The following is a 144,179-nucleotide window of genomic DNA, read 5'->3' as shown; positions in this document are numbered from 1 at the left end:
GGTACCAAGAGCTTGAAAGATAAACATAAATGAATGCATTCCTTACATATAAATTATTTTTATATCAAGTAATATAATTTTGCTTTCATTAAAACTGATGCCATTTGGAATGCATTGAAATGAGCCCCGCTGGGAAAATGGGTTTCCAACTTTTCATGCATGTGTGTAAAGTATCCCCTATTAGCCTGTGCAGACAACACTTTAAGCACACACGTGAAGCCCCATTTTTACAGACCACAGATAAATTATGGTACAAATAGTTACATAATTTTTTGTAATGTCCCCCACCACTATAGTGGGGGACATATTGTTTTTGCCCTGTCTGTTGGTTGGTTGGTTGGTTGGTCTGTTGGTTGGTTTGCGCCAACTTTAACATTGCAATAACTTTTGCAATATTGAAGATAGCAACTTAATATTTGGCATGCATATGTATCTCATAGAGCTGCACATTTTGAGTGGTGAAAGGTCAAGGTCATCCTTCAAGGTCAAAGGTCAAATATATAGCTTCAAAGCAGCGCAAAAGGGGACATAGTGTTTCTGACAAACACATATCTTGTTTCTTTTTATTTAAGCTTGATTTCATGAAAAGCCTTATACCATGAAACCTGTATAAACAGATTACATGAAGTGTCAGGAACGGGCCTATTGTTCCTTTTTCAGAGAAAAACATTTGAGCCTCGCTCTATGAAAATCGGATTTAATGCTTGTAAGTAAAGTTTCGTCCCAAAAACGCCCGTGCAGTGTGCACAGGCTGATCAGTGTTATCCCTGATTTTCTAATCTGGAGCATGACCTTAAACACATGCATCAAGTCCAATTTTCCCAGAGGGTTGCTAGATTATTTATGGTGCAGTTCGCACAGGCTTATCAGGGACGACAGTTTCCGCCATCATGGTATTTTTATTTAAAAGGGTGTTATCCCTCTTTAGCCTGTGGGACGACATTTTACTCACATGCAGTAAGCCCTGTTTTCCCAGAGTGTTGCATGATAATTGTTTATGGTGCAAATAGGACTTCACCTTTTTATTGATGTTTTTAGCTCACCTGAGCGATTGCTCGGGGTGAGCTATTGTGATCACTCAGCGTCCGTCCGTCCGTCTGTCTGTAAACAATTTGTAAACATCTTCTTCTACTAAACCATTGAGCCAATTTCAACTAAATTTCATGTGGAGCATCCCTAGGTCATGGGACAAAAGAATTGTTAAAAAAAATTTGATCACATAACCAAGATGGCCGCCATGACCATATATGGTAAAAACCTTAAAAAATCTTCTTGTCAGAAACCGCTCATCAGATTTTCAAAAAATTTCACAGGGATAACCTTTGAAGCTCCCCTTTCAAAAATCTTCCACACTTTTTGTCCGATCCTTTCCAAATTTGCACAGTGTCTTTATATCAATGAGGACACGAACCCTACAAAAATTGAGCATTATTGGTCCATGAAGTACAGAATTACCTCCCCTTGAATTGAGAAAATGGTGTTAATGCAATAAAGTCCAAATTTTTCATCCAATTCTTTCCAAACTTGTAAGGATTTAGCATGGTTCAAACAAGGGAAACAACTACGGTTTATGCATGTTCTTTTTATTACAGATTTGCCTCCCTTTAATTCATTCAAAATCTCATTTTACAGCAGAGATTCCAAATCTGACCTGTAAATGAGCCCCATATTTACTGCCAGTGCTAGGTTACCTTTTCCCATTTGATCATTCTTAAGTATTGGTCTTGTAATGCTGCTACTGCTTCTGCTACTGCTACTGCTACTACTTCTACTACTACTACTACTACTACTACTACTACTACTACTACTACTACTACTACTTCTACTACTACTACTACTACTACTACTTCTACTACTACTACTACTACTACTACTACTACTACTACTACTACTTCTACTACTACTACTACTACTACTACTACTACTACTACTACAACTACTATTACTACTACTACTACTACTACTACTACTACTACTACTACTACTACACCACCACCACCACCACCACCACCACCATTCACAGTGACAAAAAACGTATTCACACAATGGCTGCTACTACAACTTATAGCCCATATAGGGGGGCATGCATGTTTTACAAACAGCCCTTGTTTCTATGGGATTTTAACCACAACTGTTCATGTTTATCTCCGACACATATTTTTAGGTCACCTGTCATGAAGTGACACGGTGAGCTTATGTGATCGTGTGATGTCCGTTGTGCGTGCCTGCGTGTGTCCGTGCGTCCGTCCGTCAACAATTTGTTTGTGTAGACAGTAGAGGTCACAGTTTGCATCCAATCTTGATGAAATTTGGTCAAAATGTTTATCTTGATGAAATCCGGTTTGGGATTGTATTTGGGTCATCTGGGGTCAAAAACAAGGTCACTAGGTCAAATAATAGAACAACCTTCTGTAGACAATAGAGGTCACAGTTTTCATCCAATCTTTATGAAATTTGGTCAGAATGTTTATCTTGATGAAATCTGGGTTTGGATTTTATTTGGGTCATCTGGGGTCAAAAACTAGGTCACTAGGTCAAATAATAGAAAAACCTTGTGTAGACATTAGAGATCACAGTTTTCATCCAACCTTTATGAAATTTGGTCAGAATTCTTGATGAAATCTGGGTGGGATTGTATTTGGGTCATCTGGGGTAAAAATCTAGGTCAAATAAATAGAAAAACCTTGTGTTGACAATAGAGGTCACAGTTTTCATCCAATATTTATGAACTGTGGTCAGAATGTTTATCTTGATGAAATCTGGATTGGGATTGTATTTGGGTCATCTAGAGTCAGGAACTAGGTCACTAGGTCAAATCATAGAAAAACATTGTGTAGACAATAGAGGTCATAGTTTTGATCTGATCTTAATGAGGCAGGTGAGCGATTCAGGGCCATCATGGCCCTCTTGTATTTCATTACAAACCTTAAACAGTGAAACCTGTTTGAACCAAACATTGTCGGGGATAGGCCAAATGTTGATTACAGAGAAATAAAATTTTATTTTGCAGGTTGGAAATCAAAACATGCTGCTAGAAGACCCAGATCTGTTGGAACGCTACCTCCTGGAAGTTGTTAGGTTGTACCCGCCGTTCCTGGGTGGAAGACGGATCATACGCGAGGTAATGCCGGAATGTTCTTGTTATAATTAGGGAATTATTTGTTTTTTTCTTTGGTTGGGATGATTTGTTGCTACTTTCAAGTAATTCAGTAATATCACAGCAGATAATCTACCTACTCATACTGACCTTGGTATGCTGATGTGACTAGTATGAAGTGCTCTGAGAAAACCTTACTTAACCCTTTACCTCTTAGATATGTTTTTGACGCATTTGTTGTCCCTTCGAAATTTACATTTATTTAAATAACTTTCTTACTAAATTCAAGTTTTAAAGGCTTCATTTCCAACCCTTAGTTACTGATGAGCAGCAAACAGCATAAAACCTGAACAGACTGTGAGTTACTCACAGGCTGTTCTGTTTTTATGCTGTTTGCACATATCCACTTTAACTTTGCTTCTGAGAGGGAAACGGTTGATTCAAGTGCATTTAATGTCAACACAGATTAGCCTGTGCAGTTTGCAAACTGTCTGGGACAACACTTTTTATCCCCTGCCATCGGTGGAGGGATATTGTTTTGGTGTTGTCCATCCGTCTGTCTTTCTGTCCGTCCGGAGCCATATCTTGGAAGTGCTTTGGCGGATTTCATTGAAACTTGGTATGAATATATATATATATGGATAAGGGGATAATGCACGCCAAATGGCATTGTACACCATCTGTTAATAACAGAGTTATGGCCCTTTGTATCTTGAAAAAATGCTTTTTTGAGTGTCAAATATAACATTTTTGTGTCCAGAAGCATATTGGCCGGGGATGTCAATTCCATGAATTTGCTTGTTTTCTTTAACTTGAATTTTGTTGAGAAGGGATAATGCATGTGCTTAAAGTGTCGTCCCAGATAAGCCTGTGCAATCTGCACAGGCTAATCAGGGACGACACTTTACGCTTTTATGACATTTTTCATTTAAATGGAGTCTCCTCTTAGCAAAAATCCAATTAAGGCAGAAAGTGTCGTCCCTGATTAGCCTGTGCGGACTTTACGCACATGTGTTAAGCCCAGTTATGCACCTTGGCTTAATATCATGGACATTCTCAATATTGGAGCTCAACTCAGAAGATGAGATATGAGGTTGAACTCAGCTGAGTATTGAGAATGACTGTCAGCCCTCAGCCCTCAAACAATCTCAAATCTCAGCTATAACATATGCACATTTTCTTCCTAAAACTCAGGGTTGAGTCAGACTTAAAGCTCAAATCAAAGTACTGACAGTACTGGTGTGACAATGCTTTTGAGAGGATGAATATAAAAGCATTAAGTTAAGTTTATCTACATCACCACAATCACCACAATTGTGTATGTTGGTACGAAAAAAAAATTTGGTACAAAAATTTTGCAAAAAAAATTTGGGTATGAAAACAAATTTGGGTACGAAAAAATATTTGGGAACAAAAAAATTGGGACCGAAAAAAAATTGGGTACTAATAAAAAATTGGGGATGAAAAAAAAATTGGGTACGAAAAAAAAATTGGGTACGAAAAAAATTGGGTACGAAAAATTTTAGGTACGGAAAAAAAAATGGGGGAACGGGAAAGTAGTACCCGTGGGCAACTTAACCCACACACGCACGTTTTCGGCCCTTTCCGTCAAACATCAGATAAGTTCCTCGAAGGCAATAGTATGAATACACATTTCGGAAGCGGTAATGCGGTCCTACCTACGCGCGTCAAAATGTAAGCGAAATATGTACACAAGTCTGTCAGGAATGATTGAATTAACGAAGAAAATCATGTATTGATGTAAGTTTTTTGAAGGAATGTGCAGAAAATATATTAAACAAGAGCTGTGTTTGTGAAACACAATGCCCCCTGCTGCACAGCTTTGAAGCCATATATTTTACCTTTGACCTTGAAGGATGACCTTGACCTTTCACCACTCAAAATGTGCAGCTCCATGACATTATTGGATATACATATATGGAGTTGCTATCTTCAATATTGCAAAATTTGACCTTTGACCTTGACGTTGAAGGATGACCTTGACCTTTCACCAATCAATATGTGCAGCTCTATGAGATACGCATGCACGCCAATATTGAAAAAGTTATGGCCAATGTTAAAGTTTTCGGACAGACAGACAGACGCTTTATATTTGACATTTGACCTTGAAGGATGACCTTCACCTTTCACAACTGAAAATGTGCAGCTCCATGAGATGCACATGTATGCCAAATATCAAGTTGCTATGTTCAATATTAAAAAAGTTATGGCCATTAAAGTTTTCGGACGGACGGACAGACTGACACACTGACTGACTGACAGTTCAACTGATATAGGCCACCCTACCGGGGGCATGAAAAGCAATGGCGATATTTTTCTAAGCCACATAATTGTTAATAGTTTGATATCACAAAATGAAAGTGAAAGTAGAACTGTCAAAAATGACAACCTGTCAACGTGTTGTTTTTGCTGGCACGAGAGGGCGATTACACTCAATGTGTTCACATTTTGACCATAGGCTTTGTCAATGACCTTTATAGTATGGGTAGCTATGATATTATTTATTGCTATCATGTAACTGCATGATTGTGTATATGTTTACAATACACAAAGCATAAATAATGATATAAATATACTGATTGAGCTTATAATAATCTGAGAACTATAGCCAGGTCAATTAAGGACTTAAAATACAATTTTGTGTCCTGATTTCATGAAGAAATGACCATGCATGTCCTAGATTTCAAATTCAAGGCCCTGGTGTGACACATTGGTAGCATTACCGTTAAACTGTTACCAGGCTTATGAAATTAGTTTTTATTGAACTATCTAAGGAAATCTAAATCAGGCACTGATTTTTCTTGTTTTAATACAGTCATAGATGATAGATCAGTTGTGGCCTCTGGGTAATGACCAATTTTTGCTTACTTGTCACACCCTTAAAACTTTCCACACGTCTATAATAGCAAATCTGGATTTAGGTGATCTTCAATGGTACATTTAAACTTCAGCTCTGTTACAAGAGTGCTGGTAAAGTCCAGTCACATATTTAAATCTAGGCCTATCAAATTCAAAGTGTCAAAGACAAATGAAAGATGCGTTCATTAATTATTGTCCAGTTGTTTACTACTGCTGTAAGTTTTTATATAATATGACTGATGAACATCATGTGAAAGAAAATTCACATTATCATTGTATATCAGGTTTAGCAGCCTTTTAGATAACAAAGTATGCTAGTTTTCAATGTCGCTTCTGGGGATCAAACCCGTAGGGCTTTTAGGAAGATTCTGAAATTTTCGATCCCTCGAGAGCAACCAAACCAAAAATTAAGTCAAATATTGCCGACTCGGTTTTTTGAGTCGGTTCATGAGGGATAATGGAGTTTGATTGGTCATTGTCGGCTCTGGTACTACTTACATGTACCCCGGGTACTCTTAAGTATACTTACATGTACCCTGGGTACTCTAAGTATAATTACATGTACCCTAGGTACGGTAAATAAACGTAATTGTACTCGGTCCATATTAGACTGTACCCGAGTTGTATTCGCGCCCAAAATCCGATGTCGTAAAACGCGCAACCAATTATCTTAAACACACTTCTCTTAAAAAAACACTGCATCAACATGCTTTTTGAGTATGTGTTCCGATAATATAGAGGCCATTCTACAGAAAATTGACATAAATGTTTAATTACAAAAAAATAGTTGACAACGACTGATTAAGGGTTTACATGTAAGTATATTTAAGAGTACCCGGGGTACATGTACGTAGTACCCGAGCCGACAATGAACAATCAAGCGATAATGGAAGGTGCAACATCTCTCACACCCCCTAGCATCGCCTTTAGCAGTATTCAATTCTCAACAGGAAAGTGCTGGAGTCATTGATCCCGAGGGACAAGAAAAACAATTGATTAATGTTCGAAATAAATAATTTGATTAATGACAATTCTATTATTTGAGCCAGGTCACAGGAAAAGCGCAGTCAAATCAGTATCCAATTAAATTATTTGTTATTGTCAGAAAAACCCTTTTAGGCAAACAGCTTTCAAGTGACTGCAGGCTGATCTAGATCCAAACTGGCCACAATCGCCTTAATGTCTCTTTTACTGTGACACAGTTCATTTAACTTTGAAATGATAAAAAGTACTAACACTAAGAAAGAGTATGCACCAGTCAAGAGTTTGAAATCAATGTTGAATTTCAGGACAGCTTGGTGATCTGCAAATCCCCGATGAAATGTTGATATCGGGTATCATAGTCATTCAATAAGTCGCAAAATGCTCGAATACAATTTATAAAGCACAATGTGACTTATATTGATAACTAAAAATACCATTATGCCAGTTTTGCCGTGTCAAGCTGTTACGATCCAGAAAGTCCTTTATTCACATCGAGTATATATCCTTCGAATTCCAACTATTGTTGTCATAAGCGGAGATTTAGTGAATAAATAATTCATATATCCTAAATGGCAGCTTCTAAATAGCGAAACAAGCCAATTTATGCGGTAATAAAGTTTTGAATCGAGACTCTCATGGGGGCGGCCATTGTTGAATGTTGAAACACGAACGACAACTCTGCTAGGAGAATGTTATCAATGACGAGCAATCTCCTACGCAGTGGCAAATGCAAAAGGGCAGTTACTGAAAAATCTAGTTATCTCAATCGGACTGGCTCGGTCTTTTACATAGGTCGCCATTGTGAAAAAAAATTTGATGGTTATGATACCTTGGACGATGTTCTAGCATCGTCAAAAAGCTTTTGTTAACATCGAGCATGATGGTCAAACACCTGAAAAATTCAGAAAATAAAATGTTGGGTCCGAATATTGAAGTAAGTATGTTAGTAATACTAAGCCCATGTTATAGTCCAACTGATTATCTCTTTGTCAGCTGTTGCATAGATTGTATTATATACTATTTCCTAAAAATGTCACTTCCATTGATAGAAAGAAACGCAACTGAAATAATGGGTAGTGATTTTTCATCAACAGGAAGTAATATGTGGAGGGTTTCGGTTCCCAGCCGGCCATGCTCTTCTGTACATGACCTATGCTGCACACAGGGACCCAGATGTGTTTGACCAACCAGATGCCTTCATGCCTGAGAGGTGGAGTCAACAGTAAGTGATGTGTAACTGTGTTACTACTTACAAGGAAGGTTGGTCCCAGAGTGAGAATGTATTGCAACTTTGTGAGAGATAAAAGTATTATTTTATCTATGAGTTTACCTATAATGTTAAAAATTGTGCATTACAAAAGAGACTTGATATTCTCATCAGGAATTAATAATATTTGTCTCAATGCAGTCTACATTTATGTCTTTACCTTCTAAGATGTGTTATGCATCCCACTTCATTAATAATCTTTATGAAAAATAAAATATTATTTAGTAAAATAATAAGTTATAATTTTAAAATGTTTTTTTTAATTAGATTTAATTTAAAAGTTATATATTAAAACATAATTTAGTTTTCATTCAAAAGTAAAATAGTTTAATCTCCAGTGTTGTTATTAAAAAGTAATTAAGCCAAATTTAATAATATTGTTACATCATATCCAGTCATCTCAACTTGAAGCCTTTAGACAGCTTATGTTACATAATAGTATTTCATATTACCCAAGCAGCCTATCTAATTGTCACTTTTTATCATTAAATTGACATTTCTGATTGCATTTAATTGTTAAGATTAATCATTTGTCTAGACATCTGTGAAGAAATTTGGGTATAAAACTGAAGAATATTGAACATAAAATAGCTAGAATTTAGCCTTTCTTAATGACATTTGACTTTGTGATTTTCTGTGTGATATAAATTTACTTTGTGAACGTTATAGGAAAATATTTATTATAAGCAAACATTACATTAACATAACAATTTAAACTCTGTGTCAGAACTGTGTGACCTATGGACTATTGTTATTATTGCTGTGGGACAAAATACTTTGTGAAAATAAACACTAAATTTATTAACACTTTGTGAGTTGCCTTTGCGGGTCTTTCCCAACAACGTGGAACTGCGTCTCAAAACACACTAAATCTACGGCATAACAGATGTTTAAACTACAAGCTTGCAGGGTATTTAGGATTTTTTGTGCCATATTTTCATGAAACTGGGCTTAACCTTTTCTCTCTCAGCAGCATGGTAAAAATGTGCAAACAGCATAAAACCAGAACAGCCTGCAAGTAACTTGCAGTCTGTTTAGGTTTTATGCTGTTTGCTACTCATCAGTATCTACGGGTTGGAAATGAAGCCTTCAAAACTTGAATATGATAAGAAAGGCCGTTAATTAAATTTAAATTCCTTACAAATGCGTAAAAATATCTATCTAAGTGGTAAAGGGTTAAATACGTATCTAAGTGGGAAAGGGTTTAATACATATCTAAGTGGGAATTTGGGTAAGGGTTTAATATGTATCTTAAGTGGTAAAGGGTTAAATATGTATCTAAGTGGGAAAGGGTTTAATGTGTATCTAAGTGGGAAAGGGTTTAATACATATCTACCCGGTAAGTGGGAAAGGGTTTAAAACATACCTAAGTGGTAAAGGGTTTAATGCGTATCTAAGTGGGAAAGGATTAAATATGTATCTAAGTGGGAAAGGGTTGAATACGTATCTAAGTGGGAAAGGGTTTGAAGCATTTCTAAGTGGGAAAGGGTTTAATACGTATTTAAGTGGGAAAGGGTTTAATACCTATCTTATTTGGAAAGGGTTAAATATGTATCTAAGTGGGAAAGGGTTAATGCATGTACATAAAGTGTGGTCCAGCATTGACCTGTGCGGTTCACAAAGGCTTATCAGGGACAACAAATTCAGTTGTTATAGAATTTTTAGTACTAAGAAAGTTTCTTCTAAAAAAAGAACCAGTGAACGCCGAAAGTGTTGTCCCTGGTTATGAAACTTTACACACATGCATTAAGCCCCATTTTCCCAGAACCCTCACTCATAATTGATCTGCATTATTGTGCATTTCAGCAACAAAAATGACCAAGATAAGCTGTTCACATTAGGGGCAGGGCCTCGGCAGTGCATCGGTGAGCAGCTGGTGTGGACCATCATCAAGGTATATTGCCTTGGACCAGTGGTGTCTAAGCATTGTAACAGTATTGCGAAATGTTGAGGCCTGGGTCCAGAGTTCACAAAGCATCTTGAGCATATTGTCCCATGTATTGGCCTGGGAAAAGAGTGTAAGAAGCATCTTCTTGTTGAATCTCATATGGCTTAATTCTAATTCTAGCATCAGGTGTTTAAATATCTAGGTCTGGACTCAGTGTCCACAAATCATCTTAAGTAAGTTAACAATGTCTAGGCTAGGGACAAGTGTTTAAAAAGCTTCTTAAGTATTTTTTTTAATGTCGAGGACTGGGACCTGTTTAAGAAAGTCATCATAAGTAAATTGCGGAATGTTAAGGCCTCGGACAAGAGTTCTCAAAGCGTTTTAAGTGTACTTTTCAATGTCTAGACCTGGACACAGTGTCCACAAAGATTCTTAACTTTATTTTTCAATGTCTGGGCCTGGGCCATTAACTTTATTTTTCAATGTCTGGGCCTGGGCCAGTGTATGCAAAGTATTTTAAGTAAGCTTTCTATTAAGGCCTGGGACCAGAAAGTATATAGCAGTGATGAGCTGTAGCCTGTGGTCAAAACATATTAATTTGTGCTGTAGTGAAATAACATAAAATAATGACATCCGTATATAAACATAGCTGCATGTTTGAATTGAACTGATTTGAACTGGATTACAACCAATTTGAAAATCCTGGTTATTAGATTGGGTTATTGCAGCTTAGCAGGCAGTCGGTTGGCATTGAACATGTGGCTTCCTGTTTATAACTTAAGTTTGCATCATCATAAGCCGATTTTTATGAAACTTGAAATATAGCGAGTTTGCATCAACCTTAAAACTAAATTCTTAAAAATCAACAATCATGCTTGTTGGTTCACTAAAACATTCACTAATTTAATTTAAGGCATACAAAAACTTTATCTGGACGTCTGATGGAGCTATTAACACTAGGTTTTTATTTCACAAATGACAAAAATCTTGATATGGCAAAAAACATTCAATAAGATATAGACACCTTAGACTGCATTATGTTTTTTATATAACGTGAAATTAACTGCAAAGATAACTAGCCTGAGCATTCATTTTAAATGTTATAGGTTAAAGCCACCCGTCCAAACAGATATTACTGTTAAACAATATAACTATAATAAACACAACAATATAAGAGAACAATACAAAGTAAATATAGAAACAAACCTGTTTAGTAGTTCAGAGCACTTAAACAGTTCCATCATATTATTACTGAATCACTCTTTTCAGCCTTTTTTACACACTGAATGTTGACTTCCACATTTTACTTAATTATTTTAGAATGTTCATCAAAGAAAGATTAATTCATCATATTGTTAAAACTTCAAATTAAGAAAGTCCAATCCTTGCTTTGAAACTGCATTTCAAATGTTCAAGCTAGTAACAATTCTTGCAAACACCCGCTCTTATTTTCAAAATTCTGACTCACAAAAAATGAAGCAGAGTCTGTCTTATCAGGCTGTATGGATCATATTACCCATGCATTCTTTGTTTACAACTGGGGGAATACAAAGATAACAGCCACCAAATTGACACCATAAAACAAAACACTACTGATAAACAGGGATAAATTTACTGCATTTCACAACAATTTTCAACTTGCATCATACATCCCTTAATCAAATTTACTCAGTCCCCTTAATTCAGAGATATTTTAAATACATATTACCGGTAGTAGATTTACATGTACTTTAAATGTTGTTAGGTAAAATTATCGTAACAAAGTGATTTAATTATAAGGTCTTATAAAAATAAGCCTGAGCCAAAATATATATAAATTTCATCCAGAACAGTATATCTAAGTTAATTATTTTCCTCCAAATTTTGAGGAGTGAAAACTTGCAGCTGAATTTGTGGATTAGTCCTATTTTTTCAGTCATTCCAGCCTTAAATTTGTGTCATTTCAAGCTCATTTCAGCCTTTTTTGCATGGGTTAACTATTGTATGAATTGAATATAAATGTTGTTTTCCATGTGTATAGCAAATGTTTCCTACAATACCCATTTAGAAACTGAAATCAGAACTCTGTGTATTAATTATCTTTAAGTCCCATTTTGAAATTCTTTATCTAAGTCCAACATTGTGCCCCCAAAAAATGTATAAGTATGAAATTCTGCCCAAGTCTTATTTCCGCCCGGAATTGCTAATGAGTTCTGCCTGGACAAAAATCAAGAGACATGGTCTTTTTGGGGCGGAAATCAATTGCCGCCTCTATTCCGCCTGGAAACAATAGTTTCCGTCCCAATTCCGCCTCATTTCCGTCCCAAAATTTCGTACGGGCATGCATAACTTGCTTGGGATTACACAGTCATTCAAAATTAATGTGGAAAGCATTGAAAACCTTAGGCATTGTCATGTTCCCTATTTTTATTAAGGTTCTGTTGATTGTAATAAAATTGATAAATCTCTATTTTAAACAGCAAAAACTAACCATAAACATTATGAAAACATTTCTCCGGATTATCTTTATTCTTTATAGACATGGCAACCTGTTGGATGGGACAACTTTTCGTGTACTGCAGACTTATTTATTTTCATTTACATGAACTTTCATGGTTTCATAGAATCTAGCATTTTTTTTGTTTGGTAAAAAGTTCTTGGATTATTTTTTAAATGTCTGATATAAAACTTCAGATTTTTACGAATGGTTGGACATTTTATTTCATAGTTGAGTGGACAAACTAAAATCAACGAAATTAGTTGCAGACAAATAGTTTCACAGTATTGATATATTTAATTCTTCAAAATACTGCACTTCTAATTCTCTCAGTGTATCTTTAACTTTGTTTATAGACTGTCATCAATGAGCTACTGAGGGGTTATACTGTCAAGCTTTTACCGGACCAAGATCTCGCATACAAATGGCTCCCCGTTTCCCGACCAAAGGGAAATGTATTGGTAACTTTCCAGGGTAGGAACAGTAACTCTTTAAGTCGTTCACTATACCCGGATACTGTGGACAAACCAAAAGGAGAATACTTGTAGCCGAATTTGTGCCTTGATCGGTTGGTGTAAAATAATGTTAAATATTATGTTTATATCCCATTCAATGAAGTTTCAAGAAGGTGGATTTAGAAATAAATATTGGAGTCCCTTTTTTGGTCGATTTGTAAGTCCGTGTACCTACCTCTTGATTTCTGATCTGTTCTATTTCAACTTAAAATTTGTCATCATAATGAAGTGAAAATCTGGAAGACACTTTATCATGCTCAGTTATCCAAACATTCCCAAGTTATTTGCATTTGAACATAGCTGACAAAATTCTCGTTAATACCGGGTATCAGGGTTCGACATTAACTTTTTTTACAGCAAGACCGTCGGACCAGCTCCTCTTAAAATGTACTAGCCCGAACCTGATGTCTACTAGACCATAAATGACATACATGTAGCAAATGAACACAATTGTGTCATGTAACTGTTTAATCAGGATTTATCAGTAAATAATCAGTGATGACCAGATTTTTTTTTATGCATAGAGTAAAACAATAAAATAACCCCTTTTTTTGCTTTTCTTCATCAAATTCAAGCCATGGGAACTGACTAGATTTTCCAAACACTAGGTCACCAGGTCAAATCTTATGAAACCCTTGTTACCACTATAGTAGTCACATTTACGACTCAATCATGATGAAACTTGGTCCAAATAGTTATATTGACAATAACTAGACCATGTTCACAAGTTTGAATATTGGTTAAGTGTGGTAAAAAACTAGGTAACTAGGTAATGTCTTTGACAATAAGTGTACCCTAAACTCAGGGTTTAGGGCCATGATTGCCCTGCTTTTGATAAATCTTGAGTAAATGAGCCTTGTTCTGGGAAAATGAAGCTTAATGCATGTGGGTAAAGTGTCTCACCTTAATAGCTTTTGCACTCTGCAATTGCTATTCTCGTACAACACTTTATGGAATTTTTGCAGTTGCAATAATCCAACTCCCAGCTATTGACCCGATACGTATGTACTCATAAAAGCTCAGAGCAATCAAGAAGAACTAGGAATTTTTCGTGTAAAGGAAGTATCTACTAAACAAAAATCTAGTCTAGAAGGAAAGTGTCGTCCTTATTAATCATGTGTGGTTTGCACAGACTAATCTGGGACCACACATTGTGATCATTCATGTAGCTCAGTTTGTTCAGACTAAGGTTCAACTTGATATTTTAAAGGGGCATTTTCACAGATTTTGGCATATTTTGAAGTTTGTTATTAAATGCTTTATATTGGTAAATGTTAACATTGGATCTAAAAAGCTCCAGTAAAAAATCAAGAATAAAATTTTAAAAAAGAAAAAAAGTAACCCTCAGCAGGGCTCGAACCAGTGACCCCTGGAGTCCTGGAGTAAAAACCAATTAGACCGCTCTGCCATCCTACCAAGTATGTATGAAGAACTTATTTTATAGTTTATATAAGCAATCTTCGTAGTTTCACACAAATAAACGACAACAACAGAACTCTCCAAGTTATTAAATCGTTTTGCGTTGTAACGCTTTATAATTTTCAGGTTTTTAAATCGTCAAAAGATGCATGTAATTAGAATGGTTAATGTTCAGTTTTACTGTTTCCTCACAAATATCATAACTAAAACGAAAATTTGCGAATCTGAAACAACTTTTTTCAATTTTGTCAATTTGCCAAAACGTGAAAAGGCCCCTTTAAGAGGATTTTTACTCTTTTTGTATCCAGTGTTAGTAGTGTATTTTCTACTAACACAAAGCTTTTTTTGAGCATTAATACATTTAACTGTATTTCTTAAAAAAAACAGGAATGAAATTAATTAAGTTTAAAAACAACAACTGTAATACCCCTTAGAGTGCATTGAGCGTTTTGCGGACTAGGGATTTAATATGGTAAAATGTGATGACATTTACATATGCTATGTTTTTATATTCAATCTACATTCCAGTTTTGTTGATGTTTATGCATTTGTTATGTACAAGTTTGTCTTGTTTTGTGCATTTTGTTTTGTGTGTCACTGTTTGGCAATGAGTTCCTTTTCATAAACAAAGGACCCCATCGTATTATCAGGGTTTTCTCTCCTACTACTACAGATGAAGTTTCACTAAATGCGTATCTTATGTGCATATCAATAATTGTGCTGTATATAAACTTATTTGTTATAGCAACATTGTGTGAATGGAAAGGCACTTTTTGACTGGTTTAATTAACCATTGGTGGTAGTCTTTCTATTATTTATTGACATGCAATTAATTGTACACATTCAATCTTTAGTTTTCATTGCATTCATTGCATGTTTGAAACATTTGTTTGTAAAAAGTGATCATGTTAATAATTAAATGTCATTTGAAATGATGGAGCAAAATTAGCACTGAATTTCATTTGAATTTCCTCCTAATATTGCTAATGATTTTGGAGTTTATTTTATTAAGAATTGATAAAATATCAGCTAATATTTGTGCATAGGTATTAAAAGAAGTAAACTCAGATCTTTTAAATTGGGTGGCTGATTACTTCACTTTCATCAAAGTGGTCTCAGAACAGGCTTTATTGTGTGCATGTATATGTTGAAGGTACGTTGTGGTATAGTACTAAGTTAAATTTGATGACATTATTGGTAACCATATGTACTAATAAATTTATGCTACACTGATTTGTCCCATGGAATGACCAATTTTTAATACACATTCAATCTGTCAATTGTATTGGCTGTTTAATACATACTAAATTTTTATATAAACCTGTGCTATTTTAATAAATCTGCATTGACAATTGACATATTTGGTACTTTGGACACATTGATGAACTTGAAAATAATATTTTTTTTTTATTTTATAGTATTTAAAATTTATGACATACCTAATGTTGTATGTGTTTACACATCTTATAGCCGTGTTTTTAACGCTGAAATGGTTGTTTGTTTGTTTGTCAGATAAACTGTTAGAAATATGACTGTTAAATATCCATCCATCTGTATTTGCTTTTAATCGATTAAAAACACATTTGTTAAGAATGCAATTAACATCATCAGTACCTGCGTACAGTTATCACATGGTACATGTAAATGTATACGGTTTGTTTTATTTTTATGTGATTCTGTACACAATGAATACCGTGTATATTTCGGCAATATGAAAACTCTTGGTAAACCGGAACTCTGAAAACCGGACGATTAGGCCGGTCCCGAGACCGTCCGGTTTACAGAGAGTCTACTGTATAATGCACATTGTATTTATCATTGATTGTATTTATTATTTTATTTGATGCAAATTATATCTAACCAATTGACTAATTGATGAAACATTAGATCAATTAATAAAAAAAATCTCCAACACAATAGCCAATTTATGCTGTATTGTCTACACTTGATCTGTAACGTGCACTGACCAACTTTAGGTCTACACTTGATCTGTAACATGTACTGACCAACTTTAGGTATACATTTGGTCTGTGACATGCCGTTACCAATTTATGGTCTACAATTCATCTGTAACATGCACTGACCAACTTTAGGTCTACATTTGGTCTGTGACATTCCATTACCAATTTATGGTCAACACTTGATCTGTAACATGGACTGACCAATTTCATGTGCCATATTAATATGTTGTTGTTTTTTAATTTATGTTATACATTTTAACTGTAGCATGCACTGACTAATTTATAGTCTACACTTGATGTACATGTATAACATACACTGACTTATATATCGTTTACATTTGATCTGTATCATGCACTGACCAATATATGATCTACATTTGAGCTGCAATATTAACTGACCAATGTATTGTATACATTTGATGTGTAAAGAATCTGTCTAATGAATTAATTTGATCTGTTACATGTTATCAATTTCTAATAATCATTTTATCTGTTACAAATATTCCCATGGAGTAATACTATACGTTTATGTCACCAAAGCAACATCCACATAGTATGCCATGCCCTGTCCATCTGAATAAAGGAAACATTATTGTTGATTATCATATGTGGTTACATGTATATTACAGTTAGGTTATTTGATATTATAGTTTTACAACATTATATATGTTTTTAAGTTAAATTGTTTTTATTTTTGCAAATTATGTATTTAATACTAAATAAAGAGCATATTCAAATTGGAAGTGTTTTTCTCTTCAAATGGAACATTTGAGAATGAAATTAAAACTGTAATTGACCAGGCAATTATTGGAGGAATGACCTTTAGTTATGCAAATTTATATATAGTTTTGGGTTCCTTAGATCTACTGACAGCAGAACATGCGATACAATAACAAAGAAGGATGTCCTGCAAAATAAGGCCAAATGTTCTTTCCACTAAAATTTCACAAATAGGGAAGGTATGTAGTCTAATGATTTTAAGACTGGTAAACAATAGTTATTCATAAGCACATGTTAGCAATACAAAACAAACATTAAAACTACTTTTGACACAATATTCTACAATGCAAACATACAGACTACTTTTGACACAATATGCTACAATACTGTCACGATACCGAACTCGAATACGAGTCACAGGGAACAGTGAAGTACTGATCCCGACAAACCCACGGACAAGTTCTATGGAGAACTGTACCCACCACCGCCCCACATTGGGCGCCATTGTCGCCGGGTGGTTTAAAGTTTGAAGCCAGTCGGGGACTCAAACCCGGGACACCTCGCTTACAGGGCAAGTGCTCTCCCGACTGAGCTAACCTGGCCACCACACATCTTTCCACCAATCCCGCTTAAGTTCGGTACCGTGACAATACAAACATACAGACTACTTTTGACACAATATGCTAGACAGGTAGAAATTTGAGTACTTCTTACTATTAAGACTGCAAAATACAATTTGAAATTATTGAGAAAAAAGCTTAATCTGTATCTCTCTTCTGTTAGATGTGCTGCTGGTATGGTGTAAACAACAAAATTTGTAACTACAATGTATATAATGACAAAATTATGTACAGTATACAACATTGGTATGTCAAATACTAATTATTTCCCACTTAAATAACAATATGCAGTGACATGCCGAAAATCTTCCAAATCTATATGTATTATTTTTTCTTACAATTATTTATTTTTTATTACATGTAATTTAAAGTAATTTAGCGAATATGACAGAATGCAGAAAAAAATGGCTCAAACTCAATCTGGAATATAAAAAGTTTAGCATTGATGCAAAAAGTTTTTGTCGGTCAGATAAGTGGAAACCCTTTTGGGCCTTACGAGAGTTTCTCTTCTGGTGCTTAACTTGAGCTTCATGCGTTCTATGTTTTGTGTTTAAATTATATTGTTCTGCAGCTCTGTTTAAGTAAAACAGTCAAATGCTTACATCGATTTAGCAATGGCGCTGACGCAGGCCTACTTAAGTTAAACTATTGATATCAAATTGCACAATCCAATGCCAATAGCATACAAAGTAAAACCGTACACTCACTGTAAACATCTTCCTTGAAGCACACGCTTTTAAGCTCGACTTTTCGAAGAAAAACGAGAGGTATACTACTCGCCCCGGCTTCAGCGTTGGTTAAAGTGTTTTATAAAGTCAAATAACTTAAACACTATCAAAAATAATTAACTCAAACTTGGAATACTTCTTTATGGCAACAAGACAATTGTGTAGGTCAAGGTGCATACACATGTACCTATGTCAGCATTATTTTTAGAGTTATCCCCTTTTTATACTTAGATAATTGAAAATTTGGTTTTGTGTTTAGTATTAAAGCTTTTGCTTTCATACTTGCAACACTTACTAACTATCATAAGGGGACTGTGCAGGCAAAGTTATGTAACTCTGACTGTCATTTTGACAGAATTATGGCCCCTTTTATTATTAGAAAATTGAAAATTTGGTGAAGTTTTGTGTTTTGGTCCATTTTACTCCTAAAGTATCATAGCTATTGCTTTCAGACTTGGAACACTCGCTAACTATGATAAGGGGACTGTATAGGACAAGTTGCATAACTCTAGTTGGCACTTTGACATAATTATGGCCCTTTTTTGACTTAGTAACTTTGGATATTTTGTTTAATTTTGTGTTTAGATGCACTTAACTTCTTAAGTATCAAGGCTATTGCTTTCAAACTTCAAATACTTTCTTACTAGCATGAGAGTAATGTACCTGGCAAGTTGAATTTGACCTTGACCTTTGAATAACCTTGAATCTCAAGGTCAAATAAATACATTTTGCTTTAATTGCCATAACTTCTTTATTTAGGATCAGATTTGATTCATACTTTGACAAAACAACACTTACCTGACATACCACAATGGACTCCACCCAAACCATCCCCCCCTCGCCCCAACCCAGAATCCCCAGCCCCCCCCCCCCCCCAACAATTTTTTTCCCCTTTATTATGCACCTGAAGGAGGGCATATAGGGATCGCACTGTCCGTCCGTTTGTCCGTCTGTCTGTCCGTCACACCTTGCGTTTAGGTTTAGAAAAATGCTCATAACTTCATGTCTTTTTCAGATGTAACCTTCATATTTGGTATGCATGTGTAAATGAACAAGGCCTTTCCAAACGCACACAACTTTTGACCCTTTTGACTTTGACCTTGAACTTATGGTCTGCGTTTAGGTTTCAAAATCTGCGTTTAGGTTTCGAAAAATGCTCATAACTTCTATCAAAGCGTTTATAAGGGGCAAATATCGTCATATGGAGGCCTCTTGTTTTTTTCTTATTTTTGAAATATCTAATAAATAACAACACCACCACATTATTTACCCTCTCCACCCCAACACACAAAAAGAAATGTTTATGCCCCCGTATCGAATGATCTGGGGTATATTGTTTTTGGCCTGTCTGTCTGTCTGTCATTGTGTGTGTCTGTCATTGTATGTGTCACAAAACTTTAATCTTGGTCATAACTTTTGCAATATTGATGATAGCAACTTGATCTTTGGCATGCATGTGTATCTCATGGAGCTGCATATTTTGATTGGTGAAAGGTCAAGGTCATCCTTCAAGGTCAAAGGTAAACAAGAAACTGTCGGAGACGGGTGATGCTCCCTTTTTGTCACAATATTGCACTATATATTCAGATAAAAGGAAACGTCTTGAGCGGCATAACTTTGGACAAAATAATACGATGGATGGTTTAGCAACTTAAACATTTCAAAGGGCCATAACTCTCTAAATAAATCATCTAACCAGAACCCACAAATAACATGCGCATCTCCTAAAGGTAGTTAAGCTTCCTATAAAGCTTCATTAAATTCCAGTCAGTAGTTGGGGAGAAATAGACCGGACAAGAATTAAACTATATGTACAGTTTATAGAAAATTTCAAAGGGCCATAACTCTGAAAAATCATCCGACCATAACCGGCTGATAATATGCACAACTCCTGTTGGTAGTGAAGCTTCCCATAAAGTTTCATTGAATTCCGGTCATTAGTTGCTGAGAAATAGCTCGGACAAGAATTGCACTATATGTACAATGGAAAATTTCAAAGGGCCATAACTCTGTGAAAAATCATCCGACGAGAACCGGCTGATAATATGCACATCTCCTCTTTTTAGTGAAGCTTCCCATAAAGTTTCATTGAATTCCGGTCATTAGTTGCTGAGAAAAAGCCCGGACAAGAATTGCACTATATGTACAGTTAATGGAAAATTTCAAAGGGCCATAACTCTGTAAAAAATCATCCGACCAGAACTGGATGATAATATGCACATCTCCTTTTGGTAGTGAAGCTTCCCATAAAGTTTCATTGAATACCGGTCATTAGTTGCTGAGAAATAGCCCGGACAAGAATTGCACTATATGTACAGTTAATGGAAAATTTCAAAGGGCCATATCTCTGTGAAAAATCATCCGACCAGAACCGGCTGATTATATGCACATCTACTCTTGGTAGTGAAGCTTCCCATAAAGTTTAATTGAATTCCGGTCATTAATTGCTGAGAAATAGCCCGGACAAAAATTGTGCACGGACAGACGGACACACGCACGGACGGACGAAGCGGCGACTATATGCTTCCCCAAAAAATATTTTTGGAGGGAGCATAAAAAAATCAAAGCGGCGCATAAGGGGGCATTGTGTTTCTGACGAAGTCATCTGTTTTTGTTTAACATGGTAAAAAAACATAAATAATTATTTTATTTTTGAAAGACCGTCCAACCATCCCACCCAAGCTATTGCTATCAAACTTGAAATATAATCTTATTAGTTAGTTTTATGTCTTTATAAATGTTCAATAGATTGTGGAAAATATACCTGAACTCAGAATGCTCTATAATGAACCACTTCTTTAAAACATAAGCGATCAATATGTTTCAATTGTGGTTCTCTTCCAGTTAGAATATGGCTATATTACAATGTACCTAGACCATATTGAATATGAACAATATCCCCATGATGGCTTACGTTATACTGTCAAGCACTCGACAAGTCGAGCGCGCTATCGTCTGACAGCTCTTGTTATTTTTAACATACCCGAAAGAAATAAAACAATCTGGAAATGTGTTTGGTTGTTGGATGTGCATTCGAACAAGACACGCAAAGGGATTTTTGTTTTCAAAATATGTTTAAAAATAGAAATGTTACCACATTTTTTTAAAAGAAAACCAACGAATCCCCAGTGTTAACTTCTAAAGGATTGCTATTGCTTTCAATGCATTATTTTCTATCACAGATCGACAGCTGTTAAAATATATCGAATGTAAATAATGATGCTTCTGGTTAAAAAAAAATTAAATACTACCATCAAATTGCAAAAGGTAGTTTGATTTCTTTATCTTTTTGTCCCCGATTGATGGATAATGGTAATCGCATCTACCGCACTTTCATCAGTCATTTGAGCAGTATTTAAGGGATTCAAATGGGCACTCAAAGAAGTTAAGAAAACAAAAACCACAAGTCTTTCATCAGGATTTGTTGACGTATAGACAATCCCAGAATCGATAATATGGGCGCCGCCATATTGGCTATTACGTAACCCGCGATTGAAAACGGTACTGAAGAATTTAACAGATTACAACGTTATCATAGTGTACACCCGCTTTATTCCAATAAACAGTACTTTATGACTTCGCACAGTAGGATTGAAAACAAGTGATTCGTGAAACCAAGTGTCGATATGTATCAGATCGTAAATCAATATAATTTAAATAAAAAATATACACGATAGATTCATAAAATATGTGTCTCTGCAACAATATTCAGTGACAACACGTAATGTTTAAGGCCGAGCTGGCATTTTTAAGCATACCTTTCAGTAATGCCTTTATATAAAATTTATTTTTCTCTTTATGGAATAAAATTATTCAAGCATAAGTATAAAGGCATAAAAATATCTAAAGTCTGAAGTAAACGTTGTGATTTTAGCGTAAATAGTGCCGGAGATATTAACAAAGATCTATCAATATATAAAGATTGGAAACATTCATTCAGACCAATTTTTTTTTATAGATCTTTGATATTTATAAGATAGATTTAAGGTCGATGTAGACAATTATATTGATATCTGCCTTTGTTTAAGCCTATATTATTTCTTATTAAATGTCGTACTTTCTAAACTTTCCGGAGATATTCATTAGGAAACATTGTAAGATTAAAGACTGAAGACGACTTCTTTTATTGAATAATACATAGTTTGTCTAAACAGTTACCATTTCGCTATTAATATTTCCCTTGTAAGTGTCATTTTCAAGGTAATATACAAATCTATAGCCGAAATGAAGTTTGTGATTCTAAAATTGTTCCGTAAATCTTTATTACATCGAAACTCTGTAAGATTTCAGGAAGAGATTTTTTTTAATTTAAATTATGTATCTAGTTTAGTCTAAAACTAAGGTGGTTTTTAGCAATCTTTTATTTAAAAATCGCTCTCAAGCTAAGACAAAAATATCTAGCTGGAAATGAATTTTGTGATATAAATGAACAAGTATCGGAGTTATTCGCTTGCAAAACTGTGTAAGATGTCAGGATATGTCATACTTTTGTTATTGAAAAGGACATATCAGCTTTTGTCTACAACTTTCTTATATCACTATTTAAATAACATTTTACATGTTGCCTGAAATATTATTAAATTTTCTTAATAACATTATAATTCACGATTGAAATGTTCGACATGAAAAATAATGAGCCTTAAATAAACTTAAATAGTTCCAATTGTGTTCTCTAGATTTCCTTACCGTATGTCTTTATTAAATTTATTTTCGTAAAACGGTCTTAATTTACGCTTAAAAAATAAAAACGCGAACACAATAAGTGATTTATTTTACTTTAATTACGGATTATTAATGACAGCAACACACATCTCTTAAAAAAAACACATCAGCGATCAAGGCGCGAACGAATTCGCTAAATGGGAGACGATGTTCCAAGTGTGGATTAAAAGCGTTTATGGGTTTGCCCGTGACACCACATGACTGCACATGTGTAGATACCGAAATTAAGATATCACGCGTCACCTTTAAATAACATGTTTAAAAACAATCAAGACCTTATTCATGCCAGGGACCTACACCATGTCCATGCTGTGTTTTATTACTCCTAAACGAATGCAAATGAACCTTATTTCTACTAATTACGTAAATTATATTTAAAAAAAAAACACGAACTATTATGTGGTTGCCAGATCGATAACAGAAACTATTTAAATCCTCAAATATATTTGATAAAACCGTTTCACTTCCTTGTTTTGCGTAGGGACCTATACACACATATATAGGTCCATATTTATTTCTTCAGTACCGTTTTGGAGGCGCGCGAGAGTATTCGGGATGTAATCGATTTCTGGGATTGTCTATTGTCCTTTAGTGAATTTTCTTGTGCAGAGCATACGTATTGCAGGACTAATGTTATTAAAGGAATGAACATTAATAGACTAAATTGAGCGATTGTTCAGAGTACAATAAACACAACACTTGCATAAGTATTTTGGAATAACTGTGATTTGCTGTCGATTTTTTTATATACCTCCAATTATTGAAGGTAGGGAAATGTATCTTTGTATAATTATAGATGGCTTTTTGAGAAAAGAGAAAATGCAATGGAAAAGGACAATTCCTTTCTCTGTTATATGTACAGAGTTATTGTCCCTAGCATAAATGCATAATTATTAAAAGGGAATAATGTAATACTTGGTTCACTGATAGAGAATCTTAAAACTTAACGTAAACTGGGTAAATAGACCAAAACTTTTTTCAATGGCATATTTGGAGTTATTGCCATTGTTCATATTTGTTGTGGAGAACATAAGTGTATACTATCTATATAATCACCTGAACAAGATTGAATTAATTCGGTTGAATTTCATAAATTGATAAGAGTTTTGCGAGAAAGAGCAGAGTAAAAGTACCATGACTCTTTCTTCAACATTTAGTATCCTTTGTTAATGAACTACATAATATTTTTCCAATCATATCTCAGCAGAGCTGAACATGGCTCATGTAGTCACTCGGTCAAACAATAGGGGCTTATTTACATATTAACACCTTTTTTAAAACGTGTAATGAAATGCCTTAAATATTGGGTTTAACATTGGGAGTATGTTGCTCAATTATAATAACAAGAATATAATTAAGGAAATATAGTGAAATGAAAATGTGGGAGCGCGAACCAGTGTCCTTTGGATGAAAAGGCTGAAGACGTAATCCCTCGTCCATCTGAATTGTTCTCAGATGTTTGTCTACTTTATATTAGTGATGAGCGTGTTGTTATCCATTGTATCAGAAACTACATAAACATTCTAAATTATTCAAAGGTTGTAATGTTTTGTTATATTATCAGTTTGAACTGATAATTATTCGCGCGTTAAGGAGTTGGTCATCTGGTAAAAATCTTGTTACCACTCTTATGATTGGCCACATTAATTGCTCAGTCTTCATGAAACTTAGTCAAAATGTTTATCTTGACAAAACTTATGCCGGTAAGAATATTCATCTTGACAACATCATGCAGCATGCAAAGCCATGTTTGAATCTGGGTCACGTTTGGTAGAAATTAGGTTACCCAGAAATCCCGAAAACTGTCGGTCCGACAGCCAAGACCGACACATGTTGGGATGGTCAGACCATCCGATGGATCCGTTGATTTGTTTGCTCATGTTCTAAAATGTCTCCATCTTGATGTTATAAATAAACAAGAGGGCCAAGATGGCCCTAGTTCGCTCACCTGAGAGGAGTCGGTTCATTCAATCTTTACCTAATGTCAAACATGACCTAGATATTGACCAGACAAACATCATGGTCAAATTTCATCATTATTGAAACAAAACTCTGGCGAAGGGAGTGTTTTTGGTTTTGTAAGATTTGAAATGGTGACCTATATTTTGAGTTGACCCCCCAAACATCAAACTTTGCTTACAAGGATTTTGTATAATATAATGAAAATTTGGACAATCTAAGGGCAATAATTATGGCATAAATTATGTGATTTTGCTCATCATCAAACTTGACTGAGATCTTTCAGCATCTTTGATAAAGAATGCTTGAGAAATGTGAATGCTAAAGTGTTTACAAACCAAATAGGGACGGACGGACAGCGGACAAAGACCAATCCTAAAACCTCACCTGAGCAATCAGGTGAGCAAGTGTGTTTCATCGATCTGAGCCATTTTCCAACTTGTCCAAGAAATCAATAAAACCAATGTATTGACTAAGTTTCACTATGATCAGGCAAAAAATGTGACTTCTATAGTGTTCGATCACAAGGTTTCTCTCTATATAGTCACATAAGGAAAACTGCCCCACCACCTGGCAGCCATGTTTATTGACCCATCGGGACCATTTGCAAACTCATCTGAGAGATATATAAAACAAATCTATTCACCAAGTTTCATGATGATTGGGCAAAAAATGTGACTTCTAGAGTGTTCACAAGCTTTTTTTACTATATAAATAAAAGAAAACTGTCCCCCACCCGGCAGCCATGTTATTCAACTGACTGGAACCATTTTCCAACTCAACTCTTGGATCAAGGAAACACATGTTCTGACCAGATTTCATGAAAATTGAGCAAATAATGTGACTTCTAGAGTGTTCACATGTTTTCACTATATACATATAGAGATAAATGCCCCGCCCACTGGCGGCCATGTTTTTTTTTACCGATCTGGACCATTTTCGAACACGTCCGACATATCAATAAAACCAATGTTTTGATTAACTTTCATGATGATTGGGCAAAAATTGTGACTTCTAGAGTGTTTACAAGGTTTCTCTATAGCCATATAAGGAAAACTGCCCCGCCCACTGGCGGCCATGTTTTTCAATGGACCGGAACCACTTTTGAACTCAACCAACATATCATTAACACAGACATATAGTCAAAGTTACATGAAGATTGGGCAATAAATGTGACTTCTACAGTGTTTACAAGCTTTTTCTTTTTTTGACCTAGTGACCTAGTTTTTGACCCAACATGACCCAGTTCCAAACTCGATCGAGTTTTCATTGGGACAAATCTTCTGACCAAGTTTCATGAAGATCGGACAATAAATGTGGCCTCTAGAGTGTTTACGAACAAATGTGGACGGACGGACGACGGACAAAGACCAGTCACAAAAGCTCACCTGAGCAACCAGGTGAGCTAAAAATAAGAGCTGACACCATAGGATGACATATGCCCCCTATAAACGCTTTGATAGAAGATAAAGCATTTTTCGAAACCTAAACGCAGATTTCGAAACCTCAACGCGGACCCTAACTTCAAAGTCAAGGTCACAGGGGTCAAAAGTTGTGTGCGTTTGGAAAGGCCTTGTCCTTATACACATGCATACCAAATATGAAGGTTATATCTCAAGGGACACAGAAGTTATGAGCATTTTTCGAAACCTAAATGCAGATTTCGAAACCTAAACGCGGACCCTAAGTTCAAGGTAAAGGTCACAGGGGTAAAAATTGTGTGCGTAAGGAAAGGCCTTGTCCATATACACATTCATACTCAATATGAAGGTTATATCTCATGGGACATAGAAGTTATGAGCATTTTTCGAAACCTAAACACAGATTTCGAAACCTTAACGCGGACCCTAAGTTCAACGTCAAGGTCACAGGGGTAATTTTTTTTGTGCATATGGAAAGGCCTTGTCCATATACACATGCATACCAAATATGAAGGTTATATCTCAAGGGACACAGAAGTTATGAGCATTTTTCGAAACCTAAATGCAGATTTCGAAACCTAAACGAGGATTCTAAGTTCAAGGTCACAGGGGAAAAAAATTGTGTGTATGGAAAGGCCTTGTCCATATACACATGCATACCAAATATGAAGGTTATATCTCAAGGGACATAGAAGTTATGAGCATTTTTCGAAACCTAAACGCAGATTTTGAAACCTAAACGCGGTACCTATTTCAAGGTCAAGGTCACAGGGGTAAACATTTTTGTGCGTATGAAAGGGGGCATAAAAACATCCAACCTCGAATAACAATTAACACATAAATGAAACACAACTACACTGTATTATTATGAAAACATTAATTATCAAAGGGAAGTAACTACTGTTTTCTTAAATGCAATATTTAGAAGAGTTGCCTCACATGTTACATGACCTTAATTCATGATTGTTTGCAAGCCTTTTTACTATATACATATAAGGAAAACTGCCAAGTCCCCCTGGCAACCATGTTTTTCAACAGACCAGAACCATTTTCAAACTTAACTCACGTATCTAGGAAACAAAAGTTCCGACAAAATTTCATTTAAATTGGACCAAAAATGTGACTTCTAGAGTGTTCACGTGTTTTCACTATATCCATATAGAGAAAAACGCCCGCCCACTGGCGGCCATGTTTTTTTCACTGCTCTGGACCATTTTCCAACTCGTCCAAGAAATCAATAAAACCAATGTTTTGACCAACTTTCATGATGATTGGGCGAAAATTGTGACTTCCAGAGTGTTTACAAGGTTTCTCTATAGCCAAATAAGGAAAACTGCCCCGCCCACTGGCGACCATGTTTTTCAACGGACCGGAACCACTTTTGAACTCAGCCAACATATTAAGACAAACATTTTGACAAAGTTACATGAAGAATGGGCATGAAATGTGACTTCTACAGTGTTTACAAGTTTTTTTTGACCTAGTGACCAAGTTTTTGACCCGGCACAACCCAGTTTCGAACTCGACCGAGATTTCATTGGGACGAAGCTTCTGACCAAGTTTCATGAAGATCGGACAATAAATGTGGCCTCTAGAGTGTTTACGAACAAATGTTAACGGACGGACGTACGACGGACAAAGACCGGTCACAAAAGCTCACCTGAGCAATCAGGTGAGCTAACAATGCAATAGTTTGGTGTCAGAACCAGAATCATGACATTACTAACAAGAGATTGCCAAGCAATATGGTCCCCTTCCGGTGAAACTCCACCATTGTCAGTAAAAAAATTGTATTTGTTGCCATATCAGCCAGAATTTTTTACGTAGGAACAAAATGAAATGACGTGCATAATCTCCATATTGCCATCTAATCATGTTTCAAGTTTCATGAAAAAAAGAAGAACTTTTAAAGTTATCGCAGGATCCAGAAAAGTGTGACGGACTGACTGACAGACAGACTGACAGACAGACGGAGTGCAAACCATAAGTCCCCTCAGGTTTCACCGGCAGGGGACAAAAAGTACTTTTAGTCGACGAAACTTATGGAGCTCTTGTGCTTACTCCTACATTCTTAATCTGGTAGCGGATAACTCATGCTTTTATAATTTCACATATATTGCTTTTATAGTGTTCTAGCGAAATCGCTTTTCATTGCATAGTGTTCACAAATGTTGCAAAACACTTGTTAAGTTATCACACACAAAATTCGTGAGACGAATCGTCAAAAAAATATAAAAACAAACGGCGACAAATATCAAAAATTCTTTAAGTTTACAGAGTACGAATCAAACATCCGTTTATGATTTGCTTTATGATTGGTTAAATCAAATACGGCGCCATTATCTTAGCCACTCGATAAAATAGTGTATTCGAGATGTTACTAAGTGTATTCAAATATTTATTTTTCATTGTCCAAGATGGCATTGTCTGCTTTACGAAACAAGATTGAATTGCGAAATCCTTCTATCAAGGATATCCTCGAAAAAGAAACCAATTTATAAAAGCCATTCAGGGGCGGGTTCAGGATTTCTGGTTGGGGGGGGGGGATATTAAAAGATTTGCTGGGAGTCCATGGGGCCGCTAGGGCTCCTGATGGGTGCATGGCAAAGCCCTGCTAGGGAGGTCTGCGGGGCGTAGCCCCCGTAAGCTCCACGATTTTAGTGAATTTTAAGGCTTTGACAACCACTTCTCGAGCATGTCACGCCTTATGTACTTTCATCAAAGTGCGACTTGAAAAACCGGGCGACAGTGAGTCTAATGTTTAACCATTTAGCGATTGTCTGTGATTAGTGGGAAATGTTGTGTACGAAAAAGGAAAAAAAATGAGTTTTAATAGGTGATTTAGATCTAGTTAAGTGTGAAACATCAAATAAATTGACTTTACTTTGGCGATGTACAAATGTACCGAGTAATTTTAAAATCTCACAATGAACGACATAATTATGGCCTTGACAAGCTCATTTATGGCCATTTTTTACCTTTGAACTCAAAGTGTGACCTTTACCTTGGAGATATCGTCGTATTTTTTTCGCATGACACACCGTCCAATGATGGTCAACAAATGTGCCAAATGATTTTTAAGTCTCAGATTAAATGACAAGGTTATGGCCTGGACAAGCTCATTTATGGGCATTTTGACCTTTGAACTCCAAGGGTGACCTTGACCTTGGAGATATTGATGTACATCTTTCGCATGACACACCGTCTTATGATAGTGAACAAATGTACTAAGTCATTTTAAAATCCAATAATAAATCAAATAAATGACATAGTTATAGTTCGAACAAACGTTCGGTTTTAAACGCACTAAGTGACCCCATGACATAGTTTTTGACCCGGCATGAACCATATTCAAACTTGACTAAGACATCATCTAGATACAACTTTTGACCAAACGTTGTGAAGATCAGATGAAATTTTCGGGACACAAGACCGACCGACCGACCGACATACATACCGACCGAGCGACAAAGTGAATCCTATATAGCCCCCATTACCAATGGTAATGGGGGTATAATTAATGGCACGTGAATATGAACATTGTGTAGTTCTTATATTTTCTTATAACTTTAAACTAAAAAGCTTGAACGCAGGAAAAATACATACAGAATAAAGCATACATCTACAAAATTATTAAAATTAATGTTATAATACATTTTTTTAAAGAAATTGATATGTTATCAACGCAAGCTATCTCAAATTACTTTCCTATATGTACCTGCCGTACTTCATGTTTAACGTATACTTAAAGACTTTACTTTACTCGGTAAACCGGTTAATTACTGGTTACAGCAAAAGGTTAAATGGTTAATGCTTTTTTGTAAACTTTTGCATCCCTAGTTTGGACCTTAAAAGTACTTCACAATAATCATCTGCCAAATCTTCATTCATATATAATATTAGGGCGGAACACTAACTGTCTGATTATAATTTGACTAGAAAGCAAATATAGGCAATCATTATAGTTATTAAAATAAACAAAAGATGTGTTTGTCAGAAACACAATGCCCCCTAATGCGCCGCTTTGAATTATTTTTTTGACCTTTGACCTTGAAGGATGACCTTTCACCACTCAAAATTTGCAGCTCCATGAGATACACATGCATGCCAATTATCAAGTTGCTATGTTCAATATTACAAAAGTTATGAAGAAGGTAAAAGTTTTGGTTAAAGTTTTTGAATTAGTTTTTTTGACTTTTGACCTTGAAGGATGACCTTGACCTTTCACCACTCATAATGTGCAGCTCCATGAGATACACATGCATGCCAAATATCAAGTTGCTATCTTCAATATTGCAAAAGTTATGACCAAGGTTAAAGTTTTGGTTAAAGTTTTGGGACACACGCACGCATGCACGCACGCATAAAAATATTTAACATAATATATAACTAGTGACCTCAAAATCAATAGGGGTCATCTGCGAGTCATGATCAATCTACCCATCAAGTTTCATGATCCTAGGCGTATGCGTTCTTGAGTTATCATCCGGAAACCATTTTACTATTTCGGGTCACCGTGACCTTGACCTTTGACCTAGTGACCTCAAAATCAATAGGGGTCATCTGCAAGTCATGATCAATCTACCCATGAAGTTTCATGATCCTAGGCGTATGCGTTCTTGAGTTATCATTCAAAAACCATTTTACTATTTCGGGTCACCGTGACCTTGAACTTTGACCTAGTGAACTCAAAATCAATAGGGGTCATCTGCGAGTCATGATCAATGTACCTATGAAGTTTCATGATCCTAGGCCCAAGCGTTCTTGAGTTATCGTCTGACAACCACCTGGTGGACGGACCGACAGACAGACCGACCGACAGACCGACATGAGCAAAGCAATATACCCCCTCTTCTTCGAAGGGGGGCATAAAAATGATAATAATTAAATATAGTTATGTTACATAATAATACTAATAACACTAAAAAGTATTTATTTATGAAAAATTATTATGTTGGAAATAACTACTCTGATTTTACAACAAACAAATAAAGAAAGAATATTTTCAACCCTGTCATTTTGTTTTTGGAATATGGAATTGGGAATTTTATCGGCATTTTCTTGAAATTGGGAAAATTAATTCATTAGCCTTTTTTTTCCACACGAAAAGTTCACTAATTAGGGAAATACTAAATTTGATATAACACTTTATAATCATTAAAATTAAAAGAACAAAATCATAAAATACTTTGTTAGATGTAATTGAATTAAAATTGAGATAAAATACGCATAAGACACTTCTTCCTAAAAAAAAATTAAAAAACAAATATTTTTTTTTGAAAATGGGAATTTTTTGCCACATTTTGGGAAAAAGTATACTTTTTGGGATTGGGAACATAGCCGAATTCCGGCTATAAAATCGGGCCAAAAAAAACCCCTGAAAGTCATCATGTAAAGCAACTCCTGCAAGCTTTTTAGATCAATGCTTTAAATTAATAAAGGATATTTTTGAGAATATGTTGCGGTTCTCATGAGATTTTATATAAAAACAACATGCGATTCAATACCTACTTATTGCTTCAATGTATTTTACCATGCATAGCGCGTAGTTTTTTACCTTCAAATTTTAAAATAAAAATTCAGTGCGCGTAATACATTGACACAACGCTTTCCTGGTTGCTAAATTGCAAAAAATCCATTTCGTAATCGTAAATCTTCACAATTGCCGCCATTTTTTTTATTGCAGAAAACTACACCCTATAATGTTATAGACTGAAAGGGCCGTTGTCGAAACAACAAAAAGCGGGAAAGGGTAGGAATGAACGGGGTAGTAACAGTTTTGACAAAAATTAAAAGATGAAAAAATGTCTTTGTTGGTGTTTTCACACTTCTTTATTGATTGTTCATTAAAAAAAAAATCGAGGTATATCAATCCCCGCGTCGTCGCGGTATTATTTGTTTAAGTTTTTGTTGTCATGAAAACTCGTTGATTTACAACGCAAAACGTCTTATTTGAACTGACGCTAATTATTTCAATCATATTTCTCAACTTCGCTTTTGCTTTATTTTGATAATTTAATCCAAATTTTAATGTTAGCAATTCCGAAAATTTGCACTCTATGTGAATTGACAGTTTGACGTCATCAAAGGAAAGCCGCTTCCTGTCTGAAGCAATAAAGCGACAAGTTTCTCGCCGACAAAACTGGCTTCCTTTGTCTAGCAATCAACATGCCGAACCAATCGTGTGTTTGTTCCTCAATGGCAATCGTCCAATTAAATAATAGCACGTGCAAAGCTTCGCCTTCGAACCTTTTTGCAGAGAACGGAGGTGGAGTTAAACGGTTAATTGAGCAAGTGTTATACGTTAGTTGAGTTCCGATTGGCCGAAATTTCTCGGCCCTAAGCATTGAAACGACGAATACATTTATCAATGATTTTCCGATCTCTGCATTAATATGCTACCGTGCGAGTATACTTCGTAGGTTACAAACCAACAATAGAGATATACTCATTTTAGTTTCTTTCAATAGAGACAAACAAATGATATTTGTCTAATGGCTTTACGCCGATAACACCAACTGTATGGAATTGAGCGTTCGGGTGTATTGTTTGACTCACTTTAAATACCGATCAACTAGACGCAGTGACGGCGCGAAATACCGGGTCAAACTGGATTAAATCGGGAGCATCTCTTAATGGGGAAATATTTAAGTCGATGAAAAATAAAATGGGATCCACGGACGATTTGCGTAAAATTGGACATTGCGATGTTGCGGGTCTGCAGAAGACTATGTCATACGATGTTGTGAGCGGCAGGTAATGAAAATGTTACACTGTTCAAATGTGAGGAATAGGTAATAGTGGTTCGAATTTAACGCGCAGGGGTCTTGAAAAAACACGCGCAGTGCGCGACAATAAGGACATATACGGTGTTCTCGAGAGAATAATCTTAAAAATTGTCGAAAATATAGTGCTTTGCAACCCAGCTCCTGATCGTATAAACGCTCCCTACTTTAAAACAAAACATTAAGCACCCGAAAAACTCAGATTAAATGATTGCGCAATATAAGAATAGCTGCCATTTTCGGCCCAATTTTCAGGTTTTTGATCTTGAATTCTTTTTTTTTCTCCATTTTTGCTTTAAAAAATCGCATGCGCGTTATACATGGGAGCGCGCTATACATGGTAAAATACGGTAGTTATTATAAACATAGACTATTTTGGATCATATTATTGCAATGCTCAAAAGCTAACCTGTTCGTGTGTGTGTGTGTTTGTGTTTGACATTCATATTTTAAAACTGAGTATTTGGTACAAAACAGCATGCTATGCTATTTCACTTGTTGTAAATGTTTCACTCAATTACAGATATGGACACCTGTGTAATGAAAAAACTTTTTGCATTTTATGTACATATTTTAAACATTAAGATCAAAGCAAGCTGTGATCTTTTCATTTTATTGGCAATTGGGTTCTTTCGTATGTTGAACCAAACTTATAATTTAAACTTCAAAATCTATACAATTGGTTGACTTTAAGATTTTATCTTACAACTGCCGTGGCCTTAATGACTATAAAAAACGTAATGATGTATTAAACTATTTGAAAAACCAACAAGATGTGTTTGTGAAACACAATGTCCCCCTATATGACGTTTGACCTTGAAGGATGACCTTGACCTTGTGAAGGATGACCTTGACCTTTCACCACTGAAAATGTGCAGCTCCATGAGATACACATGCATGCCAAATATCAAGTTGCTATCTTCAATATTGCAAAAGTATTCATAAAATAAGTGATTTGGGCCACATATATTTGACCTCTGACCTTGGAGGATGACCTTGACCTTTCACCACTCAAAATGTGCAGCTCCATGAGATGCACATGCATGCCAAATATCAAGTTGCTATCTTCAATATTGCAAAAGTATTTATAAAATAAGCAATTTGGGCCACATATATTTGACCTCTGACCTTGAAGGATGACCTTGACCTTGACCTTTCACCACTCAAAATGTGCAGCTCCATGAGATACACATGCATGCCAAATATCAAGTTGCTATCTTCAATATTGCAAAAGTATTCATAAAATGAGCGATTTTGGCCACATATATTTGACCTCTGACCCTGAAGGATTACCTTGACCTTGAACTTTCACCACTCAAAATGTGCAGCTTCATGAGATACACATGCATGCCAAATATTAAGTTGCTATCTTCAATATAGCAAAAGTTATTGCAAAATGTTAAAGTTGGCCCAAACAGACCAACAGACAGACCAACAGACCAACAGACAGGGCAAAAACAATATGTCCCCCACTACTATAGTGGGGGACATAAAAAGCAAATGTATATTGTTTACAAGATTGTCACTTCTCCCAATCAACAGAAAAACAGGTATCTATTCAGTGGGATGGGGTTTGTTATTTCAGTCATGGTACTTCGAACTCTAGAGGGGTGTGCATTTTGTTTAAAAAGAATACAGCGGTAACCATCCATGCCACCATAACAGATCAAACTGGAAATTACTTACTTTTGGATTTAACATTTGATACAAAAAGATTTACTCTATGTACTGTATACGGACCCAATAATGATAAACCAGATTTTTATGCTGAGCTTTTTTATAAAATTGACATAATCAGAAACGACACCTATATAACATGTGGGGATTTTAATCTAGTACAAGATACTAAACTAGATTATTCAAATTATAAAAACCTAGATAAGAACAAAAAGTCAAGAGAATTTTTATCTACTGTTATAAATGATAGAAGCTTGATAGATACGTTTAGACTAATCAATTGTGATGTTACCCAATATACATGGAGAAAACCAAATACTCATCAGCAAGCAAGACTAGATTTCTTCCTTGTCACTCGCAATATTGTGCAGTATATAAGACAATCTGAAATTAAAGCTAGCTACAAATCTGACCATTCAGTTATATCTTTAGATTTAAATCTCTGTGAAGTAACCCATGGTAAAGGACTATGGAAGATCAACAATTCATTATTGCATGACGAAGAATATCTAATGATTATTAAATCAAAAATTGGAGAAATTAAAAAACAGTACTGCCTACCTGTTTATAATATAGAATTGCTAAATACTATTGATGATAACTTGTTGCAATTTACTATAAATGATCAACTATTTTTCGGCGTTAGCTGTATACGCCAGCTTTTCACCTTAGCCTGACCTTTGTAAGCGTCCAATAGAATTCAAATAAAACTTCCCGCGGCCAAGAACAGATGAATACACTTCATTGACTGCATTGGCTGATTTGAGAATACGACCAGAACATTGGAAACATGTCCGCGTCTTTGTAACACTGTTGTACTGCGTGTTCAGCATGAAACAATTTTATATCTAATGAAAAGGCTTAATAGATAGAACAGTTTTACACTCAATCTCGACATCAATACAGTTTGTGCGTCCACCTTTTATTTTCAGAAGATTTTTAGCGCATGAACTTTTGCACTTAAAGGCCACTTTGTGTGAATGTCAGAGTTTACATACAGGTCATTGCTGCGTCTCTACCCTATGTGCTGATCGGAGTTCGCGGCCAGGAAAATAATCGTTACATAATAAAGACGCTATAGCGTTAACTAGGTGAACTGGAATTTTCTTTAGACCAGACAGATGTTAAATGAAGATATCCATCGATATCATATGGTATGTCAATAATAGATTCTTAATGTGTTTTACAACAATATCATGATAAATATTATTTTTAATTAATTTAACAAGAATTATGCCATCATATTGACTAATGAATTAAGCATGAGCGCAATGATTCTCGATACTGTTAATAATCGAATCAAATAGAAACGCCAGACAAACCACTAAAACAGGTTTGTTCGAAGTTTAAAATATGTACGGATACTTCGCGTGTGGCCGATTGACTCATATGTTTTAATTTCACTTCCATTCTTCTTTTGGTTTTCTGTTTTGTATCTATACGTTTATGACCAGCAATATGTAATAATGTAAAATAAGCCACGAAAACTCCGCGTATCATCCCGTACTGCGTTTGCTGCAGCTAAGAACTGCACAGAAAAAGACATTCGCTATCTTTGATCTCATTCATTGAAGACTTTACCTTTCATTAACTGCAACCGCAATCAACGCCGTATATCTTTTTTAAAGATATTTCTTGTTAGAAACTCTTCTAATGGAAATCAGAGGCAAAACAATATCTTTTTCATCTTACAAGTCCAAACAGAGGAGGGATAGGGAATTTTTTCTTTTAAATCAAATTGAAACACTTGAAAAAAATATTAATGAAATGAACATTGATGCGCTTAACTTACTGCAACAGGAACTATCAAATATACGTGAAACCAAATTAAAGGGATCATTCATACGATCAAGAGCAAAATGGATAGATGATGGTGAAAAACCAACAAAATATTTTTTTGGAAAAACAATATTCATCTAGTAAAACTATACCTTATATTATAAACAATGATGGCAAAAATGTATATGATCAAAAAGAAATTTTAACTGAAGCTGCTAAATATTACAAGACTTTATATACAGTAACGGTAACATATGAAACCAATAGTAATTCTGACATATTTGATGAGCTAGAACAATATCAAATAACTAAACTAAGTAATGATGAATCTCAGGCATTAGAAGGTTTGCTGAGGCATTAGAAGGTTTGCTGACAATCGAAGAAATCTCTGCTACACTAAAAAATATGAAAAATGAGAAAAGCCCAGGCTCAGATGGCTTCACTACAGAGTTTTTCAAAATTTTCTGGAAGGATCTTAAATTTTTCATTCTCAGAAGTCTAAATTATGCCTTCATCTCAGGATCCTTATCAATCACTCAAAAACAGGGAATCATAACATGCATACCAAAAGAAAACAAACCAAGACAATTCTTACAAAATATTAACACTTTTAAATGTTGTTTATAAGATAGCCTCAGGTACAATTGCAAATAGATTAACAAGAGGGCCATGATGGCCCTGAATCGCTCACCTGACTCATTAAGATCAGATGAAAACTATGACCTCTATTGTCTACACAATGTTTTTCTATGATTTGACCTAGTGACCTAGTTCCTGACTCTAGATGACCCAAATACAATCCCAATCCAGATTTCATCAAGATAAACATTCTGACCACAGTTCATAAATATTGGATGAAAACTGTGACCTCTATTGTCAAAACAAGGTTTTTCTGTTTATTTGACCTAGATTTTTACCCCAGATGACCCAAATACAATCCCACCCAGATTTCATCAAGAATTCTGACCAAATTTCATAAAGGTTGGATGAAAACTGTGATCTCTAATGTCTACACAAGGTTTTTCTATTATTTGACCTAGTGACCTAGTTTTTGACCCCAGATGACCCAAATAAAATCCCAACCCAGATTTCATCAAGATAAACATTCTGACCAAATTTCATTAAGATTGGATGAAAACTGTGACCTCTATTGTCTACAGAAGGTTGTTCTATTATTTGACCTAGTGACCTTGTTTTTGACCCCAGATGACCCAAATACAATCCCAAACCGGATATCATCAAGATAAACATTTTGACCAAATTTCATCAAGATTGGATGCAAACTGTGACCGCTACTGTCTTCACAAACAAATTGTTGACGGACGGACGCACGGACACACACAGGCACGCACAACGGACGCCGGACATCACACGATCACATAAGCTCACCGTGTCCTAAAAATATGTGTCGGAGATAAACATGAACAGTTGTGGTTAAAATCCCATAGAAACAAGGGCTGTTTGTAAAACATGCATGCCCCCCTATATGGGCTATAAGTTGTAGTAGCAGCCATTGTGTGAATACGTTTTTTGTCACTGTGAATGGTGGTGGTGGTGGTGGTTGTGGTGTAGTAGTAGTAGTAGTAGTAGTAGTAGTAGTAGTAGTAGTAGTAGTAGAAGTAGTAGTAGTAGTAGTAGTAGAAGTAGTAGTAGTAGTAGTAGTAGTAGTAGTAGTAGTAGTAGTGGTAGTAGTAGTAGTAGTAGTAGTAGTAGTAGTAGTAGTAGTAGTAGTAGTAGTAGTAGTAGTAGTAGTAAAAGTAGTAGTAGTAGTGGCAGTAGTAGTAGAAGTAGTAAAAGTAGACGTGGTGGTGGTGGTGCTGGTGGTAGTAGTACTAGTAGTAGTAGTACTAGTAGTAGTAGTAGAAGTAGTAGTAGTAGTAGTAGTAGTAGTAGTAGTAGTAGTAGTAGTAGTAGTAGTAGTAGTAGTAGTAGTAGTAGTAGTAGTAGTAGAAGTAGTAGAAGTAGTAGTAGTAGTAGTAGTAGTAGTAGTAGTAGTAGTAGTAGTAGTAGTAGTAGTAGTAGTAGTAGTAGTAGCAGTAGCAGTAGCAGAAGCAGTAGCAGCATTACAAGACCAATACTTAAGAATGATCAAATGGGAAAAGGTAACCTAGCACTGGCAGTAAATCAGGGTTCCCGCTGTCGATCGCCATTGGCGCCAATTGCGACAAAATAAAAAATCTGGCGACAAAATTTCGTAAATGGCGATTTTAAACAAGAAATATCTTTAAAAAAGATATACGGCGTTGATTGTGGTCGATGTTTATGAACGATCAAAAGTTATCTCTATGAGATAAAAAGTAGCGGATGCCTTTTTTCTGCGCAGTTGTTAGCTACATCATAAGCAAATCAATTACGGGGTGTTGCGCCAGATTTCGTGGCTTATTTTGCTTTATGTGATATTATTACTCAGATATCTATATTTACAGAATAGAAAAACACAAGAAACATGAAAATAAACGAGTGCATATAGGTCAGCCGGCAATACTCGAATCTTATTTAATTGCATAATTATAGTATAGCGAATTATTGTGGTCATGCTTAATAAACTGGTCTAAATGGATAAATATTTCTAATTAATTTTATCAAAATTGGTCCTTATCATGCAAATTTTGAAACCATATTAAAAATCGATGATTGACATACCACAATAATATCGCCGAATATCTTTATTTAGTATCTTTCTGATCAAAACAGACTTCAAGTGCACAAAGTTTACGAGACGGCGTTTATATAAAGATTTCTGCAACTGACCGCAAACTGACCTTGATACCTTGCGGATTGGAATGCAATGCATTACAGTCACTACGTTATTGTCAGTAAGACACAATGATCGCAACCCCTTTTGCGAACTCCGGTGATGAACTGTATATAAACTCTGACTTTCACAAAATGACCGCGTATTGACCCGAAACCTCGCGGGTTGAAATGCAATGCAAGTAAGTACTAAATATGACAACATAGCCTTTAGTTAAACGCTTTTGCGCTGGTAATTCTCTGAAAATAAAAGGTGAACGCACAAACTGTATTTATGTCGAAAATTGATTGTAAAACTGTTCTATCTATTGGGCCTTTTCATTAGAGATAAAATTGTTTCATGCAGTAAAACAGTGTTACAAAGACGCGGATATGTTTCCAATGTTCTGGTGTTAAACTCAAATCAGCCAATGGAATAAATGAAGTGTATTCATTCGTACCTAGCCGCGGGAAATTTTATTTGAGTATTATTGGACACTTACAAAGGTCAAGTCAGGGTGAAAAGCTGGCTTATTCAGCTTACGCCGAAAAAATCGTCATTTTTCTGCATTTATATTTTCTTAAAATGACAAAAGACGCTGTGTTTACCAGCCGCTTTACGGCAGTCGTAATACTATAGATTTCCATGATGTAAGCGATACAGCTGTTTTCAATGGAGCGTGGAGCTGACTGCATACTACCGCAAAGTGGCATGTTATGGTGATAATTGCGATTATCTGGAGTGTTGTTGCAAGTTATCTTAATTGGTCGGCAGTTTTATTGCATCAGAGATAAGGCAATATTGAAACATGCCGACTTTGCGCTTAAATGTGAAGTGTTTGTCACAGTGTTCGTAGCAGATTCAAGACCATTAAATTGACAACAATGACAATCAAAAAGGTAAGTATCGATTGTTTTTAGAAAAATCGGGTGTAATTATAGAAAATTGTAAAACATTTTACCCGTATTGGTTCTAGTTAAACATTGACATATTTCTGTTTCACTCGTCAAAATGGCATATTCAGAGTGTAAAACGACTTTTAAAAAGTGAACATTAGATTCTCCTAATTTTGAGACTCATTCAAAATGCAAACGTTCCCCTCCCTAACATTCACCAGCTAACAAACAAAAACCAAACAAACAGTTGTTTATCAGAATTTTATTTCCTTCAATATGATTTCCAACACACAATCTATGCTGTGTGAACTCTTTATATCCTCATCACTTATCAATTCACTCACTACCGAATGTACTGTTTTAAGAAAGGTAAACATAGTTAAGCACATTTATATTATTCATATACTACACATTAATTGATTATTATTAGTTTAATATTAATATTATATCTCCCTTTTTGTATTTTCAGAATACCATAGAGCTTATGAAGCACCAATACTGTGGCAACATAGTCACGCTGCTAAGAAGGTGTCAATCAACAAAAGTTACAACTGATTGAATGTGCCTTTATTTAATGAACAATTTTAAATGTGTTGTTATTATAAATACTACTGTTATTAAATCAATTCCTTTAACATACTGTAAATGCTCATTTTTTTGGTATTATAATAACATGATCTTCATCGCCCAAATGTTGCCCCAGTGTGGCGACAACTTTTTTAATTTGGCGAAAGTAAGTGGCGACAACTTTTGAAAGCCCAGAGGGAACCCTGTAAATATGGGGCTCATTTACAGGTCAGATTTGGAATCTCTGCTGTAAAATGAGATTTTGAATGAATTAAAGGGAGGCAAATCTGTAATAAAAAGAACATGCATAAACCGTAGTTGTTTCCCTTGTTTGAACCATGCTAAATCCTTACAAGTTTTGAAAGAATTGGATGAAAAATTTGGACTTTATTGCATAAACACCATTTTCTCAATTCAAGGGGAGGTAATTCTGTACTTCATGGACCAATAATGCTCATTTTTTGTAGGGTTCGTGTCCTCATTGATATAAAGACACTGTGCAAATTTGGAAAGGATCGGACAAAAAATGTGGAAGATTTTTGAAAGTTTTCACAAAATAGGCAAAAACGAATAAACATGCAAAGTTCAACGAGCTCCTGCGGCCATGTTTTTTGACGAATCAAATTTCTTTGAACAACTTTTTCAGTGGAGCCTTAAAGGTCATCCCTGTGAAATTTTTTGAAAATCTGATGAGCGGTTTCTGACAAGAAGATTTTTTAAGGTTTTTACCATATATGGTCATGGCGGCCATCTTGGTTATGTGATCAAATTTTTTTTAACAATTCTTTTGTCCCATGACCTAGGGATGCTCCACATGAAATTTAGTTGAAATTGGCTCAATGGTTTAGTAGAAGAAGATGTTTACAAATTGTTTACAGACGGACGGCCGGACGCCGGACTGTGAGTGATCACAATAGATCACCCCGAGCTATCACTCAGGTGAGCTAAAAACTGTTCTAGACAAACTTATTTCTGACGACCAAACTGGCTTTATTAAAGGTAGATATATAGGAGAAAACACAAGACTACTATACGATATTTTAAAATACACAAAATATAACAAAATACCTGGACTTTAAATGACATTGGACTTTGAAAAGGCCTTCGATACACGCTCCTTTAATTTTATTGAAAAAACCTTACTGCATTTTAATTTTGGTACTATGCTCAGAAAATGGGTCCATCTCTTCTTATATAACACCATGACAACTATTCAAATAAATGGGTTTCTATCAGATTTCATTAGAATTGAAAGAGGATGCCGTCAAGGTGACACAATCAGCTCATATATCTTTATTTTAAGCGCAGAAATTTTGGCCATTCTAATTCGAAACTCATAAAAAATAAAAGGAATAAAAATAGAAAATGTTGAATATAAGATATCTCAATATGCAGATGATACCTCTCTCTTCTTAGATGGTTCTGATATCTTTCTTAATTCTGTTTTGCAGTTATTACATAATTTTGCTTTAGAGTCTGGATTGAAAATAAACTTTGACAAAACAAATCTGATATGGATAGGTTAAAAAAATATAGCACTCACTCAATTAAAATTAAGTACAAACTTCAATGGGGCACAACAAATTTCAAAGTGTTAGGCATAATATTTGATGTAGATTTAGAAAAAATGGCTGAGTTAAAATTTCAAAACAAAATAGCGAGTTTACAAAGTGTAATACAATTTTGGAAAAGAAGATATCTTACACCATTAGGAAAGATAATCATAGTTAAAACATTGTTGCTTCCCCTTTTTACACACTTCTCTTCCTAGCCCAGGATCCAATGTTTTGTAACAAATCCAAAATTGTTTTAACAACTTCATATGGAATGGACCTATAAAAATTAAAGTCACTATCACGCTCACCAATACATACGGCTACTGTATTATGCTATATAAAAACATTCGACAACAAGTAGTACCATACGATGGTTAATTACAATAGGAAGACCCTAAAAACAAGTAACATTGATGTAAAAACGTTATATTACAAGCATTCAGCAAGTTTTAAGCATCTAAATATCGTTCCACGATGTAATGTTCTTTCGCTTTCGAGTCAGGATCAGATTCATTCGGGTTGCGTTCATTTGCATAATTTATACAAGCCATTTTCGCATTCGCTAAGTTCCAGTTACCCAGAATTCATTTTGATTTCACAAAATGATTATCCATGAGAGCTACGTCATGCTTCCGACGCTTACCGTATCAAATCTCGTGTTCGCCCGTAAATGTTCGGATATTTCACGGTAGATATAAATGGAATTATTTGTGGCCACAAAAAAATAAAAACAAGCATTTTGTATCTCGTTAAATCAATTCTACCAGACAACATCTAACGTTGAAATTTTGCTAAAAGGAACATTGATTTTTTATGGGTTAGCTTTATTTAACGAAATATTCGATATTTTTGAGCGTGATTGTTACTTTAAGCATAATATACTTATAAAATCTTATGAAGATGGAGGGCTCAATATGATTGATGTTTACTCATTTGAAAAAAGTATGAAGCTTACATGGATAGAGAAATAAGTAACATGTACAGGAAAATGTTTCCAACTTGTGTATTCACTGCTCAATGTTAAAAAAAAAGATAAATATGGGAAATGCTTATATCGACAAAATTGTTGAAAATCTTACAAATCTTTTCTGGAGGGATGTGCTGATATATTATAGAATGTACATAAACAAAATCAAAAAACCCTGATGATTTACTTGACATGCCACTTTTTAATAACAACAACTTAAAGATCGGTGATAATAGTTTTTATGAAAAAGTATGTATGAACGTGGCATACGATTTATAAGAGACATATTATGTACCTCTGGAAAAATTAAATCTAAGCAAGAAATTGAAGCTTGTACAGGTAAAAATATCAATTTTCTATTTTACGAAGGTCTAAAACGATCTGTAGCATAGTTCATTAAAACTCAGGTTTTGCATCTGTAAAAGCAACATCCAATGATGAAGCTTATATTTCTTGTTACCTAAAATTTGTTTTTGCACAGAAACAAAATAGACTAGTATATGAAACTATTATTTCAAATACTGAAAAACCTTCAAGTGAAGCAAAATGAATTGCAATATTTAACAAGGGCTGTTTGTAAAACATGCATGCCCCCCATATGGGCTCTCAGTTGTAGTGACAGCCATTGTGTGAATATGTTTTTTGTCAAAGTGACCTTGACCTTTGACCTAGTGACCTGAAAATCAATAGGGGTCATCTTCGAGTCATGATCAATGTACCTATGAAGTTTCATGATCCTAGCCATAAGCGTTCTTGAGTTATCATCGGGAAACCATTTTACTATTTTGGGTCACCATGACCTTGACCTTTGACCTAGTGACCTGAAAATCAATAGGAATGATCTGCCAGTCATGATCAATGTACCTATAAAGTTTCATGATCATAGGCATAAGCGTTCTTCAGTTATCATCCGGAAACTATTTTACTATTTCGGGTCACCGTGACCTTGACCTTTGACCTAGTGACCTGAAAATCAATAGGGGTCATCTGCCAGTCATGATCAATGTACCTATGAAGTTTCATGATCTTAGCCGTAAGCGTTCTTGAGTTATCATCCGGAAACCATTTTACTATTTCGGGTCACCGTGACCTTGACCTAGTGACCTGAAAATCAATAAGGGTCATCTGCAAGTCATGATCAATGTACCTATGAAGTTTCATGATCCTAGGCATAAGCGTTCTTGAGATATCATCCGGAAACCATTTGACTATTTCGGGTCACCGTGACCTTGACCTTTGACCTAGTGACCTGAAAATCAATAGGGGTCATCTGCAAGTCATGATCAATCTACCTATCAAGTTTCATGATCCTAGGCATAAGCGTTCTTGAGTTATCATCCGGAAACCATTTTACTATTTCGGGTCACCGTGACCTTGACCTTTGACCTTGTGACCTGAAAATCAATAGGGGTCATCTGCGAGTCATGATCAATCTACCTATCAAGTTTCATGATCCTAGGCATAAGCGTTCTTGAGTTATCATCCAGAAACCATTTTACTCTTTCGGGTCACCGTGACCTTGACCTTTGACCTAGTGACCTGATAATCAATAGGGGTCATCTGCGAGTCATAATCAATGTATCTATGAAGTTTCATGATCCTAGGCCCAAGCGTTCTTGAGTTATCATCTGGAAACCACCTGGTGGACGGACCGACAGACCGACCGACAGACCGACCGACATGTGCAAAGCAATATACCCCCTCTTCTTCGAAGGGGGGCATAATAATATTGACTGGAAGTATGTGCACAGCTTTGTTTATAAAATAACCAGAGATACTTACACACAATGGTTACATACTAGAATAATACATAGAATGTTAGGTACTAAATATCTGCTTTATAAAATGAAAATTGTTGATAATAATAAATGTACTTTTTTGTAATAAATATGAGGAAACTTTAACTCATCTTTCTGGGGTTGTGAGCACATCCAAATAATTGTTCAACATGTTTCAAACGTATTGAATATAAATAATGTTAATATGCCCACACTCTATTGCCAGGACATGATTCTTAGAATTTGTACGGAAAAAATGAAACCTATCAATATATTGCTTCTTGAAATTAAAAAGTATGTCTTTATGTGAAAACAAACAAACAAAATCCCAAATGTTCCAGGACTTAAGAGAAGTCTACTTTTATCATGGGAAATCCAAAAGCAGACAACTCATCAAAATAATGAATTCCCTAATTGGTCAGATTTAAGAATACTCATAGAATGAACCCAAGCCTATATAATTCACTGTAACAAAATATGTACAACTAAACATATTTTTAGTACACTGGTGACATGCTTTTTTTTCCTTCACACTTTTTAAAATTTGTGTATTCCATATATTTAATCTTTATTAACCCTCTAAATAGATAAAAATTATATATGTGTTATTTGTGCATGTACTTTTATTATAATACGTGTATTATACTACAATGAATTCTTGTTGTATGATTTTTACAATGTTTATATATATATATATATATATATATATATATATATATATATATATATATATATATATATATATATATATATATATATATATATATATATATATATATATATATATATATATATATATATATTTATATATATATATATATATATATATATATATATATACACATATATATTAATTATGAGCTACTAACACATAATATTTTGTAAGGTATGGAGCAGGATGGCCTCGACCTGCACAAACCTATGGACGAGGTTAATAAAGTCTATATTTAAAATATATATATATTCCACAAACTGAACCAAAATTTAGTTTGTACATCGTGAAATGTGATGAATAACATAACATAAGAGGAGTAACTATGTAAAATCTAAAATTCACTATTAATACAAGTAGTCTTGCAAGTTCAATAGCTTAATTGGAAAAAAAGAAAAAAGTGCAGATACAAAACAGAAATGTTGAAAATTCATATACATTGTAAACATATTTACCTTATGCACAAACAAAACTTTTGAAATAATACATAATTTGAAGGAAACATTCCCATAATTATATACATTTTTATTTTAACGAAACAGACACGTGCAAACAGTTAGGGTGGCTTGTTCAATATAAGTAATACAATTTGTGTAAAATATTTACAGTATATGAAACATATATAACAAGGGATGTGTTTGTCAGAAACACAATGCCCCCTTCTGCGCCGCTTTGATTTATGTTTTTTTGACCTTTGACCTTGAAGGATGACCTTGACCTTTCACCACTGAAAATGTGCAGCTCCATGAGATGCCATGCATGCCAAATATCAAGTTGATATCTGAAGCGACATAGAAATTATGAGCATTTTCGAAACCTAAACACAAAACCTAAATGCAAAGTGTGACGGAAAGACGGACGCTCCGATCACTATATGCCCTCCTTCGGGGGCATAAAAATGTATGTATTTATTTGGAATTTTTATCATTTGTCCTTAAACAAATTGGACATTGCTCTGTTTACATGTTAGTAAGAGACCCAACATAAAATTTTAACAAATTACAATGTGTTTATTTCAGTACATAAAATGATATAATATTCTGTATTTGTCTTGACATGGAAACAAGCATGGCATTAATTTTCACTCAATGCAAAAATGTACAATAACATAATGTCACAAACAGTGTATTTACAATTACAAACACATTTTTTTAGCAAAACTGGAATGTGTAGGTTACTTGCAATCATATGATTTTCAATGAAGCAATATAAGTACATTAAACAAATTACTCTGCAACAATTGTTCAATTGCATACATGGTATGTTGGGCGATATTTGGCGTACCTTCAAGCTGTCGATTCATTGTGGTGCCATTCTCAGTAGACAAGGAACAATAAGGCAATCTTACATTTTAGGATTGCAATAATCTATGCCACTAGTTTATTTCCATATCCGTTTCATTTTGATCCAACATCTCGTTGAACCAATGTTTCATAGCGTCTGATCGTTTCACAGTATGTGGAATGCTACATACGGGACAAGACATCTCAGTTTCATAATCAAACTGTTTCACTCTGAACAATCCTTTATTATGCAAGGACACCTTCATGTTTGGGCACTGAATGTTCTCTTCAAATGCAGGAGAAGATTGATGAACAAAGTCTTGTAAACTGTTCTTAAGTGTGTGTCGAACTTCTTGAATCCGCCAGACGAAATTGTCTAGCTTAGCATTTTCTGAGCAACAAACTATCCTAGCATAAATTATGTAATCCATATACCATATTCTCAACGTATATATTGAATTCAGATCAAATATAGCCAAGCCATTAAATAAACAATATTGGTCACGCTCCTGGCTGATAGGCCAAGCACGAATGCAAACAGCTACAAGCCTGTGGAAGAAAGAGGGGGGCATAAACTTTCCGCAAAACACAAAAGCTAGAACTGGTGTTCGTGGTTTATCAGGTGAAGTAAAGCTGTCTATTGGTGGCGGTGCCCTGCTTAGGAGACAAGGAACGATGTGGCAATTTAACATTTTAGGATTGTAATCATATAAGCCACTAGTTTCGTCCCGTACCCTTTCATGTTGATTTGGGATTCCATTTATAGCATCTGCATTTGGCAAAGGCTGTGCTATTACATTTAGATATTCCATGTATCTTATAACAGCATCCTCGTATTCATGTATGTAGGGAGGACTGTTTTTCATAACTTCGCTGAGAACATTGGGTTTGAGAATTGCGTGTTTTTTATATTCTTCCCAATCTTTCAAAACAGTGGCTTTTATTTTCTGATTATGAGGTATGAAACATTTGAAAGCTTCAATGATCCATTGAGGAGCAAGAACAACAAAATCCTTAAGCTTGCCTGAGTTGAAAAATATGATATTGCCTTGTTTGTGCTGCAATTCCAGAAACAAGGTTAGTTCTTCTCTACCCAATGGGTGTACCTTTTTAAGATTTTCTTCTTCAACATCTTTCATTTTAACTATCTGCAGCTTTTGAGCTCTCATTTTGTCCAATGTTTGTTCCATGTGAATCCATCGAACAGGATATTCTTCGTCCCAGTAATCTTGCTTCGCAGCCAAGCTTATAATTTCTTTTTGCAACTCTCCAAAAGCAGGATCATTTGGAGACAGATTATTTACAAGAAATCTGTTACTATAAATATGTTCAAAGACTGGCGAGTTTTCATCAAAGCTACATAAAGCGTCGTCAAAATACAAATTCATATTCTTCTCTATTTCTTCAGCACTTCCCTTCATTTTGTCTTTTCGCGTGCCAACTAAAATAATAGTTGGCTTTATTGTTCTTTTTCCAGCTTGATAATCACTGTTCATGTGAATTGAATTAAGCCAAAATTTAAATATATCCAAATAGGTGCACTCATCCACCAAACCACACCAAATTCCAATTCCATCCGATTTACTTACAACATCTTCCAAACTTTTTGTCATGTCCATCACCACTACGTATATCGACCTCTTATTCAAGAAGAACTGATGAGTTGAATAGTACAGTGTCTGACCGGCAAAATCCCAAACTGAAACAGTGATCTCACTTTTAGATTCATCAAGCAAAGCCTTGCCCTTTTCTGAATTATCGCTATTAGTTTCAAGCATCTTCTTGGCAAACTTGATGCCATGTTGCAAAATTTCATCATCTTTTTCCAAGGCTAATCTTTCTTTGAAAGTTTGTAATGGCTCACTTTGTGTTTGAGTTTCATGATCCTTAGTAGATGTGATTCTTTCATAGAGCGTAACATGACTGTTAGCAGTTTCATCATTATACTCAGTTTCTGAATGCGTGTCCGTCGACATCTGGTTGTTACAAACAAGTTTTTGAATGCGCCCTTCATATTTGACCCCTTTTAAATCTTTATCTAAACACCAATCACCATCTGTCATCAACTTACACCTATGTATATCGATACCTTCTGTGCTCAGAGGTTGCTTTGCGTGTGTTTTGTTACGAAATTCCCAAATCAAATTGTTTATCAAAGATGTTTTTCCCACACCATACATGCCTACGACCATCAGGCGAATATTATTGACCTTTTCTTTTCCATCTTTAAGAGCTTTGTAAAAGAGTGTGATTGCTTTCGGATCCAATTGTTGAACATCCTCAGGGGTTTTCCTTGATTCTGAAAGCATAAAACAGTGCATACTAATTACACTAAAGAATTTTCACGTTTGCAAAGAAAGGCATATTACAAATAACACGTCAGACAGGCTAGCTTAGTTGTTAGAGGGATAGAAAAATTGAGAAATACCTGCAATAAAAACTAAGCTCTTTCACAACTTTATCGACTTTAAGAAAGTTTTGACAACCTCGTATGGCAGGTTATGAGGGGACTCAACATGGACAAAGGGTTGGTGCAGGTCATCAAAGACTTATACGAAAACGAAAACAGGACAGTACTTTTCAAAGGACAGATCGGGGAATTCTTCAGAATAAGTGGGCGTCCAACATGTATGTCTGCTCTCAACCGCATTGTTTAACGTTTTCCTTAAGAAGATAATGCAGGAGACCCTGAAAGACCACCGCATCTCTATCTCCATCGCTGGAAACCCATCTCCAACTTTCAATTTGCTGATGACATTGATTTCATTTGTGCACCAGCAGTGAACTCCAAGATCTAACCAACAGACTATTTGCAAGAGAAGTTGGAGATCATGATGAACAACATGAACAACAACAGTGCAGTTAGCACCATGAACAGAGAGAAGATGGAAGATGTGTCAAGAGTACTTGGCAGCAACCCTGTCCAAGAATGGCACCACCCTTCCCAAAATAAAATACGCTTTTTACCAAAATACGCTTAAAAAAGTGTATTTTTTCTGCGCTTTTTACTAAAAGTGTATTAATTCTGCACCTTTTTCCTTGGTAAGTGCATTAAAGTGCATTTTGTCTGTATCTTCATTTTCTTCAAGCGTATTTTTCTGTACTTTTTTATCTAGGAAGTGTATCTTTTTCAAAACAAGTGTATCTTTTGTAGACAAAGCGTATCTTTTTATGCAAGAAGTGCATTTTTGTGCATTTAAGTGTATCTTCTTATTTGTCAAAAAATACGCTTTCTGTTCAAGTGTATCTTCTTTAAAATAAGTATAACTCTAATATTCTGTGTATTTTTAATCATTTGACTTAATCAGAACACTATAGGAAATAACTGAAGTTAAAGGACAGCAATGTCTTTAATAGCAGGCTTGTACTGAATTCTTTCTTATCTTCACATTATATTAATGGTCTTACTGTTGAAATTTGTCTGCTCATAAAATTAAACAAAAAAATAAACAACCCACATAAGTGTTTTTTTTAAGTTTATTCAAAACATGTAATACGCAATATATAACTATGATGTGAGAAATCATTAAAATAAAAATGTAATTATTACCTATCTTTCTATTTTGTATCTGTCTGTCTATTCTAATCAATATTAAAATATAAAAAAATATCTGGTTAAATAACAATTATGAATTAAGTCAATAAATAACACTTTCCAATAAATTGAAATAAGTGTAAATGTTCTGTCAAATACAAATATGTTTAAAAGCAATATTTTCAACTGTTGCCATTCACATTCAGTTTCATATGATACCATCATATCCATTTTCTTAATTTGCAAAAAAAAAAGATGCCAAACATGACCTGTGCTACATAAACAGGCAACAAACCTAAAAACACCCCTTTTCACACCACTAACAATAAACAGATAACAATCTGTCAGGCATTCAGAGTTAAACAGGGTACTGATTATCTAGGGGCAGATAAGGCTACTGATAGGGGTTGCCCAGACATAAGGCTGGAATGAGGTATAAGACTTTTGATTGGTTCAAATTTTTGCACAGGAAATTATTTGAAAACAACAACTTTTGAAAAACAAGCTGGTTTCAGCAATTGAATATTGAGCCAAATTAAATTAACATTGAGACTTATAATTGTTCTGTAAAATGTTTTGAAATACTGTCAGCATGAAGTTTTGTGTGATGAAAACAATGTGTTTTTAACTACAATTTGGAAATCAACAATAAGTTTGTTGGAAAAGAGGTTCAACTGTTTTTTTTTGGAATACTGAAGAACAGTTTTAACAGGTTTGTATTGTCATTTCTTCATCCTTTTTTATTTAGTTTATTGAATTAATTATGATCATTATTATATTTATTTATTGTCAATGGGAAATGTAAATTGATAAGTTAATGTATTGCAATTTGAAGGAAAAACAACACAATTTGAAGCAAATATAGATAAACATACAGATGACAAAGTGTAAATGTTGTGTACAGTGAATTGTTGTGGTTGTGTTTTATGATTTTTGTCATCTTTATTGTTATTTATAGATATTTCTGGTTATTACTGAACAGATTTTTTTCCCTTACATTTTAATGTTGAAGGTTAAACTCTTGCCCCAAGAGCAAAAGGGGTTATCATACTACCTGATGTATGGACTTTTACACCAGGCTTTTACCCTGCATGAGCTGGCCAACTTGAGGGGAACTGAAGTGGGCAAACCTCGCCCTGTCCTTGAACAAGAAAGCTGGATTTGTTGAGAGGTAAAACTATACAGGTTATTGCATTTTAAAAGCGTCACAATTCTGACCGATGTGACAAATATTTTTAGAGTTTGAAATGTGATGAAAGTAAATTACAAGCTTTGGAAAATTACCTGTAAATATTTTGTTAAAACTCCCTTTCTTTTTTTGGTTCCAGAGTATCATTAAAGCTGAAATCCAGCATGAAACCAGGGAGGTGAAGGCCATCGCACAGACCATGTGCCGACTATTCACTCCCCACCAGCTTGTGACTTGCTCCATGAAGGGAGCAACAACTACAACGGGGTCACCAATACCACGCATATCAACATATTTGATTTCACATTGCAATTTTTGTGATATTGTTTAATAATGTATATTATTGACATGTTATTTTTCATTGTAAAAATGAATGTAACCCAAAAAGTATGGGGACAGGGAAACATGCTGTTAAAAATGCTTGATTGTATGCTGTGATTTCGTTGAATGTAGATATGTTATTTAATGTTAATAAATATGTTTATTTACAAAGTTTATTTGCTGTACTTGTTTCAGTTCATATTTAAACTGGTCACTTTTCATATCCAAATGAATGTATCTTTAAAATACTCATTTTTCAAAGATACCCTTAAGTGTATCATTATCTATCTTAAAAATACTCGTTTTAAAAAGATACACTTGAGTGAATTTTAAGTGCACTAATACGCTTACAAATACACTTGAGCGTATTTTTTTAATAAAATACACTTGAGTGTAGTTTAAGTGCATTAATACGCTTAAAAATACACTTAAGCGTATTTTTTATGAAATACGCTTGAGCGTATTTTAAGTGCACTAATACGCTTAAAAATACGCTCGCGCGTATTTTTTTAATATAAAATACACTTGAGTTTATTTTAAGTGCACTAATACACTCAAAAATACGCTTGAGCGTATTTTTTAGTATAAAAAAATACACTTGAGTGTATTAATGCACTTAATTAACGCAGTTAAAATGCACTTAAATACACTTGAAGTGCAGTTTCTGGGGAACAAATAAAACTGAAGCGTATTAGTGCACTTTAGTACACTTAAATACACTTAAAAATACACTTAAGCGCATTAATACACTTGAAAAGTGTATTTTTTGAGAGAAAAATGCAGAAAAAATACACTTTTTTGCACAGAAAAATGCACTTGGTAAAGTGAATAATACGGTGCCAATACCGCTGCGTTTTATGCGCATTAAATGCACATTTAATGCGCATTAAATGCGCATTTTACACACTTTTTCGGGAAGGGCAGTACCGCGGATGTCCAAATAAGACCCAAGCGTTGGCTAGACTGCACAAGTGAACAAGTTGTTCCATCATCTTCCCGACTAAGTACTTGGATGGTTTTGAAGGAGACTGTGGTCTTATTGAAGCGGGTAGATATAGAGGTTGCTGCAGTATTTGGTCAATCTGTTCAAGATTGAAGCACACTTGGTCAGAAGGTTCCCATCAGTGTCTGCTTTAAAACTGGCCTTGGGATGACTTATATACGTGAGGGTCTTGAGGGTGCTCCTTACTTATGCCTGTGGTCATCTGTTTGTCAATATTGATAAAATGCTCCTAATTGCACTCCACCTTGGCCTCATTCAGCTTTGTTTTTACCTCCCTGTTCTCTTTCTGGTATTGTGTCCTGGAGTCCAGGCTGGTGTACTTCTCATGCCTCAGCTCTCTTCTTTTGTAACAGAGGTCCATGATCTCGGTCGTCACCCATGGGTTGTTCTTCCTTCTCCCTACCAAAAACTTATTTGGCCAATGACTGCAGGACTTCATTGATGTTGTTGGTGATAGTGTCAATGTCATTGTCTAGGATGTTCAAGGCTACAAATTTGCCACGACGATGTGCTTGGAATGCCTCTGCTATCTCGGTATATTTCAGTTTCTCCAAGTCAAATCGGATGCAAGGGTTCTTGGTATGCACTTATTCTTTAACTTTAGATTGATGATGGTGAGGCCTAAGTTTAAGTCACAGCTGATGTTTGCTTGCCGGTTTATTTAACCCTTTACCACTTAGATACATATTTTGACGCATTTGTAGTCCCATAGAAAGTTGAATTTAGTTAAAGACCTTTCTTACAAGATTCAAGTTGTAAAGGCTTCATTTCCAACCCTTAGTTACTGATGAGCAGCAAACAACATAAAACCTGAACAGACTGCTAGTTACACGCAGGCTGTTTTAGTTTTATGCTAGTTGCAAAAGCCATTTTCACTTTGCTTCTTATGAGGGAAAGGGTTAAACCAGTATTAAAGTTTTTATTTTTAACAGTTATCTATAACAATTAAGGATAAACTTGAAACTCATTCCCTTAAACATTAACATGTACGCAATTCTATTGGAAATCAATGTTCTCGGTGCATACAATTATGGCAAAACTATGTTCAAACCTATAGATACGACAGTTACAGTAAAACAAGAGGGTTATCACACATCCTTGTTGACTGTGAGTACTGTGAGCGTGGATTGTTCGGAATAGCACTTAATTAAAATTGCATCAGTTTTCTGAATATGTGGCTCTTGACTGACTTCATAGAAATACATGTAGAATGTAATTTACCTCAAATCTTTCTCCTTCACTGCCATGGTATGTTTGAGATTCTTAATTCGGGGTGTCAATTGTCCCAAATTTGAAATCAGGAAAATTAAGCGGGGGGTCTGGGGCCACAGGTCCCCAACTGGGATAAAGGCAGAGCCCTTATGGTGGAAACCCCAGAGCCCAAGCTTATTGTACTTTTGTGTTGCAATTTCCCGTGAGTACAATGCACAATATTTTAAACCAGATCATCCATATCACGGCATGTGTATTTGTCATTCTGTAATAATATTATAATGTCGAAAAAAAATCGACGAACAATTAATGTATCCGAAAACGACAGTTCAAAACCGCTTACGTGTTTTTTCACATGAAATAAAATAAGTACAGCCAAAACTGAGAACAGCGGTCAGTCAAGGGAAATGACCAAAGTACCGTTGTCGTGGCTAATTTCGGATCAACACTTTTTACATGGTTGGTCAGTTGGTAGTATTGCTACGTCGTTACCTCACTCATTCGTTCGAACACAGAGTAAAACAAAGGCTGATTGCCGATAACTTAGCATAATAATATAAATTTATTCTATTAAATAATACAGAATAATGTCTGATAATTTGATTTAATTTCATATCTTATTTTAACTAAATCTATGACCCTATCAACAAGAGAATTGTTGTTTACTCATGCATCTCGTTTATTCAGTAAATTCGACAGTTCGGTTTATATTCAGTGTGATGTATGTTTAAATAAAGATTGTCACGTGTCATTGACGTCACGTCCCAACAATTATTAAAGCTTTTTTACTGTCATAAACCAAAAGTACGGTGTAACTGTACCCTTCTAATTCAAAGAAAATGACGCCAATATCTTGTTAAAAAATATTTATAGTGTTATAAAAGTTGCAATTCAATGTATATTTTTTCTGAATAGACGATCACTAATCCTTTTATCGCCTTCTTATAATAACAATCGCCAGCTTAGTGTAGTCTTTAACACCTTATCGGCAATAAATATCTATTGAATTTGTCTTTCACTCGTGCTTTGGCGTTGTGAATTCGTATTTTTACGTGCACCTGTTTCGTTTGTGTTCTTAATTTTTGCGACTTGAAACGACTGAGGCGTGACTGTTGTTTTCAGTTCAAACATGACTTTCGAAGTGCAATATACTGGCCGTTGGCCGTAGTGGACAATTGGGGGGGGGGAATCCAGACTGACCGTTGTCTGCAATTGACCGTCATTATCAAGTTGGTTAACATATTGCTTTACAATATGCTATTGCAGAGCTATACTTAGCTAACAGATCACTAAAAATGTCAAGATGGCGGACACTTGCAACATTTCGTAGACTTGAAAGATTTCAGAAAGTAGCATAGCTGTTTGTCAGTTACCATTCATGTCCGTGCCAGCCGCATACTAATCAGAAATCCATAAATAAAAGACCAGGCAAAATCGGTACCGAGAACAAACTTCCAGAATGTTGGGAAAACTATAACAATATTCATTTTCAAATGATTGTGCATTCAAACGAATTTGTCCCAACCCCCACCCCCCTAAAAAACTAATTGGATAAACATTGATCTCAAAATTGAACCTGGAAGGAAAAATCCGGGCAAGTGACACCCATGATAATTATGTCTATTAGATGCCTATTATAGAAATGTCAAAGTGAGCTGCAGATTGTTGGTAGTGAAATTCTTCTGAACAAGACATTGTGAAGCATGGACATATTTTAAATGATTTGTCTTTTAAAGTTAACAACATGATAAAATTAGCCATGGGAAGTTGTGTTAAACTAAAAACCAGGCCAGCCTCGTTGTGGAAATGTTTTTCAACAAACACGAACCATATTTCAATCAGCCGAGAAATTATGTTATTCTATCTTGATAATTATCTTACAACACTCTACTTCAGTTTTGAATGTCGCTGCAATCCTGGTGTTGGTGGTACTTTCAGTCCGGACATAAAGTTAAAAATATCGTACATAACTTTTGTGGGGATTTTTTAATACAATATTCGTACAGCCATTTTTCCCATACCTCTTAGTCAAGAAGGACAGTTGTCACTTATTAGCTTAAGTATGCGCACTTGATATTGGCTAACAATGCATACTTGCTTGACAATATTGTTTCAAAAGAAAAAGTAAAAACTTTAAAAGGGCATATTATACGCTACAATGCTACATAGAGTATATATTTAGTTCCTATATTATATTACACTCTTAATAAAAAAATGCATTTTTCCTTGTTCCACTTAGTTTCCACAGGCATTGTCTGCAATCATATCCATGGAATTCTAATTAAAATATATATTTGAACATTTATTCCGCAGTCAATTGGTAGTATTACATTACAATTATTATTCAAGAAGCCCTGTGTGCGTTTTTTGTCAAATTTGGGGCTGAAATTTCCCCCCATTCTCAACCTCAAAAAGTTTGTTTTTTCCTACAAGATTGCCTAAACATCCCAATTGAAGGTTTCCCCAAAAACTAATAAATACATAAATTTCAACATTCAGTTTATTTCCCTATCAATCACTATAAGTTGAACTAAGAAAAAACAAGAGGGCCATGATGGCCCTGTATCGCTCCACTGTTTTTTTTTGCGAAAAAAAACGTGTAATGCGCATGGGTTGAAATGTACTCAAGCATGTGACTTTCTCTTTCTTTCCCTCGTCCCACTGGGCGCTTAAAGTTGGAAGGGTGAGCATTTTTATATATGGAAAAAGTTACTACCGTGTTAACTAAACAGACAAAAAAGCCTCGGAATTGTTGCACAGGTCCTTTGCTTATAACGTAGGCACATTTATCTCTCCAAAAGATATTGTCGTTCTTCCTATTTCACATATTTTTAGATGCTGAAGATCAAATCTACGCATTTGATTTGAAACAGATTCACAAGACTCATAGGAATCAAAATGCCTTAACCCTTTACCAAACAACACATTTTGGACTTTCCCAATTTGAAAGAGGTTGCAGACGTCAATTGAATTAAAATGGAATATGAAGGAAATGATCAGGTAGGGTAGAAATAATTGTGATAAAAGGAGAAATTGCTCATCAACTCACACATCCCTAAGACCAACAGGCCTGAGAATATTATGATAATCTAAAGATTATTTCTTGATATTTATAAATGTATTTAATTAAGTAATATATTTGACTTCTAAGATCAATTCATAACTTATATTAAGAAAATTATAAAATGGTCAGAAATATATATGGATTGTTGAGCAATTGACAATCATTTCAACAATTCATGATCAGTCACGATTCACAAATGGAACAATGAATCATAAGTTATTAAAAAGCAGCATATACGATAGTTAAGATCATTGCACTTCATTAATTTCAACACCTTCTCTTGGATACAAAGTTTGAGTTTACCGTGCAATATCATATATTGACTTTCCTTGTAATAATTATATCATGTTCATGGAAGTTGTGTTTTTAAAATCAATAATATATTATTAAACTGGTTTTAACACTACAAAAAAGACATGAAATTAACATGTCATCCAAAATATTTTCATCCGGATATATGGTCACTTTCGACATATTTAAATAAAACCCGACTTTTTTCAGTTTATAAGAAAAACATTCATAACACATGTTCTTACTTCAATGCCTTTGTAAGCAGTCACCATCTGACCTAAAATGGCACTAAATGACAGGGTTTTATCTCATGTTTACAAGATGTTGATGTTGTTGTTGGTCACAGCCAAACGGCCGCAGTAATCTCCACTGGTAAACGTCATATGTTCAGTTTTGTGACCCCCGGGGCCGGGTCAAATTTGAGCCCAGGGGAATAATTTGACCAAATTTGGTAGAGGACTATTAGATATCACTACATACCAAATTTAGTTGCCCTAGGCTCTATAATTAAGGACAAGAAGATTTTTAAAATTTGCACAAAAAAGGCCTTATTTAAGCATATGTTCATTTTTGTGACCCCTGGGGCAAGGTCGAATTTGTTCCTAGGGGCATAATTTGAACAAACTAAGTAGAGAAATATTAGATGTCACTACCCAAACCAAAATGAATGCTTGCGGCAAGCTCGCCGCAAGCTTGCGACAAGCTTGCCACAAGCTTGCGAAGCTAAATTTTAATTTGTACAAGCTTGCGGCAAGCTTGCGCAAGCTTGCAAGTATTTTAATACAAAATTCTGCGAGCTTGTGCAAGCTTGTGCAAGCTTTTTTGGATGCAAGCTTGCGCAAGCTTTTTAGTAACTGTTGAAAATTTCAAAGTAGAGCATGTCAGCTGAAAATGAATAAAAATTTCAAAGTACAAAAATATCTAAAAAGTTAACAAAAATCATTATTTCAAGGAAGCTGATTTTTTCCCCAGCATATTGGGATTCAAATTTAATGGCATGAAACACAGAGTCTTAATAATCAGATAACATTTTTTTCGGCCTAGCTGTTTAACATGATATAAATTTTGACCTTTCACGACCTTCTCAGAAGCCAATCAAATTTAAAATAAATTTCCCGCCAGTATGTCTGAATGAATAAAATCAAACAATCTCTTGGCTAATTCGAGAAAATGCCCCCTGAAACATTGACCTTCGAAATGATTAGGCATTCTGTGATACGATTTCCAAATGATCTCTTTGCAAAGGCTTAATTGGCCAGTGTTTCTTTGCTGTGTAAATCAATAAATAGGTCAACATTGTCTGGTGAAGTTGAAAATAGGACTTGCATTCAAGGCTATGTTTCCATATTTAACAAGCAAATTTGTTGAATTGATATCCCCCGCCAATATGCTTCTGGACATAAAAGTGTTATATTTGACACTCCGCTAAAAAATCATTTTTTTTTACGATACAAAGGGCCATAACTCCATGGCATGCATCATCCTCATATCCATATATATACGCATACCAAGTTTCAATTAAATGCACCAAAGCACTTCCAAGAAATGGCTCCGGACGGACGGACACAAAAGTGCCGGACGAACGGAAAGACGGACGGACAACGCCAAAACAATATCCCTCCGCCAATGGCGGAGGATAATAATAACCACCGTATTGTATGCGACACAAATAAAAATATATGTAAAAACAAGTGATGTGTTTGTGAAACACTATGTCCCCTTTTGAGCACTTTTGACCTATATATTTGACCTTTGACCTGGAAGGATGACCTTGACCTTTTTCCACTCAAAATTGCAGCTCCATGAGATACACATGCATGTTAAATATCAAGTTGCTATCTTCAATTATAGTTATGGCCAAATGTTAAAGTTTGTGCAAATCAACAAATCAACAGACAGGGCAAAAACAATACATGCATGTCCCCCAGTATAGAATGGGGGACATTAACATTGTTATTGCTGATATTTCAATTCACCTTTAATTTATCTTATTTTTTGCTAATTTTGCTCTTCTTTAATTATTATTTCATTAAAGTTTTATAAATAACAAGATTTGGTGGTTTTCATCCTTTTAAATATTTCACACAATACTATTTTAATTATATTTTTATGTTATCAAAATGAATCAAGTTTCTATGCATGATAAACTATAATAGAAATGTATAGTAGTTTAAATTTCTAAAACACATTTTCCCAGTCTCAAACTCCATGAAATGATACATAAATGACAATGTTTAATCAGATAAACACTGACCCCCAGCTGACCTCATGGACCTGGTTTTCTGCAGCCCCAATATTCCCTGACAATGCTGAGCCCTCATACAAGAACCTGATTATAAAACCACCTGGTTAACAGGCTTTGGATTGGTTACTAGTAATTCACAGGAAGTTGTTTACATGTATTTGAATCAAGAGCGTTTAAACAACTGACTGACCTAAATTGTAGGTATAATTCCAAGCAAAATGAGGAATTAACATTGTAGTGTAGAAAATGCCATGCAATTCTGATAGCAAGGGAGTATTGTGTGAAAAAGCAATGTAATTAATACAGTGTGGAAATGAACAATAAGTTTGTTTCAAAAGAGGTTCAAAGTGGCTGGTTACTGTGTTTTGGTCTCTGACGATTCTTCACCAAATTCCTGTGTTTTTGGAATGCTACAGAACAGCATAAAGGTGTGTATTTTGATTTCTGCATTCCTTTTTAATTTAGATTATTGAATAATATAATTTGAATTATATTTATGTACATGTACTGTGTTCCAGTAGGAAATGTAAAAGGGTGATGGAAAGTCAATGTTGTGTGCCAATTTGAAGTAAAAACAACAATATCATAGGATGGGGGGATAAAAGGAGACTGCAACAGCTGAGCAGCACAAAAGCAGACAGTGTACAAACCAACACCAGTACAGCTTACATACAGTGTAGTGGAAACCATTAAGTTTAACATGAAGTCTCCACCTAATGGCTTGAGTTGGACCACTGTGATCAAAGTCTGCAAGGGACTTATCATTGGGAGGAATGTGAAACGGTAAAACAACAAGCATCACAGAATATATTAAAAAATTGAAACTGAAAATTGCCAAATGACATTGACCTTATCTGTTAAAATACCAATTCAAAGCTGACATAATTTTTTGTTTAAAGCGGTTATTTGTTGATTTCTGTAGCTTATCAATTTCATGTCATGATTGAGTCATGTAGAAATTATCAGGTTTTCTGTTATCACAAGTAAATAAAAATATCACTATGCTATAACATGCTTATACCCTGTTTTTACAAATAAACTGTTAGCTCTGAACTGTAAAGCTAATTTTCAACTTGCAATGAGTTTCATAAAAAAAGCAGAATAGCAGATTCCTCAGAGCATCATTATGAAACATATTAATTAATCTTTTGATATTTTAACTCATGAACTTGCTTCCTGCTAATTATGGTTGCAGTCACATTTATTGAAATAAAAGGATATAAAAAATAATAACATTATATACATTTCAGTGGTATTGATTTCTCTTTTTTTGCAGAGCTCTGGTGTTAAAAAGGTTCACCTTCATCCAGAACACGAAGTGTACATTACTCAGGGGAAACTTTCACAAGAACGGCATGCTGGAGCCATTAATATCCACTAAAGTTAACATTTGCTCTGCTGGATGTCCTTTTCAGCAGGGAACAACTTGCGAAGTCCAGCGCCAATGGGTCTGGGAAGGCCAATAATACTTTAATATCAACAACATGTTTGCCTTGTGTTGCCACACAGGCTGTGAAACATTTTGTGTTAAATGCATTTAAAAAAGACAATGGTACACTGTGCCTGTCCGATTCAGCTTGCAATGACATAATTAACAGTAAATGTGCAAATGCTAGAAGGGCACTTACTTGTTGAAATGTTCAAATATGTCAATTATGTATATATGTATAATTATACTATGTTATATAAACTGTAAAATATAAATTGTTCATTTGTACTCTTTACTTTTTCAGATTGGAATGTTGAACAAACTTGAAAGTACTGTTCTATGGAATCTGCAAGCTTGCAGCAAGCTTGCGGCAAGCTTGCGCGAGCTTGCAAATAAACATCATCAACAAGCTTGCGGCAATCTTGCGCGAGCTTGCAAATAAACATCATCAGCAAGCTTGCGCAAGCTTGCTGCGAGGTTCCAATTCTAAGCTTGCGCAAGCTTAATGAATCGCAAGCTTGCGCAAGCTTGCAAAACAAGAATTATCAGCAAGCTTGCGCAAGCTTGCTGCGAGGTTCCAATTCTAAGCTTGCGCAAGCTTCCTTCGCAAGCTTGCTGCAAGCTTGCGGCAAGCTTGCCGCAAGCATGTTAGAAAAGCTTGCGATTTTGGTTTGGGTACCTACCGAATTTGGTAGAAATAGGCCCAATGGTTATGGACAAGAAGATTTTTATAGTTTGCACAATATGGGCCCAATATAAGCATATGTTCAATTTTGTGACCCCTGGGGAACGGTCAAATTTGATCCCAGGGGCTTAATTTGAACACACTTGGTACAGGACTATAAGATGTCATTACATACCAAGTTTGTTAGCCCTATGCCATACGGTTATGGACAAGAAGATTTTTAAAGTTTGCACAAAATAGGCCTTATATAAGCAAATTTTCGATTATTTGACCCCCCCAGGGCAGTGTCAAATTTGACCCCAGGGACATAATTTGAACAAACTTGGTAGAGGACTAAAAGATGTCACTACATAGCAAATTTGGTAGCCCTAGGCCCAATGGTTATGGACGAGAAAATTTTTTAAGTTTTCACAAAATAGGCCTTATATTAGCAAATTTTCAATTTTTTGACCCCCCGGAGCAGGGTCAAATTTGACCCCAGGGGCATAATTTGAACAAACTTGGTAGAGGACTATAAGATGTCACTACATACCAAATTTGGTAGCCCTTGGCCAAATGGTTATGGACAAGAAGATTTTTTAAGTTTTCACAAAATAGGCTTATATAAGCAAATGTTCAATTTTTTGACCCCAGGGGCATAATTTGAACAAACTTAATAGAGGACTATAAGATGTCACTACATACAAAATTTGGTAGCCCTAGGCCCAATGGTTATGGACAAGAAGATTTTTAAAGTTTGCACAAAATAGGCCTTATATAAGCAAATTTTCAATTTTTTAACCCGAGGGGCAGGGTCAAATTTGACCCCAGGGGCATAATTTGAACAAACTTGGTAGAGGACTATAAGATGTCACTACATGGCAAATTTGGTAGCCCTAGGCCCAATGGTTATGGACAAGAAGATTTTTAAAGTTTGCACAAAATAAGCCTTATATAAGCAAATTTTCAATTGTTTAACCTCCCGGGGCAGGGTCAAATTTGACCCCAGGGGCATAATTTGAACAAACTTGGTAGAGGACAATAAGATGTCACTACATACCAAATTTGGTAGCCCTATGCCATACGGTTATGGACAAGAAGATTTTTAAAGTTTGCACAAATAGGCCTTATATAAGCAAATTTTCAATGTTTTGACCCCCCGGGGCAGGGTAAAATTTAACCCCAGGGGCATAATTTGAACAAACTTGGTAGAGGACTATAAGATGTCACTACATAGCAAATTTGGTAGCCCTAGGCCCAAAGGTTACGGACAAGAAGATTTTAAAAGTTTGCACAAAATAGGCCTTATATAAGCAAATTTTCAATTTTTGACCCCCCGGGGCAGGGTCAAATTTGACCCCAGGGGCATAATTTGAACAAACTTGGTAGAGGACTATAAGATGTCAATACATACCAAATTTGGTAGCCCTAGGCTTAATGGTTATGGACAAGAAGATTTATAAAGTTTGCACAAAATAGGCCTTATATAAGCAAATTTTCAATTTTTTGACCCCCCGGGGCATGGTCAAATTTGACCCCAGGGGCATAATTTGAACAAATTTGAAAGAGGTTCACCACAGGAACATTCCTGAGAAATATCATCAGATTTGGACCAGTAGTTTAGGAGAAGAAGATGTTTAAAGAAAAAGTTAACGCACGCACGCACGGACGCACGCACGCACGCACACACGACGGACACAGGACCATGACATAAGCCCCGCTGGACTTTGGCCAGTGGAGCTAAAAATCGAACACATTTTTAATCTCAATTTTTAAGTATTTGTTAGCAAGAAATCAATTTCACAACTTTTGTCAAAACAACGTAATTTTTCCCAATCCAAAGTGCCACTGCACCATTACCAATGGTGAGAACACTGTCAGTATAAGAATGAAGTGTGTTGGATTTTAAAACATGGTATTGATTAGTTTTTGTAAAGGTCATTGTAATTTAATATAATAATTTCTATAAACATTAAATTTGTTTACATTTTTAGAGTAACTTGCCCTTGTCAAATAAAAACGCACTTTTTACCAAAACACACATTTAGCGCACTTAAAAGTGTGTTAATTGTGTGTTTTTTGTTAATATGTGCGTTTTCAGTGTTCAAAAGTGCATTTAAGTGCGCTTTTTGTGCGTTTTTTCTTTTCAAGTGCATTATTTTAGTGAAAAAGTGCGTTTTTTGTGTGTTTTCTTCATCTGTAAGTGCGCTTTTGAGTGTAGATGTGAGCAAAATGTGTGTTTTTTAACTAAGAAGTGCGTCTTTTATTTAGGAAGTGCGTTTTTTGTGTGTTTTCTTCATCTGTAAGTGCGCTTTTGAGTGTAGATGTGAGCAAAATGTGTGTTTTTTATCTAAGAAGTGCGTCTTTTGTTTAGGAAGTGCGTCTTTTATCTAAGAAGTGTGTTTTAAGGTTTACAGATGTGGGTTTTTTCTCACAAAAGTGCGTTTTTCTATTTTGATGTGCGTCTTTTTTAAGCATAAGTTAGTCTTTTATTTCATAAGTGCGTTTTTATCATATGATCTGTTTTAAAAGGATGTATCTAAAAAGACACATGTTTAACACACTTCTTAAAAAGTGCGTCTTTAACAACCGTTTAGCAAATGTTGTACAGAAAATGAACAAGAAACAAAATTGTTGCAGGCTCTAACAATTTATTTACATCAAATGATTAAACATAGACATATATCTCAGTAACCTGTAATAATATAAGGGGCAGTTTGAATTATTACTGGTTGTCCATATTAACCTGTTTAATGTTTACATACTTTATCATACAATTTCAATGCATACCCTATTGCTTACGTTTTAATCTCAAACATTTCTAAAAATTTCCACCTAAATCAGACTGTGTGTAACTAATTAAAAATATTGAAAGTGTCAAAAGTATTATGTGTGCTTGATAGTATCAATTATATTTCCTCAACATAAATAAGTATTTGAACTTTCTTATACTGATATTTATACCCTAATACAATTAATGTCTACCACATTGACCATAAACATACATTTTAAAAGGCAATTAAAAGAATAATTATACTATTAATATTATTTGCTAAAACCATTCAGCATGTTATATTTAAATATTTACAATTAAATATAATGTGTTAAGGGTGCTGTGTATTATTCAATAAATATTTTGGTGTTGAAATGACTGCCTTATCAGTATTTCTCAAATTATGCAATTTTTGGCTTAGACACAGCATGGTATCAGATAAGAGAATAGCCAGTCCCTATCAGTCCTCCATCTAAGCCTAACTAAGGGGTGTTGATATACTTTTGATTTGTTCAGGCACCATCTATTTGAGAACCACAGATAGGAAGTTATTTTTTGAAAACAAGCAGCATCAGCAACTGACTTTAAGCTAGAATTAAGACTTATTATTCTAGTGTAAAATGTCTTGAAATACTTTCAGCATGAAGTATTGTGTGATGAAAAAATGTGTATTTACTACAATGTGTAAATCAACAATAAAAGAGATTAAAAGTGGGTGGTTAAAGACATATAAAGTGATATGGTCTAGTTAAACAACTGCCTGTATTTTTGGAATACTGAAGAACAGTCTGTTGTAACAGGTTCGTATTTTCAATTCTGCATCCCTTTTTTATTTAGTTTATTGAATTAATTATGATCATTATCATATTTATGTATTGTCACTGGGAAATGTAAATGGATGAGTAAATGTAATGCAATTTTAAAGAAAAACAACACCATTTGAATTATTTTGGCTGTATTTTATGGTTATTGTCATCTTAAAGTTATTTATACCTATTTTTGGTCATTAATGAACAGATTTTTCCTCCATATTAAATGAGAACTTTTAAATTTAAAGGTTAAACCCCATGGAAAGAATGTGCATCATCGCATCGCCTGCCAAAAAAGGGAGCAAAAGAGAGACTACCTGATGTATGGACTTGAATACCAGGTTTTACCCTGCACAAGCTGGCCGACATGAGGAGAACAGGAGTGGGAAAACCGCGCCCTGAGTCTCCTTGACCAAGAAAAGCTGGATTTGTTTAGAGGTAAAACTACACAGGGTACTGGTTATTGCATTTTAAAGGTGTCACACTTCCGACCAGTCCACACAGCAAAATGAGAACACGTATCTTGGTACATTTTCGAACAGTATTTTCTATCAAACGTATTTATTTATGAAAAGCGTTAAGTCACATGTGATCAGGAGATTAAAATTGCAAAATAAACAACCAAAAACAACAAGCAAACAAACTAGTTTTGATTTAAATTTATAATTTTTATAGCAACAAGATTACCATAACAGCAATATTCAACACTTACATTATAAAATATCTTTCAGGACCTGATCAAATGAGATCATGCACGAGACGCATCGCGCAAAGGCCATGACAGTATAATAGATGCAAAGAAGTTTGACCGGCTGGTGGCAGACTTGGAGAGAAAGATGAGAGCTGCACTCCGCTGCCTCAAAGAAATGCTGAAAGGCCTTGATTGATATGCATCTTTCTTATGTATATAGCTGTTCGTGTGTATATACTGTACATGTTATTATAGTATGCTATTATTTTTTGTTTATTTATAATCAAATTATGTTTATATTTATTTCATCAAATTGCCATTGATATTTAATTACTCATGTATGTTAAAAAATGTTGGTGTACATTAAAGTATAAAATTGAATTATCTTGTAATTATTAAAATACACAAATATATATGTTTATATAATTATTGGTTTTTATTGCATATCTGAATTTAAAAAAACTTTTTTTAGAGGTTGAATTGAATTGAATCAACTGTTAAGGCAAAATAACTGTTAAGGCAAAAGATGCACCTTTAACGCACATGTGTGCTTTTTGTCAGTGCGTTTTTTGCTGCCATTCATGTGCGTAAATTGTGAGTTTTGTGTGGGTTATAACTGCGCTTAACATGCGTTAAATGTGCGCTTTTTGTGAGTTAAATGTGCGCTTTTTTTATTTAAAAAGCGCACATTTAACGCACATAAAAGCGCACATTTAACACACATGTGCGCTTTTATGTGGGTTATAACTGCGCTTTTCGTGAGTTAAATGTGCGCTTTTTAAATAAAAAAGGGCACATTTAACTCACAAAAAGCTCACATTTAACGCACTTAAAAGCGCACATTTTACACACATAAATGGCAGTCACAAACGCACTTATAAAAAGCGCACGTTTAACGCACATTTAACGCACATAAAAGCGCACTTTAACACACATGTGCGCTTTTATGTGGGTTATAACTGCGCTTTTTGTGAGTTAAATGTGCGCTTTTTAAATAAAAAAAACGCACATTTAACTCACAAAAAGCGCACATTTAAGGCACTTAAAAGCGCACATTTTACACACATAAATGGTAGTCCAAAAACGCACTTATATAAAAAGCACACGTTTAACGCACATTTAACGCACATAAAAGCGCACATTGAACACACTTATAAAAAGCACACGTTTAAGCGCACATTTATCCACAAAAAGCGCAAATTTTCTTGTTTGTTTTTTTTTTTGTTAAAAACTCACTCGGTAAGAAAAAGCGCACAAAAAACGCAGTGCCAATACCGCCACGTTTAACGCACGCAAAACGTACGTAAAACGTACATTTCACACACTTTTTTGAGAAGGGTGGTGTCGCTGATATGTATATTCGAACAGATCAAATTGAAACACTTCTGTCATTCTAAAGTATCTTGCCTGTGTGGACAATAATTATTGTTCAAATAAGGATTACAGTGTTTACACTTTTTATGAGAATGCATTTTGCTTGAATAACAGGTTGTTTTCTGGCCCATTTAAGAAAAATGCGATTTGCGGATTGGGAATTTGCACTCGGTATTGGACAAAAATAATTTTAACACAACTCTTCATAAAAATTCAAATGATAGAACAACATCGTACAAATTATAGTTATATACTTTGTTTGATGTAATTGAAATTGAGTTGAGATATAATAATCATTAAATACGTCATCCAAAAAAAAGAAAAAAAATCAAATTTGGCATTTTTACCATTTCGCTTCGGGATGTGTTCATTTAACGGACTTGTAGATACTGCTTGTATAAACCATAACAATTAAAACAAGCAAATTCGTTGAATTGATATCCCCCGCCAATATGCTTCTGGACACAAAAGTGTTAGGTATATTTGACACTCAAAAAAGCATTTTTTCAAGATACAAAGGGCCATAACTCCGTTATTAACAGATGGTGTACAATGCCATTTGGCGTGCATCATCCTCTTATTGATATACAAACCCATACCAAGTTTCAATGAAATCCGCCAAAGCACTTCCAAGATATGGCTCCGGACACACAAAAAAGAATTTATTCAAGATACAAAGGGCCATGTGCTTTCAGAGAATTTTTAAGTTATTTTGCTGTACTAAATGTTATTTCCGCTTTTAAGTCCATATAACCAAAGTGACCTTTCCTTGTAACCAGTATAGACCACAGGGGCATGACTTGAATAAATCTGGTACAGGTCTATGATGTTGAATACCAAATATCAAGGCCCGAATCCTTATAGTAAGGAAGAAGATTAAAACAAAATCATAAGGACAACATGTAATGACTTCTATGAATACCTATAACACAAGTAGCCCCGCCCTTGGCAGTCATGTTAATTGATGAATCAAATAATTTCAACAACCTTGGTAAAGGATTTCTCAAGAAACATTTGTTCCAAACCAGAATATTGGTTTCTGACAAGATTGTACAAGTTTTTTCTATATGCACATCAGGAAAACTATACCATTTCAGTTTCCATTGCAACCACAGTTCTGCATGGAATACAATTATTTGAACAACTTTTGAAAGGCTTCATAAAAATAAATATCGCTGCCAAGTGTCATACAATTTGGCCTGGCTGTTCTGAAGGAGATGTTCGCAGGAATGATGATAGACATCGTGGTATTCTAAAAGCCGGGTCTATTGGAGCAAACCTGTTTTGGTCTGAGGAAGATTGCTACACAGAACCTTACGCTAAAAGTCCATATTTAGACAGTGAATCAATGTCAAAACATGAAAAACATTGATAAAGACTAAGTGCGAAATGCACTTCGATTGGCTTGATTACAGCAGTAGTTAAAATCTGAAAATCTGTGCAAAATATACAAAACAAGAATATTGCAAAGCAATAAAAATCCCCTACCGGCTCCACCAATGTAAGAAAATTCACAATTGTCAGAATATTTTTTGTTTTTGTTTCCATAGCAACCACAATTTTTGACATAGGAACAAAATGAAATGACGTGCATAATGTCCATATTTCCATCTATCCATGTTCCAAGTTTCATGAAAAAATATTCAGAACTTTTAAAGTTATCGCAAGATCCAGAAAAGTGTGATGGACGGACGGACGGAGACAAAACCATAAGTCCCGTCCGATGAAACAAGTAAAGAAACTCCTTTCATGTGTGGCACTATTCTTGGGGAGCACATTTGTACATGCTTTGTGAAGTTTTCTGCATGAGCGCCTCAGTCAGCCTATTGTTTTCCTGAACACTTGTTTTTACTATGCACAAGTTATTTCCGACTTAAAAAAAAGTTCAACTAGAGAATTCTTCCAAATCTTTTTGCAATATAAACTTTCTTCAAAAGTTTAACATTAATTAACCTCTTCCAAATCATTTGCAATATAAACTTTCTTCAAAAGTTTAACATTAAATAACCTAACTATTTACAATAAAATGTAACAAAAGCTAGAGCTCATCACGATAGTGATGAAGAATACACCTGCAGACAACACATGTTGTAATATGTGAACTTTAATCAGAACTTAACCTAAAAATGTTATCCCCATATCATGATTGCAATTTTGACCAAAGGGGCATGATTAAACAAGATGTGTTTGTAAAACACTATCCCCCCATTTATTTGACCTTTGACCTTGAAGGATGACCTTGACCATTCACCACTCAAAATGTGCAGCTCTATGAGATACACATGCATGCCAAATATCAAGTGGCTTAAAAATAAACATTTGTGTTTTTTAACCGTTTCCAAAAAAATAAATTTCGGGGGGTGGTGGTGGTCATGTGTGAGATGATCTTAAAAAAAAAATTAGGGGGGGGGGGGGAGAATTCAGGGGGGGGGGGGAGAAGGGGGGATGGGGGGGGGTATTCTTGGGTGCGATGGCTGGCCGGTATTTCAAAAATAAAATAATACAAGAGGGCCATAATGGCCCTGAATCGCTCACCTGACTCATTAAGATCAGATGAAAACTATGACCTCTATTGTCTACACAATGTTTTTCTATGATTTGACCTAGTGACCTAGTTCCTGACTCTAGATGACCCAAATACAATCCCAATCCAGATTTCATCAAGATAAACATTCTGACCACAGTTCATAAATATTGGATGAAAACTGTGACCTCTATTGTCAACACAAGGTTTTTCTATTTATTTGACCTAGATTTTTACCCCAGATGACCCAAATACAATCCCACCCAGATTTCATCAAGAATTCTGACCAAATTTCATAAAGGTTGGATGAAAACTGTGATCTCTAATGTCTACACAAGGTTTTTCTATTATTTGACCTAGTGACCTAGTTTTTGACCCCAGATGACCCAAATAAAATCCCAACCCAGATTTCATCAAGATAAACATTCTGACCAAATTTCATAAAGATTGGATGAAAACTGTGACCTCTATTGTCTACAGAAGGTTGTTCTATTATTTGACCTAGTGACCTTGTTTTTGACCCCAGATGACCCAAATACAATCCCAAACCGGATTTCATCAAGATAAACATTTTGACCAAATTTCATCAAGATTGGATGCAAACTGTGACCTCTACTGTCTACACAAACAAATTGTTGACGGACGGACGCACGGACACACGCAGGCACGCACAACGGACGCCGGACATCACACGATCACATAAGCTCACTGTGTCACTTCATGACAGGTGACCTAAAAATATGTGTCGGAGATAAACATGAACAGTTGTGGTTAAAATCCCATAGAAACAAGGGCTGTTTGTAAAACATGCATGCCCCCCTATATGGGCTATAAGTTGTAGTAGCAGCCATTGTGTGAATACGTTTTTTGTCACTGTGAATGGTGGTGGTGGTGGTGGTGGTGGTGGTGGTGGTGGTGTAGTAGTAGTAGTAGTAGTAGTAGTAGTAGTAGTAGTAGTAGTAGTAGTAGTAGTAGTAGTAGTAGTAGTAGTAGTAGTAATAGTAGTTGTAGTAGTAGTAGTAGTAGTAGTAGTAGAAGTAGTAGTAGTAGTAGTAGAAGTAGTAGTAGTAGTAGTAGTAGTAGTAGTAGTAGTAGTAGTAGTGGTAGTAGTAGTAGTAGTAGTAGTAGTAGTAGTGGTAAAAGTAGTAGTAGTAGTGGCAGTAGTAGTAGAAGTAGTAATAGTAGACGTGGTGGTGGTGGTGGTGGTGGTGGTGGTGGTGGTAGTAGTACTAGTAGTAGTAGTACTAGTAGTAGTAGTAGTAGTAGTAGTAGTAGTAGTAGTAGTAGTAGTAGTAGTAGTAGTAGTAGTAGTGGTAGTAGTAGTAGAAGTAGTAGTAGTAGTAGTAGTAGTAGAAGTAGTAGTAGTAGTAGTAGTAGTAGTAGTAGTAGTAGTAGTAGTAGTAGTAGTAGTAGTAGCAGTAGCAGTAGCAGTAGCAGCATTACAAGACCAATACTTAAGAATGATCAAATGGGAAAAGGTAACATAGCACCAGCAGTAAATATGGGGCTCATTTACAGGTCAGATTTGGAATCTCTGCTGTAAAATGAGATTTTGAATGAATTAAAGGGAGGCAAATCTGTAATAAAAAGAACATGCATAAACCGTAGTTGTTTCCCTTGTTTGAACCATGCTAAATCCTTACAAGTTTGGAAAGAATTGGATGAAAAATTTGGACTTTATTGCATAAACACCATTTTCTCAATTCAAGGGGAGGTAATTCTGTACTTCATGGACCAATAATGCTCATTTTTTGTAGGTTTTGTGTCCTCATTGATATAAAGACACTGTGCAAATTTGGAAAGGATCGGACAAAAAATGTGGAAGATTTTTGAAAGTTTTCACAAAATAGGCAAAAACGAATAAACATGCAAAGTTCAACGAGCTCCTGCGGCCATGTTTTTTGACGAATCAAATTTCTTTGAACAAATTTTTCAGGGGAGCCCTCAAAGGTCATCCCTGTGAATTTTTTTGAAAATCTGATGAGCGGTTTCTGACAAGAAGATTTTTTAAGGTTTTTACCATATATGGTCATGGCGGCCATCTTGGTTATGTGATCAAATTTTTTTTAACAATTCTTTTGTCCCATGACCTAGGGATGCTCCACATGAAATTTAGTTGAAATTGGCTCAATGGTTTAGTAGAAGAAAATGTTTACAAATTTGTATACGGACGGACGGACGGACGGACGCCGGACGCTGAGTGATCACAATAGCTCACCTCGAGCTATCGCTCAGGTGAGCTAAAAAACAAGGGCTGTTTGTAAAACATGCATGCCCCCCTATATGGGCTATAAGTTGTAGTAGCAGCCATTGTGTGAATACGTTTTTTGTCACTGTGAACGGTGGTGGTGGTGGTGGTTGGTGGGTGGGTGGGTGGGTGGGGTGGGTGGGTGGTTGGGTGGTGCAGTAGTAGTAGTAGTAGTAGTAGTAGTAGTAGTAGTAGTAGTAGTAGTAGTAGAAGTAGTAGTAGTAGTAGTAGTAGTAGTAGTAGTAGTAGTAGTAGTAGTAGTAGTAGAGTAGTAGTAGTAGTAGTAGTAGTAGTAGTAGTAGTAGTAGTAGTAGTAGTAGTAGAAGTAGTAGTAGTAGTAGTGGTAGTAGTAGCAGCAGCAGTAGCAGCAGCTGCAGCAGCAGCAGCAGCAGTTGTAGTAGTAGTAGTAGAAGTAGTAGTAGTAGTAGTAGTAGTAGTAGTAGTAGTAGTTGTAGTAGTCGTATGCATTACAAAAATGCAGTTAGCCTTACATTTGGTAAAATTTAAATATATTACAAGGGAGGCAAATGCTGTAACAATAAATTTAAACTTATTGCATTTGTTTCCCCTGTATATAAGAGTGTATTACCTCCCCTGTCCTGCTAATATTTATATTAATCAACAAAATTAAACATTAACACAATATTGAATATACAAAATATACAAAATATCTCATATTCTGATAATATTTTTACTTATCCACTGTATTTTACTAAAAGGATGATGTTTCATTGGATTGATAATTATAGATTTAGGATTACAGACCAGTTGCTTCAGTAATATTGTTCAGAGTGTGCCCTGTTGGCCGCGTATGCATTCTTGAGTTATCATTCAAAAACCATTTTACTATTTCGAGTCACCGTGACCTTGACCTTTGACCTAGTGACCTCAAAATCAATAGGGGTCATCTGCCAGTCATGATCAATGTACCTATGAAGTTTCATGATCCTAGGCCCAAGCGTTCTTGAGTTATCGCATGACAACCACCTGGTGGACGGACGGACGGACAGACGGACCGACCGACATGAGCAAAGCAATATACCCCCTCTTCTTCGAAGGGGGGCATAATAAATATTTGTGTTTTTTTAACCGTTTCAAAAAAAAAATGGGGGGGTGTGGGGGTATAGTATAGTGTGAGGGTGTGGTCGACATTTGTGAGATGATCTTACAAAAAAAAAAAAATAGGGGGGGGGATTCGGAGGGGGGGAGAGGGGGGGTGGGGGGTATTCTTGGGTGCGATGGTTGGACGGGATTTCAAACATAAAATAATAAAAAATAAATATTTGTGTTTTTAACAGTTTCAAAAAACAAATTGGGGGGGGGGGGGGTGGGGGGGTGGAGGGGGTGGAGGGGTATAGTATAGTGTGAGGGTGTGGTGGTCATTTGTGAGATGATCTTAAAAAAAAAATAGGGGCGGGGATTCATGGGGGGGGGAATAGTATAGTGTGAGGGTGTAGTAATCATTTGTGAGATGATCTTACACACAAAAAAAAAAATTAGGGGGGAGATTCGGGGGGTGGGGGGGGGGGTATAGTATAGTGTGAGGGTGTGGTGGTCATTTGTGAGATGATCTTAAAAAAAAAAAATTAGGGGGGGGGGGAATTCGGGTGGGGGGGGGAGTATTCTTGGGTGCGATGGTTGGACGGTATTTCAAACATAAAATAATAAAAATAAATATTTGTGTTTTTTAACCGTTTCAAAAAAAAACAATTTGGGGGTGGGGTGGGGGGGGGGTATAGTATAGTGTGAGGGTGTGATGGTCATTTGTGAGATGATCTTAAAAAAAAAAATTAGGGGGGGGATTATTCGGGGGGGGGGAGGGCATGGGGGATGGTTTGGGTGGAGTCTATTGTGGTATGTCAGGTAAGAGTAGTTTTGTCAAAGTATCAATCAAATCTATTCAAAAATAAAGAAGTTATGGCATTTTTAGCAAAATTTAATAATTTGACCTTGAGAGTCAAGGTCATTCAAAGGTCAAGGTAAAATTCAACTTGCCAGGTACAGTAACCTCATGATAGCATGAAAGTATTTGAAGTTTGAAAGCAATAGCCTTGATACTTTAGAAGTAAAGTGGATCGAAACACAAAATTTAACCATATATTCAAAGTTACTAAGTCAAAAAAGGGCCATAATTCCGTAAAAATGACAACCAGAGTTATGCAACTTGTCCTTTTACTGTACCCTTATGATAGTTTGCGAGTGTTCCAAGTATGAAAGCAATATCTATGATAGTTTAGGGGTAAAGTTGACCAAAACACAAAACTTAACAAAATATTCAATTTTTTAAGTATAAAGGGCCCATAATTCCGTCCAAATGCCAGTCAGAGATACATTACTTTGCCTGCACAGTCCCCTTATGATAGTTAATAAGTGTTGCAAGTATGAAAGCAATAGCTTTGATACTGTAGGAACAAGGGCAGTTTGTAAAACATGCATGCCCACCATATGGGCTCTCCGTTGTAGTGACAGCCATTGTGTGAGTATGTTTTTGTCACTGTGACCTTGACCTTTGACCTAGTGACCTGAAAATCAATGGGGGTTATCTGCCAGTCATGATCAATGTACCTATGAAGTTTCATGATCCTAGTCATAAGCGTTCTTGAGTTATCATCCGGAAACCATTTTACTATTTTGGGTCACCGTGACCTTGACCTTTGACCTAGTGACCTGAAAATCAATAGGGGTCATCTGCCAGTCATGATCAACGTACCTATGAAGTTTCATGATCCTAGGCCTAAGCGTTCTCGAGTTATCATCCGGAAACCATCTGGTGGACGGACCGACCGACCGACATGTGCAAAACAATCTTCTAAGGGGGGCATAATTAGACTTCTAGAGTGTTGATAAGGATTTACGATAGCCATATAAGAAAAACTGCCCCGACCTCTGGTGGAAATGTTTTTCAAGGGACTGGAAACATTTTCGAACTCAGCTGATATATTATTGGAACAAATGTTTTGACAAATGAATTACGTTAATTCCCAAATTGCCATTTAATGAACAGCCAGATTATTTTAAGAATCTTTAGTACTTTCTAACAAATTACACGATGGATGTACATATTAACACATATAATTAACTAATAATAATTACAAAATATTGTATTTTTTCCACTATGACATAAAAGTTTTGTATACAATATTAAAAATATTTGGATACTCACCAAATATGTCAGCATTGTTTTCTAAGTTGCCCGCCATAGCAATGTTCGTTGTTGACACTGCCTTCATTGCATTTTGCTGAAAGACATTTCAAAAATATAATACGGTGAAGCAATAAGATAAGAGTTGTAATTGAATATATTATATATATGTAACCAGGTAGAATTTCCAATAATACTATCAGAGTAGTAAATTATCTACATTTGACCACTGTGACCAAATGTCGTAGTTGACTGAATTTTTAATCAACGTAGTCAGGTGACCACTGTGACCAATTACAACAGTTAAAATTACAACAGTTGATTGATTTTAAAACCTGTTCAGCCAGATTATTTTTCCCTCTCTTTTGCATTGTGTTCTGGACAGTCAAAATGTCAGCAGTCAGGTTTTTTTTTCTTAAGATGCAGATTTTTATTTCTTAATTCGTATTTCTTCTTATCAGGTTAGTACTAAGTGTATTAAACATGCAATACATTGTTGTATTTATTATATACTTTTGAATTGATTGCAAATGGGTAAGGCTCTGTTTGTAAATACTTTGTATTGAGGTTTTGTGTATAAACCTGTATTTGGGAGAGTACTGTGCTTTTCCATTTATAAGTCCTATATACATTAATCACACTCTTTCTATTGTGCACCATGAATGTAATGTTGCAGTTTTAACCATCACAAGTCAGTGAGAAGAGAGAGGCGGACAGACAGATGTAAAAGCCCAAACCACATTTGGTATGTTGATATGTATTGTATATGTGTGTGAGTGAAAGAGAAGAAAACATAACTTTTGTATGTAATTTTATATATGTGATGTTAACTGTTTTCTAAGCATTGTTTTATCATAAGTATTGCATAGAGAATATTTATACATGTGTAAAGTGTTAATTTTATTGGGCCACTAGAACACATCCTGTTAATAAGTTTATGTGTGAACATGATTAACTTGCAGGTTATTCTAATTTTTTATCTATATGATACAAGAAACCGTCGGAGACAGGTGATGCTCCCCAAAGTTTTTTTTTGTCACAATATTGCACTATATATTCAGATAAAAGGAAACATCTTGAGGGCACAGTAGTTGGGGGGACAAGAATTTTTTTATAGAAAATTTTAAAGCGCCAAAACTCTGTAAAAAATCATCCGACCAGAACCCGCTGATAATATGCACATCTCCTCTTGGTAGTGAAGCTTCCCATAAAGTTTCATTGAATTCCGGTCATTAGTTGCTGAGAAATAGCCCGGACAAAAATTGTGCACGGACGGAAGGACGCACGGACGGACGGACGAAGCGGCGACTATATGCTCCCCCCAAAATAAATTTTGGGGGAGCATAATAAATGTGTATGTTATTGTTTAATTTCAGGGCTATAAAAGTCTTGATCCAATCTACAGGGAATTGTGTAACCCTACAGTGTTTCATCATGAACATTTTCTTATGAACACTATTATTAAATTGAATACAATATTATTGAAAGAAACCGTTTTTTTTAAGTTTTATATACTGACCATAGTGAAATTCGACATTGAACCCAACCAGAAAAACACTATATTACATATACATGTTAGATTAAAAAAGGCATATTCTGTATATTCCTTATTTTTTAAGGCGCTGCATGCATTTACTCTGTAATACGTGGCATTGAGGTTTGAAAATATGACAATTCACGCGTGATATTGGAGAAGGATAACATGTTATCCTCATCAAGGCGCTAGAAATTATATGATATTGACCGGAATTCGACAATGACTTAAGCTTAAGTTTCGGCCATTTTCCAAAACTAAACTATACAATTTGTGTTTAAAAAGTATTTTCTAATATCTGTGTATACTTTTAGTACAATAAGCTCTTTCCATGACTTTTGCATAAAAAGTGATGGCATGTTTTGTCATTATGATTGAATTTGTTAACTGTGTTCATGAACACATTGACATGGTCCCTTTTGTTGAGGATTTAAAAAATCCAATTAAACAACCAGTGTTTATGTTAAATCAATTTGTATATGCTAGTGTCTTTTTATGCCCCCGGATCGAATGATCGGGGGTATATTGTTTTTAGCCTGTCTGTCTGTCTGTCATTGTATGTGTCTGTCTGTCATTGATTGTGTCTGTCCGAATACTTAACCTTGCTCATAACTTTTGCAATATTGAAGATAGCAACTTGATATTTGGCATGCATGTATATCTCATGGAGCTGCACATTTGGAGTGGTGAAAGGTCAAGGTCATACTTCAAGGTCAAAGGTCAACAAGGGCTGTTTGTAAACATACATGCCCCCATATGGGCTGTCAATTGTAGCGGCAGCCATTGTGTGAATACGTTTTTTGGCACTGTGACCTTGACCTTTGACCTAGTGACCTGAAAATCAATAGAGGTCATCTGCGAGTCATGATCAATGTACCTTTGAAGTTTCATGATCCTAGGCGTAAGCGTTCTTGAGTTATCATCCAGAAACCATTTTTCTAAGTTGAGTCATTGTGACCTTGACCTTTGATCTAGTGACCTGAAAATCAATAGGGGTCATCTGCGAGTAATGATCAATGTGCCTATGAAGTTTCATAATCCTAGGCATAAGCATTCTTGAGTTATCATCCAGAAACCATTTTACTATTTTGGGTCACCGTGACCTTAACCTTTGACCTAGTGACCTGAAAATCAATAGGTGTCATCTGCGAGTCATGATCAATGTACCTATGAAGTTTCATGATCCTAGGCATAAGCGTTCTTGAGTTATCATCCGGAAACCATTTTACTATTTCGGGTCACCGTGAACTTGACCTTTGACCTAGTGACCTCAAAATCAATAGGGGTCATCTGCGAGTCATGATCAATGTACCTATGAAGTTTCATAATCCTAGGCCTAAGCGTTCTTGAGTTATCATCCGGAAACCATCTGGTGGGCGGACGGACATACGGACGGACGGACATACGGACGGACTGACATGTGCAAAACAATATACCCCCTCTTCTTCGAAGGGGGGGCATAAAAATGATCTGTACATGCCAAATGATAAACAAAATTTATCTCCCTTTAAAACTTGTATCTTCCCTTGGATTTGTTTTTTTGACCATTGACCTTGAAGGATGACCTTAACCTTTCACAGCTCAAAATGTGCAGTTCCATGAGATACACATGCATGCCAAATATCAAGTTGCAATCTTCAAAATTGCAATGTTATGGCCAATGTTAAAGTTTTCTGACAGACGCACAGACTGGCAGACAGACAGATGGACTGACAGTTCAACTTCTATATGCCACTCTACCGGGGGCATAAAAATAAGTTTATTAAACCTTTACCACTTAGATATGTATGTTTATGCATTTGTTGTCCCTTAGAAAGTAAAATTTTATTTAATTTAAGACATTTCCTACTAAATTCAAGTTTTAAAGGCCCTTGGATAATGATGAGCAGCAAACAGCAAACAACCTGAACAGGCTGCAAGTTACTCGCAGGCTATTTTGGTTTTATGCTGTTTGCACATAGCCATTTTCACTTTTCTCCCGAGTGGGAAAGGGTTAAGTGTTAAACAAAACAGATGTTATAATGTATGTGTAACACACAAATAATGTTATAAAGTGGAATAGATTAAAACTAGGGATGGCAAACATAAGCAATCCGTAACCAGTTAACCTGTTTCGATATTCAAGCGGTTAACCGGTAAACCGACTGTCGTTTTGACACATAAATGAAAAAAAAACTTCCGAAAAATGTATATGTTTATAAACAATTACATGTATATGCAAATATACTCTGTCATGTTGATTGTCTTGTAACCTTATTACTTAAACCATTTTTTCATATGGTGTTAATATTATACATGTTGAATCTAATACTTATTCATTTTCAAAAGTCATTTCCGACATCCAGCAGCTGGAGTTTCACTTCTTTATATTGTTTACATGCTTGTTGGTGAACCGTGATATTTCTCTGTTGTAATATTACCTTCATGTCATTTACACATTATTATTGTTCTACACCCACACCAATGAAAGCTAGTGCAGAATTTGAATAATGTTGTGCTTTATTAACACTCATTATCTTTTAAGAATTATGTGCATTAACAGTTTGCTGATTAATAACAATGGTCAATTAGCGTAAAAATATTTTGCAATGGGCATAGTGGTTTCCAAACCTTTGTTTTTACGGCCTGTTTATACTCAATGTCTTCATTATGGTGATTAAGTTTATAATCTTTGTTAAAACAACAGTGATCGGGTGTAATCACAGTGTCCAGCTTTATTGATTTTATCAAGCAATGGTAGTCAACACCATGGCACAATAAAACCTTCTCATTAATCCGCTGCACCCAGATAGTTTACAACTCTAATCGCTTTTGATCCGCAGGAGGAACCACGGGTGGTAATTGCCAATAGTTTGCGAAAAGATAAGCGAATTGGCCAATACAGTAAAATGTAGTAAAACAAAACTAACGATTTGAGCATTTATTGCGTTTAACCAAACATCGTGTTTTCTGAAGAGTCACCGAATATTAATATTGTAACCAGTTAACCTCCTTAAGAAATGGATAACCGGTTAACCAAATAACCGTTGCCATCCCTAATCAAAACCCAAATATATTCTTCTTTAAACATCTATATAATATAAATATCATTTAAATTTAAATGCTTTTGATTTGGCATTTTGCATTATCTCCAATTAATTTCCATTGCATTCATTTCTCCATTGACTATTCAATTGTTAAGAAATATACCTCAATGTCGATATGCATGTTGAAAAACATTTGATACAATGAAAATTATTACACACTATTATACCTGCTGCTTTTTACAAATAAATTTAAGGAATACTGCTTTATAACAAAAAGTCTGTAATATCTCACTGTCAACAGAATGTGTTTGTATTTACTAGTAATCACCATAAACACGATATTCGAAGGGTTAAATGCATGTGTCTAAAGCCTCCTCCCAGATAAGCCTGTTATGATTAAAGCAGATACAAAATGCTCGTTTTTTTTTGTGTGTCAAAATTTATTTGATGTGAATTTTCTGTGACAATATCCAAACATTTATGAGCAAACGCGAGGATTGGCCTCGAGCAGCTAATGAGAACTATGTTGTGCTTCCAAAGCTGCCTGAAGCCAATCTGGCATTTGCTTGTAAATGTTTGGATATCGTCCCGGAAAATTCACATGAAATATACTGGGACACAAAAAATAAAAAAAGAGCATTTTGTATCTTGTTAAATCTATATTAACATACCACATCTAGCGTTGAAATTTTTGCTTTTGCTATAAGTGACAATGGTTTTTCATGGGTTTATTTTACAAAACAATTTACTTAACATTCGTTGATTTTTAGTATTTATGTGACTTTAAATTGTATTTAAGTTTGATTATTTTTTTAAGTTTTGCTACAAATGCTAAATAATATACTCACAGTCCATAAAATGTGCTTGTATTGAATTATCATCCGTACGATATTGTAACCCTGTGCCATCTTGATTTCCAGGTCCAACGCGTCTTTGTTCTTGCCAATGTTCGCATTCCCTATTTTAGGGGCCAGGAAGAGAATAGGGGCCATGATCATGGCAACGTTGTTGAGGCTCATCTTGTTGGTGTCGCTGTGGCTGATGATCTCTAGCAGCAGGTCCAAAAGTGCCTGAAATAGCACTTTAGTAGTGTGTAACCATTTTTTGGTGTGAATTAAAATTGTTTTATGAAAACAGCAAAGTACAATACTGAAACTTCTGTTAAAAAGACTCACATATAAAAACAATATTATCAAAACACTTTGCTGGTTTACGGTACATTTGTCAATGTTTTGCATGTTTAGCACAGAATAAAATAATATAAAATTTACAAAATAGAAGGACAAAACATCATTATGTTTTTGTTACTTTTACATTTATTAAAACAAACCTTTTTTTGATACCTTTTAATGCAAAATACATACAGGAAAAAATTAGTGTTTTGTAAATTCCTGGATTTCTGAATTTGTAATAAAAGAAGAATTGGGGCCTGTCATTATCTGATGTGTTTATAATAAAGTTGATTAAGCAGCTAGACATTATATCAGACAATTATCTTTTTGGAACATTCATAAATATCGAAACAGTCCTATAATGATACATTGCAATGCTAAATACGGAAAATGTGTGTGTCATTTCCTGGAAATACAGCAAAAGAAACATTGATAACTTACGCCTAGAGTATCCCGATGTACGCTGGGCAGTAGTAACACCAGCAGATTCAACGCATGCAACTGCTGCTTCTTATCAGGTAGTTCTGAAGTAAATAAATTTGAGCGGCATTCTGAGAAAACTGGGCTTAATGCATGTGCGTAAAGTGTCGTCCCAGATTAGCCTGTGCAGTCCGCACAGGCTAATCAGGGACAACACTTTCCCTTTTTATGACATTTTTCGTTTAAATGAAGTCTCTTCTTAGCAAAAATCAAATTTAGGCAGAAAGTGTCGTCCCTGATTAGCCTGTGCAGACTGCACAGGCTAATCTGGGACGACACTTTACGCACATGCATTATGCCCAGTTTTCTTAGAACACGACTCATATATAACAATGACAAACATAACAATACATGTATTATATCTGAGTGCTGCCTCATTTTTCAGACATATACAATAGTATGTAGTAGATGTATAATATAATGTAATACCTATATACAAAAGTAACAATATCATGTAATACATATACAACACCATGTAATACATATTTATACAACAGCATATATGAAGTAATACATACACTATATCATATTTCAAGTAATACATCTGCAATATAATGTAAAAAGACATATCCATACAATATATTATTTAAAGTCATATATATACAATATAATATCTAAAGTCATACATATACAGTATCATATCTGAGTGTTGAAGTAATACAATAACAATACAAGGGCTGTTTGTAAAACATGCATGCCCCCCATATGGGCTCTCAGTTGTAGTGACAGCCATTTTGTTAATATGTTGTTTTGTCACTGTGACCTTGACCTTTGACCTAGTGACCTGAAAATCAATAGGGGTCATCTGCCAGTCATGATCAATGTACCTATGAAGTTTCATGATCCTAGGCATAAGCGTTCTTGAGTTATCATCCAGAAACCATTTTACTATTTCGGGTCACCGTGACCTTGACCTTTGACCTAGTGACCTGAAAATCAATAGGGGTCATCTGCCAGTCATGATCAAACTACCTATCAAGTTTCATGATCCTAGGCATAAGGGTTCTTGAGTTATCATCCGGAAACCATTTTACTATTTCGGGTCACCGTGACCTTGACCTTTGACCTTGTGACCTGAAAATCAATAGGGGTCATATGCGAGTCATGATCAATCTACCTATCAAGTTTCATGATCCTAGGCATAAGCGTTCTTGAGTTATCATCCGGAAACCATTTTACTATTTCGGGTCACCGTGACCTTGACCTTTGACCTAGTGACCTCAAAATCAATAGGGGTCATCTGCGAGTCATGGTCAATCTACCTATCAAGTTTCATGATCCTAGGCATAAGCGTTCTTGAGTTATCATCCGGAAACCATTTTACTATTTCGGGTCACCGTGACCTTGACCTTTGACCTAGTGACCTGAAAATCAATAGGGGTCATCTGCCAGTCATGATCAATCTATCTATCAAGTTTCATGATCCTAGGCATAAGCGTTCTTGAATTATCATCCGGAAACCATTTTACTATTTCGGGTCACAGTGACCTTGATCTTTGACCTAGTGACCTCAAAATCAATAGGGGTCATCTGCGAGTCATGATCAATGTACCTATGAAGTTTCATGATCCTAGGCCTAAGCGTTCTTGAGTTATCATCCGGAAACCACCTGGTGGATGGACCGACCGACAGACCGACAGACCGACCGACCGACATGTGCAAAGCAATATACCCCCTCTTCTTCGAAGGGGGGCATAATAATATGTGAGTGTTTGTGAGAAATACATAATTATACAATATTAAAAATGGTTACACACTACCAGGTTCTTACCTTCCACTTGAGCAAATGCGTCAATATACTCGTCTGTTAACAGTGGTACAGGCAGATCCCTAAGGAACTGTTTCATAAGGGTTGCCACATCATAAGGGGTCAAGTCAGGCCCCCAGCGAAACGTTCCCTGGTAAAACTTCTCCTCCATTTCCTGTCTCAAGGTCTGTAAACACAGCCCAAGAATTTAAGCCTTTACGACTCAGAATTTAAGCCTTTATGACTCAGAATTAAAGCCTTTACGACTCAGATACCCACTTTGATGCATTTGAAGTCCATTTGATAATCAAATTAAAGTTTAAACATTTTTCCTTATATTCAAATTATAAAGGTTGTATTTATACTTTAGATACTAATGAACAGCAAACAGCATTAAACCTGAACTGTTTGTGATTACTCGTAGGCTGTTCTGGTTTTATGCTGGTTGCATGTAGGCTTTTTGACTTCTTCAGAGCAGGAACGGGTTAAGCTCCACAATATAAACAACAATACGTTAGAGCCTCAATTTATGGAAAAAGGGACTTATATAAACGCATGTGCAAAAAGGGTCCTCCCAGATTAGCCAGTGTAAGCTGTACAGGCTTATTTTGAACACTTTACGCCTTAAACAGGATTTTCCTGAAAAAGAGACTTACTTGAAACAAAAAATACCATAAAAAAGAAAAATGTCGCCCATGACTTAACAGGCTAATTTGTTATGACACTTTACAAATATGAAATAAGCCCTGTTTTCACAGAGCGCAGCTAAATATGAATTGAAATATGAATAAAATTCTATGAAAACAATAGATGACACAATAACAATACTGCCACTCCGCCACCCCCATCAATGTAGCAATAAGCAGCAAGTGGCAGGTTATTACTGTAAAATCATTATTATTTGGGGGGACATAAATTTTGTTAATTTTAGAGTGTTGACCAAAATATCTATGAAAATAAAACATACACATCACAAAAGACAAACGCAAGTTCGTGATTTCATTTCTCTACAATCAAAAATCTATTAATTTACTTGTCTACACACAAGCCATTTTTTGAAATACAACACGCATTTTATTTTACAGAATTATTTTAGAGAAAATTGTGGGTACTTCGTAAGACAAGTTTATGAAGAATGACTGATGAATTGATGATGTCCATCGTAATTCAAGTATAGAATTTGCTACAAGTGGCATAATTCTTTCTGAATTTGCCTCATTCTTTAAAAACATTATTATTCCTGGGAAATTAATATTCTTTGATTTTGTGAGTTGACAGATCAATTAATTTAACACAAACACATCAGGAAAATGACCCATGAGAATTCCCCTTTTTTTTCAAAAATCAGAAATCAGTCCGCACAGGTTGAACAGGGACAACACTTTCCGCCTTAACTGGATCTTTGTTAAGAAGAGAATTTCTGTAAACAAAAATTACCATAAAAGTGGAAAGTGTCATCCCTGATAAGCCTGTGCGGACTGCACCAGCTAATCTGGGACGACACTTTACAAACAGGTATTAAACCCCCTTTTCCAAAGAGCACGGCCCAAATGATTGCACACAGTTATTCCACCTACTTTTATTCTCGTTGAGGAGCCCGGTATTCTCAGAATTCCCTCTGTGTCCAGACAGTTCTTGGATAAATAATGCAGGATCTGAAAGTGTACACAATGATTATAAAAGATTTTGTTTAATTTGCATTCGAATTTGAGAAATGTTCAATTCCGAATCAATAGCAATATACTTTGTTGTAATGCACTATGCCAATTTTAACTAAAATTAAAAGATCTCAATGTTATTTGGACTTCACATTTTTAACATAACAAGAGCACCGCATAGCGGGTGCCAACGCTCGGCTGCAGGTGCAGTTTCAATAAATGAAAGCTTGTCAGAAGATTTTTTTTTTTTAGAGGTCACAGTGACCTTGACTTTTGACCAAGTGACCCAAAAATGGGTGTGGCGTGTAGAACTCATCAAGGTGCAGCTACATATGAAGTTTCAAAGTTGTAGGTGGAAGCACTTTGATTTTTGAGCCAATGTGACAAAACCTTTACATTTTGTTAAGGTTTTAGCACACTGGGGACAGCGGACGACGAGCTAGTTATGACAATACCTCGGGTTTTCTCCGAAAACAGCCAAGCTAAAAATTAATACACCCATGCGTTCTATGTAGACGTTGTGGCATCCTAAATGTGAAGCATATTAATGCAATATTGAATACAAATCATCATATGTAAGACATACTGGCTACACTCCACTTATTGTTGCACACATGACTACATTGCACTTTCTGCTGCCAAGATCACAGGCTTCATGCCATTTACTGTTTAACCTACACATAGGCTACACCCCACTTACTTCTAAACACACAATAGGCACCCTAATATCGGGTGCCAGTTTCTGGTCATGTTCCAACAGCGTTTGCAGAGGTACGCCAAATATGCCGTGCTCTGAAAGGAAACATAAAACATATAGACTCACTCTAGTTAACAAAATGAGCCTTGTCTTAGGAAAACTGAGCTTAATGCACATGTATTACATGTTGTCCCAGATGAGCCTGATGGCACTTTTGGCTTTAATGGATTTTTTCATTTAAACAAAAATCCAGTCTATGCGGAAAGTGTTACCCTGTGCAGACTACACAGTCTAATTTGGGACAACACTTTATGCATTTCGCCCAGCTTTCTCAAAACAAGGTTCTGAGAGGAAACATGCAATTAAGATCATTTAGTTGACAACACTCATCTTCTGTCCTTTTTCAGCACCTTCTACTATATGAGATATGTGTGTGTGTGTCATTAATGGAGGGCATACTTTACATTTTGAATCGCTTTTTTGAGCTCTGTGCAGTAAAGGAAATGTGGGTATCTTTCATGGAGGTCAACTTCGCACTCATATTTCTACTTTGAGCACTTACATTTATCGCCGTCAAGTCTATGAAATAAACTTCACCTTTTGTATTGCTTTCATTAGCGCTGTCAAGTATATGCAATCTTAATACCTTTGTCATTCTCTTTTTGAGCAATTTACCTTTAATGTATCTCTTTTTGAGCACTGTCCTGTATATAAAATAAACTTTACCTTTTGTATTTCTGTTATTAGTGCTGTCTAGTATCTGAAATCAAAATTACCTTTGTATTTCTTTTTGAGCATTTTACCTTTGTATCTCTTTATTGAATGCCGTCTTGTATATGAAATAAACTTTATCTTTTGTATTGCTTTCATTAGCGCCTATGAGTATATGAAATCAACATACCTTTGTAATTCTTCTTTTGAGCAATTTACCTTTGTATCTCTTTTTTGAGCGCCACCTATAGTATATGAAATAAACTTTACCTTTTATATTGCTTTTATTAGTGCTGTCTAGTACCTATGTACCTTTGTAATCAACATACCTTTGTAATTCTTTGTTCAAGCAATTTACCTTTGTATTTCTTTGTTGAGCCCTTTACCTTTGTATTTCTTTCTTTGTATAGCGAGAAATTCTGAAACACAAGTAGGAAAATTATCAAAAGCACAGGTGTTGGGCATGTGGCCAAATCGCTGAAACACCATCAATATGTCATAAAACAAAAAAACAACATCACTTAACCACAAAAACAAAATGTTGAAACAATATATGTGCATAAGAGAATTTATTTGGGGTCAAAGTGATGAAAAATATTGTTTTATGACATATTGATAGTGTTTCTTTGAATAGGCCACACCTGTGTTCAAAAGGAGTACCAGTAAATACTGGAAAATAGTTTATATTAGTCTGCATACCTATTTATGTGTGTTTAAATGATCAGTTTGTGGACACATAAATTCATTAATTTCTGATATTGGAAAAAATAGTTCAGGAACTTTTGTTGGTCATTTTCCAATGTGTTTGTGTAAAATGTGTGGATTGATTAAATAACAAAATCAATGAAAACTAGTGACCTGAAAATCAATAGGGGTCATCTGCGAGTCACGATCAATGTACCTATGAAGTGTCATGAACCTAGGCAAAACCGTTCTTGAGTTATCATCCGAAAATCATTTTACAATTTCCGATCACCGTGACCTTGACCTTTGACCTAGTGACCTCAAAATCAATAGGGGTCATCTGCAAGTCATGATCAATCTACCTATGAAGTTTCATGATCCTAGGCATATGCATTCTTGAGTTATCATGCGAAAACCATTTTACTATTTCAGGTCACCGTGACCTTGACCTTTGACCTAGTGACCTCAAAATCAATAGGGGTCATCTGCGAGTCATGATCAATCTACCTATGAAGTTTCATGATCCTAGGCGTATGCGTTCTTGAGTTATCATCCGGAAACCATTTTACTATTTTGGGTCACCGTGACCTTGACCTTTGACCTAGTGACCTCAAAATCAATAGGGGTCATCTGCAAGTCATGATCAATCTACCCATGAAGTTTCATGATCCTAGGCGTATGCGTTCTTGAGTTATCATTCAAAAACCATTTTACTATTTCTGGTCACCGCGACCTTGACCTTTGACCTAGTGACCTCAAAATCAATAGGGGTCATCTGCAAGTCATGATCAATCTACCTATGAAGTTTCATGACCCTAGGCATATGCGTTCTTGAGTTATCATGCGAAAACCATTTTACTATTTCGGGTCACCGTGACCTTGACCTTTGACCTAGTGACCTCAAAATCAATAGGGGTCATCTGCAAGTCATGATCAATCTACCTATGAAGTTTCATGATCCTAGGCGTATGCGTTCTTGAGTTATCATCCGGAAACCATTTTACTATTTTGGGTCACCGTGACCTTGACCTTTGACCTAGTAACCTCAAAATCAATAGTGGTCATCTGCAAGTCATGATCAATCTACCCATGAAGTTTCATGATCCTAGGCGTATGTGTTCTTGAGTTATCATTCAAAAACCATTTTACTATTTCTGGTCACCGTGACCTTGACCTTTGACCTAGTGTCCTCAAAATCAATAGGGGTCATCTGCAAGTCATGATCAATGTACCTATGAAGTTTCATGATCCTAGGCCCAAGCGTTCTTGAGTTATCGTCTGACAACCATCTGGTGGACGGACCGACCGACCGACAGACCGACATGAGCAAAGCAATATACCCCCTCTTCTTCGAAGTGGGGCATAATAAATTTGAGCACAATGCATTGAATGTCCATTAATCTCTAAGATATTTAACCGACACAAATTAATGCTACCTAATCAACATTATAAGGTTGAAATCATACCTGAACAAGAGCTGTCACCATAGGATGACTTATGCCCCCTACAAATGCTTGATAGAAGTTATGAGCTTTTTTTTAAACCTAAACGCAGCTTTCGAAACCTAAACGCAGACCCTAAGTTCAAGGTCAAGGTCACAGCGGTCAAAATTTGTGTGCGTATGGAAAGGCCTTGTCCACATACACATGCATACCAAATATAAAGGTTATATCTCAAGCAACATACCAGTAGAAGTAATGAGCATTTTTCAAAACCTAAATGCAGATTTCGAAACCTAAACACGGACCCTAAGTTCAAGGTCAAGGTCACAGAGGTAATAATTTGTGTGCGTATGGAAAGGCCTTGTCCATATACACATGCATACCAAATATGAAGGTTATATCTCAAGGGACATAGAAGTTATGAGCATTTTTTGAAACCTAAACGCAGATTTCAAAAGCTAAACGCGGACCCTAAGTTCAAGGTCAAGGTCACAGGTAAAAATTTGTGTGTGTATGGAAAGGCCTTGTCCATATACACATGCATACCAAATATGATGGTTATATCTCAAGGGACATAGAAGTTATGAGCATTTTTCGAAACCTAAACGCAAAGTGTGACGGAAAGACGGACAGACGGACAGTCCGATCAATATGCCCCCTTTTCTTCGAAAGGGGGCATAAAAATGACACAGGTCAATGAAAAACTAATAGTCAAGCTAATATTGTTAAACATTGAACCAGCTTACAAATGGAGCATGAAAAAATGGTCTGACACAAATTTGACTTTGAATGTCATTATATCTCACAAGTTATAGAAATTCTAAGTTAAAAAATGGGCACATTACTTCATTAATTTAATAAAAATTACACATGCTAAACGTTAGGGCTGTCACGATACGCCGTGAGCGTACCGCGGTATATCGTGGTACGGCAACACTGTATCGCGGTACGTACCGCGATATTTTACAGAATATGTATCTGTGAAGAAAACAGCAGAATAATAAGTTTTACAAACTTTATTAAACTCAATAATCAGAAAACACTGGCATCATAGTATGACTAGAAACTGTAAAATAAACTGTAATAAACTTGATAGAAGTAAACATTGTTATTGCTATTCGCGTCTTTTTCTAAAATGTCCGCCATGTTGTTTACAATAGCTGTGACTACGATCTGTGTAAATCGAACGCTTCATGGGCATGTTTAAAATGCGGAGTCAACAGGCCCAGTATTGAAAATCCGTAGCGTTCTGACTCTTCCTCGACTTATTCAGAATCTTCAGATAACATGATTCGGAAGTGCCATGCTTTGAACGATCGATATACTAAAGAAAGAAAATGAGAAATAGAATAAACATCTTTTGGATAATTATGAACTTATTTGCAAAGGAATCTGTCCCAAATTCCAAACAAGAGGGCTATGATGGCCCTGAATCGCTCACCTGACTCATTAAGATCAGATGAAAACTATGACCTCTATTGTCTACACAATGTTTTTCTATGATTTGACCTAGTGACCTAGTTCCTGACTCTAGATGACCCAAATACAATCCCAATCCAGATTTCATCAAGATAAACATTCTGACCACAGTTCATAAATATTGGATGAAAACTGTGACCTCTATTGTCAACACAAGGTTTTTCTATTTATTTGACCTAGATTTTTACCCCAGATGACCCAAATACAATCCCACCCAGATTTCATCAAGAATTCTGACCAAATTTCATAAAGGTTGGATGAAAACTGTGATCTCTAATGTCTACACAAGGTTTTTCTATTATTTGACCTAGTGACCTAGTGTTTGACCCCAGATGACCCAAATAAAATCCCAACCCAGATTTTATCAAGATAAACATTCTGACCAAATTTCATAAAGATTGGATGAAAACTGTGACCTCTATTGTCTACAGAAGGTTGTTCTATTATTTGACCTAGTGACCTTGTTTTTGACCCCAGATGACCCAAATACAATCCCAAACCGGATTTCATCAAGATAAACATTTTGACCAAATTTCATCAAGATTGGATGCAAACTGTGACCTCTACTGTCTACACAAACAAATTGTTGACGGACGGACGCACGGACACACGCAGGCACGCACAACGGACGCCGGACATCACACGATCACATAAGCTCACTGTGTCACTTCATGACAGGTGACCTAAAAATATGTGTCGGAGATAAACATGAACAGTTGTGGTTAAAATCCCATAGAAACAAGGGCTGTTTGTAAAACATGCATGCCCCCCTATATGGGCTATAAGTTGTAGTAGCAGCCATTGTGTGAATACGTTTTTTGTCACTGTGAATGGTGGTGGTGGTGGTGGTGGTGGTGGTGTAGTAGTAGTAGTAGTAGTAGTAGTAGTAGTAGTAGTAGTAGTAGTAGTAGTAGTTGTAGTAGTAGTAGTAGTAGTAGTAGTAGTAATAGTAGTTGTAGTAGTAGTAGTAGTAGTAGTAGTAGTAGTAGTAGTAGTAGTAGAAGTAGTAGTAGTAGTAGTAGTAGAAGTAGTAGTAGAAGTAGTAGTAGTAGTAGTAGTAGTAGTAGTAGTGGTAGTAGTAGTAGTAGTAGCAGTAGTAGTGGTAAAAGTAGTAGTAGTAGTGGCAGTAGTAGTAGAAGTAGTAATAGTAGAGGTGGTGGTGGTGGTGGTGGTGGTGGTGGTGGTAGTAGTACTAGTAGTAGTAGTACTAGTAGTAGTAGTAGTAGTAGTAGTATTAGTAGTAGTAGTAGTGGTAGTAGTAGTAGAAGTAGTAGTAGTAGTAGTAGTAGTAGAAGTAGTAGTAGTAGTAGTAGTAGTAGTAGTAGTAGTAGTAGTAGTAGAAGTAGTAGTAGTAGCAGTAGCAGTAGCAGTAGCAGTAGCAGTAGCAGCATTACAAGACCAATACTTAAGAATGATCAAATGGGAAAATGTAACATAGCACCAGCAGTAAATATGGGGCTCATTTACAGGTCAGATTTGGAATCTCTGCTGTAAAATGAGATTTTGAATGAATTAAAGGGAGGCAAATCTGTAATAAAAAGAACATGCATAAACCGTAGTTGTTTCCCTTGTTTGAACCATGCTAAATCCTTACAAGTTTGGAAAGAATTGGATGAAAAATTTGGACTTTATTGCATAAACACCATTTTCTCAATTCAAGGGGAGGTAATTCTGTACTTCATGGACCAATAATGCTCATTTTTTGTAGGGTTTGTGTCCTCATTGATATAAAGACACTGTGCAAATTTGGAAAGGATCGGACAAAAAATGTGGAAGATTTTTGAAAGTTTTCACAAAATAGGCAAAAACGAATAAACATGCAAAGTTCAACGAGCTCCTGCGGCCATGTTTTTTGACGAATCAAATTTCTTTGAACAACTTTTTCAGGGGAGCCCTCAAAAGTCATCCCTGTGAAATTTTTTGAAAATCTGATGAGCGGTTTCTGACAAGAAGATTTTTAAAGGTTTTTACCATATATGGTCATGGCGGCCATCTTGGTTATGTGATCAAATTTTTTTTAACAATTCTTTTGTCCCATGACCTAGGGATGCTCCACATGAAATTTAGTTGAAATTGGCTCAATGGTTTAGTAGAAGAAGATGTTTACAATTTGTATACGGACGGACGGACGGACGGACGGACGCCGAACGCTGAGTGATCACAATAGCTCACCTCGAGCTATCGCTCAGGTGAGCTAAAAACGGTGCGGCAACGCCGTACCTCGGTGCGATTTTTTTCACGACATGCACCGCGATATACCGATATACCGGTGAATCGTGACAGCCCTACTAAACCTCCTGTACGAGTAATAAGAAAAAATATATGGGCCGTGCTCTGTGAAAAGGGGGTTTATTGCATGTGCGTAAAGTATAGTCCCAAAATAGCCTGTGCAGTCCGAAGACACTTTCCCATTTTATAGCATTTTTTGTTTTCAGAAAGTCTCTTCTTAGCAAAATTACAGTTTAGGCAGAAAGTGTCGTCCCTGATTAGCCTTTGCAGACTGCACAGGCTAATCTGGGACGACACTTTACGCACATGCATTGAACGCCTTTTTCACAGAGCACGGCTCATATTAAAGTTTTAAAAGTGTAGGATTACTTTTCAAGACAAGTTTGTGTCTCCAATAGAATGAAAGGACAGACAGCCTGTTCAAATATATCGCCTCACTCTGTGTGGAGGTGGGGAGAGCAAAAAAACATGTCTAACCCAGCTAATATCATTGTAGACAGCTAATTACAAAACGTAAAGACCAAAGAAAATAAAACGATATATCTGGTTCCTTAATTAGAAAATGCTTTAAGTGCTTAATATATCGGTATATACTCAAGGTTTCACAAAGCACGGAAAACCACAGATGCCTATGTAAACCTACAGCAACCTACAAGTTCTTAAAACAGTAAGATGACTTAAAAAATCATTTGACAACATATACATTGTAAACCATGTAAACCTTAAATAATGGAAAAACATTTTTAAAAACATGAGAATAAAGTACAATGCTAAAGTGTCTAATAGCTATTGTGTGTTTTCTCTTGTTTTCATGGATTTCAGTTGATTCAAAAATGTTTTGAGTATCAGTAGATCATTTGAAAATGCATATGTAATGTGTAGTCCCAGATAAGCCTATGCAGTACACTTTCTGCCTAGACTGGATTTATATTTAGAAAAGACATCCTTTAATTAAACTAAAATTCCCACGCAGACTGCACTGGCTAGTCTGAAACGACACTTTACACACATGCATTAAGCCCCAGTTTCCCAATGGCGAGGTCCATATATAATAAAAAACAAGCATGCAAGTTTCCATTATAACAAAGACACATCTGCAGGTGACTTTGCTGCAAATTTTGTTGGTAAATCAAATGATACCCTTTATGAGTGATAAATACTTTTGACAATAATTAGACCACCTTTTATCGGGATGCAAACGTATTCAGCACCCTTTTTAGGTAAGAAATAAGCACAAAGAAATCAATACAGAAATGTGCTTCACAGTGTTTAATTAAGCATAGTTTTATACGCCCAAGTTTCAAATTTAAAAATTGGTGTGAAATCAATATAGAACTGTGCTTTACAGTGTATTACGCTTAGTTTTATACGCCCACGTTTCACATTTAATCAAAGGACTGACAGTTCTGGTGTGACGATGCTTTTGAAGAGCATGGATATAAAACATCAATTTAAGTCTATCTATATCACCACAATTGTGTATGTTGATACGAACATTTGGGTACGATAAAAAATTTGGGTACGAAAATTTTGGGTACGAAAAAAAAAATTGTACGAAAAAAAATTGCGTACGAAACATTTTTGGTACGAAAAAAAGTTAAGGGGTACGGGGAAGTAGTACCCGTGGGTAACTTGACCCATTGAGCGAAACTGGGAGGCGGGTCACATTCTTGTTCATTAAGTATGGCAATACCTTCATGATGATTCTCGAAAGTAGGTATGAGCACATAGCCGGACCATGTGAGCTCAATCGTATGAGCACTTGACTATCCGAGTTCGCCCACGAACATATGGATAAGTAAACTAATAGCGAAATGACCTTATACATGTATACATGTATATGGTGAAATCTAACAATCGAACGAAATATCAAGCGTGGTATGTACACTTAGGTGGTTGTGTAATTTCTGTTAGAATATCGTATTCAATATGTAAATTTTAAATGATTGTGCCCGCACTTGAGATTGTTGCCTTGTTTGAGTCTATACGCGCCTAGGCTGCACCCAGTCTGTGTATTTGTGTTTTTCCAAGGTAATGAGTTACCTCCACGCTGAGGCTGCATAATGTTGGGACCCGGAGTGTGTCCAGCACTCCTACCTAATAAGATTAGATTGACGACAGTTGGGACGAATTTTGAATGATAGCTGCAATTTCCAGCTATTTGTTTTGTACTGAAATACTTTTTAATTTTGTATATGGTCAAATGCTGCGGGGGGGGGGATGAGATTATCAGGAAAAAAACACCTGTCCGGAATGGTGACCACAAAACAGACAAAATATAACATTGCGCCGGGAGCGGGAATCGAACCGGTGTCGTAAAGGTGAAAAAGCGAACGTCCTTACCACTGCGCTAGCGGGACGTTAAATTACGCAATGCAATGTTGTTATATCTATATATATCATAGCAGTGCAGCGTTTACAATTTGCAGGTTCGAAATTGTTCGCATTCTTTAGTTTTGTGATCACGTAAAAAGTTAATATTACATGTTTTATTCACAATTTATTTACTAAATCGAGAACAAATATCAAACAAAATAGAGAAAATATATAGTTGTTTCATTGGTCCATAAAAATAAAATAGATGTAAAATTACTAATTTTAAATTAACGTTCTGATACACTTATTGAATCTGTTTCCCCAGGATATGCTGTTCTATTAATATTTACCTTTATCAACACGAACGACAACTCTGCTAGGAGAATGTTATCAATGAAAATCAACGAGCAATCTCCTACGCAGTGGCGAATGCCAAGGGAAGTAACTGAAAAATCGAGTTATCTCAATCGGACTGGCTTGGTCTTTTACATAGGTTCCCATTGTGAAGATTTTTTTTACTGGTTATCAAACTTTAGACGACGCTGTTCCAGCATCGTCAAAAAGTGGTGTGCATTATAGATTGATACAACATGAAGTGCAATACATGTAGTAAAATGGAGGCCGATTTGACAGTTTTCTTTATTTGAAACTGTTTTCCTAAATTTTGGCATAATAATCAGGGGCACGTTATACATGGTTGCTCGTAATAAATGGTGAAATAATGATAAGTAAAGAGCACTTTACGTTGGCTTTTCTAGATTCGTTAAGCTGGAAAACCCATTTAACAGCTCAACAATTTTGTTGTGAAAGTCCAAGCAAATATGTTTTTTTAACAATCAAGAACTATTGATTTCTGAACGCTAATTACTTGCTTAATAATTGAGTGCATTCATACATCACTGAATGTCTGTTACGTGGATGGAATTATGGTTCATGCAGTAGATTTACATGGTAAAAACTATTCATAAATCAATGATTAAATCTCCTTTTGGTAGTGAAGCTTCCCATAAAGTTTCATTGAAATCCCGTAATAAGTTGCTGAGAAATAGCTCGGACAAGAATTGCACTATATGTACAGTTAATGGAAAATTTCAAAGGGCCATAACTCTGTGAAAAATCATCCGACCAGAACCGGCTGATAATATGCACATCTCCTCTTGGTAGTAAAGCTTCCAATAAAGTTTAATTGAATTCCGGTCATTAATTGCTGAGAAATAGCCCGGACAAAAATTGTGCACGGACGGACGGACACATGCACGGACGGACGAAGCGGCGACTATATGCTCCTGCCCAAAATTTTGGGGAAGCATAAAAAAAAATCTTTTAAGTATATAAAAACTTTATACAAAAGAAAATTACTGTTAGTGACCACTACACAAGCAGTATATGATATATATTGTTTTACAATTCAACGAAAGAGTATAACATGAAAAGATGAGACAATTAACACGGCAGATAGTTACTCTGTGATCTCTGCTAACAGATGCATTTTGTTCTACAGAAGAAGCCTGAAAGTAAGCAATTTATAATAAACAATGTAATATGAACTCCATCATGCAAAAATGGGTCTTATGTAATATGCCCCCCAGCGTAGCTATAGACCGGCCTGCACATTTGCACAGTCTGGTCAGGAGCTGGGACATCCGTTAATGAGACTGTGGCACCTTGTGTGACTTTATAGCGGAAAGGGTAGCTTTGGACCAGACTGCGCGTCTCTACGCTATGCTGGCTACATATGGTATAAGAACCCTTTTCGCACGACACGAGTCATGTATGAAAATATTATTCTTATTCCACAGTAAATTAAATAAAAGTATCAGGCACAACAGTGAAGTATATTGATGACAGATCACAGTAGCACTATAGCTAACTAACTGACCGAGCCAGTGGGCATAACGCTTTTTGGAAGCTAAAATACTTTATGTTAATTAACCTAAAAATGGGCCTTCGACAGTAATGCAAGCAAAGAAGCAACTGATGTCAAGTTTAATACTATTAAATACTAAATATAATCAGAGACTAAACAGAGATTACCTAATTACACAAATCCCAATTTAATGGGGAAAAATGTGAACATATGAAAGATATTTTTGATAAGATAATAGTTGGACATATTCAGCCCAAACTTAAAATTCAAATCACTGACTTGATTAAACAACATGACATAGTTTTTGACTTCTTAACTACGAAACATTCATGTTTAATGAACACAATTTGCGTAACTGCTGGTATTTAAAGATCATATTATGGAACATTATTAAACCTATTTGACCCACAGTCACAGAGCACGAATTAAGAAAGATTAAAATTAAAATGAAAGGTGTTAGCTGTAGTTTGGAGTCTATTTTGGTTACAAGTAAACAAAGAATAGCAGACCAGGTCTTCTTGATTGCTTAATTATCACGGTACCTTGCCAAATACCTCAGTGTACTTGTGGCCTCATGATACATGAATATTTAAAATTACAAAGGTTTGAAATTTCAAAATATAAACTCCTCATTGTTAAGTTGTCTTTTTTTGTTTAACAGAAATTATCATTCAAAATATTTTTGCTTTTTCAGCCGGTATGTGTAGATTTCACAAAACATTAATTGATGACACCTAAACAAACACAAATATGAGGGGAAAAGCAATAAAAGTTAAGCTCATTTATAATTGCATGCCGAGTGTTTTGGTAAAATTTTACCGTATGAGTTGTTGATTTTTATCTATTGTATAGTATGTTTTGTAATGTAACTGTTATGTAATGTTTGAATAATTACTTCATTACATTAAATTGCCTTTATGTCATAGACATGGCTTAAATTTAAAATGTATACAACAACAGTCTTTAACAAACACACAAAAGAAGTTCTCTTCAGGGAAAATGTGGTAAGAGTAAGCTTTAGGTTAATTTACTTATTTCAGTAACGAAATTTACCATTATTTTTGTCATCGTAACACTAAACAGCAAACAAACTTAAACTAATGAATTATCACAGGATTAATATTTTTCAAACAGTTTTCACTTAATATTTCTGCGACCATAGCAAACACAATTCTTATAAGACAAAAAAATTATGAACATGCGCATTTCCACATGGCCCTTTATCCACACAACGAGTTTTGTGAACCCTGCTTAAATAATTTTGATTAAATGCAGGTTCCATATTTTTACACAGTATTCATTTATTTCTGTAACTGCACCAACAACATTTTCGTCTGACAAAAACGGAAATCTCAAGCATATTCCCCATAAGCGCTTAAAAATCCACCTACAAAGTTTCAACCTAAAAGGATTTAAAATCAGACGGACAGATGGACGGATGGAAAGATTGACTGACCGACTGATGAATGGAATGGACCGAAGGTAAACCTATAAAATCCTCTGGTTTCAACAATAGGGAACTAATTTAAACTTAGGAAAAACAAGAATTATGTCCAGACACGTTGAAAAACACAACACACAAAGAGGTTTTTGATAATAAAAGTGGTGGGTTCCTGCGCCTACATTTGTAAGGGAACCAACACTAAAAGGTATATTTTGATTCTAAATCACTGTTTATTATAATAAAACAGAACCAATCGTAAGTTTATTAAAGTAAGTAAGTTGTTGATTATAGTGACATATGTACATGCAATATCATATATACATAAAAACATGATTGCAGCAACAAATCAAACCTAGAAATAAACAACCTTTAAAAAGTCATACATGATTATATACAATATTTAAGAAGTAACTGGTGTATAAGTGTTGGAAATATGGTATTACTCAATTGTTTGGATTTCCATTTCAGATCAAGAAAACCACAAGCGCAAACAAGTGGTCATAACAGCAATAAATACCACTTATGGTTTAGTTCTGATTATTGTTCTGATTCGTTTGAAACGCTAGAAATGAGAACAATATTAAATATTAATCAATATTTAACAATGGCATTGGCTTCATTAAACATAATGAGCAATGTAGCGGAATACTTCTTGTTGAATACAGTGTAAATACCGTAAAAATATAATACTTATAACAGGCAAATAAACAAAAAAGTTTATGTATCAAATTTCAAATTATTTCTACTTCCTCGTATTAATATTACTATTATTAGCATGTTTAATCTTCTTAACTTAATTTGCATGTTTAATCTTCTTAACGTAAATTTATTTGTCAAAAAACAATAATAGATTCATTTCCTTGTTAAATCAGCATTTAGCATTAAAATATTCCAGCAAATTAAAAACCTACAGAAAAATACATGCATGTATGGCGTGCAAATTAACACCAAAGTTTCAATGAAAAAAAACTTACACATTGAACATTCAACATGGTTGCACACTATACATAGTTTTCTACAGTATACTAGTGACAGTGAAAAATGCATACCTTCTTTCCGTTGGATGCTGCTCCTTTCTGTGACGACCTCTGTGAGGTGGCAGCCTTATCAACGCTTCCAGACGCCCCTGGGTCCTGACCTTTGGTAGCCTTGGCCCCTGGGTCCTGACCCTTGCTAGCCTTTTTGTTTGCAGAAAAATCACTTCCCATCTTTATTCACTGAAAGGTCCCCATGTTGAGAAGCCTGAGAAAAGGAATTAAGAGAAATACTATTTCACTACTGACTGATATAATTAGAAAAAACTTTGTTTTAATTACTATTATAATGACCTCAATCATATAGCCTGGTATGTTATGTTTATTGACATATTAAAACATCAGTGAACAGTTGATTTCTAAGAAAATGACTAATGAAAAACATTAGATCTAAAAATTTGCATCAATTTTTATTATCAGCTTGTCTACAAAAGTATGACTGTACTCTCCTGCTTTGAGTGAGTAATGAGGCTATATTGTTTAAAGAAGACATTTTTAACCATGAGTTTGATTCTTCCCTATTATATTTAACCAATAAGTTTTGTGTCAACCAGTAGATCAACTGATAATTAACACTGAACAGGCACATATCAATGCCGTCTTCATACTGTAACACACTGATCAAATTACATCTTGAACAGTTTTGGCCTGCTAGCAGTAGAGCACTCACCATACCTCTGATTTAATAAGGTCAGTTGTCAGTAACTGGCATAAGTTTGTGCACTTCGTTCTCGTTACCAGTACAATAATTTTGATCATAAACACATTAAGGTTATTCAACTGTTAAAGTTTGAGCCAGATCCACCCAGACGTTAAAGACGAGTTCAAAACACAAACATCAGGAGATACCTACGTATGTACAGACGGATGGACGTACAAATGCAATGCTTAATGACTCCCACTTTGTGGTGGCATTAAAAATTGTTTCACTGGGCAAGAACAATTGGAGGCTAGTCCAGGACCTAAACCCACAAACCCTTGCTATCAATGTAATATGAGCTCCATCATGCAAAAAAGGGTCTTATATAATAAGGACTTTACTGAATGAGTGGACTGAGTCGCCACAAAACTTCTCCTCAAGCACAAACAATGACATTCTCCCTCTAAAATGAAATTTTCCTAAAATTCAAGGATTTGGGCTGTGATATTATTAACCAAAAGCCAGGTTACATGACAGCCCTAAGTTGGGGGCCAAATGTAACAGGAGGGAGAAAATAAGTCTGGAATCTGAGACCCTTTGCTATTGGGGCGAGTGCTCTTCATAAAGAGTTAACCACAAAACTTCTCTTTACTCACGAAGTTCATGCTGTGACATCTGTCAATGCTAAGTGTACCAGTATCTTACTAAATTTATTTGACCACGTCATGCCATTGAGTTGAATATTGGCTTTAAACCCAGATATGTTAAGAAGCATTCCAAAAAACACAGGTAGGCACAGTGATGTCCCACAGGCCTTCATTCATTATTTATTGAATATCAATTAAACCTGGCCCTTGATATCTTGTTTAGGTAAAACATAGGTAAAACACTTGAAAAGCGAGCAGTTATGTTACCCTTTATCTACCTTTCTGTTGGTTTCTGTATTATTGACCTTACAACAAACCCTATCCCAATATCAGACCTCTTGAAGTGAGTGTGATAAATGTAAAGCTACGTTACAACTTTGTACAATAATGCGTTTTTCAATTAATACAATCACATATAAAAAGCTGATGTATGTATACACAATTTTATCATTTATTATTTTTTTCATTGCACATTTCTGATATGCTTACAAATTATTTAAATGTTTTAAAAGTCCTATAAATTATGTTTTAAAAGTCCTATAAATTCACCCTTACTAAAAATCTTGTATCTGCAATAATTGCTATTGGACAAAACAAACCTTTTGGATCACAGGAGGGAAGCCCATAGTATTTTTTTTTATATATATGCTATAATTTCTGTTATAGCATATATATATATATATATATATATATATATATATATATATATATATATATATATATATATATATATATATATATATATATATATATACACACTACGGGCTTCCCTGCTGTGTTTTGGATTCCCTGTAATAATTTGATATTACATGGGATATAAACCATGTGCATACTGCGGCTTGGGGAAAATATTGTGTAATATTTTAAAATAAATAAGAAAAATTATCGAAACATCTTTCCAATAGAAATTTACATTACTTTATATACATTTGTATTGCTAACTGAAATTCATTATACACAAAATTATAAAAACAGTAATTCAATGTCAATAAAACAGGAGAGAACAACTAATAAACATTAAATCTATGTTTAAATTAAATAAAAGGCAAAATAAAGTAAATGACCATTAAACTAGAAAATAATTGTCATCATAAAAGTTTACATACCATATTTAATATAAATATTGCAGTAAAAAACGAAGTATTTTTTGCATGTATTAAACCGTAATGTATGGTTTGAACTTACTATCACATATTTAACATGTTATCAATTGAAAATGACACAAACCTTTTCATTAGAAAGATAAATCCTGCTGTTAGTGATAAAATATAATCCAATAAATCCAATTAAGAATGTGCAATGGAGTGGAATTCAAAACAATGAGAATGTATTTCGCCCAGTTCAAGTACCTCCAACTAAATGAAAGCAATCACCCAAATAATTTGCCCAAGCTTCAAGCAGTATTTTAAAATTGACCAGTCGCCAAATTATCGATCGCTCCGCCCACATAGTCACGTGGTCTAGTGATTAGAAAACTCCGACAAGCAGATCGCAATTATAGCGGATTACGTGAGGAAAATTCTATATTTGTAATGATGTATTATGCTCTTTTCTATAATATAAATTATTAAAGCCGCACACTAAACTAAACTGCTTTGTAAAACGTTAATACAATCATAAAAACTTTAGAGAGAAATGGCGTAATCATAATAAATGAGTTAACGGCAGACTGACTATCAGAAACGTTTCTTATACATATTATAAAGGGAGTTGATGAAAAATCCGTTGTAAAAATGAGCATTTATTTCATATTCATTTTGAACTTGTATTCAACCGTCTGACAGTGAACCCGGTGGCTATTCATATATAATTTTGAAAATATTTTTATTAAATGCAAATGACATATCCATATCATGATGGGTTTTTTGCTTATTAAAAATGTTTAGATCTTTGTTTTATTGTGTTATTTTTAAAAAGACACCGATTTTTTTATGTAGATATAAATTAAATTTTGATTGTAACCATAATTTAATACAGGCCTAATTTCGTGGTTTCATTAACAGATAGTCTAATATGCATTTTATTTCATTTATTTTTAATGCGAACCTGTTACATTTCACTATCAAAAAATGAAGTGTTGGTATTACGGTGCTGTTCACGAACATTCGAATTTAATACATTTAGCATATTATGCATTTGCTTATTTAAAACAAGACGGCCCTTATATGTTAATTGCAATTTTCACATTTCTCCCCGTATCAATATATGTTGTATAAGAAATTTTGTTGTTGTATTATAAGCCGTACATTTTACACTTGAAGTCGCTTTAAGCTGGCTAAGCCGCGTTGAAATCACCTTTTTGTTTTATTTACTTTAGTTTAAACAATATTTAAGTAAACAATTTATAATGATTTCCCTTGTTTATGCTCCACAGAAAATAAATATATAATTGGAAATCATTTAAGTAATTAAATAGTTTTCTTTTCTTGTGTACAGTACCTAACAATGCCTCAATGTTCCTTCATTCTGAGATCCACGCAACATACTGTTATTTATTAATCATCGACAATTACGCTGAGATTAATAAGCACGTGTGGCAATTATTATGTTGCCCAAACTGCTTAATAATTTTGTGCATCAAACGGTATAACACGTTTTATAGAACACACACCTGGTGTGGTTAAACTATTTATTGTGTTTGTTTTCTCATTACTCGTTTATATGTTCAAGAAATAAAGATAAAATAATAACCTTTTATAAAGTATGTATAGCACCTACAATTTTGAATAATGATCGAACAGTAATGATCATGTATTTGATATAAAATCTGTGTAAACTCTTAAAAATTATGTCCATTCCATATGTACAACACGCTTTGTTTGTCGGACAAAATGGCGGCCAGATAAGCGTTGCTGAGGGGTGTGTGAAAAATCGATATCTGATTGGCTGATCGACAAAATGTGGGCGGAGTTGGCGACTGGTCAATTATGCCAGACTAAGTAAATAACATTGGAGTAGTACTGTTCCACTTAACTGAACACTTATTGATTTCCCATATTTAACGCTTGATAAAGAATGTCTCTTTTTACCTATACCTTATATCAATTGTTTTACTTTCTAGCACACTAACTGGTAACAGAAAAAACTATTGAAAATATGATCCACCCCTGCCAATGTACACAAATCTACATGTGCAATACACATTTAAACCAATTCTATTATGCTTGTCACAGATTATAAGCATACCACGATTAACGCAAACTTTCTTCTTTCAATCTTTTATTATACTACCAACAAGGATTAACTGTTTAACACACGTATTTATCAGTTTGTCAATAATGTACCTAAATTCTCAAGACCATGTAAAATCGAATGAAAGGGGACATTTTATTTCAGTATCAATAATAACTTAATCAAAATTTAGTTCATTAAATGTGCTTTCAGGCATTTCTTTGATCACCTCAGCAAAAACTGGGCCTTAGGTTATTAATGCGTTTAATACAACACGAGTTTACCTGTACATTAAGGATTGGAAGTCGGAGTTATGAAGGTGGAAGATAAGCTGCCTATCTTCTATTGGTCTTCATGCAGTCAACCAGAGGTGATCGAATGATAAATCTTGCTCATTGTAGCAAATCAATTGATTGCTTACATCAGGTTACCTAGCAAACATAAACATTAGGTCAAAATACCACTTCATCGGCGCGTATGAGAGCGGTAAAACCATTTTCCATTGCTCAAATTAATTTAATTGGGTGCTGAATGTCACCTGTAATTGTGACACCTTTAAGGGGCCTTTACACAGATTTTGGCATGTTTTGAAGTTTGTCATTAAATGCTTTATATTGATAAATGTTAATATTGGATCTAAAAAGCTACAGTAAAAAATCAAGAATAATTTTTTTTAAAGTAACCCTCAGCAGGGCTCGAACCACTGACCCCTGGAGTCCTAGAGTAAAAAGTCTACCACTTAGACCACTCGGCCATCTTTCCGGATACAATCACAGGTGTATTTTATACTTAATATAACCAATCCTCGTTGTCTCACAAAATATAACAACAACAACAGAACTTTCCAATTTTTTAATTCGTTTCGCTTTGCAACGCTTTATAATTTTCATGTTTTTAAATCATCAAAAGATGCATATAATGGCTATTTTAGAGCATGGTAAATGTTCAGTATTACTGTTTCCTCACAAATATCATAACTAAGGCCACAATTAAAATATTGTTGGTTTGCTCTTTACCGACCCTAGATTTTACAGGTGGGTAGGTAGGTAGGAAAATTATTTTATTTTATTTTAGAAATTATATTTTTAATACACTAATAGTCTATGAATATTTATAACACTGGTATTAAAGCACTGTTGCAGTGTAAGAAGTCCTATGTAGCTTAACCATGTCTTGTTTGCTGTTTTCTTGCATATATTAATATCAAATGCATGCTTGTGTGTTATTACATCAAATATGTGTTCAATAAATTATGTTAATTGCTCTGAATGTAAATAAAATATCTACAATAAGGAATACATCAATACCACTTATTGTAATAAGATATTTATAAATTATGATATGCCAATGTAATTGTATCAACTATCATGCATGGGTTTTGGTTACTTCGGTTTGCAGTAAGTATAAAACTAATTAAAATCAGTTTTCACTTGAATGAATGAATGAACAGTAAAGCAAACCGTTTAAGAAGCTATAGAAATCATTTGATTGACTGTGACATCCAAATTTAAACAAAATAAATCATTTCAATTTTTCATATAAGTTTTAACTTCAGGTTAAATCGAAAGTAGATTAACATGTGCAAATATTTACTTCATTTGAAAACTGTTATCCATTTCACACTGAAATCTTCCGTTAAATAATAATAAAAACAAAATGTTCAAAGCACAAGAGATGCTGTGCTTTTTATTTTGTTTAGATCGTATTCACAATTGAACAGAAGTTTACATGTTGATCTTCATTGAAGTTTAACACTGTCCGCCATTTTCATGATTTTGATTGTTTTGACAGGAAGCGAAAATCTCTTCTATTTCCTGTGCAAAACAATTTTAAAAACTCGTAAATTAATTTCTTTTTACTGAAAATAGTTATTAAATTTATTTTTAAACCATATGTGATATGAAACCATGTATGACATGTCTTAAAAAAAATATTTTGAAATCGGAACCACATGTACTTTATTGTTTTAAACAAAATGGCGGACTAAGTTGACAGTTTATAGACGCTTGCATAACTGCGCACCTCCTATTATTGACTACAGTATATGTCATTCACAGCTGTTGATAATGACTCCTAACACTTCCCATATACATTTGGTTTAAAATCATATCTCGCAATATTGAACGCTTAATTACAACAACCAGTTTTGGAAAAAGTTCGCACATAAATCAACCTTTACAACAATAATTGTTGTGCAGACACCTTTTTTAAACAGTCATTTAATGAGCGAACGCATGCAATACATCATTAAGTCCATATACAATTAAGAGCGGTGTATGCACATATTCGTTATTGAACATATTCCTCTTAATTAAGCACAATATATTTAAAGAACATACTTTTTTCTCGTCGATGATAGAAGCATGTCACCGTTCGCAAATCAATTTCACCCCTCTGTTAACCTACTGCAAGATGGCTAAACTTGTCGAACGTTCGCTTCGCACGTACACCACTTTGACGGTTGGGATTGGTGGAATGTTTAAGACTTCCTAGCCAAAGATCCTAGTAACTGGTGGGCTGTAAACGAAATAAACAATACAGCCTTGTGCGTTCCGGCCGTTGAACCATTTACGCCCTTAGTCTTAGTTGAAATGACAAGTGATACTTGAAAAAAAAATGCGATTGCTATTATAAAGCGGCCCGTACATGTGTAGAAACCGCGCTCTATGAAACGGTTTTATTGAATGTGCGCGAAGTGTCGTCCCAGATTAGCTTGTGCGGTACCCTTCGTGTGTGTTTAAATGCCTGTAATTTAGTATGTTTGTTTAGATTTTAACAGAATTAATTTGTGATTACAGGTTTTCAAGTTATAATGTTAAACAAAAATTTGCACATTCATCATAATTTTCATTCTATTTGTCTTTATTGTAAAATATGTGTTTAAAAGCGGGTGCTGTTTAGTGTACATAAGCTTTTTGCACAAAATGAAATTGATATCTACCTATGGGTTTGTGTGGGTTTATGTTCGAGAGTGCAGTAATTTTCATGGAATGAATACTGGGTATAAGGATAATTTATAGAATGTAAAGAACTTAAAAAGCCGATTCAAATGAAAGTATATGCTAGATATTTTATACGGGTTCTAAGATATCACATTACACTGAAACATTTTACTGTGAGTGCTTCAAACTTTTCATTCACTTGGTGACTTTTATTAAAATTTGTAAGCAAACAAATACAACACCAATTTCACAATTTAAGTAAAAAAAAACGACGCGACTTTTCCCAATCTGAAAGCAATTTAAAACATGTGTGTTCCCATACTGCTCGTCGGGTCCAAGAAATATATCCAAATCATCCCAAAAATTAAATGCTGCAAGCTTTAGATCCCGCAATTACGTATTTGCTGAGTGTTCATATGTCATTTGCGAGTTTTAATTTGGGTAAATACATTCATATTGAACTGTTCAGTACGACTAAAGTTATAGTCAAACATATACATTTTCGTGTAAATAGAAATAAGTGCGGATACTTTGTTAGCGGTGTAAGGGCCTCAGCAAAAATATATGTAAGTAAAAATAAATAGTTTGTACATGAAGAAACATCTGTTCGGACTACGGACCATTTAAAGGGACCTGTTCACGTTTTGATAAATTGAAAAAAAAAGAAACATAAAATGTTTCAGATTTTGGAAATGTTCGTTGTAGTTTTTTTTTAAAGAAAACAGTAATACGAGAGTTGCCTTCAAAATGAACAAAAGGAATCCGTGTTTTTTTCAAGTACATCCACGGTTTTCTCGAACCATTGTTGTGTTAGCAGATGTGTTCAATACTATACTTCAATGAAAATGCATTTTGTCAATATTATTCAACATGCCTCATAAGAAAATTAGTGAATCTCTGAAGGGCATTGTTTTAGGCCTTTTGAGATGCAAATGCAGTTACAGAAGCATTCAAATGAACTAAAATGATGGACCATGCTATTTCTTTGGGAAGTATTCGGAATATTCGACATGACGCTACTGTATAGCGCAGAACAACGCCTGGTGGTGCTACAAACTCAACTTCAAGTAGACGTCCATATAAGGTCACGCCTGATGTCGTATGCAAAATTCGTCGGTGGATCTCTAAAATCAATCCGCCGACCAAGAGAAAAAAGGCATTGGGCACAGGAATGTCCAAGGGAACAGTATACTACATCATTAGGCATGTTGTGAAAGCAAAACTACGGAAGAAGTTCAAGGCTCATCATCTCAACATGGCACATATTCAGAAGCGCAGGGCCAGGTCTATGAAGCTATATATCTTAAGCTTAAACGTGGCAAGTGGAGAGATTTTGTTACATCTGACGAGCGATGTTTTATCTTGGTGGAAGTTATGAAATAAGAAGAGTATGTTTTGTCAGAATGGGAGAAAACGTTGGCGATAAACTGAAGTTTGTAAAACGTGATGCGTTTGCCCGTGGCCTCATGGCGTGTGCTGCTTTATCGTCCAGAGGTAAATCAGTGATCAGAATAATTTCCAAAGGGACCAAGGTAAACTCAGAATACTATATCAATAAAGTTCTGAAACAATTTATACGAAAGGATGTACCGAGACTCTTTCCGGAGGATAAACACGTCATGACTTTCCATCAGGACAGTGCATCTAGCCAAAATTTTAAACACTGTTTTCTAAAAAAAAATATCAAAACATTAAGTTCATAACACCCGAAGAATGGACTCAAGTCTCTAGATGCGGCCCAAATGGATTTTGTTATATGGGGATACTAAAACGACGCTTACAGAATCGACACGTAAACTCACTTTCTGGTCTAAAAAGAGCTCTGAAGGACGAATGGCGCAAATTGGAACAAACAAACATCAACTAGACGTTGAAATCTTGGCCAAAGCGTTGCAGGATAATTTACAGTTGCCATGAATCTCATATTGAGCATTTGTTGCAAAAAAATGTATTAAGATTATAAATTATTCATATTTTGTTTTGTTCGTCATGAAATCGGGCACCTCTCGTACTGAACATTTATGATGCCCTTAAATATCCATTATATGCATCTTTTGGCGATTTAAAAACCTGAAATTTATAAAGAGCTACAAACGCGATACGATTGAATAATTTGGAAAGTTGAATTGATATCGTTGTATTTTGTGACATTACGACGAATGCTTATACAAAGTATAAAATATGCCATGAACTATATCAGCATGGGTGAAGGAGTGGTTAAAGCGCTAGACGTTTACTCCAAGTGTCAGTGGTTCGGGTCCAGGTAAGGATTTTTGTTTTATACTGGAGCTCTTTAGTTCCGATGTTTACATTTATCAATTTGAAGCATTGAATTACAAACTTCAAACCAGGTAAAAAATAAGTAAACAAGCCCCTTTAATATATACAGATTTATCATATCCGTTTTATGCGGCGGCCACTAAAAAACGGAAACCGTCGCTTCCTGAAACAATAACAACATTATTGTCCTTAATTCATGACTCACTTACTCACTGTTCTTTTTCCACGAATGGTGTATTTTTAGTTTGGTTTTGGAATAGTTTGCAGACGGATAAACTGCACGATGCTGAGTGTTTATATCGTTATTCAAAAACGTTTTCCTGCCAACAAGAAGTGTCCATATTGCAAATTACTAGAAGTTGGTATACACATGTTTTTATAAAACGTACTTACCCCACCGCGAACGACAACGAAATGATGGTCAGAACATTTATCATTATACTCAGTTATAAACATGGTTAATTTGTTAATTCACACATTCATTAAACAAATATAAGAAATTACTTGACATACACATTATTACCTTTTTTTAAATTATTCACTCGAAATGCATTTAAGTAAGAGTTTACAATAATTAATGAATCAAATTAACTTAATTGACTCGCGTCATGCGAAAATTGGTCTTATGCCATATGCGACCAGCGTAGCATTTGCGCAGTCTGGATAGGCGATACCCAATCCGCTAATGAGACCACGAAACCTTAGGTGACATTATAGCGGACAGCGTAGATCTTGGCCGCCCGTAGTTAAAGCCGATGTTCGCATGTCCGGGAATAAAACGAACACCCATATAACATAATCTAAAAACCACCAAGAATTGTCTAATGTCAGATATTGCTGACAGTCAGATCCTCGGACTTGCCTAATTTACAAAAAAGGAGTAAAAAGTTGTTTGTTTTCACCAACCCAATTGCACTAACGTCCCTACGTGTTTGTGCGAACCACACCCTGATTTTCGGTATTGCATATTCACTAAAATAACTATAGCATAAAAAAAACAATCGATCAACTTTACTTAACTGACTTCAAATTGACCAAAACCATATAAATATATTGTTAAATACAGAGTGGGAAGATTTCTGCATGTCATGGCATATTCTTATTAAGGGTAATCAATCGTAAAAGAAAAATTTAGAAAACAAAACTAAGTTTAGTCGACCTACCTACCATCATGTTTGGCTATGTTAGTGAAACTTTCTTTTGGACTAACTATACGAAAACTTTGTACTTATGTGCTCTATAATCCCTTGATAATCTAGCTTTCACCTGCCAACATTTTTTGCTTAATTGGTAATTGTAGGCTCAGGTACTACTTAAAAGTACCCCGGGTACTCTGAAGTATACTACCATGTACCCCGGGTACGGAGAATACGCTTAAAGGCACCCGGCCATACTCCGGCGTACTTTTAAACATATGTCCACACATATTAACACAGCATAGACATGTACCTATTTGTGTAGGTCCCTGGCATGAATATTTAATAGAGACATACGTTAAGAGAAATCTAGAGAACACAATTGGAACTATTTAAGTTTATTTAAGGCTCATTATTTTTCATGTTGAACATTTCAATCGTGAATTAAGATGTTTTTAAGAAAATTTAATAAATAATTGACATGACGCCTTATCTATGATCGCTCCGCCCACTAGAATTGATCCAACAATCAGCGATCGATTAATCGGGCGCACTCGTTAGCAACGACCTGTCCGCCATTTTCTAGACAAGCTACATGTTTAGGTTCAATTTTATTCCAACGAGTTTCTTTTGTTTTCCTCTTTAAAAAAACGATAAAAAATGGTTAAACGGTGTCAATGGGGATTATGTAACTCGGACAATCGATATCCTGAAAGATTAGTTGGTGACATTTAATTTATTTCGTTTCCAAAGCCGAAAAAAGATCTTGAGAAGTGTAAGAGATGTATAAATACATGCGGTCGTCACCACGAACAACTGAACGTCAACACTGTCAAAGACAATTATAATATATTTTTATCGGGTATACTAGCAGATTAAAATAGTTTATGTTATCGATCTGATTATCACATAATATTTCACTTTTTTTAAATAGTTTTATCAGTTACTAGGTCAGAAGCGAGGTTCATCTGCATTACTTAAAGAAAAATAAAACCCAGCATGAAGCCTAATTCATGCTGTGTTTTATTACTCTGATAGTAATACACTTAATTGACATCATACATGTTATTTGAAGGTGACATGTGATATATTATCTTATTATCGGTATCTACACATTTGCACTCATGTGGTGTCACCAATAAACGCTTTTAATCCACACTAGGAGCTCGAATGCCTAGATCTCATTTTTTAAACGAGTTTCGTTTATTTTGTTCGGATTAAAAAACGGAAATGCAATATGGCTAAAAAAGGGGTAAAAAGGGTTAATGCAACTCTGACATTTGGTATCCAGAAAGATAAGTTAGATGAATTAAATGTATACCATTTCCAACGCGGCAATGCGGTCTTGACAAGAGCGAGTGGAAGCTTCAAGAATTACCGAGATCCCCTTTATAGAACATTAATTTATTTCACAAACTTGAAAAGTCATATAAGCAATAACTAAGCATTATTAAGTATGTATTATGTCACGTGTGCATGTAAAATAATTGAGAATTTTGGTACCCAATTCGTGTAACTTTACGAAATCCCCGTTAAAAATCGCGTTTCTGTGTGTGTCAGAAACAAGTGAAAACCATTTTGTTATTATTTTAATAAAGACGTATCGATAAATGCTATTGTAAAAGAGTTATTATTACTGATATTAGTAAAACAATAAATGCGGTAACTTCGGGGAAGTCGGTACCTGCGCGAGCGTCTGATATTGGTAGCCTTATTAATTTATAATAGCCTGACCGTATTCCATTTCGAACAACGCTAATTTTATATCAGACAATGTCCAAACTTACTGTGTTGTTTTTGCGCTTTAAATTATAGTGATTGGTAAATGTCCCATAAGCAATGTTTAATATGATTAATATCACTTTTATACGCAATAACATCTGGGATTGAGGTACCCACCCGGCGTCAGAAATAAAAGCGCGTAAAACTTCACCGAATTTCCAGTTATAAAGCGCTATTTCGTGTCAAATACACGGGTAGGGGGGAATGTTTCGGTAATAATTTTGTTAATAACACGGGTAAATACCGGTGAAGTGTTAATTTATTGCAAATACCACCATTACACGTAATAACGGATTCGATTTCGGTAAGCGCGCAAGCGTTTGAGAGCGTGTTTAATGTACCTATTTACCCGTTATAAATAGCTGATGTTCTCTTTAATCGTATATTTTTTGCATTTGCAGAATAACGAAATGGCATCATCCCCTTTACAAGTGTAATATGGTGTTAAACAAGTCCATAAAATCATCCGGAATATCGCGTAAATCTATATGCAGTCTATAGGCAAAGAAGCCATTTTGGTGTTCGCTTGTCTAGGTTTTCTTCCCGCTGAGCCACGTGATTAAGTGGGCGGAGCGATCACTGATAAGGCGTCATGTCAATTAAATCAGTTAAGTAAATATTGAGAACAGCAGAAACAACGTTTATTTCAGGCAATAAACTTAGATTTTACATTTAAACGTTATTTAAATAAAAAATAAGAAAGTTATAGGAGGGGTTCCGGTTCCGGTCTAAAATGTAAACACGTATGCAAAAATGAAATCTATAAAATAAAATAAACGCGAGTGATCTGAGTGAATGTGGATTGTCTAAAATGGAGGGATTATATTAATATGGACTATTTCACGAGAGACAAGTAATAAGCTTTTGGTAAAAAGTGTTCTAGATGATATTTTTGATTTTCTTTTCCACCCGCCTAACTTTCGCGCGGTTGGGGTAGCATAATATTCAGGTTATATAGACATATAGACAGCAATCGTAAACTTATCTAAAGCGGATAAACAAGTTCTATCCTGTCAGCTTTCTACCTGATCTGTGCGGTGAACTCGTCACGCATGACCGGATCGCCTAATCGTGATATCGAGAATAAAGAAGTGTCATAGTGCCAAATAAACCGTTAACCACTTATACGTCCTCGGAGGAAACCCTAATGCAGCCTAATAACTATAATTATAGTGAGCAAAAGGCAACACTCATCCACAGCTAGCGAGAGCAACGCTAGTTTATGTGAAGTACCAGTCTTCGAAACACCAAGCACAAATAAACCAAGAAATATCTTTAAAAAAGATATACGGCGTAAATAGTTTAATGAATGAGATCAAGTATAGCGAATGTCTTTTTCTGTGCAGTTCTTAGCTGCATCACACGCAGTACGGGATGTTACGGGGAGTTTTCGCGGCTTATTTTACATTATAACATATTGCTGGTCATAAACCTATAGATACAAAACAGAAAACCAAAAGAAGAATGGAAGTGAAATTTAAACATATGAGTCAACCGGCCACACGAGAAGTATCCGTATTTATAGGCGCGTTCTTCGAACAAACCTGTTTTAGTGGTTTGTCGGGCATTGCTATTTGATTCGATTATTAACAGTATCAATTATCATCGTACTAATGCTTAAAGTGATATTATGGGCATTTTGCACTGTTGAATTGAGCTGAAAAGAATTAACAGGTCAAAATAGTTAGTTAAAATGTGGTTACTGATTAATTATCTGCAACTCACCTTGCTACCAGTTGTTTATAAAAATATATTTTATATTCGATATTCTTACGTGACCCACCCAGTCCTGTAAGCTGAAATGATCCGTAAAACAATTTCGTGTCTTTGTGTCGTATGAACAAATCTGCACTAAAACTAAATTTAGGTTCAACTCGTAAACGCATGATCAGTTATCAAACGAAAGTACGGTTGATATTCAAATGCATTATTTTTCTCTTTCTGGTATATTGTTTTAGTATGATGATGCTGCATTAATTAATATAAGTGTATATGAAGTAGAAACATCAAAAATAATCAACGGTTGCGATAGACACCTATAAACTGTTACATGCTCATAATATCACTTTAGTACATTAGGCAATATGGACGAATAATTATTGTTAAATTTATCAACAATAATATTTATCATTGTATTGTTGAAAACACATTAAGAATCTATTATTTACATACCATAATTATATTGCTGAATATCTTCATTTAACATATGTCTGGTCTAAAGAAAATTCCAGGTCACCTAGTTCACGGATAGCGTCTTTATTATATAACGATTATTTTACTGGCCGCCAACTCCGGTGATGACCTGTATATAAACTCTGAATGTCCGCGAATTTACCCGATATACCTCGCGGGTTGAAATGCAATGCTTTAAAGTGAGGCCTCGCTTCCGCTGCTCTTTATACTTTTACATGTTAACATGTTGACAGGAATAAGGAAGTAAGTACTAAATATGAGAACATAGCCTTTTAAGTATAAACGCCCTTGCGCTGGTAATACTCTGAAAATAAAAGGTGTACGCACAAACTGTATTGATGTCGAGAATTGAGTGTAAAACTGTTCTATCTATTAAGCCTTTTCATTCGAGATAAAATTGTTTCATACAGTAAAACAGTGTTACAAAGACGCGGATATGTTTCCAATGTTCTGGTGGTATACTCAAATCAGCCAATGGAATAAATGAAGTGTATTCATTCGTACCTAGCCGCGGGAAATTTTATTGGAATTTTATTGGACACTTACAAAGGTCAGGCTAAGGTGAAAAGCTGGCTTATGCAGCTTACGCCGAAAAAACAAGAAAAACAAAAAGAGCAGTAAAAAATCGAAAACAGAACAGGACAAAATAAACCCAAAAAGCATGACTGACTTTGTGCAAAGCGGTGCGGCTAAATCCGTGAAAGAGCACACGGAAACGTCAATTGAAAAGCGCCTCGATGACATTAGCTCTAAGTTATCAAACGTGCTGACAAAAAATGACACTTCCTTAATTAGAACAATAATAAAAGATACTCTCGATGAAATAAAGGAAAAGTTTCTAGGAAGTATACTGAAAAAACTCGAAATATTGGAAGGTAGCCTTTTTGAAAATAAAAACGAAATAGATTCACTGAAAACAACAATTAAGGAACAAAGGGTTGAAATAGATGCCCTGAAAAAAACGCAATATGACCGAGATTGCAGCCACACATCCGAGCTAAACGAACTTGAACAATACGGCCGGAGGAATAGCATACGTATCACAGGCCTCTCCAATGATACAGACCAATAGGCATCAATGGCCGTGGCCGACGAAACGGTCTTAATGTTGAATCAAAAGCTTGGCACACATATCGAGACCAGGGATATCGACGTAGCTCATCGCCTTGGAAAATATGCCCAACATAAATGCAGGCCAGTCATTGTTAAATTCGTCAGGCGCCAAACGAAAATTGAAATCATGAAACGCGCCAAGCTTCTGAAAGGTACTGGCATTTACATCAATGAAGACCTGACTAAAATCAATGCAGAAGTTCTTGCTTTATTGCGCCTTAAAGAGCCGGAGTTGGTAGAGAAGGCCTGGTCCCGCGACGGGAAACTATTCGTTCGTTATCGGGGACAAGAGCGCAACGAACAAGTGACATTCGATAAATACAAACTCTGGATGGCAAAGTCATGGCCAACCAAAACCTACGCAACAAACAAAACAACGTACGCACGAAAAGTATCAAATGGCAGCGCCTCAAATCGTCAAACATAAATTAACAATAGAACAGTGACAAAACTCTGGTCCCGGAAATGGCAACCATCACCTTTGAAAATACCACCGTGTAGTTCCCCTTCGCAATTATGTTTTTGATATTGCATGTAACTATGTTATTGTTACCTAAATGTAATGTGCATGTAACTATGTTTCTATTACCTAAATGTAATTCGCAACACACGCACACTGCATGTAACTATGTTATTGTTACCTAAATGTAATGTGCATGTAACTGTGTTTCTATTACCTAAATGTAATTCGCAACACACACACACACATTCATACACAGACTCAAGATAAATATTATGATTTATAAATATTTGTTTTTTATATGATTGAATAAGCCTAGGCAAAATCTACGAATAAACGTTGTGTAATGTTTTTGGTAGTCTTTCGGAAAAATCAGCATTTAATATGAAACTGAACATTCACTACTGTTAAAGTGCTAAAAAGTAACATTTTCTTATTATGTACATAATTATTGTCTGTACGGTTATACTTGTATTTATGTTTTCGTGAACTATGAAAGATTCAAGGATATTTATCTATAGCTATAAAAAATAACTTTTTCCTATAATGAAAGTCATGAAATTTCAGTTATGAAAAGATATAATGGTATTCATCTATATCTATAAAAAAATAAAAAAAATTCTTATCTGCATTGTTTACTTGTATTTTTGTTTGCATGAACTGTGGCATATTTAAAAATATTAATCTATATCTATATTTATATATGTAGCGGGCGTTGCTTAGAATAGAAAATCGCACTCAACCACAGACACACAAACACACGCGCACGCACACACACGCATACGAACACGCACACACACGCATGCACGCTCGCGCACACGCACGCACGTACACACGCACACATACACACACGCGCACACACACGCACATACATTCACACACACGCGCATACACACACATGCACGAACCCGCGCACACACCCCCTTACACGTACATGCACAACACACGCACATTACATACTCGCGCAACATGCGCACACACACACGCACACACACACGCGCGCCGAACCACCCCACACAATTTTGTAGTTCTTACTGTTATATTACTACTATTATATTTCTATATTTATGTATATAGCATGCGGTGCGTAGAATATATGTGTTATAGAAAATACAGAAAATATGTGTTTTATATAATTTGTGTAATTTTCAGTATATTGTATTTGCTCTACAACTCCACATCACTTATGTTGTAAATTAAATTCTTTCCAAATAGGGCAACACATTTTTGTAATCATTTTTGTTAATAAAAATTAAAATATTTATTGAGAGTAAGACGCTCATAATTTTGTTATATGAGTAAAAACACATCTGGTGGTATCTCTAGTTCATTTTGTTTTCGGAACTAGATTAACTGCAGACCAGATACAGTAAAAATGAAAATACTAGAGTTACATTTTATAGGTACAAAATGCTTAAAAAACGTTTGCTTATCAAACAAAAAACGTGGGAATGTCCGTCAGTCGATCTAAGTAGGTTTCGTTTTTCGTATATTTCAGATCGACAATGCGACGGACATACGAATGTTTTCGTGTATATGTCTTTGATCTTAGCACATATCGTGTAATGTTGATATTTGTTAAACGTTTCGTAGACAACAGTTTATTAAAACGTGTACTGATTGCATTAATTGTGTTTAACAATAAATGAAGATATACATATATAATCAATAGATGATTTTCAAATACAGTAGGTGCATAGGTTCTTTTTAACTGTCGTAAACCTCTAGACAAATAATAGCACAAAATGTTTGTATAAGAATACATATTTTGTCATTGTAATAGTCATGTTATAGTCATTATGGTAACCTAAGCTTATCAATTATTACAACGTTTTTTTTTACGAGATACAGGTACACACAGTGCAAAATAATATGACAGAACACATGCATGTATACACATATACACTCACATATACATTACAAACACACATGAACATACGCGCGCACTCAACCGCAGTCAAACACACACATACACATACGCACACACGCGTTTTACACAACCAGCACACGCACACATACGCGAGCGCTCGTGCGCGCGCACACACAAACACACACACACACACACACACACACACACACACACACACACACACACACACACACACACACACACACACACACACACACACACACACACACACACACACACACACACACACACACACACACACACACACACGAGCACGCACAAACGAATACGTGCACGCACACACACGCAGCCGCGCACACACAAACCATACACAAACACGCACACACACTCGCACACACACACACGCGCGCATTCACACACATAACTGAACCGGCGCGCACACTCCTTTCCACGAACATGCACAACACAGGCGCATAACACACGCGCGCACACACACACAAACACACACCCACACGCACCGAACCACCCTCCACACACAATTTAGTAGTTTTTGTATTGGTATATTATTATTATTATAAGTTACCATACAATCTACGATGTTATATATATACTTTTATACTCAAATCACTATTTCAATTATTTTGTGCATTTCCAGTGTACGGAAGTGCGCTTATGTATGTCTCTATTGGAGACAAATCGTTTATTGTTGTTTTCTTCTCACTTTTGTGATTATTTCTGTTTGCTTCTTTTTTTTATGGACTATTCAGCTGTTTGTGTCCATATTTTTTGTTTTCTTTTTTCGTTTGTATGTAATGATATCTTATGTCTTATACTAGAAACCAACTGGGCATTTTTTAAAATAGGGACCAACTGGACAAGCATACACAAATTATCATTTACATCACCCTCCACTTCTTTAAATGATTAAGATATGTACTTTAAATGTAAAAGGGCTAAATAATAAAGACAAACGCATAAAAATCTTCAAATGGTTAGACGAAAACAAATATAGTATAATCCTATTACAAGAAAGTCACTTGACACATACTTTAACACAAACCTTAAAAGATGAATGGGACGGAGACATCTATCTTAGTGGTCAACATTCTAATAAACAAGGCGTGGCCTTTCTGATAAAAAATAATATTGGGATCACAGTCGATAATTTTAACGAAATAATAATTGGCAGACAAGCGAGTATAGATATCAAAATACACGAAACACAATTAACATTAATCAACGTTTACGGCCCTAACATAGATGATTCCACTTTTTACGAAACATTACAATCCTTTATAAATAATAATCAAGATAAAAATATTATAGTCGGTGGTGATTTCAATACTGTTCTTAACCCATTATTAGATAAAAAGAAGGGCAACCTTTATACTCATCCTAAAAATAGAAACATTTTAAATAACATAATTGAAAACTACAATATGATAGACATCTGGCGTACAATATATCCAAACGAAAGCAAATTCACCTGGCACTCAAACACAAAACCAACAATATTTTGTAGATTAGACTATTTTTTAATATCTGAGTCTCTTTGCAACATTATTGACACATGTAACATAAAACCAGGATTTATGACTGACCACTCTCTAGTTGAACTTAAACTGCACAATATACAACCTGAAAGAGGCCCTGGATACTTTAAAATTAACAACAGCATCTTATTAGATACACAATATCAAACACAAATAAAACAGGAAATATTAAATACAGTTCAAAATAATAAAGATGCAAACCCAAATACCTTATGGGAAGTAATTAAAGGAAATATACGTAACACAACAATTAGATACACATCATTTAAACAAAAAGAAACACACAAACTTGAAACTGAAACCATCAAAACCATTGAAACCCTTGAAAAACAATTGCATCAAACAAACACAAACGATACCACCGACATTGAAAATGAAATAACGTTAAAAAAACAAATATTAGATGAAATTTATCATACACATCTCAATGGAATAATACTAAGAGCGCGTGCACAGCATGTTGAACACAATGAAAAAAATACAAAATACTTCGCAAACATTGAAAAACGTAGAAGTGAACAAAAAACTGTACACAAATTAGTAGTCGATGGCAAAGATATAACAAACAGAACTCAAATACTAGAAGAACAACGTTTATTTTTCGAAGCCCTCTATAAACGAAAAAATGTTGAAAATAACACCCTTTTTAAAAATACACATCACGCTTTAAATCAAGAAGAAAAACTATTGTGTGACGGATTACTAAATGAATATGAATGTGGATTAGCACTAAAAGAAATGCAAAATAACAAAAGTCCAGGATCTGATGGCATCACCATTGAGTTTTATAAAATATTTTGGAATGATATCAAAACACATTTAATTAAATCACTAAACTATTCATATAATAACGAAAACCTAACTACGCTTCAAAAACAAGGTATAATATCACTCATTCCAAAACCTGGAAAAAACTTAGAATCCTTATCGAACTGGCGCCCAATTAGTTTACTCAACAATGATTATAAAATTGCAACTAAAAGTATAGCAAACAGAATAAAAAAAATATTACCATCAATCATTTCAAAATCTCAATCTGGTTTCATAAAAGGACGTTACATTGGTGAAAACGTTCGTCTTATCCAAGAATGCATAAACTATTTCAACAATTCAAATGATCCTGGTCTAATATTCTTTGCAGACTTCGAAAAGGCATTCGATTCGCTTGATCATTCATTTATGTTCTCTTGCTTAGAAAATATGAACTTTGGTGAAAGTCTCATTCAATGGGTCAAACTATTCTATACGGATATTAACAGTTTAATCATTAACAATGGCTTCTTTTCAAACAGTTTTAACATCGAACGAGGGGTTCGACAAGGATGTCCACTCTCATCATCGCTATTTATTATTTGCATCGAGTATCTATCACATCACATCCAATCAAATAAACACATAAAAGGCATATCACTAGAACCTGACGAAGAAATCAAACAGTCCCTATTTGCTGACGATGCAACTTATTTTTTAAACGACAATTACGATTCTTTCCATAACCTAATAGAATCGCTAACCCTGTACGGAATGACATCGGGTCTTAAACTAAACAAAAGTAAATGTACTGTGCTACGAGTAGGTAAATTAAAACAAAATAATGTCCAATATAAAAAGAAATGAAATTTCATTGGACATCCGATGAAGCCACAACGTTAGGAATTACTTTCACAAATAATGAAAAAGATACAGTTCTTAAAAACATACTACCTAAATTACAAAATTTTAAAAACTGCTTAAAATCATGGCATCACCGTAAACTTACACTTATCGGAAAAAACACAGTATTGAAAACGTTTGCAATTCCTAAACTAATTTATGTATTAACAGTCCTCCCAAATCCACCAAATGATATTATTAACGATATAAAATCAGCAATATTTAATTTCATATGGGACGGTAAGCCTGATAAAATAAAACGAACTCAGTTAATTCAATCTGTAGAAAATGGAGGTATCCAATTAACGAACATTGACTCATTCTTGAATGCAATCAAATGCAGCTGGGTTAAAAGATACCTAGATAGTACCAATACGAGTAAATGGAAATTATTCTACCAGAAAATCTTAAAAAAATATGGTGACTCTTTACTCTTTGAATGTAACATCAACAATACTATCCTACATGAAATTGCAAACGAAAACAGATTTCTGTCTGATGTTCTATCAGCATGGAGTGATGCCACTCATAATCTAGAAACCCAAAACAGCAGTAAAACTATTTTATGGAACAATAAAGACATAACTTCAAACAATAAGACGTTTTTCTATAAAGATTGGTTTGAACGAAGCATTAAATATGTCGACCAATTATATGACTACAGAATTAAGGATTTCTACTCTTTTGATAATATATGCTACATATACGGAATACCTTCAAATAATTTTCTGAAATACTACACACTAATCAAGAGCATACCCATACATATTAAATCTGAAATCAATACAAATAATACACCATGTACTCAAACAACATTTGTAGAAAACATACTTGGAAGAAAAAACAAAACAAATAAAATATTTTACACACTACAAATTAAAAACCCTACAGAAAACTCCAAAACCCAAAATATATGGCAAGTCCTTTTTGGAGAAAATGAACTTAATTGGAAAGACATATTTACCATGCCATATAAAGCAACTATTGAAAGCACACTGAGAAATTTTCAATATAAATACATCCATAGAAGTATAGCTACAAATAAATATCTCTTTAAATGCAAATTATCTAACTCAAATCTGTGTGACTTCTGCAGTGAAAATATTGAAACTATAGAACATCTTTTCTGGGAGTGCAAACACATCCAGCCTATTTGGAATCAATTAATATCTTTTCTTGAACAACATCAACTAAACGTTAAACTATCTTTCTTAAATGTAAGTTTCGGAATTAACTCATTGAAATCAATAGACTGTAATAATATTGTGAATTTTATGGTTATATTGATGAAATATTTTATCTTAAACATGAAATACAAAAAACAAGTACCAAATTTTAATTGTTTTGTCCATAGTCTTAAACTAAAAATCCAGATTGAGAAAGAAATAGCCCTCAGAAATGACACATTACAAATCTTTGAACAAAAATGGAATCGGATTAAATTCTCATGATGTTTGTCCACTTATATACATTTCACTCTAATGTTAGTTTATCTCTCTAAAATAGTTTTGTTTATTTTTATAATTTGTTTTTTTTTTAAATCTAACAAGACCATTGTGAATATACAACAAAACACACAAGCCCAGTATGCTTTCTTCCGCCTTTATACAACTCATCATTTTTCATAACTATTCCTCTGTTGTTCTTTTCTTTTCTCTCTAAAAAAATAAATACTATATTAGCATATCTTGTATAACATGTCGGAACTTTATTGCTTTGTACAATCACTATGTTGTATGATCATATACATGTTTACATTGTATGTATGATATTGAATAAAAAAAAAAAGAAAGTTATAGACAAAAGCTGATATGTCCTTTTCAATAAAAAAGTATGACATGTCCTGACATCTTACACAGTTTTGCAAACGAATAACTCCGGTACTTGTTCATTTAAAATCACAAAATTCATTTCCGGCTAGATATTTTTGTATTAGCTTGAGAGCGGTTTTTAAATAAAAGATTGCTAAAAACCACTTTAGTTTCAGACTTAACTAGAAACATAATTTTAATTTAAAAAAAACTATAATACCTGAAATCTTACAGAGTTCCGCTAATAAATATTTCCGGACCAATTTTAGAATCACTAACTTCATTTCGGCTATAGATGTGTATATTACCTTTAAAATGACACTTACAAGGGAAATATTAATAACGAAATGGTAACTGTTTAGACAAACAAAGGTATGTTCTATTCAATAAAAAAGCCATCCTCGGTCATTAAGTACTGTTTATTGGAATAAAGCGGGTGTACACTATGATAACGTTGTAATCTGCCGAATTCTTCAGTACCGTTTTCAGTAGCGGGTGACGTAAAGCCAATATTGCGGCGGTCAATTTATGGATTCTGGGATTGTCCATAGGGGCATATGAAATTCCAACCATCGCAGCGACCTAGATCGGTCAGGGGCGATAAGAATGGACAGGGATAACGTGCACGAATAAATATTGCAGTCGGCTCTTTTATGATCGGCGAATACGAAAATAAAAAAAATACGTTTTCAGAAATCGCAATAAAAAAATTTTGGGTCGGGGGGTAAAAAGTGGGTCGGTCGGTAAAGGGCAAACAAACTTGATTTTAATTTAGGCCTAAATGAAAATGTGCGAATCTGAAACAACTTTTTTCAATTTTGTCAATTTACTAAAGCGTGAAAAGGCCCCTTTAAGGATTGGAAGTCGGAGTTATGAATGTGGAAGATAAGCTGCCTCTCTTATATTGGTCTTCACAGTCAACCAGTTGACTGATAAATCTTGCTCATTGTAGCAAATCAATCGATTGCTTACATCAGGTCACCTAGCAAACACAAACATCAAGTCAAAATACCACTTCATCGGCGCGTATGAGAGCGGTAAAACCATTTTCCATTGCTCAAATTAATTTAATTGGGTGCTGAATGTCACCTGTAATTGTGACACCTTAAACTAGAAATGGGCCGTGCTCTGTGAAAAAGGGGTTTAATGCATTTGCGTAAAGTGTCATCCAATATTAGTCTGTGCAGTCCACACACAGGCTAATCAGGGACTACACTTTCCGCTTGTATTATATATTTCGTTTCAAGAAAGTCTCTTCTTAGCAAAAATCTTGATTAGGTGGAAAGTGATCAACGTCCCTGATTAGCCTGTTCGGACTGCGTATGCATTAAACCCTCTTTTCACAGAGCACAGCTCAAATATATTTAAACAAGATAGCTAAGACTGGCCTAGATGGCCCACCTGTTTATATAAATAGATATTGTGGAGACGATATTTTGGTGTAGCTGTCAAACCCAGTTTTTTTTCCTTGATTGACCTTACCCAAGATCCAGGAAAATGTTTTAGAAATTTCCCGCCAGTAGGCCCCAATGAATAATTGGACTTTTTACATTGTTTTAAAATACCTAACATTTAAAAAATTGAAAAAGTGCTATTTAAGAGTTAAATTAAAATCTAACAATCTGGTTGAAAATATTAGTTGTGTAGTTAAGAGTAAAGGAAGTTGCCATTTGGAAATCCCCATTTTTTTCAGTAGATTTTTTTCCTTCGAAACATAGACATTTTTTTTTCATCCCAAGAAGGATAGTCTTGGCTTTATCTGTCTGCTCATTAGTCTGTCACAAACTTTTTAGGGCTATAAGTTAGAAACTTTACAAGATTTACACATGAAATTTCATGGGTGTATAGATATCAAGAAGGACAAGTGCCATGCATAAGAACCAAAACCCTACACCTTTTTAAATAAGAGTTATTGCCCTATGTTGCTCCATATGTTTGTCTGTCAAAAACTGGTCAGGGCTTTATCTCAGAAACTATATAAGATTACAACATAAAACTAAATTAGTGTATAGATACTGGTATCAATGAGGAGAGGTGCCATCCACAAAAACAATAACCATACATTTTTTTATATAAGAGTTATTGACCTTTGTTGCTATAGTATGATGTCCATCTGTTACAAGCTCTCAGGACTATGTCTCAAAAATATAACATATTTCACCAATGAAACGTTATGGGTGTATAGATATATATGAGGCAAAGTGTCATGCTAATATAAGAACCATAACCGTGTATTTTTTTTAAATAAGAGTTATTGCCCTTTGTTGTTATTGTTTGATGTAATATTTCAGCTATATCTCTAATATTATTGATGATTTTAACATGAAACTTCATGGGTGTATAGATATCAAGGAGGAGAAGCACAATTCACAAGAACCATTCCTTATACTTTCTTTAAATATGGGCTGTCAGTTGTAGTGGCAGCCATTGTGTGAATACGTTTTTGTCACTGTGACCTTGACCTTTGACCTAATGTAAGTTATCATCCGGAAACCATTGTACTATTTCGAGTCACTGTGACCTTGACCTTTGACCTAGTGACCTGAAAATTAATAGGGGTCATCTGCTAGTCATGTTCAAGGGGGAGTGAGAGGGGGGTATAATGTGGGGTGTGGTAATTTATAAGATGTTTAAAAAAAAATAAATTGGGGGGGGGGGTGGGTAGGGGGGTGAAAGGGGGTAATAATGTCGGGTGGGTTTTTTTATTACATGTTTAAAATAAAAAATAAATAAAAAATGTGGGGGGGGGGGGGTAGGGAGGAGTGAGAGGGGGGTATAATGTGGGGTGTGGTAATCTATTAGATGTTTAAAAAAAATAAAATTGGGGGGGGGGGTGGGGGTGGGGGGGTAGGGGGGCTGGGGGGTAGGGGGGTGAGAGGGGGGTATAATGTGGGGTGGGGTAATTTATAAGATGTTTAAAAAAAATGGGGGGGGGTTGGGGGGGTGGGGGTGAGAGGGGTGTAATAATGTGGGGTGGGGTAATTTATTAGATGTTTAAAAAAAATGGGGGGTGGGGGGGGCGGGGGGGGGTGGGTAGGGGGGGGGGTAGGGGGGAGTGAGAGGGAGGTATAATGTGGGGTGTGGTAATTTATTAGATGTTTAAAAAAAAATTGGGGGGTGGGGGGTAGGGGGTGGGGGGTAGGGGGGGGTGGGGGTGGTAGGGGGGGTGGGGGAGGGTAGGGGGGGGTGGGGGGAGGGTAGGGGGGGTGGGGGGAGGGTAGGGGGGGTGAGAGGGGGGTATAATGTGGGGTGGGGTAATTTCTAAGATGTTGAGGGGGGGGGTGGGGGGTGGGGGGGTGAGAGGGGGGTAATAATGTGGGGTGGGGTAATTTATTAGATGTGTAAAAAAAAAATTGGGGGGGCCCCGTGGGAGGATGGGGCGGGGTTAGGGGGGAGTGAGAGGGGGGGTATAATGTGGGGTGTGGTAATTTATTAGATGTTTAAAAAAAATTGAGGGGGGTGGGGTGGGGGTTGGGGAGGGTAGGGGGGCTAGAGAGGGGAGTGAGAGGGGGTATAATGTGGGGTGTGGTAATTTATTAGATGTTTAAAAAAAATGAGGGGGGGATAGGGGGGGGGGGGGTAGGGGGAGTGGGGGGGTAGGGGGGTGAGAGGGGGATATAATGTGGGTGTGGTAATTATAAAAAATTGGGGGGGGTGGGGGGATGGGGGGTTGAGAGGGGGTAATAATGTGGGGTGGGGTAATTTATAAGATGTTTAAAAAAAATTGAAAGGGGGGGGGGGTGGGGGGCATGGGGGGGGGGGGTGAGAGGGGGATATAATGTGGGTGTGGTAATTAAGATGTTTAAAAAAATGGGGTAGGGGGGGTGGGGGTGAGAGGGGGTAATAATGTGGGGTGGGGTAATTTATTAGATGTTTAAAAAAAAAAATTTGGGGGGTGGGGGGGGGTGGGGGGGGTAGGGGGGAGTGAGAGGGGGGTATAATGTGGGATGTGGTAATTTATTAGATGTTTAAAAAAAATGGGGGGGGGTAGGGGGGAGTGAGAGGGGGGGTATAATGTGGGGTGGGGTTATTTATTAGATGTTTAAAAAAAATGGGGGGGTGGGGGTAGGGGGGGTGGGGGGTGGTAGGGGGGGTGGGGGTGGGGAGGGGGGTAGGGGGGTGGGGATGAGAGGGGGGTTTAATGTGGGGTGTGGTAATTTATTACATGATGTTTTAAAACAAAACTTGGGGGGTGATATCCTCTATTCATTAAACATGAAATTTTAACTTATTGCATTTGTTTCTCCTGTATATAAGAAAGATATAATACTGTATTACCTCCCCTGTCCTGCTTATATTTATATTAATCAACAAAATTAAACATTAACACAATATTTAATATACAAAATATACACAAAAAAATCATATTCTGATAATATTTTAACTGATCCACTTTATTTTACTCAAAGAATGATGTTTCATTGGACTGATAATTATAGATTTAGGATTACAGACCAGTTGCTTCAGTTTTATTGTTCAGAGTTCGCCCTGTTGGCCGCGTATGCATTCTTGAGTTATCATCCAAAAACCATTTTACTATTTCGGGTCACCGTGACCTTTGACCTAGTGACCTCAAAATCAATAGGGGTCATCTGCGAGTCATGATCAATGTACCTATGAAGTTTCATGATCAGGCCCAAGCGTTCTTGAGTTATCATCTGACAACCACCTGGTGGACAGACCGACAGACCGACCGACATGAGCAAAGCAATATACCCCCTCTTCTTCAAAGGGGGGCATAAAAATGTATATGAACTGTGAAAAATAGCATAAAATAAAAAGAAAATTTGTTGGATTTGGTGGAATATCGATTTTAATTCACTCGTGATCATAGAAAAAATATATTTTCACTCGTGGCGAAAATATGGATCTTTCTATGATCACTCGTGAATTAAAATCGATAATCCATCAAATCCAACAAATATCCTCTATGTTATGGTTAAAAGTAATGTTATAGAAATATGTAGAGAACTTCTTATCTACTTGCTTTCCGTCAATAATCATGAAATTCATGTTTTACTTAACAAAACAGTCCCTCATCTTCCCACCAAGGCAGATATGCTGATGCAACAACACACTGTGGTCATCAATGTGGACACCTGAATTGTTTTTATTGAAATAGTTAACAATTAACAAAACACAAAATATTATTAAACATAGTTTTAAAACCTAACATAAGAGTGCAACATAACATTGATGATGAAATTATTGAAACCGAAAACATGAATCACAAACATGTACATGTAGTATCATATCATGGTATATAATACAAATTCTGTATTTTATGCAAATTACAATTACTATACACTCTTCAGTCAAACATTTTTAGGACATTAAAAGAACACCAAAACATCCTATATGATAAAATGAACAAGATTTTTCTGGCAGCTTCTGCATATAAATATATTTTAAATTGAACATCAAAATAATTAATTGAAAAAAAAGCACTTTGTTATTAAAACCAATTGTAAAACGATCTAATCTCCTGGGTATCAGACACAATGGTAGATGCATATCTTAACAAGAGGGCCATGATGGCCCTGAATCGCTCACCTGACTCATTAAGATCAGATGAAAACTATGACCTCTATTGTCTACACAATGTTTTTCTATGATTTGACCTAGTGACCTAGTTCCTGACTCTAGATGACCCAAATACAATCCCAATCCAGATTTCATCAAAATAAACATTCTGACCACAGTTCATAAATATTGGATGAAAACTGTGACCTCTATTGTCAACACAAGGTTTTTCTATTTATTTGACCTAGATTTTTACCCCAGATGACCCAAATACAATCCCACCCAGATTTCATCAAGAATTCTGACCAAATTTCATAAAGGTTGGATGAAAACTGTGATCTTTAATGTCTACACAAGGTTTTTCTATTATTTGACCTAGTGACCTAGTTTTTGACCCCAGATGACCCAAATAAAATCCCAACCCAGATTTCATCAAGATAAACATTCTGACCAAATTTCATAAAGATTGGATGAAAACTGTGACCTCTATTGTCTACAGGTGGTTGTTCTATTATTTGACCTAGTGACCTTGTTTTTGACCCCAGATGACCCAAATACAATCCCAAACCGGATTTCATCAAGATAAACATTTTGACCAAATTTCATCAAGATTGGATGCAAACTGTGACCTCTACTGTCTACACAAACAAATTGTTGACGGACGGACGCACGGACACACGCAGGCACGCACAACGGACGCCGGACATCAAACGATCACATAAGCTCACCGTGTCACTTCATGACAGGTGACCTAAAAATATGTGTCAGAGATAAACATGAACAGTTGTGGTTAAAATCCCATAGAAACAAGGGCTGTTTGTAAAACATGCATGCCCCCCTATATGGGCTATAAGTTTGTAGTAGCAGCCATTGTGGGAATACGTTTTTTGTCAGTGTGAATGGTGGTGGTGGTGGTGGTGGTGGTGGTTGTAGTAGTTAGTAAGTAGTAGTTAGTAGTAGTAGTAGTAGTAGTAGTAGTAGTAGTAGTAGTAGTAGTAGTAATAGTAGTTGTAGTAGTAGTAGTAGTAGTAGAAGTAGTAGTAGTAGTAGTAGTAGAAGTAGTAGTAGTAGTAGTAGTAGAAGTAGTAGTAGTAGTAGTAGTAGTAGTAGTAGTAGTAGTAGTGGTAGTAGTAGTAGTAGTAGTAGTAGTAGTAGTAGTAGTAGTAGTAGTAGTAGTAGTGGTTAAAGTAGTAGTAGTAGTGGCAGTAGTAGTAGAAGTAGTAATAGTAGACGTGGTGGTGGTGGTGGTTGTGGTGGTGGTGGTGGTGGTGGTGGTGGTGGTAGTAGTTAGTAGTACTAGTAGTAGTAGTAGAAGTAGTAGTAGTAGTAGTAGTAGTAGTAGTAGTAGTAGTAGTAGTAGTAGTAGAAGTAGTAGTAGTAGTAGTAGTAGTAGTAGTAGTAGTAGTAGTAGTAGTAGTAGTAGTAGTAGTAGTAGAGTAGTAGTAGTAGTAGTAGTAGTAGCAGTAGCAGTAGCAGAGCAGTAGCAGCATTACAAGACTAATACTTAAGAATGATCAAATGGGAAAAGGTAACCTAGCACTGGCAGTAAATATGGGGCTCATTTACAGGTCAGATTTGGAATCTCTGCTGTAAAATGAGATTTTGAATGAATTAAAGGGAGGCAAATCTGTAATAAAAAGAACATGCATAAACCGTAGTTGTTTCCCTTGTTTGAACCATGCTAAATCCTTACAAGTTTGGAAAGAATTGGATGAAAAATTTGGACTTTATTGCATAAACACCATTTTCTCAATTCAAGGGGAGGTAATTCTGTACTTCATGGACCAATAATGCTCATTTTTTGTAGGGTTCATGTCCTCATTGATATAAAGACACTGTGCAAATTTGGAAAAGATCGGACAAAAAATGTGGAAGATTTTTTAAAGTTTTCACAAAATAGGCAAAAAAAAATAAACATGCAAAGTTCAACGAGCTCCTGCGGCCATGTTTTTTGACGAATCAAATTTCTTTGAACAACTTTTTTAGGGGAGCCTTCAAAGGTCATCCCTGTGAAATTTTTTGAAAATCTGATGAGCGGTTTCTGACGAGAAGATTTTTTAAGGTTTTTACCACATATGGTCATGGCGGCCATCTTGGTTATGTGATCAAATTTTTTTTAACAATTCTTTTGTCCCATGACCTAGGGATGCTCCACATGAAATTTAGTTGAAATTGGCTCAATGGTTTAGTAGAAGAAGATGTTAACAAATTGTTTACAGACGGACGGACGGACGCCGGACGCCGAGTGATCACAATAGCTCACCCCGAGCTATCGCTCAGGTGAGCTAAAAACAAGAATAAGATTCTATGGTATACATGGAAAAATGACAATAAACCATCTCAATTATCAGGAAAAGAATTAAATATCCCCTCAGAAGACACCAAGTTCTGGTTCTAGGCCCAGGAAACGGACTCGAGAGCATTTATATAAGCCATAGGCTTTCGATGCAATCGAGCTAAAATAAATAGGTTTAAATTAAATTAAGAGCATCCCTGGGGAAAGACCTGTTAAAACTATCTGCTAGGATTGTTCTCACCTTTAAAATGGTTGTATTTTTCTTCACCAAAGGTGTCCATATAGATATCACAATGGTGTACAACAGCACTCCTGCAAGATGGTGATGCTTTGGAAGGAGAGACAGCTTTTTACACTGTAAATTAAATTATCTTAAGGCAGTATTGTAACTTCTTATAATTGTTTAAAAAATAAAGAGGAAATTTTCAGAACAAAAAGTAAAAAATAAAGGAAAATAGAGGAAAAAAGTCGAAAATATAGGAAACAAGGGCTGTTTGTAAAACATGCATGCCCCCCATATGGGCTGTCAGTTGTAGTGGCAGCCATTGTGTGGATACGTTTTTCGTCACCGTGACCTTGACCTTTGACCTAGTGACCTGAAAATCAATAGGGGTCATCTGCAATTCATGATCAATGTACCTATGAAGTTTCATGACCCTAGGCGTAAGCATTCTTGAGTTATCATCCGGAAACCATTTTACTGGTTTGAGTCACCATGACCTTGACCTTTGACCTAGTGACGTGAAAATCAATAGGGGTCATCTGCGAGTCATGATCAATGTACCTATGAAGTTTCATGATCCTAGGCGTAAGCGTTCTTGGGTTATCATCCGCACACCATTTTCTGTGTCGAGTCACCTTGACCTTTAACCTAGTGACCTGAAAATCAATATAGGTCATCAGGGAGTCATGATCAATGTACCTATGAAGTTTCATAATCCTAGGTGTAAGCGTTCTTGAGTTATCATCCAGAAACCATTCGGTGGACGGACGGACGGAAGGGGGGCATAAAAATATGAAGAACTTTTAAAGTTATTGCAGGATCCAGAAAAGTGTGACAGACAGACTGACATACAGACTCACAGACAGACACACAGAGCGCAAACCATTAGTCCCCTCTGGTGAAACCAGTAGGGGACAACAAAAATAGGCCAAAACACACACAGTGAGTTTTTTTTTCAGAGGCCACAAAGTAATTATGTAATTTGGCATATATTAGGGAAAACACACAAATAATCAGAAAGTCTTGTTATAAGAAGGCAATAAAGGGATTAACGATTATAATATGTTTTGGCAAAATGAAACTTGAATAGCAGTTTTTATAGCAAACTTATGGCATGTATGAAAAAAACAAATTTGTTAAGCTAAACACGTTGGTTTTTTTGACAAAGATTAATAACTAAATGTACCTGCAAGTTTAATATACATGTACAAATGTTTATGTACGTTCATTTACACAATAAAACATTTTCATTGTTTTTGCTTTTGATGCTTGTTTCTTTCAATTTATAAACCATGTACAATATAAATCAATTTTACAAGATGTTTAAATTGTTAAACTGTTCTTGCATCTTTCAACCCTTTCCCACTTAAAAAGTGAAAATGGCTATGTGCAAACAACATAAAACCAGAACAGCCTGCAAGTAACTCACAGTATGTTCAGGTTTTTATGTGTTTGCTGCTCATCAGTATCTAAGGGTTGGAAATGAAGCCTATAAAATGTGAATCTAGTAAGAAAGGTTTTTAATTAAAATTGATTTCCTGAGAGACTACAAAGACGTGAAAATATGTATGTAAGTTGTAATTGGGTTAATCCAAGACCTTTCTTACTAATTAAAGTTTTTAAGGCTTCATCTCCAAACCTATGATACTGATGATGTAAACACCATTAAACCTGAATAGACTGCGAGTTACTCGCAGGCTGATCTGGTTATATGCTGTTTGCACATAGCCATTTTCACTTTGCTACCAAGTGGGAAAGCCTTATTCACGGTTTTACCTCAGACAATTAATACTTTGTGAGAAACATAATTCAAATTATTTTGAAGCAGCTTCTATACACATTGAAAGCTTCAGAAATACTTACAGGCAGACTTTCCTACCAATAGTACAGATCTTAAATTTGCTTCAAACAATTGCTGGAATATAGACAATTCTTAACTTATATAAGGATAACTTTAGACCCTTTTACAGCATGAATCGATGAAAATAATAGTGTGTAGCCTTATAAATCATATGAATGAGAGATGTGGTATATAAATCAGAAAATAAATCTTATGACCACAACAACCAAATCATCCTGCATTGAGAACAAAACTATCTTATGCTATAATATCAAGCAGATTCAACTGTCAGAGGAGCTAAAATTGCCCACTCATTTCATTGATATAGTAACCCTTCTTAGCTTTTTCAAAGTTAGATTCTTTCAAATAAATTGAAGAATTACAATTAATAAATGATGATATATGTGAAATCATTCATTATTTGCTTAAAAAACAAATTTTTATGTCACAGGCTTACCAGATGCAGAAACATGACATCTAGCATCTTTATGTAAGTCATAATCTCTGAGACGGGCGCAGGTTCCCTTCAAAGTTGTCAATGCTACGGGGCTCGGGTATTGTGGAAAGGTCAGTGGGCTTGATGTAGGCATAAGATATCGGCCTCTTCTCTAGCTCTTTTCTGAAGTGACGACAAGGTTATTAGGATTTTTTCATTTACAGGAAGTCTCTTCTAACAAGAGCACTGCATAACGGGTGCCACGCTCGGCTACCGGTGCTGTTTTGAATAAATTAAAGCTTGTCAGAATTTATTTATTTTTTTACAGGTCAGTGACCTTGACCTAGTGACCCCAATATGTGTGTGGCGTGTAGAACTCGTCAAGGTGCATCTACATATTAAGTTTCAAAGTTGTAGGTGGAAAAAATTTGATTTTAGAGCCAATGTTCAAACCTTAACAAAATGTTAAGGTTTTAGCACGACGCAGACGGCGGACGTCAGACGACATGACGAGCTGGCTAAGACAATACCTTGGGTTTCTCCGAAAACGCCAAGCTAAAAATCCAGTTAAGGTTGAAAGTATTGTCCCTGATTTGTCTGTGCAGACTGCACTGATTATTCTGCAAGAACACTTTATGCATATGCATGACAATATTTGTAACTTTTCTAGCCCTTTTCTGAAGTGAGGACATCATCATTATTATCATTATCGCTACATATATCATAATAATTATTATTAAAATATGTATTGTCATTAAGTTTTAGGATCCTATATTACAGTATTGCATGTACATTTTTACAATGAAAAAAGAAACTAGAATGTGTTCCTAGCACAAGGATGTGCCCCATAGTCAGCTTATGACTGTAATCTCCACTTATGATGGAACAAAAACTGAACCAAAATATATAGGTGTGCAATTTCGCATGCTGGTTAATATGCTTTTAAGTTTCAGCCCTTAAGCAGAAGTGTGATACATTTTAAACAAGACTATTGCCAAGCAATATATGTCCCCTACAGGCTCCACCATTGTCAGATTTTTATATATATATATTTGTTGCCATAGCAGTGTTTTTTTCAGTTTTGGGGGAAGGGGGTCGAGTCCCCTGAGAGGGGGAAAATTTGCGCGTAAAAGGGGAAAAGGCGGAAATTTCTATGCTTAGCTAGTAACAGTACAAAATCAAGTTTTAACACTATAATTCACCATACAGAGGGAAAAAAACATAATTCAAACTCTTTTATTCATTAACATGTTATGTTCATGTTCAAAGTTCAACATTTCTGGGCTTTTCAGCGAATTTATCAATTATTCTGGTGACCTCCCCTTCACCAAGTCTCTCCGTGTGCAGACAAAGTCTGATCAGGGACTCCAGTGTAGCTTCCCCAAGCCTGTTTCTCTGTGGCGTGCAAAGCAGGTTGAGCAAACTAAACAGTCTTTCAACACTCTCTTGACCGGACGTTTCTGGCGTTTCACTGCCGGCATTTGAAGAAGACTGACTTTTAAGTTGTATTTGTTTGAAAAGCATATCAATTTATTTTCAAGTTAAAACAGATTTGTCAATTTTTTTACGATAGCTAATTTGTTGTTGTGCAACATGTTGGAATACGTATGGTTTGCGGTAGATGTCGTAAAGCGAAAGTCGTGATAGTGAACTACGTACGGTTTGCGGTAAAGGCTAAAATAAAGTAAACATGCGGATGCAGTTCAGGAAAATTGTAGTAAATTCGTAACAAAAGACGTATTTAAATGAGGTATTGATTAAAATTGAATAACACTTCCGAGAGGGGAATTTTAAAAATATTTGGGGGAAAAATATATACTCTAAAGATGGGGGAATGGGGCCGAATAATGCCGAATATTTCATCCAAAAAAAACACTGCATAGCAACCAGATTTTTTGGCGTAGGAACAAAATGAAATGACGTGCATAATGTCCATATTGCCATCTATTCATGTTTTAAGTTTTATGAAAAAATATAAAGAACTTTTAAAGTTATCGCAGGATCCAGAAAAGTGTGACATACTCACAGACATACGCACGGAGCGCAAACCATAAGTCCCATCCGGTGAAAGCGGTAGAACAACAAGAGCTGTCCGATTACAGTTTTCTTGACTTGCACTTGACAGAATAAGGCTTCTTTTTTTCTTAACCAAGCTGCTTTTTTAGTATGTGAGTCATTTAAGCTATGAAAATATTTTATACTTTCTAATTTGAAAAAAGTAGAAAATCACACATAGGCCTTGATTTTGAATCAAAACTGTCTCTCTGTATTTACTGATTGTGACCTTTAAAGTTTACCTTGACCCAAAATGCCTCATATAAAATAAAAAAACAAATGAAGTTTTATACATAAATACATGAGCTAGGTAAAAAGATTTTTGTTAATGCATGTGCGTAAAGTGTCATCCCAGATTAGCCTGTGCAGTCGGCACAGGCTTTTCAGGGACAACACTTTTTGCTTTTATGTTTTTTTTAGTTTATAGAGTCACTTCTTAGCGGAAATCCAATTTAGGCGGAAAGTGTCCGCCCTGATTAGCCATATTTTCTATGATAACTTGTGAATTAAAATCGATAGTCCACCAAATCCAACAAATATCCTCTACATGTATATAGTCAATCAAGTTTCATTACATATTCTTAATGTTCTGTTTATATATTGCTTAGAAACTATTTGTCAATATCTTCCATCATTTACCTTGCCCTAGATTCAACACACCCCATATGCTATTCCATGCTTTATAGGGACATAAGTCAGTTATGAATTTAGTGCAGTCTGCACAGGCTAATCATGGATGGAACTTTCCGCAATAACTTGATTTTTGTTAACAATAGACATTCTTTAAAAAAAATATTATAAAAGCGGAAAGTGTCGTCCCTGATTAGCCTGTACGGACCTGGTTTTATAAATGTTCAATATTGTTATCTTCTAAACAATAACTTAATGGGCAACTTTATATATACATTTAAAAATAAAATATCTTTCAACGCTTGTTTGGGCAGAGAAGTATCATCGCTTAAAAGCATTTGTTAGTTCATGTTATCCTTTACAATTAGCAACTATACTAAGCTGGCTTATATAATTTAACAAACAAGCACGGCATACAGAAAATTTAATTTTGTTACTCTTTATAATATCAGCTGCGCTCTCACATAAGTGTAAAAATACATGCCTGTAAAGTATCATTCCAGATTAGCCTCAGCATTTGTTTGTAATTAAATGTTTCATTTAAAGGAAGTCTCTTGTAAACACATATACAGTTTAGACAAAAGGAAAGGTGTCACCACTGCAGATAGCACAGGCTAATCTGGGACAATACTTTGCACATGTGCAATAAGCTCAGTTTTCCCAGAAACCAGCTTGGTAAACCTTCAGAACAAATGAAAGACAGGAGTCCTAAAAAGCATGTTAAATGTTGTGATACACTGTGTGGCTTGGATGGCTTCACATACAAAAACACATACTTATTTTGTTGATATTGACAAATATAACTTGCTAATTACACATAAGGTACAGATCTTGTGGAAAACATCATTAGCAGCAGCAGTAGCAAATTGCATGTTTACAAACTACTAAACTTTATTTTTGAGAGCACTTTGCTAATACAACTGCCTGTAAATGTATGAAATAAATTGCATTCATATTGCCTATATTATTTCAGGTAATGTACAATGCTGCATAATGACATGTGTCTAAGTATATAACTGTTGCTAACAACACTAGAATAATATTCAATACATGTCAGAGCACATACTTTCAATCATATACATAATCGGTACAAATAAATTATCTTCATTTTAGATGATACATTTGAGATGTTAGATTTAATTATCTCAACTTTTGTATTCCAATCAAACCTCACATTTTTGCTAGACAAAAGCACTCACTTTTCACAGCAGATTAAGACTTTGTGACGCGGATTTTCATTAGTTCAATATACAGAAATCATGACTATACAACAGGGCAAGAAGTCAGCTAGAAAAACCAACCCACATTTAAAAATAGATTATTAAAAGTGAAGTTAGATCAATTGAGTCACGTCATGAAAATATGGGTCTTGTGTCACATTTGACCACCATAGCTCCAGAGAAGTGTGTATAACCCATTCTCGCTCAGAAGCAATGTGGAAATAGCTATGTGCAAACAGCATAAAACCAGAACAGCATGTGAATAATTCGCAGTCTGTTCAGGTTGTATGCTGTTTGCTGCTCATCAGTATCTAAGGGTTGGAAATGAAGCCTTTAAAACTTGAATATAGTAAGAAAGGTCTTTAATTAAATATAAGAGATTACCAACACTTCAATATACGTATCTAAGTGGTAAAGGGATAATTGCTCAGTCTGGTCAGGAGCTACCATGTCCACTTTAAAGTCACCCAAGGTATCGTGGTCTAGTAAGCACACAAGGTAGTTCATAGCCCAAGCTACTCTGGCAGCAGATGGCATAAGACCCATTTTCGGATGATGCGGCTCATATGTAAATAAGGTAGACCAGTTATTTAGCTTAAGCCAAGAACCATCACAAGTTAAAACACCGAAGTATACTGAAACTTCTCTGTTATTAAATAAAATCACAGGAGAAAAATGAATCACTTGAGTAGTTCTAAAACACAGACAAGAGCACCGCATAACGGGTGCCAACGCTAGGCTGAGAAAGCTTGTCAGTTTTTTTGTTTTGTTTAGAGGTCACAGTGACCTTGACTTTTGACCTAGTGACCCAAAACTGGGTGTGGCGTGTAGAACTCATCAAGGTGCATCTACATATGAAGTTTCAATGCTGTAGGTAGAAGCAGTTTGATTTTAGAGCCAATTTTAAGGTTTTAGCACGACTCCTACAGCGGACAACACGACGAGCTGGCTATGACAATACCTCGGGTTTTCTCCGAAAACAGCAAAGCTAAAAATACATATAGTGGTTAAGAACATTTTTCTGAGTACAGTAAGTCTAGTGGTTAAGCACAAATTATGTACGCAGTTCTGATTACAGGTTATACATTTACAGCAACCTAACAAACCCCTACCTTCCTACTAATGGCCTGAAAGTAGGCAGATGATCACAAAATACAATATAAATACTAAGCATATGAACATACATGTTTAACCCATTTATGCCTAGTGGGCTCTCCCATCCTTCTAAATTGGATCAATTTATTTCCAAAATTAGGGATGTCTAGTATATTTATTTTCATATTTAGAATATTTCTTACAGAAATTCCTTTAAGCAAACAGCGCAGACCCTGAAGAAACGCTGAATCATGCGGCGTCTCATCTGAGTCTACGCTGTTTGCCAAGGCCTTTTTTCTAGACGCAAGGCATAAATGGGTTAACCCAGTACAACCCACATAAATTATCAAGTAAATAGAAGTATTTGAACCTCGTTCTGGGAAAATGTGGCATAATGCATGTCCATAAAGTATCATCCTACATTAGCCTGTGCAGTCTGCACAGTCTAAATATGGAGACACTTTCTGCACAGACTAAATTTTTTTTAGAATAGACTTTCTTGAAACCAAGAATTCTCTTTAGGTAGAAAGGGTTTCACTGTTTTGTCTGTGCGGACTGCACAGGCCAAGCAAGGATCACACTTAAAGTTCATGCATTAAGATGCATTAAGCCCTCTTCTCCCACAATTAGGCATATTTTTTTAGTAAGATTGAAAAAACAATGAAATGACATTTTAGTGTGTCCTTTCTAGCAAGTTGATATAACGGCACCCACACCAATGTCACATGACTACACTTCCCGAAGCAAACTTTAATTAAACAACGACCAAATATTGATTATATAGCAACGACTCCACTGTAATATCTGTTATATACCAACATCATCTTAAGGTAAACAAAATTATCAGGGCAAAATGTACATTGTTGCATTGAAATTTTTTAATAGCAATAATTTTGGTACATGTAAAAAGATAATATGAACAAACATGATTATAACTACAGTTTGCCCCATTTTGTTAAAGTAGTTTAATTTCAGCTGGACTGATAAGCAAACACTAGAAAATCTAAACAAAAACAAGGGCTGTTTGTAAAACATGCATGCCCCCATATGGGCTGTCCATTGTAGTGGCAGCCATTGTGTGAATACGATTTTTGTCACTGTGACCTTGACCTTTGACCTAGTGACCTGAAAATCAATAGGGGTCATCCTGCGAGTCACGATCAATGTACCTATGAAGTGTCATGATCCTAGGCAAAAGCGTTCTTGAGTTATCATCCGAAAATCATTTTACTATTTAGGGTCACCGTGACCTTGACCTTTGACCTTGTGACCTCAAAATCAACAGGGGTCATCTGCAAGTCATGATCAATCTACCTATGAAGTTTCATGATCCTAGGCGTATGCGTTCTTGAGTTATCATCCGAAAACCATTTAACTATTTCGGATCACCGTGACCTTGACCTTTGACCTAGTGACCTCAAAATCAATAGGGGTCAACTGCGAGTCATGATCAATCTACCCATGAAGTTTCATGATCCTAGGCGTATGCGTTCTTGAGTTATCATCCATTTTTGACCTTTGAACTCAAAGTGTGACCTTGACCTTGGACATATCGACATAATTCTTTCGCGCGACACACTATCCACTGATGGTGATCAAATGTGCCAAATGATTTTAAAATCTCACATTAAACGACAAAGTTATAGCCCAGACAAGCTCATTTATGGCCATTTTTGACCTTTGAACTCAAAGTGTGACCTTGACCTTAGAGATATCGACGTAATTCTTTGGCGCAACACACCGTCCAATGATGGTGAACACAATGAACGACATGGTTATGACCCGGACAAGTTCATTTATGGCCATATTTGACCTCTGAACTTTATGTGTAACCTTGAACTTGGAGATATTGACGTAATTCTTTCGCGCGACACACCGTCCAATGATGGTGAACAAACATTCCAAATGATTTTTACTTATCACAATGAACAGCATAGTTATGGCCCGGACAAGCTCATTTATGGCCATTTTTGACCTTTGAACTTTAAGTGTGACCTTGACCTGGAAGATATTGACGTAATTCTTTCTCGCAACACACCGTTCAATGATGGTGAACAAATGTGCCAAATGATTTTAAAATCTTAAGACGAATGACATAGTCATGGCCGGACAAGCTAATTTATGATCTTAGAACTCGAAGTGTGACCTTGACCTTGGAGATATCGACGTAATTCTTTCGCGTGACACACCGTCCAATGATGGTGAACAAATTTTACAAATGATTTTAAAATCTCACCATAAATGACAAAGTTATGGCCCAGACAAGCATTTGACCTTTAAACTCTGTGACCTTGACATTGGAGATATCAACGTACTTTTTTCACACGACACACCATCCCATGATGGTGAATAAATGTACCAAGTCATTTTAAAATCTAACGATAAATGACATAGTTATGGTCCGGACAAACTTTCCGTTTAAAACACACTAAGTGACCCCGTGACCTAGTTTTTGACCTGGCATGACCCATATTCAAACTTGACCTAGGCATCATCTAGATACAACTTGTGACCAAGTTTGGTGAAGATCGGATCAAATTTCGGGACAGACCGACAGACTGACCGACATTACCAGTAATGGGGGTATAATTATATTAACCAAGGATGAGTAAATTTAAATTTAGATTGAATGCAATACAACACAAAGCAATGTTTTATTGCTTCATATATAGTCATGCAAAAATCTTGATTGCAAGGAACTTTCTGAAAAATGGGCGAAAATTAAAGTGAATTTCTGTTAACAATTACCCTGTGTTTGCATGTAACTAAATCGTCTTGATTATTTATTTAATTTCTCTTTGCCTCTTAAGTTTTCATTTGCATTTTAGCAGTTAAAATTTAAATACATATTGCCTAAAAAAACAAGAGATGTGTTCATCAGAAACACAATGCCCCCTATTGTGCCGCTTTGAAATTATTTTTTTTACCTTTGACCTTGAAGGATGACCTTGACCTTGAACTTCCACCACTCAAAATGTGCAGCTTTATGAGAACGCCGCTTTGAATTTTTTATTTTATTTTGATCTTTGACCTTGAAGGATGATCTTGACCTTGAAGGATGACCTTGACTTTGAACTTCCACCACTCAAAATGTGCAGCTTCATATTAACGCTGCTTTGATTATTTTTTTTACCTTTGACCTTGAAGGATGACCTTGACCTTGAACTTCCACCACTCAAAATGTGCAGCTTCATGAGAACGCCGCTTTGAATTAATTTTTTTTTGACCTTTGACCTTGAAGGATGACCCTGACCTTGAAGGATGACCTACTTCCACCACTCAAAATGTGCAGCTTCTTGAGAACGCCGCTTTGAATTTAAAAAAAAAATTGACCTTGAAGGATGACCTTCATTTTGAGCTTCCACCACTAAAAATGTGCAGCTTCATGAGATACACATGCATGCCAAATATCAAGTTGCTATGTTCAATATTTAAAAAGTTATGGCCAATGTTAAAGTTTTCGGACAGACAGACGCCATATATTTGACATTTGACCTTGAAGGATGACCTTGACCTTCACCTTTCACCACTCAAAATGTTCAGCTCCATGAGATACACATGCATGCCAAATATCAAGTTGCTATCTTCAATAGTGAAAAAGTTATGGCCAATGTTAAAGTTTTTTTTGACGGACGGACAGACTGACATACATAGATACTGACATACACACATACTGACTGACGAACAGTTCAACTGCTATATGCCACCCTACCGGGGGCATAAAAATGCAATGAAACATACCTCTTTCAACAACTTGTCAAAGCTGTCAATGATTCCAAACATTAAATGAACATAAATATTAACTGATTAGAGTGTGAAACACTGATAAACACATGCTATTGTTCACACTTTTATTTGCATAGAAAAATAGAATATCACTCTTCAACTGTCAAATGCCCAAGTGGCCAGAGAAAAATTCAACTATTTGTAGTAGAATGGTAATTTGTTGAACTTTTGCAGTGACTGCTTCAGATATGCCATAAAAAGAGCAAAATGATTCCTGCCTACCAGACATGGACATCTGAAGTGCGTAGGCTATCTGGTCCTCCTCAGACATGCTGGCAAAGTCCGGCACACTGGGCGTCTGTTGGTCCGGTCCCATGGACATTGAGATCGCGTGTTCCAGCATGGCTTCCTCCCCACTTGCCTCAGGCAGGGACTTGCCTGCCTCCGCAGCGGACTCGGTCTGAACCTGTTGTAGAAGGAGCAGGGATGGAAAAAAATTTTTTTCTTCAAAACCTGTTACAGCAGGGATGAAAATATGGAGGGGGCTCACTAGACAATGGCCACTAAAGAGATAGTAAAAAGGAGAGGCCTGCCAGCCAAAAAAATAAAATGGAAGGGCCCTCTAGCCAGAGGCCCTTTTTGTTACCGAATCTAGCAGGGAGTAGTAAATGAACCCAATAATTATGGAAATAAGCACTGGCAAATGGATCCTTTAGTTATGGATATTAGCAGTGGCCAACTAGCCAATATCCCAGATACTTAGTGAAGTAAGGAAGGGTCATAGAGCCAATGACCCACACAATTATGGAAATAACCCTTTGCCTTCTTGGCAGTGGCTCCTTAAGGGATGGATATTAGCAGGGGCCCAATAACCAATTGACATTACAGTTAAGGCAATAAGGAAAGGAACACTAGCCAATAGTTGCTAATATTATGGAAATAAGGAGGGGCCCACAAGCCAATTTCCATAACTATCAGGGGCCGACTACCCAATCTCCGCTCAAGGGTTTGAAATAAAGAAAGGTCCAATAGCCAATGGCCCTTAAATATCATGAGAGAACATCATCCGCCCTCAAAACCACAATACCTGGTACTCAGTATTGTGTCATTATGTTATTATGAATAAGGATATGGAATAAATGTTAATTTTTCAAATTCATTACCTCTTGTCATGCCACTAACATGATGAATAAACAAATAAGCATCGTTTTGGGGAAAACTGGGTTTAATGAATGTTTAAGGTGTTTTTCCATATTAGACTGTGCAGTTTTAACAGGCTAATAAAGGACAACACTTTCTCCCTAATCTTAATTTAAACAACAGGGCCATTATGGCCCTGAATCGCTCACCTGACTAACCAAATACAATTCCAACCCAGATTTCATCAAGATAAACATTCTGACCAAATTTCATAAAGATTAGATGAAAACTGTGACCTCTATAGTCTACACAAGGTTTTTCTATTATTTGACCTAGTGACCCAGTTTTTGACCCCAGGTGACCCAAATACAATCCCAACCCAGATTTCATCAAGATAAACATTCTGATCAAATTTTATAAAGATTGGATGAAAACTGTTACCTCTTTTGTCTACACAAGGTTTATCTATTATTTGACCTTGCGACCTAGTTTTTGACCCAGATGACCCAAATACAATCCCAACCCAGATTTCATCAAGATAAACATTCTGACCAAATTTCATAAAGATTGGATGATGAAAACTGTGACCTCATTTGTCTTTACAAGGTTTTTCTATTATTTGACCTAGTGACCTAGTTTTTGACCCCAGATGACCCAAATTCAATCCCAACCCAGATTTCATCAAAATAAACATTCTGATCAAATTTCATAAAGACTGGATGAAAACTGTGACCTCTAGCCAGTCTAGTGTTATTGATTGAAATCTATACATATTGGCTGCTTTCAGGGAAAATGGGGCTTTATGCATGTCAAATAAGATTAGCATGTGCACACTGAATAGCTTGTGCAATGCGCACAAGTTAATCAAGGACAACAACAGGGAACAACTTCAGTGCCTTCAGCGCTTTGATTCAAAATTAGTTGCAAAGCACTAGATGCATAATCAGAAGAGATATTTAACTCAGAAATTTAAGACATGTAACCATTATTGTTAAATCATTAACCCAACTAAGACAGGGGTGTGACAAAACTCTGTCTGTGAGGAATACCTAGTACAAATAATCATACCCAGAAAGGGCATTTAACAATTTTTGAATAGCGTTCCCTTATAACCCTTTACCGCTTACATGTGTACATATGTATTCTGACGCATTTGTTGTCCTTCTTAAAGTTTAATTTAATTAAAGTCCTTTCTAACTAGACTCAAATTGTAAAGGCTTCATGTCCAACCCTTAGTTACTGTTGAGCAGCAAACAGCATAAAACCTGAACAGAGTGTGAGTTACTCAAAGGTTGTTCTGGTTTTATGCTGTTTGCACA

General features: G+C 35.5%; 2 protein-coding genes and 3 long non-coding RNA genes across 6 annotated transcripts in view; 2 read left to right on the top strand and 3 right to left on the bottom strand.

The window, feature by feature from the left end:
- The window catches only part of LOC127858708 (putative cytochrome P450 120), a 35,993-nt gene extending 18,878 nt beyond the window's left edge, over positions 1–17,115 (top strand). For both annotated transcript variants that reach the window (XM_052395941.1, XM_052395942.1), the window contains 4 exons: positions 3,011–3,121; positions 8,056–8,183; positions 10,035–10,122; positions 12,949–17,115. In XM_052395941.1, coding sequence (XP_052251901.1) covers positions 3,011–3,121; positions 8,056–8,183; positions 10,035–10,122; positions 12,949–13,140 — 519 coding nt within the window. In that variant the 3' untranslated portion in view covers positions 13,141–17,115. The remainder of the gene's footprint in view (positions 1–3,010; positions 3,122–8,055; positions 8,184–10,034; positions 10,123–12,948) is intronic.
- A 16,928-nt stretch (positions 17,116–34,043) lies between these two features.
- LOC127858260 (uncharacterized) lies at positions 34,044–34,940 on the bottom strand. The gene is made up of 2 exons (XR_008038832.1): positions 34,571–34,940; positions 34,044–34,424 (listed from the first exon to the last, which is right to left on the bottom strand). It is a non-coding gene; the product is annotated as an uncharacterized LOC127858260 (long non-coding RNA).
- An 11,588-nt stretch (positions 34,941–46,528) lies between these two features.
- On the bottom strand, positions 46,529–99,599 carry LOC127857188 (uncharacterized). The gene is made up of 9 exons (XM_052393605.1): positions 99,441–99,599; positions 87,289–87,349; positions 86,223–86,314; positions 85,442–85,519; positions 83,889–84,051; positions 82,079–82,161; positions 81,314–81,535; positions 75,927–76,002; positions 46,529–49,690 (listed from the first exon to the last, which is right to left on the bottom strand). The coding sequence occupies exons 1-9, from the start codon at positions 99,597–99,599 to the stop codon at positions 47,484–47,486; spliced, it is 3,141 nt and encodes a 1,046-aa protein (XP_052249565.1). The 3' UTR covers positions 46,529–47,483.
- On the top strand, positions 65,393–66,998 carry LOC127857598 (uncharacterized). Its single transcript, XR_008038516.1, has 3 exons — positions 65,393–65,917; positions 66,175–66,364; positions 66,658–66,998. It is a non-coding gene; the product is annotated as an uncharacterized LOC127857598 (long non-coding RNA).
- Positions 82,785–83,605, bottom strand: LOC127857597 (uncharacterized). The gene is made up of 2 exons (XR_008038515.1): positions 83,235–83,605; positions 82,785–83,089 (listed from the first exon to the last, which is right to left on the bottom strand). It is a non-coding gene; the product is annotated as an uncharacterized LOC127857597 (long non-coding RNA).
- Positions 99,600–144,179: the final 44,580 nt, after the last annotated feature.

This window comes from Dreissena polymorpha, chromosome 14, assembly GCF_020536995.1.
Source record: "Dreissena polymorpha isolate Duluth1 chromosome 14, UMN_Dpol_1.0, whole genome shotgun sequence".
Lineage (NCBI taxonomy): Eukaryota > Metazoa > Mollusca > Bivalvia > Myida > Dreissenidae > Dreissena > Dreissena polymorpha.
Note: the sequence above shows the minus strand (reverse complement) of the source record. Positions and strands in the feature narration are given on the sequence as shown.

Coding starts and splice junctions, on each gene's coding strand:
- LOC127857188 (XM_052393605.1), bottom strand. CDS start 99,599: ATGGGAAGTGATTTTTCTGCAAACAAAAAGGCTAGCAAGGGTCAGGAC. Junction 86,315..87,288: donor CTCAACAAAGAAATACAAAG/GTAAATTGCTTG, acceptor GTTTCCTTTCAG/AGCACGGCATATTTGGCGTA. Junction 85,520..86,222: donor TGCCTATTGTGTGTTTAGAA/GTAAGTGGGGTG, acceptor GTACACTTTCAG/ATCCTGCATTATTTATCCAA.